The sequence below is a fragment of the Lissotriton vulgaris genome, chromosome 6 (genome assembly GCF_964263255.1).
Source record: "Lissotriton vulgaris chromosome 6, aLisVul1.2, whole genome shotgun sequence".
NCBI classification, from domain to species: domain Eukaryota; kingdom Metazoa; phylum Chordata; class Amphibia; order Caudata; family Salamandridae; genus Lissotriton; species Lissotriton vulgaris.
This window is the reverse complement of record NC_141694.1, coordinates 1,210,319,438-1,210,463,616: the sequence shown is the minus strand read 5'-3', so window position 1 is coordinate 1,210,463,616 and position 144,179 is coordinate 1,210,319,438.

Below are 144,179 nucleotides of genomic sequence, written 5' to 3'. Positions count from 1 at the left end.
CATGGTGTAAATCCGTTCAGTAGTTTTTGAGAAGTATCACATTTTACAGATATCGATATTTGAGAATTCTGATGTGATTGGCTGCGAGGTTACAAGCACCAGCTTGCAGCTTATTAGCTGTGAATGGTTGAACCTAGGAAGTGTTGGCAGCCAATTTGTGATTTACTCCGTCAGCTCTAATCTCTCCGTGTAGAAGCCATCGGATCTGCAGTTTTACCTGTGCGAGGCAACACTGGCATCTGTGTCTGTGTGAGATATACCTTTCACGCTGCCTCCCCGAATATCACCAGGTCGCGGGTATGCCTTTAGAAGCCCGTCCGTCGGGTCGGAGCTCTGTGAGTCAGTCTGTCAGTACAATCCCTTACACTACCCAAAGACTACTTGTTGTGAACTCTAAAACACTACCCTCAGCAGGACCTCCTACACTACCCAAACACCATTGCAGTAACCTAAATACTAAAACACTATTCTCAGCACGACCCCCTACAGTACACAAACACCACTGCACTGCCGTAAACCCTAAAACACTAGTGCCAACATGACCCCATACACTACCCAAATACCACTGTAGTGCTGTAAACCCTTAAACACTACTCCCAGCATGACCCCCTACACTACACAAACATTGGTGCATTGTTGAAAATTCTAAAACACTACCTCCAGCATGATTCTTACACTACCCAAACACCACTGCACTACCTTAAAACTCAAAATGCAACGTCGATCACAAATCCACTAAAGTACACAAACACTACTGCACTACCCTAAAGCATAAAACAGTACCAGTCCCCCAGCTTGCAGCTGTGCGTCTGTGAGACGTTGTGTCCCTACCTGTATATTTGCGAGTCAGTTGTAGATCAACCCCATTCTATGGTCTTTGAGGTATGCAGACACAGCTTTGTTGACATTCCTCCTAGATTTGTCAATCTGAGGACAAAATTGGTTTGACCATTTCCACTTCTGTCTTTGACATATATTGGAATATACAAATACAGCTTGAGGCAAAAACAACATCAATTGTCTAAAAGTGTCCTTCATTAAGATTTCCAAACCTATCCCCCAGTCAATGTGCCTAGGTCATTTCCACCACAGTGCACAAGCATGAGGTAAGGGTGTTGGAGATGCAAACAGGTTTTAACCAAAGGCAACAATTGGTAACACTTCAATCCTCTCTGTCCAAACCATTTATTGTCCACATTTTGTAAAGCTAGGTCTAAGTCAATACATCTCGGTTCTGCATACCTTTTGTACCAAAAAATATAGCTATGTCCTACGATCCACACTAGCATTTTGAAAGTATGGCTGGGAGGTTTGGATAGATGTCTGTAGCTTATGCAGTCCGTCTGTAGAATAAGAGATATGTTTAAAGATGGGGAACTTCTTTTTTTCACATGCAAAACGATAAATGGTTGGGAGATGAAAAGCAGTGTTTTTTAAAAGTAGGGTGCACCTTCGTTTTGTGGAAAAGCATCTTTGTGATTGGTTAAGAAAAAGCAGTTTAAACGTGGAGTACATATCATAGGATAAAATTTGCTCAACTCAACCATATTGCTACTTGTATTTGGAAGGCACTGTTCAATCTTAAAACAATCATAAACCTTTAACCTGCACATGCCGTTAAATGTTCGAGAAAATGTTGCAAAAAAATATCATTAGGTTTAAAAAATGGATGAACTTTTAACCTGCACGTGATGTAGAATGTTCTAGAAAGTGTGTTGATAGAATACGTTAAACTTCTCTCCTGTATGTGTCCTTGAATATTAAAAAAACCTTATATGGAAAATTAAAAAAAAAAACCATGGAGAGAAGTTTTGCAATGTAAAAGAATCAAGAAACTATTGTAATTTGATCTTTACATGTATTTATGTGTGGAGGAACACATTTACAGACACAACAGCACCAAGAATAGGAACAAGCAGGGAGTGGGGGGATGGGGAGAGATGGGCACAGTGGCACACATGCACAATTAAGTACAGCACAGCTACAGACAAACCACGGCCAAAATGAAACACACCAACAAGGAGCACAAGTCACACAACCCGCCAACATCGCACCACTGAACAAGCATGGAAGTGTAAACCACACTGCCTGAATGGGAGAAGGGTGAACAAAACCTCACATGAAGGACAACTCATACATAATGCAGCACAGACACATAGGAAGCAGAATACACAACCATCCAGCACAATGTTGTCCAAACACAAACGTTCGCACAATTGAACACAGGACACAAATGCTCGCAAGATAGCTCAGACAAAGACCCTTTCATCCCTACAGTAACTTCTCTAGCTGCATTCATACAGGATTTGTAGAAAGGCAGGTTGTGGGTGTTGTGGAATGTCTGTGACCCTGATCATCAAGGATGAGATGCCCAGCATGTGGCACATGGTCGTGTTCACTGTGTGTTACGTTGCAAACAGCTGTTTCTCCCTCCCACGAGCCACCACACTTTTGTGCGGGGTGTGTTGTATCCTGTGCACTCCTACGGCACACCATTGTAATGCCTATTTATTCACGCATGTCCTGCGGCATTCCAACCACACAGTGACACTGCCGTTTGGAGGTGGTGCATGTCACTTTACAACATCGACTGCTGCGACCCTTGTGGCGGCCACACCAGAAAACAGGGACACACTTACCCCACTTCCTGCACACCGCATGTCCCAGACACCCCGTTGCCCTTGCCGGATAGTCACACCCCTGCGCTGACCTGTGTACGCCGGACCAGCACACACCACTTGTGCATGTAGAAGGATGCATGTTTAGCTACATGTCCAGGCTCACTGCCAACGCGGAGGTGACATGGTAACTTCTGCTGAAGACAGCACACTGTGTTGTTGCAGAGCCAGTGCCCATCGTGTTAACACAATGACCACAAGGACATACTTGCTCAGATGCGGATTCGGGGGGCGTTGGCAGTCCTGGGGTTGTTGCGATGAGTGTTGTGCCCCTCATGGGTATCCGTGTATCATGCTCATTGACTCTATGGCCCCTGTGGGTGTTCCGGTGTGGCTCTTGGCTGTGTTCCCTTTCATGTTAGAGGTAGTCATCCTATTTAACACCAGCAGAAAGTAGGTGTAAAATCCCTTGTGCTAAAGCGGCTTATTGGCGGAATTTGTTTCGCATTGCAGTTTTTGCCTTTCGTTGTGAAAGTTGTGATTTGTTTTTTTCATGTACAGAAAAATAAACGAACTGCGCAGTGTATCCCGTCAAGATCCAGCACCTGAGTCATTATTCCAAATCAATATAAATACAATTAGATTTCTTCATTGATTTTGTGTGTACACTGTAAATGCACCCACTACCACAGTACAATTCAATACAGGATTTTAGTATTTAGAATAAATTGTAAAGGTGCACCTCGTGTCTTTTTGCACAGGAAGGCCTACTCTGCATCTCATTATCAGCACTTTAATGCAAATAAAGTTAGAATAAATCTAACACACCATGGTGGAAATCACGAAATAACAGTATTAAGAATGAGAAAGACTCACACAGTACTTAAGTAACAACCAAAAAGTTTATTGAATTTTTTTTCTTTTTTTTTAACTTTATTTTTATGTAAACATATATAAAGGATTAACTAAATTTAACAAACTGAACACAAAACAACAAGGTGGAAGACTCCTGTCGGCAGCATGAATGTCGAAGACACAGCCTTGAAAATAAAGTACAAAATAAGGACGTTTCTAATGAGCATATCAAAGGAGTGAGACACAGAGAAAAAGAGAAGGAAAAAAAGCCAGAGAGAAAAAGAGAGGGAAGGAAAGAAAGAGAGTGAGAAAGGGAGAAGGGAGAGAGTGTGAGAGAGATTGAAGGAAAGGATGGAAGAGAGTGAGAGGGAGAGTGAAGAGAGGGAAGTGAGTAAGTAGAAGTTGAACAAACAGAACCGGTTTCTGAAATTTACCCACTCGGTCTCAAATGAAAAACTGGTTTATTTGGACCTTAACATTTTTCACAGAAATGGCAAACTGGAGACCAACACTCACTTCAAACCGACCGCAAGGAACTGCCTCCTCAGGTACGACAGTTTCCATCCCCGCCACCTACGGACTAACTTACCGTATGGCCAATTCCTCCGCCTACGGCGCAACTGCACACAGGTGGATGACTTCAAATCTCAAGCAAATGATTTGAAAAACAGATTACAGGAGTGATGTTATCCAGACAGGATCATCAACACGGCACTAAAGAGGGCCAGGAACAACAATAGGGAGGCCTTACTGGAAGACAAGGTCCAACCCAACCAGAAACCCACAAGACCAGTATGTGTCACGACATACAGCTCTCAGTTCAACGAGGTTTCAAAAATCGTGAACAGACACTGGCGCGTGCTCACATGCAGCGCCCTGGAGATTGAAAAACCTATGTTTGCTCATAAACGAGGGAAGAACCTCAAAGACATTTTCGTCCACACACGCCCTAGACCGGCGCAACAGCAACAAATTTCCCTACATGGGGTACAGGGACACTTCCCGTGTGGGGACTGTGCCAGCTGCCACCTGACTCATAAAAGCAAACAGCTGACCTTCGCAAATGGCACTACGTGGGACCAATGAAAGCTAACGAACTGTAACAGCAGGAACGTAATATACATGATCAGGTGCCCATGCAACCTAGAATACATAGGCATGACGACCAGACCTGTAAAAGTGCGTCTAAATGAGCATAAGAGCAACATTCGTTGCAAGAAGAGCACTACAAAAACGGCCTCACATTTCCGGACGAAAATGATCTCTAGGTGACACATCAAGTTCACTGGCTTACCAAGTTCGGAAATGATCTGGTAGTGATAGTAACCCATTAACCCTGTAACTGTTCCATACTAGGTTTCACCAACTATCAGCATCCCTACATGACTTAAAGATGTCTGCAGCACACTGGGTGTTCATCTGACACCATTGCACCTTCAAATATAGGGCACCTCCCTGTGTAGGAGAAAAACAACTCCTGTGCAAATGAGCAGATTGCTGCATGATTCAATGTCGCCAGCAGGAGACCGGGTGTTCATCTGACACCTTTGCACCATTGAAACCACCGCACATAGTCTAACCCCAGCGCTATGTCAGTGGACAGTGAAAAACTTCAATACAACGAGTAATCGTGAATGAAGGCACGCATCACGTTACCTATAATCACATTGTAACAATGAGCAATTTCTAAAAACGGGCTACACAGCACCTACTGTGCAGCAGTGAGCAGTTCAGTGAACGGGCTACACCGCACATGCGTGAACTAACAGAGGCCGCAGAGACGACATGACAAGTTGCAGGAGCATGCGCGGGAGCTACTCATCTTGTGCGCATGCCCCGTAGCGGCCGTGAAGTCATTTTCCCCGGGACAGACCTGGCAGAGGCGGGCTGACACATGCAGTAAGTCTCCACTGGCGCATGGGCTCCAATTGGTCAGCTGCCCATCTAGCCGCAATGTAAGACCGACAAACCCTTATTAGAACCTTTCCGGCTACTTAATTGCCAACACAGCCACTAAACACGCATCCACCGACAAACCCATATTTGGGATTTCCCTGCCTCCTAATTTACCAATTCGAACCAATTCACACGAGCGAAGGAGAGTATATAAGCTAAGCGAGACTCCAACCGGCCATTATCATCGGAGCCGGCGGAAGTGGTAGTCAGTAGGCATTTTCCTCGCTAGAATCCTCGTGAGTATGAGAACCACCACTAGAGCAGCCATCACTACGACTATGTAAGTACAGGCAAGCCTCTAATTTCCACCTCTGTTTTAGGTAGCAGATTGGCATGAGAGACCCCGAAGTCAGGCTCATGGAGCAACAGTCTTACCTCAAACCAGTATGTTGGCACTACGCATGGTATCAAATGAAGCTGAAGTCACATGTTACTCAACAGCGGTAGCATCACCCTATTACCACTGAATTATTTCTAATACCCGCCCTAATTTAGAGTGTGTGTTTTATGTTTAAATGTTTGTGAGTCTAGTCTATGTCCCCCTTTTTTTCACCTTTAGGCACGATGTTCATGAATAGCATGTGGTACTGTCTAGATATTTGAGCGCACTATGATGACCGCACCCACAGGTTACCTTTGCCTTTGGTTGTTATTTCAAAAGAAGTGGACCACCACAAAAAATTGTTATCCCCTTCTTTTACAGGTCAGCACATCAACGGCTACTTACTAGGTACATTGCTATACCTGCACTTTTTATCTCACTTTTTACAAATTAGCTGAAAAGTAGAGAAACGTGAGCAAGGTATGGATTTGTGCACCCCAGTCCTGAAGAAGGTGCCCCGCACCAAAACAGGTTGACGCACACCAGAAGGAGCTAATGCACATTGTTTTGCATAAAAGATATCCTCACACTACTTTTTAATAGTACCCGCCCGGGGGTCCATTAAAGTTTTTTGTTACCCAACGAGCCAGGTATTTTTTAACATCACACTTTATAAACCCCACCTTTCACTCACATAGTGCATATAAAAAAAAACACATACACCACACTGAGGGCCTCATTAGGATGGAGGATTTTCCGCATCCTCCGGGCCGGCGGAAGCCACCGCCGGGCCGGAGGATGCGGAAAATCCTCTGCGGACCCACCAACGACCCACCACCACATTAGGACGGCTGGTGGGTCCTGGTTTCCGTCTGCAGCTTTTCCGCCGCGGTTGGCTTACAACCTGCAGCGGAAATCACTAATATGGTGACAGTGTCTCTCAGACACCGTCAGCCAGATTAGGATGGGCTCTGAAACATGCTTTTCCGCGGCGGCTTTTCCGCCGTGGAAAAGCATGTGTAACTTCACAGCGGGGGCCCGTTGCAGGCCCCCTAGGTGAAGGGGGGGTGGGGGTGCACATGGGGGGTACCTATGGTACTGCCCTGCATTTATATGCAGAAAGCGGCAGGCACCGCGCAGTGCCTGCCACTTTCTACATACAAATGCAATGCGTGCATTTTTACCATTGCTGCGGGTGCAGCTTGAAGCTGCACCCGCCGCAATATTAAAAATAGAGGAGGTGACCACCAGGGTGGCAGTCACATCCTAATTGCACAGGAGGGAACTCCGCAGCCCATGTGGAGGTTTCCTCCTACTCTATGGTGGCAGACGGACTCCGGTCCGTCCGCCATCATAATGTGCCCCATAGTCTGTATTAGTGCGCCCGCGTAGTCGCTGGTAGCAGCACGCCGTACCCCGTAGAGGGGTACGAGGACCCCAATGATGAAGCATGACACCAAGGGGCCTGCTGGTGTGTGAGGGGTACCAAAAAACACCAGGGTGTCCCCCACCATTGTAGGAAACACCTTTTCTGAAGGAGTGGATTCCTTTTGTTCAATTGTATATGCCCAGGGAGAATGGATCCACTTTCGACCCAATCTCTCTCTCCCTCCTTTGTTATTTATAGCGTCCGCCATCCAGTCACCACCAGCAATAAAGGATGTGACGTTGTCGATCCATTATATTTGCGGTCACATGGCTTGTGATGCATGTGCCGGATGGGTGTGGTGTGTGTGCAAACCTGCCCTCAGGGAGTGGCCGTGAGATGTTGACAACTAGACCACTGACCTGAACACTAACAGCGATTACACCTATGACAGGTAGCTACGTGGGGCCAATGTCGGAACATAATCGGAGTGGTGTTGCGCGGCGTACAACGGAACAGGGCAGGGATAGCCACAATGATGCGCACGGCTCGTAGTACTACGTCTGTGAGTCGAGCGGATGAGATGTAGTTGTCCGTCTGTGAGCCTTGGTGCGAACTGTTCATAAGTCACACTGTATAAGCATTGAAGAGCCATTTTGTGATTCAGTGCATCAGCTGGCATCTGTCCAAGGCATTTCTGAAAACATACCGGAATACTTTCTGTGAGAGATACCCCTTTCACACTGCGTCTCCCCACATCAGCTGGTAATGCACCCTCTTCCCACATTACCAACATACCCCCAACAACCTTTTTTATGCCTGGAAATGTCCCTGTGCGGTTGGACAAAAAAGAATCTTAGTCATGTATAGATTTACATATAAAACATTTTATTTAAAGAAAACAACAACAAATAAAACTGAAGGGAGTCTTGTGCTGTGGTCGTTGCCACGGACTTGGGGTCACTGCCATTCAGGACTCAGGACACAGTTCCACATGTGGGATCAGCTTGTGTTCTACCGGGTTAGTGGCACCACACGTTGCCGGCCTTTACATATGGAAATATGCCTCACTGATCGAAGGGAGTCTGGCGCTGTGGTCGCTGCCACAGACTTGAGGTCACTGCCATTCAGGACTCATGACACAGTTACACATGTGGGATCAGCTTGTATTGTACACGGTTAGTGGCATCACGTGTCGCTGGTCTTGCATATGGAAATACGTCTCACTGATCGAAGGGAGTCTAGTGCTGTGGTTGCTGCCACGGACTTGGGGTCACTGCCATTCAGGACTCAGGACACAGTTACGGGCAACGGTAGACGCGATGGCCGCACTCTCCTGCTGTGTTCCCTTCGTGATTGTTTCAACAGTCAATCTGGCTGAGTTTGCACAAGCTACTCCAGCACCTGTCGTTGTTAAGCCCCAGCTGCAATGCATATAATGGAGGAACCCAAACTTTTGGAATGGTGCACCGATCGATATTTAAAAGGTTGTTGATAAATAAGTTAATAAGTCACATGGTCTTGTTAAAGTAGCCTTAATCAATCCTTTATTTTCATAAATGTCCAAATACAAAATGCCAGCCAACGTGTTTCGTTCTTATAAAATGAACTTCTTCAGGGCATAAAATGACAGTCCTGGGAGAGACAAAGTATGTGTGCAATATGGCTTTGCAGGCCTCCTTGATAAGGGCCAGTATGCGGTGAGTCTGATAACAAAGTAGGTAGTAGCCGTCCGCTTTGGAAGTATGAAAGTACTTAGGGTCACTGCCATTCAGGACTCAGGACACAGCTACACATGTGGGATTGGTTTGTGTTCTACAGGGTTAGTGGTCCCATGTGTCGCCTGCCTTGCAAATGAACTTATGCCTCACTGATCGAAGGGAGTTTTGCCATGGACTTGGGGTCACTGCCATTCAGGACTCAGGACACAGTTGCACATGTGTGATCTACTATGCCAATGATGGGTGTTAGGGCAGGCCGTACTGGTAACAATATCTGTTGCCTACTGGACGGCGTAATCTGCAATTGTGATTGATCTGAATTGTGAGCCATACTCACCACAGTGTAGGCCGGAGGCAGCGGTGACGAAGGGCCCACAGCCAGGTATTGTTTTTTTTTCTTTTCGGTGAGTGGTCAGATATGCCAGGTGACATACCCCTTGCAGGTGAGGCAGTTGGGAGGCACTCAAGAGTAAGTAATCAATGCGGGGGAAGATATGGTGTACGGATCACTGACACAATATCGACGGACACAATATCGAGTTGCAAAAATATCGGCGAAAAATTATCGACAGCAATTATATCGAGTTCCTATATTTATTTAGGAAACTACTAAAATATCGAGTATATAAATTATCGACAACACTAATATAGATAGCCAAAATATAGACTACAAAAATATCGTTTTGTGACAAAATATATATAACACTACAAAAATATCGACAGCAAATATATAGATAGCCAAAATATCGACATTAGATGATTATCGCCAAAAGAATAAATACATTAAATATGTTAATTAATATAAAACTCTTGAATTAAATTTCATTATACACTCCACAATACATATAAAATACAAAATAAACATTTTGGGATACACATTAAAATATTTAACTATTTTTGCCACATATCATCAAAACATTGCAGCGCATACATTAATAAATACTCTTTTTTTGACATATATTATGACATTATTATTACATATATTTAAAAATAATAAAATACAAACTAGCTTTAATGCAGAAATCTTCTTAAAACATCCAATCAAATGAAATAACAAATGAAATCCACACTATAAAAGGAGTACATTCCTATAGCTATTTCCTGCTGCTAACTCTATAGAAAAAAGAAGGCTACACTTTGACAAGGTTATTCCTGAGAAATCTACTTCAGAAAAATAGATAGCTACAGAAATAATTCAAGTAAGTTATATCTAATTTTTATAAAAAACAAGTACTAAGCTAGAAATGTTACTATGTCTCTTAACAGTTTAAATAACATTTATTTTTCTACTTTTACATTTCTTCTACAGAAATCTCTAAAACTCATCAAATTACATGTTACTAATTCTTTGCCACTAAATACTAATTGTAAGTATATATAAATGTTCTCTAACACACCAAATGCATTTCTTTAAAACTGTTTTGTAATAGCCATATTTTCTTTATTGGATCTTCTTAACAGCTATTCAGAATACACCCTAAATCTACTCCACCAAAAGCGAAGACTACACAATTTAAAAATGTAAGTATATCTGTTGGCTTCCTAAAATGCCCTAAAATGCTAAAGCTTTTTTCTAAATGCCATATTTTCTTTCTTGTATCTTCTTTACAGATATTCATAATCCATCATAATTCTACTCCACCGAAGCCTAAAACTGCACATTTTTAAAAAGTAAGTATATCTGTTGGCTTCCTAAAAGGCCCTAAAATGCTAAAGCTTTTTTCTAATAGAGATTTTTTTTTTATTCTATCTTCTTCACAGATATTCAGAATACATCCTAAATGTACTCCACATAAGGCAAAGACTACACAATTCAAACAAGTAAGTATATCTGTTAACTCCCTTAAAGGCCCTAAAATGCTAACTACAAAACCGCTTCCCCCTAGAAAAAGCTCCAAGTATTATAAATGAATAATTTATAAAATTCTTGCTTTTCCTACCAACAGACCTAAAAGAAGAACATACAAAAAATAATTTGAAACCACCTTTTCAGCATTTCTCTAAACAAGAAAAAATAACTGTAAGTATAAACAATAAAATATAAATGTCTAAAACACATGTAGGGCTTTATTTTACATTAAAATATGTTTCTTTCTAATTTTTCCTAGCACAAGTAATAGAAAAATGACTGAAGGTGCTGAATTTGTAATGTCACATAAAAATTAACTTTTGCTATGCTATATGGGGTATGTTTATAATCTGGAAAGACAAACAGGAAACAAAGTATTTTGGAAATGTACTAAATATTATTCGAATAAATGCTATGGTAGGGCTACTACTGAAGAAGCAAATGTATTATTTACTAGAGAACACAATCACCCCACTAATGTCACAGAAATTGAGATCAGGGATGCTATGGAAAGTATCAAAGAAGCAAGTACAGGGACTAACAAACCAACAACACAGATCCTAAAGTAGGAACTTTTAAAAGTTCCTGCCCATGCTTCAGGTCAACTACCCTCAATTGACTCCTTAAAACACACAATTGCATGTCAAAAAAGACTCACTACTACAACTCAACATAACCCTACAACATTCAAAGAAATGGTAATGTCCCCAGAAATGAGCATAACACATAATAAGAATAAATTTGAACTATTTGACAACAAACGCCCTACAAACAGAATTATTATGTTTGCTACTGCAACTAATTTAAGGAAACTACAACAATGCGAACACTGGATGATGGATGGGACTTTTAAACCATATCCTAAACCATTCTACCAACTGTATACCATACATGGTGTACCATCATTACAATATACCATTTATTTACTGTTTGTTACCTAACAAACAACAAAACACACATACAGAAATGCTAAATGTAATAAAACATGAAACTAATAATTATTTCCCCCAGAAAATAATTATTGATTTCGAGCTAGAAATGAATAATAGCATTTTTAAAACATTCCCCCACACAGCAATACAAGGTTGCTATTATCATTTTAACCAAAGCATATGGATACATCTCCAAAAATCCACATTAAGCATCCAATATGCAACAAGAATGTCTGACATAATATCGACAGACAGAATATCGACATGCAAAAATATCGGAGCAAAAATATCGACAGCAAAAATATCGGAATCCTATCTTCATTAAGGTAAGTACAAAAATATCAAAAAAATAATATCGTAGTACAAAAATATCGGAATCAAAAATATCGTTTTTTTAAATGTATTAATAATAATGTAAAAATAATATTTAAATACATATAATTTTACAACTATTAAATAAAAATATTAAAACAAAATTAAAACTAATACATATACATTTAAAATAAATAAAACACTTAAAAATGTAAAGTAATTTAAATTTTTTTCATCTAATTTATTTGATTTAATGTAATATTTTTTTGTTTTTACCCTGTACGCCTGTACCACAAAAACCCAAAACTGACCCTGAACCCTAAAAATATCCCTGTACCCCAAAAACCCAAAACTGACCCAGAACCCTAAAAATACCCCTTTACCCAAATACTGAAAACTGACCCTGAACCCTAAAAATACCCCTTTACCCAAAAACTGAAAACTGACCCTGAACCCTAAAAATACCCCTTTACCCAAAAACTGAAAACTGACCCTAAACCCTAAAAATACCCCTTTACCCAAAAACTGAAAACTGACCCTGAACCCTAAAAATACCCCTTTGCCCATGAACTGAAAACTGACCCAGAACCCTAAAAATACCCCTTTACCCAAAAACTGAAAACTGACCCTGAACCCTAAAAATACCCCTTTACCCAAAAACTGAAAACTGACCCTGAACGCTAAAAATACCCCTTTACCCAAAAACTGAAAACTGACCCTGAACCCTAAAAATACCCCTTTACCCATGAACTGAAAACTGACCCTGAACCCTAAAAATACCCCTGTACCCAAAATTAATTATTATTATTTAATTACCAATTAATAATTAATTAACAATAACAATAAAGTAAATATATTAGCACATTTGCTGTAATTAATTTAATTTAATAATTAATATTATTTTGCCAAATTAATTAATTAAGAATAACAATAATTTATATATAGAAAAATCACTATAATTAATGTAATTAAATAATTAATATTAATTAATTACCAACTAATTAATAATTATAAATATGTAAAAAATTATAATAATTAATTAACTAATTAATAGAAATTAATTACCAATTAATTATTAATTAAAATATGTACAAACATATATCAATTAATTAATTATTATTAAATTACTTCCCACCCTATTCCCCTATAAACCCATAACCCGCTACAGAACATATTTATCAATTAATCAATTAATTAAAAATAATTAAAAATTAATTCTCAATTAATTAATTAATAATTCCTACTAATTAATAATTAATTTAACATAATTAAATTACTTCCCACCCTATTCCCCTATAAACCCACAACCCGCTACAGTAGTAAAACACAATATTTAATTAAATTACATTAAAAATAAATAATAAAACATAATAAATACAATATAATATACACTAAATTTATTTAAATATTGATATTAGTAACATCAAAGTTATTAATTTCGATATTATTGACATCAATATTTACAACTTCGATATTACTGATATCATACCAATATCGATATTTAGACTGTCGATATTACTTACCTTCGATATTTTTGTATATCGATATTTAAACTTCGAAATGTTTGTATATCGATATTTAAAAATCGATATTTTGTCTGTGTACCATGCAACAAATAGAAATTTTGCATATCAAGTTAAAAAATTAATTGCACTATCCTATGTCCCTGTTACTGACGTAGCAGAACATTATAATATACTAATTGACAGTCCATACTAAAGAAATATGAGGAGAAATTAGCCCCAATTCTAGATTACTTTGAAGATACTTGGGTGGGAAGGTTACATAGATCTGGACACAGGCGCCAACCTAAATTCCACATAGCTTGGTGGAATGTATATCTAAGTACATTGAATCAAGAGGCTAAAACAAACACCAGTGTAGAAGGATGGCACAATGCATTCCAAGCCACCACTAGCAGAGGAAAACCCACCGTCCACAATCTAATACAAGCTTTACTAAAAGAACAAAGCTACCAATAACTACGCATAGAACAATCTGTAACACAAATAGGACCTAAACTAACAAAACAAACAAAACAAATGTTCCGACTACTTCAATGCCCGGTCACACTAAATCCTTCAACAAGAGGTCTAGACTACCTATCCCTAATAGCAAAAACTCTACTGTAAATTATCTGTCCAAAAATAACTGTAGTTTCTGGTATTTACTTAAAATTTTACAAAATCTTGACATTTTGGTTTCAAAAAAATATTACATCTTTGTTGTACATATTTATAAACATTGAAAACACATTTTGTAGACAAATATGCAATATTTATTATGATATCAAACATTACAATACAATTAAAAATGACAATTCCCTCCCAATTAATATAAAATTAAAATACTTACAATTTATGTAACAGAAGAAGATGTAATACAGCCACTTATAATCCATCTAATTCCTTGGCAATCTATTACAAATCCAAGTTTCGAAACACTCAAAAACCCGAAAACAAGTAAAAATAGAAAAAAAACGCTCCAGGAAATCCCGATAACAGAAGTGTGGTAACTTTTTTATTTGAAGTGATAAACACACAGGTCGTTAAAAATAAAAACGCATATTCTTCTCCCAATCCAATGCAATACCCTCAAAATTCGAAAAATAGTTAAAGAACATAGAAATCGCTCCAGAAACAGGGAAATAAACAAAGTATGTTGACTTTATTCTAAAAAAAGAACATACACACACTTAATTTCTAAAAAAACGCATTATATTCTCCAAGTCCATTCCAAACGGATAGCCATAAAAACCCAAAAAATATTAAATAAATGTAAAAATCGATCCATGAAAGCACGAAAAGAGGAGAGAGAGTTTTAAATATTACATTAAAAAGTAAAACACTCTTTTCTCCAAAAAAAACTGCTTCCTTCTCCGGAAATAAACAGCGGAATAACTGAACCTGTAAAAAAGCATACAGAAAACAAACCCACCCACAAAAACGCCCATACATTTCCAAATATACGTAAACAGTAATGTAAAGCATTTAAATACACATATGATACACATATGATAATATCCAAAGCATTAAACTACACTATGCCTCAAACACTCACAACACCTCCCTCAAAATGATTTTTCACCTAAAACATAGCCAAACAACGACTACATACACACAATAGCACTACAAAACTTTAATATACACTCAAACACTACGATATATTACTTAAAATAGACCTTACCTTTCTCAACGCGACGTCCCCTTGAAACAATATTAGCAACTTAAACATACTAAATACAATGTTCTGAGTAGAAATAAAATATATAACTACACCTATAATTTTATACAATATTTTCTAACACATATAAAAATATTATTAGATTAAATATCCTTTGTTAATTAATATTAAATAATATTTTATTAATATTAATATTTTAAAAATATATAAACATTGCAATAAATACATAAAACATGTGTAATGTGAATTTATATATTTGTTTCCTTTATTTAAGTGACTCTACAACTATATTCCAATTTTTATTTAATAATATTAATAAATATTAATTATTATTTATTATTATTAATAATAATATTTATATATGTAAATTGTAAATGAATACAATGAGAAATATAAATGTTACTTAATATTTGTAGATTTGATATATGTGATTTTTATAAAAGATATAATAATTTTTAACAATTGTAAATTAATTTTAATAATTAATAATTATTATTAATAAGAAATCTAAACATGTATGTAAAGAAATAGAAATTACTAAAAAAACATTATATCTAACTAACTAAATGATTTACTATTTGATATAGCATTAGGAATAATGTTTTTTTCCTAAAAGATTTATATACATGTAATAATAATTTTTTCTATAACTTATTTTGATTAGGAACATTGTATGTAATATGTACCAAAGTATTAAAATTTGTATTTTGATTAAAATTATAAATATAAATATTTACTTGCTTATTAGTTTATATTCATGTCTATATACAACATGTATATTTAATAATATTAATATATAATATATTAACATTATTAAATAAATTAGTAATATGCTTTAAAAGAATATTTGTACAATATGTTTTAAATATTACAATTTCTTTGCCAAATGTAAAGAACAACACTTTATAATTTCTTGTGGAAATATTGCCAAAAAGATTATTTTGTAAAAATGTACAACATTTATGATTATAAATAAATATAATCCTATGTAACTAAGTACTTAAGTAAAATGAAACAAATTTTGTATACTGTACTGTGCATCTTATAAATACAAATTGACAATAAAAAATTTCTAAACGTCCATGTTTACTTATTTGTAAAAGATGAATACACTGTTATGTAAAATGTGAAAATTTATGATAAGAGTTATAAATGGAAAACTTCATGTACCATTACATATATTAAAAATACAAATAAATTACATCAGATTTTTTTAATATCAGTTTTGAGATAGATGTTTAACATATATATACCTTACTATTCCCACTTCATTGGAATTACATAGAAAAATAAAAAAGTGGTGGAGACTTACCAAATGAAATATACTACTCAAAATACAGTCAAATAAATATCAGTGAAGGTACTAGACACTGACCAAATATAATTTACTATTCCAACTCCAGTCATACAAATATCATGGAAGGTGCTGGACAGGGACCTATTATTATTTACTATTCCAACTCCAGTCAGACAAATATCATTGAAGGTGCTGGACACTGACCCATTATAATTTACTATTCCAACTCCAGTCAGACAAATATCAAGGAAGGTGCTGGACACTGACCCATTATAATTTACTATTCCAACTCCAGTAAGACAAATATCAGGGAAGGTGCTGGACAGTGACCCATTATAATTTACTATTCCAACTTCAGTCAGACAAATATCATGGAAGGTGCTGGACACTGACCCATTATAATTTACTATTCCAACTCCAGTCAGACAAATATCAGGGAAGGTGTTGGACACTGACCCATTATAATTTACTGGAGAAGTGTGGCTCACTGGTTAGAGGAGGCAGACCTGGAAGCAGAGGTCAGCCCGGGACCAGGGTTCAATTGCCGGCTGGGCGGGGTCTTGAGTCCTAAAATGTCCATGGACTCGACAATTCTCGCTCCGGTGCCTACTCAATTCACGGGTTCACACTCTGCGACTCTGGGCAATAGCTTGCTTAATCTCCACAATGGCCCCTCGCGGCGGGATGCCTGGATTTCACCTTGCGGATACCCTGCCGGGGTTATCTCACAGGGGAATACCAGGACGGGTTCCCTAAGCAAGCGCTTAGAGACCGGTTGGTGATTTGCGCTATATAAATTCCTGTACATTTACATTTACATTTACTATTCCAACTCCAGTCAGTTAAATATCAGGGAAGGTGCTGGACACTGACCTATTATAATTTACTATTTCGACTCCAGTCAGACAAATATCAGGGAAGGTGTTGGACACTGACCCATTATAATTTACTATTCCAACTCCAGCCAGACAAATATCAGAGAAGGTGCTGGACACAGACCCATTATAATTTACTATTCCAACTCCAGTCAGACAAAGATCATGGAAGGTGCTGGACACTGACCCATTATAATTTACTATTCCAACTCCAGTCAGACAAATATCAGGGAAGGTGCTGGACACTGACCCATTATAATTTACTATTCCACCTCCAGTCAGTTAAATATCATGGAAGGTGCTGGACACTGACCCATTATAATTTACTATTCCAACTCCTGTCAGTTAAATATCAGGGAAGGTGCTGGACACTGACCCATTATAATTTACTATTTATGATTATGAAATATTTATTTATTTTATTTAAATGTATTTAAGAATTTATTATATTTTGAAATGTTATTGTTTTATAATGTATTTTTTTCAAGTTAATTCATTATAATTATTTGTATTTTTCAAATTTCAAATTTAATTTTCAAATTATTTTTTAGCAAAAGTTTGATAATTTTTTAAAAAATTAAAAAAAAAAAAAATTTAATTCATAATTTTTTTAAATCAAATTTCAAATTTTAAATTAAATATTTATTTTTTCCAAAAATGTTATAATTTTTTGTTTTAATTTACATTTTTTTCTTGCTCTAAATATTATTTTACACTTTTTTGATAATTTTTCCCAATTATTTTTAAATACTCCCCACCCTTATCCCCTAATAACCCAACATCCCGCTCCTAAACATTAACATTCTTTTTTTTTTAATATTTAATAATTTTATTATTTTTATAACAATTATTCTGAAATATTTTTTTCAATTATTTTTTAAATTTTTTGATTTTCTATGTATATTTTTTACATATTATTTATTATTTACCCTACAGATTTTCAAATTACTCCCCACCCTTATCCCCTATTAACCCAACATCCCGTCCCTAATTGAAAACTTTTTCTAACAAATTACACTTTTATTACATTACAAATATTACCTAAATATTAATATTTTTTCATGTTATACAGTTTTTTTTTAGGGTTTTTTATTATAATATTAACATTCAATATTTATATTTTCGATATTTTTACCAACACTACATATTAGATATTATGACTACTCGATATCTTTGACTCGATATTTTTGTTTTCGATATTTTATTTATGTTATATTAAACGATATTTTGCACCTCAATATTCTTTTTTTCGATATTTCACTATACTCGATATTTTTTACTCGATAATTTGTCCAATCGTTATTCTGTAATCGATATTATGACCGGTTACCATGGTGTACACCAGAAAAGAATGTGTATTGCATATCCCTAGGGTGGAGGGCCCTCCAAGCATCAGAAAGACTGAATACCTCTATGAAATCAGGAAACCAACTATTGAAGGGTCCCATGGCGCGGTGGGGCCAATGATCCGTCTCGCCAGACAACACTGCGTTAAAATCACCGCCACCATAAGAAGGCCATCCGGCAGAGAAAGTTCAGTGAAAGATTAAACCTGTAGGCATGGGGGAACAGGGTCATTGTACTCCCCTCCCATTGTCCAGACAGCGCAACATACCTCCCCCGATCATCAATCTGTGTAGACTGGGGTAAGAATGGAAAGGAAGTTTTGATCATGATACCCACTCCCCGGGACCCACTAGTGAATCCCGAGTGGGCGATGAGCTTGTACCTCCACCTGTTAAGGGCCCTACAAATGTTACCCACCAAGTTTGTCTCCTGGAGGAGGACTACAGCCGGCGAGTGTCGTTTGATGTACTGCAGGACTACCGTGCGTTTTACTTTGTCTCCCTGACCATTGACATTCCAACTAAGTAAAGTGAAACTTTTATCCCGGTGTGGCCCCTAGTGAAGTGTTAGTGTGTGCTCAAATCTTAGGATCCCAAGTAAGGATGACACCAAAACCATGTGCATCATTGAAGCCGATAAAAGAACAAAGGACAAACCCCCCCACCCCAGTCCCAACTTCCCCCTCCCTGCCTCCCTGCATCTCAGGCCTGAAACTAGCCCAACAACAAACTACGCAGAGTGCCTTTTGCACCAAAAACAGTAATACAGATTAAATGTGGGGATGAAGGACCCCCCTCCCAACCCCCCCTTAGAACGAAAAAACACACAATACAGTAATCCTGATCGTGGAGACCACCCCCAGGCATCAGGGAAGGGTATATGACCAATAGTACCAGCAATCCCAAGTTTGCGGTGAGACGCTCCCAATATCATCCACCCTTAGTCCACACGAGTATTCAGGAGATTTTCCACATAGTCAGTCAACTATCAAATCCACATACAACGAACACAAATGATCACCGGACTCAACATGGGGAGTGTTCATTAGGGCCTCTCCAGCCCTCCAGCCAGTCCGCTGCGGCATCTGGCTGATCAAAGAACCAGGCCTTCCCATTGGCCTCTACTCGAAGCTTAGCGGGAAAGAGCATGGAGTACTTCAATCCTTTTTCTCTCATAGATTTTTTAACAGCCAGAAATGATCATCGTTGCCTTTGGACAGCCTGAGTGTAATCCAGGAAAATATGGACCTTTGACTTTTCGTATTTGAAAGGCGGTGTGTTCCTGGCATGCTGTAGTATCACGTCCCGGTCTCTGAAATTCAGGAGTCTCGCCAAGATGGGTCGGGGAGGAGCCCCCGGTTTTGGGCGACCACCCGGGACTCGATGAGCCCGCTCTACCACAAAAAAACTTCAAGAGGCCTTGCTGCTGGAGATGTTTGAGCACCAGCTCCTCAACAAACAGGTCCGGCATCTGCCCCTCCGATTTTTTAGGAAGACCCACGATACGGACATTGTTGTGACGAGAGCGCCCTTCGTAGTCGTCCAGCTTGTCCATTGCAAACTTTTTAAAGGTATGTTGATCCTGAAGCTCTGTTTGCAGCTGCGAGATGTCATCTACCAAACTTTGAGTGGTTATTTCCAACTGCTTGACCTTTTCATGGATCTTCGCTAGATCAGCCCTGATCAAAGTCACCTCCACCGATATGGCGTCAGTTGAAGTGCGCACCCCTGTGATGGCGTCCATGACATCCTTAGGGGACAGTTCAGGGGGCGCGCTCTCCAACCCTCCAGCAGACACCTGTCGGGTCATGCTCTTCGGGCAAGTGTATCTGTCCAGTTTATTCTGCTGTGTCACCTTTGGGCCCCTTCCATTTGCCATATCTCTCTCAACCGGGGGCCGCACACTCGGTCTCAACAAGCAGAGACAGGGGATGTGGCCAAAGGGCGAGATAGTGCAGGTGTCTCACCGGTTACTCAACAGAGGCGTCTCCTGTGTGTTCAGGGGAGTCACCAGCCACCAGTCAATAGGCCCCTGCCAGGCTTCCGGGCTCAGGCTCACCAATTATTGCTGCCCGATCAAACTGTCTACCACCCACTCAGACTCCGGCTGCCTCCGGTTACAGTGGGCCTCCTCCAGCCAAGCATACAGGGCAAGCAGCAATCAGCAGATCGCAGGGGCAGGCTATCCCCAGCCACCCCCTGCGTAGCCCTCCGCTGTGTGGTCCGGAGGCGGGGTGCCCCCTGAGGTGCCAGCTGAGCAGCAGTGCGGATCCAGGTCGCGGACCAGGCCGCGAGCCACCACCTCAATTAGGCACGTGCCCGCCTAGCAATGCGGGCCCAGCGGCCACAAGAAGTACTGTTGCGGCCTAACCGTAACTCAAGGCCACAACCCGCTACCTGCCGCGATTCACTCCCGCTCCACCACCTGAGAAAGGAGACAGGCCAGGGAGCGTCACAGCACCTGGGGCAGTCTAGTCCCACAACTAGATGCAGATGAGCTGCACAGATGGAGAGGTTCAGGGGTGAGGCGGTGCGGAGCTCCTGTATTACACGGCCATCACCGAGTCGTGCATAGCCACGCCCCCCCCAGCCACGTATTGTTGACGTGAGTAATGTCTGTTGCTTACTGGACTGCGCCATTTCAATCGAGACTCGATCTGTATTGTGAGCCCTACTCACTATAGTGGAGGCAGAAGGCAGCGATGAGGAAGGGCCCACAGCCACGTGTTGTTGACTTGAGCAATGTCTGTTGCTTACTGGACTGCGTCATCTGCAATTGAAACTCGATCTGAACTGTATATATGAAATTTCAATGGTTTTGTGTGAGTAAAATAATGTTTTGTAAATGCTAATCCCTAACTATATATGGTCTATAACCTATGGTTTTTTCAGTGAATTTTCAAGGTTTTGTAAATGCTAATTCCTAACTATATATGGTCTATAACCTATGGTTTTTTCAGTGAATTTCATTGGTTTTTTAAAAGCTAATATCTGTAGCTGTAAAATGTATTCTTCTTTAAATCTTAAAATATATTTTACATGTTTTTTATACAATTTGTTTTACATTTTTTTTTTGTTTCGCTCCCAGTCCGCGAACCGGTTACCGTCCCGTTAGCTCAATTTGGAGCCGCGACTCGGTCCATGAACCGGTAAACGTTCCGTTTGCGTAACTGTTACGTTAGCATGACGTTTTGCGTTGTCGCGTAATACGTCATTTGACGTGCCAAGTTAGCGGACCCGGAAGCGGACGGGAAAGCGGCGCAAAGCGCGAAACGTAAACACAGCAGGTCATGTGACTCGGTAATAACACTTTTCATTGGTTCATTTCACTTTTGGTTTCCTAATGATGTAATACTAGGTCATGTGATCTAAAATTAACACTTTTCATTGGTTTAGAACTTTTGCTTTTCCCAAATGATGAAAACCCCTCCTTCTTTCCTCACTCTGACTTTCATCTTGGTGAGAGAAAGACCCTTTATTAACATTGAGATATGGCTTCATTAGTAGCTTCAGCTGGTTCTAACCCACCACCTACACCAGATCCAAGGAAGAGAGGACCACCTGCTGAAGTAATTATACAACAAGAAGAGGAAGAACAGGAAGAGGAGGAAGAGCAGGAAGAGACACTGTTTTTGCCAGAGGAGCCCAGGAGGTATAATCGGAAGGAGAACTACATTTGGCAATTTTTTTAATTTCCTGAGGGCCAAAAAAAAGTAAATGCACGCTACGTGTTTTGCCGTATATGTAATGATAGACTGTCCAGGGGGACTGATAAAAAATACAGTTACGGCAACTACACTATGCATCGGCATATGAGTAGGTGGCATCCAAACAACTATAGTGCTGCCCAGCTACGTGATGAGCAACAAAATCCCCCTGCGTTGGCCAGAAGATCGGTTGTACAAGAAGTGACGGGACCAGAGGCGAGGGAGATGGTCCCAAACATACAAATGAAGTTTGGGGAAGTGAAGCAAGTGTGCGTGCACTGTAATCAACTCATTTGCTACAGAGAAAGTAGCATTACTCTAATTATCAAAGCTATTGATAATCATGTTTGCCCGAAACGCCCCAAACAATAAATTCTTCTTTTTTTTGTTGCTCCTGTTGAGCCCTTTTCAATGAATCGTTTTTGTTTCCCCCCTCCCCCAAAAAAACCAAAAAAATATCAAAATGTTCAGAAAATACAAAAAAATTAAAAAAAATGTTCAGAAAAATAATAAAAAAAATTTAAAACAACAAAAACAAAAACAAAAGTTCTTTTCAGAACTACCTCCCCATTATAAAAAAATTGGTAGAATTTTTGGAACTCTGCCAACCTCTATTTCTTTTAGTTCGCTTCCCGGTTCGCACTCCGGTACGCGAACCGGGAGCGAATCAAAACATTTTTTTTTAAAAAAGAACAGTAAGTATAAGGGAAGGAAACAGACAGTTATGTTAAAAGAAAGACAGCTATAGGGAGTAAACAAAAGATACTGTTACCCGCAATCCACTGCTGATCATGTCACATATTACATCATTCCTGACATGGTCAATGACATCATCAGCAGTGGATTGCGAGTAACAGTATCTTTTGTTTACTCCCTATAGCTGTCTTTCTTGTAACATAACTGTCTGTTTCCTTCCCTTATACTTACTGTTCTTGTTTTAAAAAAAAATTCGTGATCAATCAGAAACAGTAACATTAATAGAGACAGAGTGAGTGAACAAGAGTGAAGAAGTATGAGAAGAGAGGGACTGAGAAAAATAGTGGAAGGAGTAGAATAATTAAGTAATAGAGAAAGGAATGAGGGAAGTAGCAAACGCAGGAAAGTAAGGATTAAACAAATGAAGCAGTAGAACTAATAGAAGTTAAATGTGATAGATTAAATGATTGATTCAGGATGACGATAAGGTGTGGCCTCTCCAAAAGTTTGTTTAAGGTGAGGCCTACTCAGGGTTGCATATCAAATTTATGCTTGTTGAAGAATACAGAGGAGATAATACATGTGAAGGCCTACCATTGAAGTAAAACATGTCCACTTCACTCTTAAACAACGGACAGACCTCTTCTGTGTCCATAGACAGACCTAAACTTCATCTGCACAATGTCATTCATAAACTTAGAAAACACAAGTAATGTAATTGAAAAACGTGGAGTTTCTTTTGCTCATTTCACAATCACATCACCTGTGTTGCCTTTGCTTAGGTATCTCATAGTGCAGATGTAGTCCAGCATAAAAAAACAGTACCCAGAAGTGCAGCAGTGTATGCATTAACTTTGATATTTACAGAAGCCTCAGTTTCTCCATGTCTACCTCACATTTCTAAATGTATATCATAAGTACAAAAAGTAGAACATTAATTATACATGTTAAATGGTTTATTTTTGCTGTTCTCAGATTGTATCAACTTTCACTTAAATCAGTGACTTGAAGGTATTCATCATGTAACAGCGGGGAAAAAAAAACACAATCAAAATGATTGTGTTTAAAAAACCCATACAACATAAGAAATCTGAATTCAAAACTCCTTAAAATTAACATACTTTCCATAACGTCGAAGGATGTCCTATGAACAGCGTACACTCTGTTGTGCTATTAATATTTTCAGCCCGCCACTTTCTGAAAGAAAACCTCCATCGTTTTGAAAAATATGTTACATACAATAAAAGACTTCTCACATTCTACCACATGTTTTCACATGGCCAAATCATGTTGGAGCGATTTACAACTCTTGTAATTCTTGTAATCAAATCCCGTCATTTTCTATTTTCGCAACTTTCAGAAAGAAAACATTTAAGATTACTTTCACAATCCTGGACTACTAATATCTTACCTTTCTTGCTCACTCATGTTCTACTTTTCCTATGACACTGATACTGCTTACTATGAAGCAGACTTACTTACATCAGGTTTATATAGTTGGATTTTTAAAATGACATTATAATTAAAAGTTTTGGACCAATAATCTAGACAGCATTGCAGACTTACATTCCCTCTACTTCATGAACCTTTTGCAATTCCTCAGAGCAAATCCCGAGATTCTTTCCTTAAAATTTTGGTTTTAAAAACACCAGGTAAGAATTTTTAAGGTCATACGGCAATTTTTTTTTGAAAGTTACAACAGAATCGTTGCAGAATGACCAGACGTTTCTAGACTTTAAATAAGCTGTGTAATGTCCTGATGTTGTTGAAGGACCATCGTGATAGATAATTGCTGCAGTTACAAAAGTCCTTCCTGATATTGACAACTGCGAAGCAACACATTTTTTTATTAAAGTTGACAATTTTGATCCATCAGGCCTACATCGTTGGATCATTAAAATGACATACTGGCCATATCTTCGTATAAATAATGTTGACATCATTTCAGATTTACATTGGCTACACTCCATGTTGTGATCAGCTGCTTTTACTAGCTTATTAAAGGAGACTGATTTACTGTCTGGCAAAGTTAAATATATAAATCTTTCTGAGTCTACACTAGTAGTACTTGACAATGTACAGTTCTCGCAGTCATGCTGCCATTGATAAGAAAGCCCAAGCAGGTGATCTACATCTACACCCTCATCTTGCAATACATCAAGCATATACATTAAAAACTCCTGACAATCCTGCTGAATATTTTCTGAGAAGTCTGTTTGACCTGAACATTCGTCTAATAGATAACGAACTTCAGACACACTTTCTACTTTTGTTCTATCAGTGCTACATTTCTCTAACATAGAATTCAACAAACAGCATAAACTTTGTTCAGAATTGATCACAATCTGTTCCTTTAAAGTCTCTAGTGAAAAGACAACATTAACAACTACATTAGCATAGCAGTTGACACCAGAACTGTTTTCAAATTGAAAACCGACAACATCTTCAACAGAATCCATTTTCTTTCTGCTTACAATTTTCGGTTCATCGACTTTTGGGCTTTTTGCTACAACCTCCCTACTATTACTGATATTTCTTCGTTTCCGGCCTACCACACATTTCTCAAACAAAGGATATTGAGGCAAATCTGGCGCATACTCTTTTCTTAACCTATTGTATTCCTTAACACAATCTAGATCTGCACAAATGTTTGTGACATCACAGTCAATCAAGTACAATCCCGATAAAGTTCTAACTCGTAACAATGCCACATATGCCATACCCTCCTTGAACACAGAACTGCCAATATTCACCAATGCACTGTCTACACTTAAACCTTGCGATTTATGGATTGTCACCGCATATGCCAAGCAAACAGGAAACTGTTTACAGCGAACATATAAGTCTTTAACAAGCAAAAACCTAGCAGAACAACGACCAATTAGCTGTACTTCCTCAATGCCATCAAATTTAATTTTTAGAAATTCAATTCCATCTCTACTTCTGTATTTCTCAAAATCAACAACATTACCCATTGATCCATTTACCAGACCTCTTTCAACATGTAAATTCCTTCTCAAAATGATTCGGCAATTTAAACACACATTCAAAGTCTTTTCAAAACCCGCTGTTTTAGATATAGTCTTCTCTAATGAATCCAATTTAGATTTCAAATTCTCAGACAAAATAATTGTTGATCCCATATGCTCTATTCTGTCAATAGCTTCAAGTTTCACAATCTCTTGCTTTTCTAAATTCAACATTTTGTTGTTGAAGATGGCACATTCTGCAAGAGTTGGCATCAAACATATTCCGGATTTCTTCTCAGTAATTTTCTGAAAAATATTCTCAGGCACAACGTCTTGTTCTGGATATAAATTTGACAGTAATCGTGCATGTAATGCTTTTTTTCCATGCTCGGTCACTTTTCAAATTCTAATATCTTGTAGAATATTCTTGTAATCTTCATCCTTTGCCTGACGCATATTTTCATGCAGTTCAGCATAATTGAAGTTTAACCATATATTGACATTGCCAATGCTCCCTAGGCACTTCCTGGTATCTTCATGCGAGAGTATTTTGAACACAGGTTGTCCTTTTACTGGTGTCAGCTGTAGAAGATCTCCGAAAACAATGATGTGTTTGCCACCAAATAACACATCATACTCAGTTTTAAGAACTTCTTGCATTCTCAAATGCACAAAGGCAAGCATGACATTGGAAACCATGCTTACTTCGTCAATGATAAGAAGTTTCATTTTCCTCAAGACTCTTGCAACTTCACAACAAGCATCCCCAGATAACTTATGGTATTGTAATTTGTTGTCATGCTCCACTGGCAGCATCAGTAGACGATGCAAAGTAATACCTTTAATGTTATGTGCTGCCAGTCCAGTAGGAGCGGTAACAACACAAGACAGCGATGACTCAGTCCTTTCCTGCAAATAACAAGAAATTGCTTTAATGAGCAAACTTTTCCCAGTTCCCGCTTCACCACTCACGTACAGTCGGACAGGCTTCAACGACGTACATGAGCACTCTTTCTTCTCATGACTTAATCCATGATCAATTTGCTTGGTAACTTCGTCATATATTTTCCTCTGCTCAACGTTGAGTTGTTTTTCCAAGTCTTCTAAGTTAACCGCATCCTCCTGAGCATGTGCCATGGCTCTTTCCACTTCATTCATAGCAGTGGCAGCTTCATTTTCGATAATAGGTCCTCCTAGTGGATCCTGACTCAATGAAACAGAACTCTGACTGTCCTGAGAACTGTCTCTGGCAATCTCGGCTGCAATCGTTGCTTCCTGCTCAATTTCCAAAGTCAACATTTCTTGATATTTGGGAAAAGCAGGACATTCTATGGTCTCCTTGGCGGCAGTGAAAGAGTCTTCGTAACAGAGGAAATCTCCAAGCAGTTCCTCTTCTGCACGCCAAAGGCTTGAAAAGTTGCAAAAGTGCTAAATAGAAAAACTCCTTTTTTTCTGGAGATTCGCCACTCAATTTTCGATGGTTTACTAATTGGCATTTTCTTTGCTTGACCAAACATCCCTCACTTCCAATTACAGAATACACTCCTTTCTCAATATCTTCTTTGATGTTCCTCTTGAATATGTAATTTTGTAGAACCTCATACAGACAAACATTCTCAAGGTGACTGCTTCGATTTGGATAATATGTATCCAACATGTTGGTCTTCAAAATGTCGGTACTGTTTGGCTCCTTTTCCGCCAAATACTCAATTTCCCGCACAGGTTTCAGAACTCGATTACGCGTTGCAGCAAGACCAAGACTCGCCCAAACGATACTCCTGGATTTGGCATAAAGACTTGCTGAAGACAACCGGTCAGAACATTCGTAAGCTCCAATTTCTCGATGCGACAACATCTTCAGACTGAAACTGTACAACTTCTTACTGAGGCTCTTTTCATGGGAAATGTCCTCCCACATATCCTTCAATTCTGTCTTTTCTTTTTTGGTGATGTAAGATGTCACATACCGAGCCACAGCCATACAGTTGTCAGCCACGAAATGTATATCCATGTTAGCATTCCACATGGACAAAATCACTGGGTTGTAGTCGTTGATGTACTTGGACTCTCCATTCCTTTTCAAATTGTATGTATTTTTGGGTGATTTCCTCGTCACATTATGTCGCAGAGAAGACATCAAACTGTTCACTCTTCCTTTAGAAATCACTGGTCGTGGAAAGTTGAAACGACATTTGGTGTAGAACTTGTCCTTGTTTCTGAATTTACGACGACAGTACTTTCCACAACGATGGCTTTGGAAACGTAGAACTTGTTCTCTTAGGCTTTTCTTCTCCGTTGCGTTTGGAACAGCACACGTAGAATACTGTTCTATGAAACTCATCACTAAGTCATCCGGATCTGTTCCAAATTTATGTGCATCCTTGATCCACAGCAACATATGTATATGAGGAGCACCTCTTGCTTGGTACTCCTTTCTCCAGAAGAAATCAAACACCTCTCCAAGAGGTGGATTCTTCTTATTTGTGATGAAAGACATCATAGCTTCAAATCTATGATTGAAGTACCTGCATACATTCACTGGATCCAAAGAACACAGTTCTCCAGGTGTCTTGAATTCAATGTTTTCAATATTTCCATTTGCCTCTCGTAGAAATTCAAGTAAGTCTTCCCAGCCATACTCGGCACAGCTCAGAGTGAGGAACCAACCATGTTGGAGTTCCTAAATTCCTCAGCATACATTTTAAATCACCATGACGATGGTACCAGTATTCATTAGTACCACGCTGACACGCCATGAGATTAATTAGGTGAGAATCCAAAATACTGTCTTGGACATTGACTTTATGCATAAAGTCACTTGCCGAGATGTTTCGCATCTGTATACCACTTTTTAAGATGTGGTTCACTGCATATGACAGTCCAGACAGATCGCTTTCAAACAGGAGATGAAACAAATAGGGAATGCATTGACGAAACCTAGGATCTTCTGCATACAATCGTAAAGTCCGGTATTCAGACGCAGGAATTTGATTAGGTCGCTCATCATATCTTCCTCCTTGACCTGTTGGAAATAGCTGTGGGAAACACCGAGCTTCCAAACTTTCCTCCCAAACACTAATGGGACTCCCTTTGGCTTGTTTCATTTGAAACAACTCAATAGCATTCCCCATGACTTCCTTGGAATGCAAAGGATGAACACTATAATGTTCATATATTTCTTCACTTTTAGAGGCCTCTACTTTCTCAATTTGGCCAGCACACAAATCGCTATCCTCTTCATCACTTACTTCCTCTTCTGCAACATATACATTCTTATAGTACTTATTATTTTTCTTCAAATACAATGTTGCCTTTTTGCCTTTCCTAACATCCACTAAATCTTGCCATATTTTCTTATTTTTTGTCGGAACCCCATTAACTAAGATAACCAGAGGTTCCTCTTCCACTTTTTCTACTGCAATTGTGTTAATGTTTTTGTTCAAATCTAGAGGCAAATAAACAACTCTTCCCTTTAATCCTCTCTGTAAATCTGATGGAGGCAACTTCCCTGTCTTTGGCGCCATTCTTACAATAGCCTGAAAGGGATGGATACTTTGAATCAAAATAGATTCATAAGTATTTAAATCCTTCAATTCAGAAGGAATCTCAACCAATTCCAGATTATTATGAACCGCCCTAGCAGGCATCTGGTTTTGGTTTATTTTGTTACAACAATAAGTACACACACGTTAATCCGATCCCAAATCAAAACTATTTTCTACCATCAAGTATGTGGCAAAATCCTTCCATTCACTATTATTTTCCCTTTCACTTTTTGCATATAAATCCACTAACTTAATCTGATTCTTGTAATAAGTGCGTCGACAACACACACAAGTGAAATTAGGCCTCTCACTTGATTTCATCTGAAACGTGGCAATTTCCTTCTGAAAATTATCTGTACTGGAAACCTGTACATTATCTTCAACATTACCCTCTACTTCTGGGTCAATTTGAACATTCTCATCTTTACTTCCAAAGTAACAAAACTCAATTTCTTCACAAATATTCTTGACATCTATTTCAGAACCATGCAAAAGAGCAGCTCATAATTGTTTAAGCATAATTGCTGGACTCTTAGCATGATACAACATTCTCACTAATTTCCTCACTTTATTATGATGCACTGCTAGCATCCTGAAATGATGAAAAACACTTCGGCATACTCTCCTGGAAAGACAAGCCAGTGAATGACCACGCAAACCTGTCATTTGTCTCACTCTGCAAGGATCTAATTCTTGCAACAACTTCATTTTCTGCTTCAAACTTTTCTTATTAAATGTCCGTACAAAATCACAAAGCAAATTGATGGAATCCTGTCGCACACTGCAAATAGAACTACACTTCCAAATGTACACAGGACCTTTAGGACGTCTTTCTAAAACCTCATTACCTAACACCTCTTCTATCTCTGTTGTCACAAGTTTTTCTTTTTCAACTGGACAACCATCCTTCACTTCATAAGCTCGACCACTGGTGTCAACTGCAAACACCAAATCATTATCCTGAAAATAACTCTCCTCATTAAAAAATGCCTCACAACTTGAACTATGCATCCATTCTCCGGAAAAAACTTCACAAAAGTTACTACGATTAACTACTCTCTTCCATCTACTATTTGATTTGAAATCAGAAATTACCTTGTTTAGTGTCCTAATTCTATTGATTACCAAAATAAACAACTTTCGCTTAATTTCGAAAGCATGATCAATAATTTTCTCTACATTTTTCTTTTTCTTATAAAATGCCACTTTCTGTAGGCCTTTCTTAATATTTTTTAATAAATTAACTATTATCCTGTTGCGGAACATTCGTTTTCGAATGTCCCTAAACTGTTGTTTCCTTCTACTATCATGTACAGAGTTATCTCTTGCTCTAGCAGTAACATTTTTGATTGGTCTTTCCTTTCCATTTAAATTGCTTCTCTTTTTCTGGACTGAAACATTTCCTGAAGAAATACTTTTTTTACTACAAATATTTCTTATGAATGATTTCGTGGTCTTACCCGGAGCTTTCTTGGTGATTTCACAAGTTTTTTTGGGAGAGGACTGCTGCAATAATAGATGATCCTGCTGTCTTTGACGTTTTCTAGCCTTTCTAATTCGATTCTTAGTTGGCATTTTCAAATTTTGAAATGATCTGCAGTTGAATCTGTGGAAAAATATAATAAAAATTGTTATTAACCACTATTACCAAACAGTGAATGAATAACAGTCATCAAAACTTAACACCCTACTTATTATTTAACATAGCAAATCTTTTGCACCACCACTGCGTCACAAAAGTGACGCACAGTGGTACAAAACAGGCATACACCTATCATAAATCTCCTCGTAACATTTTAAATGATTGATTCAGGATGACGATAAGGTGTGGCCTTTCCAGAGGTTTGTTTAAGGTGAGGCCTACTCACGGTTGCAGAAGAGTTTTTCGCTTGTTGAACAATACAAAGGAGATAATACATGTGAAGGCCTACCAATGAAGTAAATCATGTCCACTTCACTCTTGAACAAAGGCCACACCTGTTTTGAATCTGTGGTCAGACCTAAACTTCATCTGCACAATGTCATTCATAAACTTAGGAAACACTACTAATGTAATTGAAAAAAGTGGAGTTTTTTTCCTTTTTTCAGAATTACATCACATATGTTTCCTCATTGACTTAAAATGTCCTTAAGACACATAAAAGCGTTTTTTTGGATTGCCCTTGCACCATCTTTGGGTCTTTTTTAACATGGCTATGTAACTCCCATAATCAAAATCAAAATTTGCCAAACACAGGTGGGAGCGTATTTACAAGAAAGTTGCCCCATGGAGAAAGCTCTTCATTTAAAATGGGAAAAATAACATCATAGACACTCAAATGCCTTATAGATATGGCCCAAACAACCTATGAAGCTCTAGCAGTACATATCCAGAAATGTAATTGATTTCAAAAAACGTTTTTGAACACAACATATAAATCAATTGTATACCTACATTCAAGAGGAAATGACTGAAAATATCCTTAAGACACATAAAAGCGTTTTTTTGATTGCCCTTGCACCATCTTTGGGTCATTTTTAACGTAGCTATGTAACTCCCATAATCAAAAACAAAATTTGCCAAGCACAGGTGGGAGCGTATTTACAAGAAAGTTGCCCCATGGAGAAAGCTCTTCAATTAAAATGGGAAAAATAACATCATAGACACTCAAATGCCTTTTAAATATGCTCCAAACAACCTATGAAGCTCTAGCAGTACATATCCAGAAATGTAATTGATTTCAAAAAACGTTTTTGAACACAACATATAAATCAATTGTATACCTACATTCAGTTGGAAATGACTGAAAATGTCCTTAAGACACATGAAAGCGTTTTTTTGAATGCCCTTGCACCATTTTTGGGACATTTTTAACATGGCTATGTAACTCTCATAATCAAAATCTAAATTTGCCAAGCACAGGTGGGAGCGTATTTACAAGAAACTTGCCCCATGAAGAACGCTTTCCATTTAAAAAGGGAAAAATAACATCATAGACACTCAAGTGCCTTATAAATATGGCCCAAACAACCTATGAAGCTCTAGCAGAACATATCCAGAAATGTTTTTGATTTCAAAAAATCGTTTTTAAACACAACATATAAATCAATTGTATACCTACATTCAGTTGGAAATGACTGAAAATGTCCTTATGACACATGAAAGCGTTCTTTTGAATGCCCTTGCACCATTTTTGGGACATTTTTAACATGGCAATGTAACTCCCATAATCAAAATCTAAATTTGCCAAGCACAGGTGGGAGCGTATTTACAAGAAACTTGCCCCATGAAGAACGCTTTCCATTTAAAAAGGGAAAAATAACATCATAGACACTCAAATGCCTTATAAATATGGCCCAAACAACCTATGAAGCTCTAGCAGTACATATCCAGAAATGTAATTGATTTCAAAAAATCGTTTTTAAACACAACATATAAATCAATTGTATACCTACATTCAAGAGGAAATGACTAAAAATGTCCTTAAGACACATGAAAGCGTTTTTTTGAATGCCCTTGCACCATTTTTGGGACATTTTTAACATGGCTATGTAACTCCCATAATCAAAATCTAAATTTTCCAAGCACAGATGGGAGCGTATTTACAAGAAACTAGCCCCATGAAGAAAGCTCTTCAATTAAAATGGGAACAATAACATCAGAGACACTCAAATGCCTTATAAATATGGCCCAAACAACCTATGAAGCTCTAGCAGTACATATCCAGAAATGTAATTGTTTTCAAAAATCGTTTTTAAACACAACATATCTGTTTCAGCTTTCATGAGAGACCATGGAATGGGCTCCATGTACAACAATAATTTGCGTTACTGCATGCCAGATTTCTACACAGAATATGCATTTACAATTTCTCAAAGAAACAAAATCTATTTGTATATCACTTGAGACAAAGCCACATTTTAAAAACACAGCTTTCTTCATCATTTTCTCCTTAAATTATACTATTCTCTATCTAAATTAAATAAATATTTTCTCACCTTAGCAAATACTTTTTGAGTTTCAAAACAGTCTCAGAAATACACCAAATTGTCTTCAGCAGAACAAAGAGGCTGCAGCTATAGAAAGCCCAGAAATGCTGATATTCATTACACATATCTCTCATATTAGCCAATCATAACTCTTCCCTCACTTTTTTCAAATCAAAACCCTTCCCCCCTCTGCCCTCTCTGCCTTTTTTGCTTAGCAACCACCTCCTGAAAGACCTCTCATGTTTGCAAGTTCACACAACAATGTTTCAATTGAACTCTGAACTCTCAGTGCACCTGCGTATCCAGTGCAATCTTTCATTAAATGTTTTTTCCTTGACCATTCAAATTACATCTTTCAAAGAACACATCCATGCACCCTAACTTTCTGTTTTCAGAAATGGAAATGCACCAATCACTGCTAATGAATCATTAGCACTGGAAATCCACCGTTTTTTTTCTTTACAAACTCCTACTGTTTCAACTGCCCTTTCATTACCACACTTCATCTGACTGCAGCCCAACCTTCTCTCACCATGTTTAATGTCTGGATTGTTGGACATAGTTACATCTACTGGGCTCAAAGGTATGCTGAGAACAGAAATTTACCTAACCTCAATTTACAAGATGTGGAAATTAAGTGGTTGGGCCAAAGAGGATTAAAATGTCACCAATTGATACCATTGGTGAAAACCTTTATGCATTTGCCAAAACCTGACCTGTTAATTGTGCACTGTGGAGGTAATGATTTGGGCACTTTGACTGGGGTAGGTCTGGAAATGCTTTTAAAGGACACCTTTGAGCAATTAATGGCACTTTTTCCTCAAACTGCCTTGGTATATTCCAATATATGCCAAAGACAGAAATGGAGGTGGTCCAACCAATTTTGTCCACAAATTGAGAAGTCGAGGAAGCATGTAAACAAATCTGTTTCAGCTTACATGAGAGACCATGGAATGGGCTCCATGTACAACAATAACTTGCGTTACTACATGCAAGATATCTACAGAGGAGATGGAGTTCACTTCTCAGATGAGGGCAACAGAATTTTCATTTTGAATTGAAGACTGTGCATTGGTACCTACTTATAAGTACCTAAATGTACCATAAACCTAAAAGCTCTTCTCAGAGCTACCCTACATCTGATCACTCACATGTATTATTTTTCTCTAACTTTTTTCTCTAATTTTCAACAAACTACGCTCCCAGAGCGCTACCCGGTACGCGAACTGGAAGCTAACCGCGCAATATTTTAAAAATAAATGTTTTTTTCCCGCACATATGGTCCTCCTCAGCCACCCTCAGAAAACCTAGGGGGTCAAGATACATCTACCGTGCCCCCTTCTACCCATTCTGAACATTATTTGCCCTCCATCTTGTATCTTGATTCGACCAAAACACAAAATGGTGGACTCCCGTAACGCTGCTGGTTCGCGGACCGGGACGCATACCGGGAAGCGGTCCAATAAAAAAGGTGGGAAAGTAATTCACAAAAAAACGACTGGAGACACTCTCACCAAATATACATTAGCTCATACTACATAACAATCCCTTTCATTTTCACAAATTTGATTGAAATTCCATTTAGCCATTAAGCCTGTAGACCTCTCTAAATACCGTGAGGTAAATTACTTCACAAAACACATCTGAAGTGTTGGAATTGACAACCAATGAAAATGTTACTTTCATTTTCTACTTTTATTACCTGACATTTGATTGGTTATATACCTGAATATATATAAAGGTAGAGACGGAAACACAGCCATTTTGACTGCTACTTCTTGTTGTACATTACAATTGAATTATCACTAAACTCTTCAACTTGTTTGTAAAGGTAAGTTGATATTTTTAAAACTGAAGTATATTGTGCACTATAAGTTAATATGGTAAACTTTTTCAGATAGTTATATACTATCCCTCTGTAGTAGTTATAGATTTAGATAGACTTCTCTGTTATAGTTATGGATAGAGATAGGCTTCTCTTGGTTAAATCACAGACACTTTTTTATATTCCTACTTCCACTCTGATACTATACACTGCCAAAAGATAAATTCACTGATAAAAACTGCCTATCTAAAATTAATCCCAACAGTGCCCTATCTCTACTAATATATATTTTTTTTATCCAAATTTCAGGCAAAATGGAAGGCGAACAGAAAGTTGAATTTAAAATTGTCCTGCAAGAGAGCAGCCAAGAAAACATTTATCAAAATGAAAATGAAAATGAACTACTGCAATGTGTGCAAGCAGTAGATGACCTCCTTAAAAATGAGGACATTTTACACCCTCAGAGACTACAAAGTATATTCAATGAGAATTATGTAATTTCTGACAGTGAAATGTTAGAAAGTTTAATAAATTATGAAACACAATCACAATAAAAAAAAGCTTAAAAAAAAAGAAATTAAAAAATAATCAATAAAAACAACAAACAATTAACATACAGTATTTGAAAAGTCTATCATTCTTTTTTCCTTATAGTACACTGCCCAGAACGCTTTCCGGTTCGCGGACTGGACGCTCCCCACGCAAAAAAAAAAAAAAAAAAAATGTTTTCCCTGCTGGGCCCTTTTAAAACCTCCACATAAAACCTAGGGGGTCAACGAGGATCTACTATGCCCCCTTATGGTAATTTCCCCCTTTGTTTTGGCCTCCTCTTGTCTCTCGATCCTACCGAGAGACAAGATGGCGGCCGCTCCGGACTGTTTAGAATGTTGACAGACACCGGAGAGCCAATCAGCTTCGCATCGCAAAGTTCTGTTACGCGAAAAGTACGCGAACCGGAACGCTACCCAGAGCGCTGTTACAGATATATATCTTTTTTTGAACGTTAATTTCTCAAAATCCACTGAAGCACATATATTGAGACCTAGCAAAGGCACATCGGGCTAACAGTCCCTACAATTTTGCCAAGTTTTGTGCAAATCCATTCAGCCGTTCGGGCTAAATGTGAGGCCAACCGCCCTATGGAAATTAACATTGGAAAAATGCGTTTTGGGACCCCCTTTTTTGTCGCCCCCCTTGACGAACCCCCCCCAAATTTTTAGGGGCTGCTCGGAAACAAAATGTGCCATTTTCCTGAAAATTTCAGCCGATTCCGTCCACAAACGCCAAAGTTATTAGACATAGAATTTTCAAAAATCCCATAGGGAAAAAATCCTAACTATATATACCTACTGGCGACCGCCAGTAGGTAATATATATATATATATATATATATATATATATATATATATATATATATATATATATATATATATATATATATAAACGAGTCAACCACTTGGATGAGGCTGCCCCTTTGAACTTTCATTGTTGGATCAGCACAGGGTTAAATGCAGAAATCCCATGGGAACAAGCATTATTATAAGGTGCGCATACATACATACTGTTGAGTCTGTTTCAAAAATAGCACAACATGATTTATTTGTGAGTTTGTGTATATTTTTATGTATTTAAAGAAAAGCCCATTACGAAATGTCTGTAGAATTGTTTGAACCACATATTCAGTTCAGTCATGATAATCCTTAGAACTGTCGAGTTATGGAGTAATCTTATAAGTTCCCTATTAAATGTCTGCAGATTGTAGTTTAAGTCATACATTTAGTTCAGCAGCGATATATTTCCACAGGTTACATGCTATTTAACCTAGTACCATAGGTTAATTACCACTCTAAGATGGCGGCACGCTTGTGTTATGTATTGGAGCTGTTTCATCCACATGGAATTACATCACATGCTTTGTGCGCTTTCTGGTAGCGTCCCATTATTCAGTATCATATACTTTATAAAGTGGCAATCATATGTATTTAGGGACACTTAGATCGCGTAGTATACATTAGGAAGCTCCATATCGATAATATAATTATTTCACCCCACAGCATGCTATATACACACAGACCGGAAAGCAATTATCTAAACGTTGAAACATTTATCTTGTTTTGACACAAGTTACATAGATCTTTTTTACTGCCTTAGATGTGTGTTTAAATTAAGTAAATTTATAGCCATAACATCATTCTAAGATGGCGATAACTTCGTATTAAGGATCACCATTTCTGATCCCACGTCTCGCTGCACCAAATATCGCGAGACGCGTTAATCAGTAATGAGCTGCAGCGCGCCAAAGTAAGTTTAAATACCCGTCATACACACCCGTTTAGTTACAGCGGTACGGGCAAGACGGGACCTCGCAGCGACTCAGTTTCAAGTAAGTAAGGAAAGGGCCAGCTAGATCCATTAGACACGGGTCTCTGCAATACTGCTTTTAGTACCGATGTCGGAGACTCTATTATTCTTTTAGCCGGAAGTAAGCAGGGGCTAGTTTAAAGGTGTTCCTCTGAACTTCTTCCTAATCATCAAGCACGCTATTAGAACTCGAGCACATGTAGACATGGATTTTATTTCATGAGGAGGCAAGCTCTATATCATGATACATCGCCTTTTGTTCTTTTCTCATATAAATAGGATTTCATCATTACCATCGATTATTGTTACACCAGCAAGAAAAACTACAGAAATCCCCCAAAAGCTTTTAAGAAGGGACAATCACAGGCTGCCGATTTTTTCAGGTATAAATAGTCACATGTTACATGTATATTAGGAAGCTGGCCCTTCAGATAAGCTGCCGAGTTTTGCAACGATTGTAATTTTCTTTTGTTGCAGCATTTCCTGCTGCGCCTATGATCCACATATAGCCGTCCATCTTAGCCCTTGAAAACAAATACAGAACCTACAAGTATGTGTTATCTAAATTAACCTACTGAAGGAATTAACAAGGTTTATAACAACCTATAGTAATAAGGACCTTTGCATTTCGTTCTGTTTTTTGGCAGTATTCAACACCACCTGACAGAACCCAGTGTCACGGGAGTACCCCCCACCACACTAAATCGAACGTGACGTGAACTTGAGTCACACAACTTATGTCAGACTATATCAAACAAACAGGTACTATTGATTAATTCAGGGATCACAACCTAAGCAAGCGCATAGAGAGACATATATGGGTACTGATGTTAGCCTCATATTTTTCTGCCACAGATTTTAACCTTATCCAGGACCTTTTTACTGCCAGCATTTAGATACGGCTTTAAATACTTACAAGACGCTTAAGGTATGACTTACAAAAATCCACTTTATTTAGATCAGCGGCCACAATTATTGGCCATAATTCTGGTGTCAATCTGCAGACATTTAAACTCACATCAAATATGGACTACGATAAAATAATTGCAATAAAAATGAAAAAATGTATATAAAGGGAATGTTGAATAAAATGAAAATAAAAGTGTAAATATATGTAAATGTAGATTGTAAATATGTAGATAATGATATATACAAATATGTACAGATGGAGTTTGATAGTTTCTAGGGTAGAGAACTATCGGCACTAGGAGAGGGTGTTCATGAATAATTTATATAGACGAAAATGTCAGCCAAATATAGACATAATAATTGTCACATGTTGTTCAGTATAGATTGTTTTGTTTTCAAGAAATATTAATTGAGTATTTTCTACTATTATAGTATCTAATCATCAATTGAAAATACAGAACTCCTGATGAAGGCCACTCGCCGAAACGCGTTGGATTCGGTTTTGTATTTGGCGATGAAAATCAATTGTTGACATGTGTACTAGAACATGTATCATAAACTATTGTGATTAGGTGTATATTTATGTTTAGAATTTTTATGAATTATTGTTAAAAAAGTGTACAAACTGTAAAAAAAAGGAAAAAAACAATATCATATTTGTGAGAAAAAAAGACAATTAAAAAGAAGTTTTATAAATTCACATATCAATGTGTTACTCAATGTATTAAGTAACAATGTGTGATAGTATTTAGGAAACATACACATAACCCGGTGTACAGGCCAGCTTTCATAGAAGTGGATCAGCACAGTGTCCATATGCTAATTAGCCTGCCGGTCTTTTCCGCTACCTACGAAGGAATAATACTAATAATCTACAAAGGGCAACCTGCACTTACTTTAAGTTCGCAACTGACTCTCGCCTTCAGGACTCGATGTCCCAGCATACAACTAATGTTCTGCAATTAGCATACGCCCACTGGGGGCCGGCTACATTTAACAAATAAAAATGGCAGTTTCCACCATGAATGCGAGTTGCAGTTTCCTCTTTGCTGCCCCAGATGAAGAAGTCCTTACCTTGAAACGCGTTGGGCGACTTAAATCACAGTGGAGTAAGGAATCATGCGCATGGCACACGGAACGCTGTTGAGTGCCTTCCTGCTGCGCAAGGGCAAATTTGATAAAAATTCCTGCACGGTGGCCCTGCCGTGGGGAAGTGCACCATCATCAGGTGGGAGAAAACGTGTCAACCACTTGGATGAGGCTGCCTCTCTGAACTTTCATTGCTGGATCAGCACAGTGTCCATATGCTAATTAGCCGGCCAGTCTTTTCCGCTACCTACGAAGGAATAATACTAATGAACTGCAAACAGGCAACCTGCACTTACTTTAAGTCTGTAACTGACTCTCACTTTCAGGACTCAATGTCCAAGCATACAACTATTGTTCTGCAATTAGCATATGCCCACTGGGGGCCGGCTACATTTAACAAATAAAAATGGCAGTTTCCACCATGAAAGCGAGTTGCAGTTTCCTCTTTGCTGCCCCAGATGAAGAAGTCCTTAACTTTGAAATGCATTGGGCGACTTAAATCACAGTGGAGTAAGGAAGCATGCGCATGGCACACGGAACGCTGTTGAGTGCCTTCCTGCTACGCAAGGGCAAATTGGATAAAAATTCCTGCACGGTGGCCCTGCCGTGGGGAAGTGCACCATCATCAGGTGGGAGAAAACGTGTCAACCACTTGGATGAGGCTGCCGCTCTGAACTATCATTGCTGGATCAGCACAGTGTCCATATGCTAATTAGCCGGCCAGTCTTTTCCGCTACCTACGAAGGAATAATACTAATGATCTGTAAACAGGCAACCTGCACTTACTTTAAGTCCGTAACTGACTCTCACCTTCAGGACTCAATGTCCAAGCATATAACTATCGTTCTGCAATTAGCATACGCCCACTGGGGGTTGTGTCATTATCAGGGGTGAGGAACCTGTGATAATGCCTGATAGCGCTAGTTTAAATATCGCTAGGCCGGCTAATAATTTTCTTGCTGATAGGGAAAACCTCTGTCAGCAAATATTTTCACTGTATTTCATGTGTCTTTCACACGGGAAAACCTACCTCGCATCTCATTAGCGATGCGAGGCTAGGTGAAAGGATAATGGGCCCTACAGCATGGATTCATGCGTTAGGGTGCCCATGCCGGGCAGGGCGTTAAAATTATCGCCGATTTTCGCCCAAAAACGGACGCAAAAGTGACGATAATTTTAACCCCGGCCATTTATGATATGCCCCCTAATGCTTTACAGACTACAATTTGTAGAGACATCAGGCATATCAGACACTGTAATAAAAGGGTTGCGCATGAAGAGGAAATATTGCAACTCGTGGGTATATTAAGATGAATAGTGAAAAATACATAATTTCTACTACTATTGGCAAATTACACCTTAGCCACACTGTGATCATCTTAATTTATACTTACACAATCTACGGGCATATTAGCAAGAACCACATTAAAATATTGCAGTTTTAGCGGCAGGAAACTGCCCCAAAAACGACGATAATGGGCTTGCCAATATGTGTTTTAGAATTCCAATAGAAGTCCAGGTTAGATGTGCAGGACATCTAACCTGGGCTTCTATTGGAATTCTGTAACGCATATTAGCAACCCCATTATCGCCGTTTTAGCTGTAGTTTCCTGCCGCTAAAACTGCGATAATTTTAATGAGGTTCTTGCTAATATGCCCCCTAATTTGGTTTAAACTGTGTTAATCACACATGATTCATCACTGCTTCCATATACTGCACTATCCGGAAACATCTTAAGGGAATTATTAATCAAACAAATCTTTGTTTTATATTCATTTGACTTCTTCTGATGTGCAAATTGTAAAAGCATAAACGTAAAAGCAGAATCCTCCTTTTCTTCCTAATTACTTAAGGTGTATGCTTTTTCAGATGTTACGTTCCGTTTTGATTTGCTTGTGTTTTCTTCAAAGGGTTCTGACACATTTTTTTTTTCTTCTGTGTTTGTTCATTCTTATGTTTTTTCTTGCTTGTACATGACTATGGTGTTATCACTGATATCATCAGTCATGTTATGAGTGATATCAGTGATGTCCTCAATGATGTAATTTAGAAAGTCATGAGAGCGGTAATAGGTAATGTCATAACTACGCAAACTCTTCTGGTAACCAGGTGTAGACGGGCGCACTACCATAATTCAAGGTCTAGTAACAAAGTAAATATGTTCATACAGTGCTTGAAAAGGGTGGAAAAGAGGCTGGCTACCAGGCAACCCCACAATACCCACTATCTGGGTGAACAATATACAAAAGGAATTTCCTCCCTGAGCAACAAAAAGGTAAGTTAATATTAGTAATCATTCATTAAAGAAAAATATTATTAAAACTCAGGTACAGCTGGTAGATTAACTGGATCAATACAAATCATAAGTTTTCAATAAATCGCACCTAATCAGTCCATGCTTAGTGTTGTCCAAAAGTAAGAATCTTCCAATAAGTTTTTCTTGTCCAAGATGGTCAAAAACGGGAAAAAGAACTGACAAATAGTTCTAGGAACTTGCTCAATATAATAATTGAACATGTTGAGAGAAAGATAAAAAAATTACTCATTGAAATTCAGACTTGTGAAAATGAGATCAAACAGTTGAACTTACCGGAAGCGACAGAGTCATTGGCACAGACTTGTGCATGACGAAAAACGTGTTGGCTGCTTTGCTACGGATTGGATGTAGTGTACCTTTGACTTTGCTGATACTTGATTTGAAATAAATGACCATCTTGGACAAGAAAAACGTATTGGAAGATTCTTACTTTTGGACAACACTAAGCATGGAATGATTAAGCGAGATTTATTGAAAACTTATGATTTGTATTGATCCAGTTTATCTACCAGCTGTACCTGAGTTTTAATAATATTTTTCTTCAATGAATGATTACTCATATTAACTTACCTTTGTGTTGCTCAGGGAGGAAATTCCTTTTGTATAGGTAATGTCATAAGCAGTGCATTGCTGGGATACAAGTTATAGTTAGCTACTCCTCTGGAGATTCAGGATGTGCCCACTCTGTCCCTTTCTATGTGTTTAAACAAATGAATTTAGGACTAGGGGCTGTGTACCTTCTTCCTTTACCAAAATAGCCCAAGGAAGAAAATGCTTCCTTGTCCCATGACGGGTAGGGTGAGGGGTGGTATTTAAAAAAAAGATGATCCTGTATGTATAAAAACAAACAAATATGTATTTGGGCGGTGGGTACTGCTGGTACAGACTCCTATGTGCAAATCACTTCTTCTTACTACCTTTCTCAGTATACCTTAACTTTAATCTTTGTTTTTTTCAGTGAAATTTTATGTTATTTAACATAAATTAATATCTTATTATAATACATCTTTGGCCAACTCCTTACTGCACACAGCCTTCAGTTTGGTTCAATGAGGGTTTGGCCGCAGGGCATGGCATATGTCCTAGCCCTGCATCCATTCTCCCTTGACACCCAATGCCTCGCCGCTCATGGCCTTTGGCCATGCTTGACTGGGAGATGGCTGGAGGATCTGACTGCTGCAAAGGCTACTGAAATGTTAATTCAGATTCACAAAATGAAGTGAACAGTTACTTTACTCCTCACTCGCCCACTCAACCCAACCCAAGTCCAGTATACAACTGTCTGAAGAACTTGAAACAGTGTTTTCTCGGTGGGATAAATGCAAAAGAGTAGATGAACACCCTTAATCGTGCACCTTTGTGGGTATTCAAAATATTTTGCAGGCAGATTACCATGTTAAATAAACACCTAATTTCTTTTCAGATAGGAGAAGGAAGACTAGTCATAATATATTAAAATAAATGGAGGGCACATGTCTCATCCTGATGAAGGTTTAGATGCAAATATTTCAACGTAGTAAAATATTCTCCATATGGAGGAAAGAATGCACTATAGCATATCATTTACACGTGCATAAATATACACCTTGCACATTGACACATGCACTACTGATATCCCTTGGCACGAACAGGAAATTCACAAAAGAATTCCACAGCTACCTATATATTCTCAGTGGCTGATGTAAAATCGCATGTCATTACCAGGTGTTGGAGCACAGGGTTCCCTTGTCACTTACTCATCACCTTGAACCCTGCATACAGGTCGATCATTAATATCGAAAGAGATGTAAGAAGATTAAGTCAAGCCCAAACTTTATCAATTATCATTACTTTGGTTCAGTCAATAAAGAGAGTTAATTGTGAATTAAAGTGTTTTATTTTCAAATCTTTCAGTTATTTTTATTTGAATATTATTTTCCATGTGTCCTCATTAAAAGTTAACACATATATCAATCAATACTTAGCAATGAGATAAGTCAATTTAGCAAATTGAATAAAGAATCAATGCAATGAAATGTAACAAGCATGTTCCAAAAAAAATCTTCCCTATTCTAAGTAAATCAAGTTCAATGTGAGAAAGGATAAAAGGTGTCAGTTCTGATACCCATGAAGGTTTCTGATGAGACAATCAAGCATAAGCTTGAAGCTATAGTGAAATAGACTGGAAAGTATTCTCAGCTCAAATATTAGAAGATCATGAAATAAAGTAAGACTTCTCATAAAGAGATGTCTGAGAACATTTAATAAAGAGGCTTCTCTCAGAGAGTCTATGAAAAGATGAACAGAATAAGATGTTACTCTCAGTTTACGAAAAGGATGAGTGAAAAGTTTAATCAATCTGTCCTTCCTAGTCGAACACACACTAATATAAACAAACATTTTCTATGTTGCAACATTAATATTCTTTCTTTTCCTTTTGACAAATATGATTTCAGCATGCTCCTGGAAATAGGTGTACACCCCATTTTTGCAACAGAGGACAGCCATCTTTAACTATGTGTCCCTGAATGTTGCAGCACATCCAATCTTGTTTTCCAGCACATCTTCCCATGAATCATTCTCTCGGTCAGCTACACTTTTTGCAGTAAGAACTTCACTAGCAGTCCTCTCATACAACAAATGTCTTTTCATTAGCTAATAGGTAATAAAGAGAGGAGTTGACCTAATGGCTATGGCAGCCGACCTCGAATCTGGAAAACTAGGTTTGAGTCTCAGCAATGACACTGAACATCCTGTGATTCCGGGCAAATCACTTACTCTCCCAGTGCCTAACAAAAATGAATGTGTCCTTATGTAACGCTACTGGTGCTATGTAAAGCGCTCTGATACCCGATACCTTCGGGTCAAGTTCGCGTTATATGAATCTCCATTAAAAAAAATGGTAGCTTCCAAAATTGCAAGGTCTGCAGCAAAGAGAAGAAAAACATCTTACACAATAGTTGTTTAAAGAAAAAACAAGTATTTATTGTATTGATGTTCCTTCATGTTAAATCATGGAGTCTTCAGTTGTGGCAAGTTTAAAAATCCAAGCTTTTGAATTTACACTGTATGCTTATAGTTTTTAAATATCGTTGCCTACGATCATTTTTGCATTTAACATGCTTCGGGCATATTCTTAAGGAGCTATCGCTGAGTTAACGGCACTTAATCACAGCCAAAGTCATGATAAATGTATCGCCCCAGTCACAAGCTGATGCTAACAGCCCATAGCACCAGTTTACCTGAGATAGCAGCCGCAAAAATAATTGCCACAGATGACACCTGCAACTATTGCTCATGAGATGCAGAGTAGGTGTCCCCGCGCGAAAAGCCACAACAACACCACTCCGCAACATTCTCAACTACCAGCCAGATCAGCGATAAGATCACAAAACATGCAATAAGGTGTTTTAGCAGCAGGAAACTAACAGCTGCTCTGACCTGGTGTAAAGTCGGATCACAGTCAGCTCCACAAACGGGAGCCAAGGCCAGAGCCACACCTGAAGAACAACAGATGCCATGGAGCCACTGATTATGCAGCCCGGACACCCAATAGGGCCACAATACCCACCGCCACCACCCCCAGGACCCACCCCGAGCCCCCCGGATAAAGACATGTCACATCAACTACACAGAATCATGTACCAAATATTCCGCCTGATGTCACACAATCACATCTGGTTACATGCTTGTGTCAACACAAAAATGAGCCTCATACATTCACCTTCGAAGTAACATAGGAAAATGTATTCAAACATAAACAGAACAGAAATGAAGACACATGGCGGCTCCCCTCGGGACACTCCGTAGGTCACAGCCTGCAAGACAAAAATCATGATGAGAAGGTGTTTCCTGCACACATCAAGGGACAGAGAGAGAGCGAAGGAGAGAGAGAGAGAGAGAGAGGGAAAGAGAGATAGACGGACAGAGAGGGGCAGAAGGAGATAGACAGACAGAGAGGGGAGGGTGTGATAGGCAGACAGAGAGGGGGAGAGAGAGATAGACAGACAGAGAGGGGGGAGAGAGACAGAAGGACAAAGAGGGGGAGAGAGACACAGAGAAAAGAAGAGAGGGACAGGGAGAGTGAAGAGACTGCGCACCCAGGGCACACTGCTCACCTGCTGCCACTGGGGTGTCTCCAACCACGTGCCGGTATGTAGTGCAGTTCACCAGGTCCTTCATCTGAAGCAGATCCCTCATCTGAAACAGAGTCCAGATACATGAATGGCACAGTACATACAATGGCATGCAACATCATTGCATGTCCGCCCCTGCACACCCAGGCATCCGCACGCCAGCCTCTCCTGCCGCCCAGTGGTGCATGCCTGCCCCTGCTTACCCAGGCAGCTGCACCACAGACTCTTCCACTGCCCAGCGGTGCATGTCTGCCCCTGCGCATCCAGGCAACTGTACCCCAGCCCCTCCTGCCGCCCAGTGGTGCATGCCCACACCTACGCACCCAGGCCTTACTGCTCACCTTCTGTAACCGGTGTGTACACAGGAGGGCCCACCACATGCTGCTGAAAGCCACAAGCCCAGGGCCCATGGATATGGCAGCCTCCACATCATTCAGCCCGCTCCGCAGGCCACCAGGTCTCAAATTTGGTGATGGGTCTTGATTTCTCCATGGTTGAGGACATACCAGTGCACCTGGCATCATGGCAGGCCGCACACCCGCTCAGCCTCATAGGTGCCACTAACTCTGTGATCCAGTAGGCGAAGCCACGTGGTGGTAGGCTTGCGCTGCCCGCTGACTCAGGTCCACACTGCGGTCCAGCAGGGCACACAAAACCTGAGCTGTCCGGACTGCCAGGACGGGGAGTCATTGCAGGCTGCACACCCGCTCAGCACTTAAGGTGCCCCTACCTCAGTGCACCAAAAGTCCCCTTCTCATGGTGGTGTGGCTGTGCCGCCACGGTGTATCCAGTGCCACCAAGTCCGTGCCCCACTAGTCATGAACCCTCTATGATTGGGTATCGTGGTACATACACCATCATGTCACCTCTGGGCGTGCGGAATGTGATGTTGCAGGCCCCTGGGCCCCCACACCACACGGATACACCCCGAGAGAGGATGGAAATGGCATTGTGCACGTGCGCCAGGCCCTTTTTTAGTGGCAGGGTCCCATGTCCTGTGACACGTGTGCTTGATGGGTGTGGTGTGGGTGTATACCAGCCATGAGGGAGTGGCTGTGGCATGCTGATAACTAGACCTGTGAGCAGCAGATCACTACAGGGAAGTCCTGGCACATGTTGCGTTGTTGTCCTCCCATGGAGCGTAAGCGTAGTGGGCTGACCTGGCATATGCCCGTCCAGCATGAGGGTTTGAACAATGACCCCGTGGCTCTGGGCGTGGTTCCGTATGGGGTTGGACAAGGAAGTAACTACTGCATGTGCCGCTGTTGTTGCGACTGCGCCACTCGGATAATATTCAGCAATGCGTCACCCTGTGACCCAAGTCCAACCACATGAGTCACATGGACGTAGGGGGAATTTACTGACCCTACATTCATCAATACTACCACACATGAAAGACCATAGACACAACACATCTGTGTGATTTGGAATGTTTAATGCACTTTCAGTGGAGTGTTGCATCTGGTGCAGATCAGGGCCTTGCAAACCCCTCTTTACAATGTTGGCCCGTGAAGGGCCAGCCAGAGTCCCTCAGGGAATGACAAGTCGAAAGGAAGAGTAAGAGTTCATTCCGCAGTCTGATTGCTGTGTCATTGGCGATCAAATAGAATATGGCAGTCCATTACGAGGTCTAAGGTGAGTGTTGCAGAGTATATCAGGGGACAGTGGAAGGTGAAACTGGCCATATGGTAAAGATAAATGCTACTGCGTCCTTCTTATCACGATGGCGCTTTCATCTGCCTCTTTATCCTCTGCTGTTCCATGTGCCTCACATGTGGGTGGTGCTGGCCTTATACCAGCACTGTCTGACAGTGACACCTCAGGGGCCGGAGGTGGAATGTCTGCTGCACTGTGTGGCACTGACACTTCAAAGGGGCGGAGATGTGGATGTGGTGGTAGCAGCAGCATGCATCAGCACCAGGCCTTGTGGCAGCAATGCCATGAGGATGGTTTTGAGGTCATTGAGGAACCCAGCTACCACTCACTGGTGTGCAACCATGGCAGCCGCTCTTTCCGCTTTGGCCAGCTCCATGCTCTTCGTGGCCATCCGCATGTTTCCCACCTCCCGGGCGAGCCTGATGGAGCCAATCTGACTAGTCAGTAGTTCTTGTCTCTTAGTCAGTACTCTGGCAATGTCAGCCATCGTTTGTTCGAGAGCATGGAGCAGACTGTGGGTGTCCGGTAGGGACTGTGAGTCCTGATGGGACTTAGACAACCACTTATGGCATCTAATTTGTCTGCCATGCGGTCGAAGTCCACCCGCACCTGTTCAGCAACTTATTTCTTGCATCCCAACACACGGCGCTGGGAGGCCATGTGTTCTTCATGGGATCCTGGGATTCAGCCATGGTAGTGGGTGCTGCCTGCTGTGTGGTCTGTGCAGTGGGTGGGGTGTCCTTGTTGCAGTTGGGCTGCCCTGCTTCTGGAGGTGGGCTGCTGAAGCTGTCAATGAACTCTTGGAGGGCGTCGGAGTCGAAGCTGTGGTGGTCCTCTTTGTCATCAGAGAAGAGAGGTTCAGGCTGCTCTGCAGGAGGTGTTGATTGTCCCTCCACAATGTGAAGGGGAGATGCTGTTTAACAATGTGTTCACATATGTGTTGTTGCATTGTACATGTTTACATACAGACTGCATGACTGTGTACATCGTGGCTGTTTGTGATGAGCTGCATATTTGATGGGTGAGAGAGGAGATTTTGACAATAGATGTGTGTGTGTTTGTACCATAGTCATCCCACATTTACCTGCAATGCCAGTGTCTACACCCAGTCGGCACCAGTGTGTACAGTGTTCTGTTGTGTAAGTGTTGCGGTTTGTGCCACATTGTTGTCAGTGTTGATGTACTCTGCATGTGATGGTTGTGTGCTGCATTTTTGGGGGGTGGCCCTTGCTGCTCTGTTTTGCTGCCCCTTATCTCTTTTCTGCAATGTGCCCTTGCCTTCTGTGCTTATGCAGTGCTGAGATGTTGCATACTTGGGTACATTGGTCTCTTGGTGGGAGTTGGGGTCTGAGGCATGGTTTGTCCGCAGATGTGCTCAGCTCAATTGTGCATATGTGCCATTGTGCCCATCTCCCCCGTCCCCCAGTCCCTGATTGTTACTCATCTTGTTGCTGTTGTGTCTGGTCATGTTGAGCGATGTCAGGAGCCCAGACTCCAGTCACCGTCTCCCCACTGATGACTATGGACACCATTTCCTCCATGTCGTCCAGCTCCTCCTGTGGCGCAGGACTCCCATCTCGAGTCTGCATTGCTGCCTTTCGTTGTTGGCAAGTTTCAGCTTGGTTTTGAGCTTGAAGTCATTCCAGCGCCTCTTGACCTCTTCCATTGTCCTCTTCAGCACTCTCACTGCATTCACCTTGTCCACGATGGCCTGCCATAGTCCATTTTTGGTTGCCAATGACACAGTGAAGGTGACAAACAGTTGTTGATGGTTTTCTACCACCTCCGTTATCAGGATCCTGTTTACCTGCGGACTGAAGCGCTTCTTCCTACTCTTCTTCTCCTTGGCCTTCCCTGACCCGAGTTCTCAGGCGGGTCCTCCGGGGGGCTTGTGGGGTTCTGGTTCTCCTCCGTGGTTGCTCCGGCAACATCCATTGTGCTTTGCTGTTGTTTGGCATTTGTTTGTCAGTTTTTTTTCAACTTTTATGGTGATTTTTCCCACCTGCCGAATGTGGATTGCAGACCTGTTGCTGGTTTTCGGTGATTTTAGTAACGCGATTGGCCTCATCGCACCTTTTTTCCCGTCGCGTTTCGCAATTTTGCGGCGTGGCATGGATTTTAACTTGGTCAGTTGATGCGTTATATGGAGACTATCGCATGTTACCACCGTGTTGAGAATGCTTGTTAACGCAGAGTAACTTTTCCGCGTTGCACTGCAATGTTGGAAGTTGCGATAAGTAACTTTTGCGATGGTTATCACACATTTTTGAGAACACACCCCTTCATTTTAAGATGCAAATCTTGCACATTGTATTATTTTTATCAAGCATTTTGTAAAAAAAATACATTTGGGGTAGCTAATATCAGTCAGAAATTGACTCCAAAAGTAGCAGCACTTAGCCTACTGAAGCATATATCTCAAAAACCTTGTTTAATTGAATCAATGGTCTCAGTTCTTTCCATTTTGATACATATATACAGGATAATTAACCCCAAGTTTACATTATAAAGGTAAGGCAAGTTATCCAGGACTTCCATGACCTTATAGAGTCATGAGGCTGAGAGTGCCTTTATAAGGTCATTGAACTCCAAAATGCTTTGAAATATTCTTTTAATGCATGATTAGAAGAAATATATTACATATATGATTGTGCTTTCCCTCATTAATTTCATAGCTGCCAAGTGGACAGATTTAACCCTTTCAATCCATCCACGCTTTTGGTCAAAATCATTATGCACGCTTCACTATTATTACCCCACATTGTTTGCTGGTAAAAATAAAAGTTATAAGCTTTTTAATGCAACAGTTCCCTGATCCAACTCTTTTCTTTTTGACTGACACTCTCCCCAGAGACAGGGCTGCTATTCTACCGGTTGCTTTTGTTATGGTGCCACCGTTCTTGAAGGTGTCTCAAGACTGATCCACTCGTCTTGTCACTGTTTTATCTTTGTGTGTTTGCAATGAAGGGCAACAACATCCACTGGGTGACCTGCTTCCACGATGTAGGTGTTTTAAAAACATTTCCCGGGCTGGTTGCATCAAAAGAACAGGAAATGAATGCTTTGGGGAAATGAGGCTCCTTATAAGGCAATCTGAATCCTTTAAAGCATGCATACCCAGAAGGGTAGGGTCACTACCAAAAGAAGTATAGCATTCTCCAAGGACTTCCAGAAGCAGTGGTCCCCACCACTGCATTCCATGGTGATGATGATGATGTCATCAGTGATGTCATTTGAGATGTCATCGGTGATGTCATCAGTGATGTCACTGACCATGTCATGAGTGATGTAATATGGGACGTCATCAGCAGTGTATTGTGGGGGCGCGAGTGATAGTAAGCTCTACTAACTATAATGGCCACATTTCTCTGGTTTTGTGGAATGTCCAACTAACTCTAACGTCCCTGAAACCTATGATTTTTTCAGTGAAATTCTAATTTTTTTCGGTGATATTTTGTAACTTTAATATCCTAAAAATAGTTTTTGTAATGCTTTGTGTTATTAAAAGTATATAATGCTTCCTTTTTTATTAAATACTAAAACATATATTTGTTTTTGAGAAAAAACATCATGCATCTATCTTGGTGGTGTGCGGATTCAAACTGCCATATTGGTGAAGTTGTGAAGGATGGGCATTTCAGCCAGCCCACTCTGCTTACGCTTACAGGGAAGGAACAACAACACTACATGTTCCAGGTCTTCCCTGTAGTGATCTGCTGATCACAGGTCTAGTTGTCAGCATGCCACAGCCAGTCCCTCATGGCTTGGTTTACACCCACACCGCACCTATGCAGCACAGACATCTTAGGACATGTGACCCTGCCAATAAAAAGGTCCGGGCACACGTGCTGAATGGCTATTTCCATTCTTTCCCATGACTTGAAGTACTCAGAGTTAGTGGCTGCCGAGGCACTTTGTCCAACACGAGCCTCCCGCCACTTGGCGATGATTTGAGTTCCACTGAGTTAGTACCCCAAATCTGAGCTGAGCGGGTGTGCAGACTGCGATAATGCGTAGACCTCGAAACACCATCCTGGAAAAACAAGATCCAATTTGAATTGTGACCTCGGCTGGACAGCATGTACGCCACACAGAGATGACTCCTCAGCGTGGTGCATTGATATGTTTTCTGCCATTGTGATATCAAGACTCAGAATCAAATGTGCGACCTTCTGGCTGCCAAGTACAAGGGCCCCGGCCTTGGAGCTCGCTTCAGCATGTAGTGGGCCCTCTTTGACACCCGTCGGTGGCAGAAGGTGAGCAGAGAGACTCGTTTGAGCAGCGGCGGGCAGTCACCTCTGGGCGGTGGGAGTGGATGGTGTGCAGCATCCTCGGTGTGCAGGGTCGAGCTGACACCTCTGGATGACGGGAGTGGATGGGGTACAGCAGCATGGGTGCGCAGGGGCGATGAAGGTGTGTGCAGTTGTATGTACTCTGCCTTTACTGATTCTATACTATATTTCAGATGAGCGAGCTTGAGGGCTCCAGTAAGTCCCACTCCCAGCACGTGGTTGGAGACACACCAGTGGTGGAAAGGTGAGCGGTGAGCGTTTTGTCTGCAGTTTTGCCACTCACTCTCCCTCTCCCTCTCCACTCTATATCTCTTTGTCTCTCTCTTCCTCTGTCTCTCACTATTTCTCTCTATCTCTCTCTCTTCCTCTCTCTCCCACTCTTTCTCTCTTTCTCTCTCTCTCTCTCTCTCTCTCTCTCTCTCTCTCCTTTGATGGGCGCACAACGCACACTCTTATCTTGCTTTTTGTCTTGCAGGCTGTGATTCACAGATTGTCGAGGGATGACACGCCATGGCAGTACCTACTTTTATTTTGTTGTTTTGTTTAAATACAATGTTTTATATGTAAATCCATAGACAACTGTGATCTCATTTGTCCAACCTCACATGCATCTTGATTGTTATAATTGTGCGACATCAGCCGATTTGTTACATTCCAGATTTCGGAAGGTTGCTGTCACATTTGTTTGTCGGGGGTCAGGAGGGGATGGCGGGCAAGGGGGTGGTGGTGGGGGGTGTCGGGGTACTCTTGGGTTTCCAAGCTGCATGATTGTTAACTCCATGGCATCTATTGTTGTTCAGGTGTGGCTGTGGTCCGGGCTCCCTTTCATGTTGCAGGTTGTAGTCTGACTTTACACCAGGTCAGAGCAGGTGTAAATTTCCTGGTGCTAACACACCTTATCGCCTGTTTTGTTATCTCTTCACTGATCTTGTTGGTCGTTGAAAATGTTACAAAGTGATGTGCCTGCTGCTTTTTGCACGGGAACGCCTACTCTGCATCTCATTAGTGATATTTACTGGGGTAATCCTTGATGTGTTTTTTGAGGCTGCTATCACTGGTAAACTGGTGATATGGGCTGTTTACACCAGCTTGTGAATGGTGTGTTAAATTTATCACATTTTGGCTGCGATAAAGTGCCGTTAACTTGGCGATGTGTCCTTTGGAATATGCCCCTTTGTGTTTTAATTTCCTGAGAAGTACTCAAGTGTCGCGCTGAGAGTCGTGCACCCAGTGCGTTCACACTTGGGGGCCGCTGAGAGCCCGCACCCTTTGTATTCACACTAAGGGGGCTGCGCTGAGAGCTGTGCACCCTTTGTGTTCACACTAGGGGCTGTGCTGAAAGCCACGCTAGGGTCGCAACTCAAAACATTTTTGAAAAAACGTTCACTCTCATTAATTTACATTCGCCTCTGAGTGCAAAATCAAAAGGTCACATTATTCATCCACTCAAAACACTGCACTTGTGCAATGGAAGAGTGTTCTTTACAACACATGTTTCCTTGTGTCTGCAGATTTAAAATCCGTTCATTACACAAGGCACTTTGCAACTTGTTTGTACTGGAACTAAACTTTGCTTCTGTGCTGCGAGTCATGACAACTGCTGTGGGTTATGCATATTTGTGGCTGCCAAAGGTTACTCCTTAGAAATTCCTTGTCACAACCTCAATCCACCTTGTTAGATTAATTCATAATTTAAATGTCTATAAATTACACAGTGGTAGAGTAAACCACACACACTAGAACACACACCTAATCAGCAGGATCAAGAAGGTGTTATTTCATCTCCTCACACGGCAATTGCACAAATGTAAATTGGGCCAGTGGTATTTTGCTGTGAAGGCTAGTTATAGACATACCTACCTCTCTAATGCCTATTGAACATCAACACACTGTAAGGTATGTGTATATTTACTAAAAGTGTGCAAGCATTTTTACACTCTGAAAATGCTTCTAAATGCATTCTTTCAAGGGTAGGAGTAAATGGGATTTCTCAGTGGGAATATTTAGGCAACACCCATAATTCATATGGGTGTAGATAAAATGATTTCTCAAAGAAGAAAAATATTTTGCCCTATGAAAGCAGAACAAATATAGATTTTTAACTTGCAAATGCACTTTTGAATAACACTCTTTATGAGGACATGCACAATTGTCAAATTGCCATATGAGAAAACAGTAACTTGTTTGAATACGAATGGATAGCTATGACTTGCCTATATATGCCAGAGTACTCTTGACATTCTCTAGTAATTCCAAAATAATTGAAAATATTTCAATTGTAACAATCCTACAATAAATTTGCAACTGATTCTCTGTGGTATTGTGATTTAGGCCATGAGGGCCTACTTAATGGTGGATCCAAAAAACACTGCCATGGTGAATTTATCATTTCCTTCTAAAACGGTACAGGCCGTTCACCATATTTGGGTTTTCCAATAGTTCCATCAGAGAAACATACTGTTTGTCACAAAAGGGCTGTTTCTACAAGTCAAAGGTCCATCGAAACAGGCCATAGTGCTGGCAGACAAACCTTCAGTGGCACCAGAGCTGCTTTCTCAGAAGTTGTTGTGGTGTAATATCATCTACTGCTGAAGGTGCACAACTAATGATGCCAATTGGATTTTGCTGTGGAAACAGGATGCCATCTGCAGTATGCCTGCAGAATTGTATGGTTACAGACCTTGATGGAGCATGTCAAACTTAGTTAAGAAGAGCAATAGCAGTAGGCATGCCAGCACAATGATGTGTGCCACATCACATGATAATTGAGGATAAATCCATTGTCAAATCTCAGAACTAATTGCAGGTCACAATAGCAATCAGGACCTCTGTGCATACAGTGTGAATCCATTCGATTGAGCACACCATTGATAGACCAGGATCACCAAGGGGCATATTACCAACAACTAGCGAAAATTATCGCTAAATAGGTTTAGCGACAATTTTTCTATCGCCAAGCATCGCCGGATTTTATCGCTGAGATAACGTGCTATTATCAACGTTTATCTCAAAAGTGATAAAATACCTGGCAATAGCGGCAAAATGCGTGAATATCGCTGAGAATACAGCAATATTCATGCATTAGCTCTTAGCCATGTTATCCACCTCCCATTGGATAACATGTCTAAGAACTGGTCTGGGCAGGTGTTAGTATTTGGAGATTTACGCCCTTAGAGCGAATATTTCCATCGCTACGCCTGCCTTGCTAATAGGCGATAGCGATGTTAGGATGGGTATGCCCACTTTGCATGTCATTAGTGATAAATATCGCTGACATGCACAGTGGGCCCCAAACCACTCGCTATCGCCTACAAGCTGTCGCTAACTGCTGTTACCGACAGCTTGCTAATAGGGCTATAGAATTTTTGCTGCTTAGCGGCAAAAATTGCCTATCGCCCCCCTTGATAATATGCCCCCATGTTTGTTGGAGAGTTGGTAGACACCATGATGGATGGCTTGCAAGGTCCTCCATGCAATGTATGCTTGCATTTGGTGGCCATGGAGACATGCAAAGTTTCACTTTTTCGCTAATAAATTTGTGAATTATTTAAATAAAACCAAGGCTATATTTGAGAAAGTTAAGGAACTCTCAAATCCTGACAAAGTAATCACACCCTTGGTTCCCTCTCAAGAATTATTCAATGACTTCTCAGGTAGAGGAAGTTTCCTCATTCCTTTAGGGAGGCTGTAGTACTCCCCCTCAAAGTAAATAAGGGAAGATCCAACCAATCTGAAAAACTATAGGCCTATCTCTTTACTTTCTTTCTTCGCAACATTTCTGGAGGCATATATTGCCCAACACCTGAGTATCTTCTTGCAGAAGGCCACTTTTATTGATTCTCATTTTGGCAGCTTTGGATGATTTAAGGGATGGAGCAGATAAGATGTCACACAGGCACTGGTCCTTTTGGATCTCTCTGCTGCTTTTGACACAGTTGATCGTTCGATATAGATCGACCCTGCCAGAAATGCTGACTTGCAATGCTGGATGAAGTGCTTTCTACAAAATCATACCCAGGCGGTCCTCCTCTTTCCAATCTGCTCTCTGAAGGTTCAACTTGACTGTGGAATGCCGCAGGGATCATCCCTTTCTCCTATGCTGTATAATATCTATTTCCAGCCTCTGATACAGGCTCTCCAGCAATGGAAGGTGAAGATATTTAATTATTCTGATGATATGCAGCTGATGTTCACAATCGATAACATGCCCATACCTAAAACCTTTTTTCAAAATTCAATGATTTACATAGGGACTGGATGGACACTCATCAATTAAAATTGAACTCCTTGAAAACTGAGTAAGTGGTGACAAAGAACACATTTCACTTATGGATTCCCCTCCTTCTGGTCTTCAGAGATGGGAGCTCCTCTCATCCCCAAATAAGTGCTGAAAATCCTAGGCATCCTCATAGATAATGATTTATCTATGAAATCATAGGCAGGATCTGTGACCTCAAACAAATAAAAATGTTCATTCAATTTCAAAGGTGTGCATCAATAGTTGAGCTGACAAAAGTATAATTTGGGCCATTTGTTGACTGATCACCCCATATAATTGAAGTAAAAAATGACAAATAAGTCACACACACATCCAAATGATGACAAACAAAACATCAAAACTACAGCCCCAAAAATGACATCACACATTCGTAGCAAAGGTATGCACTCGTTATCATGACAGTACAGGCGGGAAGGTCCAAAATGACCTGCTATATGGTCTAAAATGCAATGTGCCTTCCATAACATTGCATAGGCTAGAAACAGAAAGACTGAAGACAGAGTTAAGGCCAAATAACAAATATGTTCAAAGGACTTATATTAAAATTATTTTGTGAATTTTCAGTTCTCTACAAGATTGGATTCAAAATTAATGAAACAGAACAAAGCCAACACACGTTTTGCAACTCTTATAATTACTTCCCCAGGGCTCAAGTCATAATTTATCATATTCGAGACCTTGTTTTCACTCATTGAGTAGCTGTAAACATGTATTATGCTTCAGTTGTGCACGCTGTAGATCTAAAATGATTCTTTGTGGTGGAGAATTGCGCTCATGTAGGACTTGATCATAATGAGCTCAGTAGTTTCTGTTCAAGGCATATACTGTGCTCCTGAAGATCATGCAGAGAAATTAGTGAAGCAGAAGCAGGTATCACACACAGCTGTGACAGTGTTTTCTGGTATGGCAAACCTGTGCAAATTCTGAAAGTGGTTTGAGAGCCACATGGATGTTACCTGAACAGCGGGTGATAAAAATCTCCCGTCATCTCAATTGTGCTGTATCCATCCTTTGCAAAGGAGATTGAACATTTCTTTGTGGCATCATGTCGGAATGAGAATCGGATGAAAAGGGAAAGTGTGAAATTAGACTTTAGAGACTCACAGTCACCTGGAAAGATTGTCAGACACAGAAGTGCAAATCTTGCAGTAATTTCACCAAAGCTGTCATTTCAGTCTTTTCAAACATTTGAGAGCTATAGTGTGCCTTGCTCAGGTCTGAAAATCTGCAGGATATCTTCATTCAAAATTTGGATGAAATAGCTACATCAGAGGTACAGGAGGGGAATGTGTTTGTCCATGTGCTCCTTTCAAGGATCTCTCTTGATCTGCAGATGTCTGTGGGGCTAGTAGACACTGAAATGGCAGCCATGTTTTTGCTTATGACCTCGATGAGTCCTACATGTACCTATTTAAAAAAAAGGCTTTGTCACATCATCACACGATAGAGCAACTCACTGATAGTAAATGATGTGAACTTATTTCATAATAATATGCATGGCTAAGTATCATGTTAATATGTCAATAAGAGACAAACATGTACTACTAAATGGACAAGTGAATACAACGCTCAAGGTACTTATCTTACCAATAGGGGGAAGTGTGATTAAGCTAGAAAGGGACTTTTCTCTTGTTATGCTACAATTGTCAGGAACAGCAAACTTGGTAGCAGAGCACAGAAAGATGGTTACACAGAGATACAGGTAAGATATGTTATTTCACTGTTGTGGTTATGCTGAACTTCCAAGCAGGTTACTAAAATGTCTCCTATTGCCTCTAAATATCCATTTCAACCTACAGACGTCCATGGCCAGCAGATGTGACAAGTCAGAGTGCTGATCTCATTCCTCTTTCTCCATTTCTACCAATGGCCCTCATAGTTTCGTTGTGCATGGTCATGGTGGAGGCGGGTAGAGAAAGAAGAGTGCATTGGGCACATTGACTCTAGAGTTCAATGTTAGTTCTTCCTGGCAGCTATTTAAGGGACAAAATAGGTACATATAGTTAGCTGAGGAGTGATTTAGCAAGGTTCCTCTGAACACAAAGATATATGGATTGCAATTAGCAGTGGTATCAGTTACATCTAATCTATTTGCAGTTTTGTGGAGGACCCCACAATAAAGAAATCGATCGTTTTGGAAAAGGGTGACAGTACAGGTTCATCCAAATATGAATAAAGTAAGTGAGTTGAACCAATCTTGCCTGTATCTCTGTATTACTATCTCCCTGTGTTTCTGATATGAAAGCTTGCTGTTCATGAACTCGATAAAAAAGGATGAACCTTGTATAGGCAAAGTTTGATGATGAATAACTGGGAGTCATAACTGTAATTATTGTCAAAGGAAGAGGGACTTTATTATTGCAGGGCATCATGGACTATACAAGTTAGTTATTTGCAGAATTGACCTTAGGCTGTCATTGCACTGACTGCAAATATTGAGAATGTAAATGGTATTCAACATCAGATTGATCATCTCAGTATGAAAATACTTTTTTGAACAGAGATTATCAGAGAGGTTGATTTATTCAAACTAAGAAACAAGTTAGGCTCAGAGTAAATTAAGCCTTTTGCTTAGGAAGTAGATCATCATGTAATAACTAGTCATGCTAACCCAATTACTGAAGTGACTGAATAGATTCACCAGTACTTAATTTGAGCCAGTGGTTTCTGGTACTCAGCACCGCCACTTAATAATCAACTTCTGCACCAGTTAATGACATTAATTTCCGGTAAACACTTGGAGATGAACAGATTTTCCCAGAATCACAGGATCTTGAGCCAATGCTGAGACTCAGACCTGGTTCCCCAGGTCCAATGTAGACAGCTCCAGCCATTATGCCACATCCCCCCCCATGGTTAGTAGCTGCCTTATGACGATAGCCCCTACACTTATTTTGTTACAAAAAAATTACTGAGATTCACCAACTGCTAGTGATTTTACTAATGCCTGATTTACGGAGCTCAGACTCAGGGGACATGAAGATAGGGGATTAGGAAAAAATATAGACAAATGCTTTAGGGTATAGGCAGAAAGGTAGGGCTCGGAAAGGAGGAGAAAGAATAAGGAGGGATTTTGTTATAACAGGGAATCAAGGTGAGATTTGTCCTATGCCACCACTGCCAAAATTAACAGAGGAACTTGATTGGGAGAAGAAGAAATAATAGTGCCCTTGTCAAGCATAGTGAAAGACTGCTTGAGCCAATTTGTGACCTTGTTTACCTCTACTACCAAGCCCCCAAAAAGTTCGACCTCTGGGCAGTTACTGCAAAGGAAAGATCAGAAGTGAGGGAGGGTCATCAAAGTAGTTCAGAGCTTTGATTGTTCAGTGAGCTGTACAAGAAAATAACTACCAGCATATCAGTGTGTTTAAATCCACACTGCCTTTTCCTACTACCAGCATTAATGGCCCCTCTAATTTTCTAGTCCTGGATAACTCCAGCTTTCGAGTGGCATTGTGATGGTGTTGAGCAGAATTGCATAAGGTGGGTCAAAAGAGGTATGGGAGTTGCGGAACGCCATGTTGTAAATCATATTGGTGTGTAGTCCTATCTTCAGTCTACTTATTTATGTGAGTTCCCCAATTCCTAGAGTGGCAAAATATCCGCCATGCATCCAACAACAGATGTCATGCTCTTAAATGGGTTGTGGGGACTGCCACTATTTTAGATAAGGAACCTGTAACAGACGAAATTGTGGCATCAGCCAACATGGCAGGTAAAATGAAATAACATGATTATCTGATTTAAATATGATGGAAAGGCCACCAAAGGGAAAGATGGTATAGGAGTCAAATTTAGGAAGAATGCTTGTTATCCACCTCTTCTATATCAATCTCCGAATGTTAAGTTGAGTTCGTGGAGAGCCTTGTAGTGCAGAATTTCTTCCCCTTGATGAACAATTGCTACTTACTCATGCATAATCTACAGCTGCATGACTTTTGTGAACTCCTTTTCAGGTCTCGTCTAGGCAGCGCTTGCGCTGTCTCTTCGAGACATGCTGTATTCAAGATAAGTGCATAAAGCCCATCTATTTAATTGGCTACTGTCCCTGTCCTTTATAAATGAAGGCTTTTCATTGGTTATTGGGCTTTGTAGTCCCACCTTAGTACCTCCCTGTCTCTTTGTGTAACCTCCCATGAGGACACCCCCTATTACATGTGTTGTTACACTCTATTTTTTAATTACAACCTCAAGGCACTATTTTCTAAAATGCATTTAGACAGGACACTTACTAGGTCCTAAACAAGGTTAGCAGTGGTTACTTTACTTGCTAGCACACCTAACATTTATATTAGACCTTCTAAAAATTTCCCTTTATCAGTTCCACATAGAGTACAACTAAATCAGAATTTATATAATAATTGTTTTGTCACATTTCATAGCTATTAATTGTATATATGGGCATAGCTCTTATAATATTCATGTGGTACTGTCTTGTATGCATTGCATTAGGGGAGTACGATATGTGAGCCATAGTTTGATGCTCACTAGGGACCTCTAGGGTACTGCGCCTACACATCTATGTTAGACCTTCTATAAATTTCCCTTTATCAGGTCCACATAGAGTACAACCAAATCCAGAATTAATGTAATCATTCTTTTGTCACATTTAAAAGCTACTAATTGTATATATTGAATGTACTGTGTTACTGTATTCCATGCAATGCATTATGGATAGGGTGTATTTACCATATCTTCAAAGTATATGATGCTCAGTAGGGACATCTAGGCACAGCTTGGGGTACTGCACCAGCACATCTGACATTTATATTAGACCTTCCATAAATTTCCATTCATCAGCTCCACATAGAGTAGAACTTAATCAGAATTAATATAATAATTGTTTTGTCACATTTCAGGGCTTTTATTGGTATATATGGACATAGCTATTTGAATGCACTTGTGGTACTGTCTTGCATGCCATGCATTAGAAGAGTACCATATGTGACCCAAAGTTTGGTGCTCACTAGGGACCTCCTGGGTACTGCACCTACACATCAATTTACATAGAGTACAACCTAATCCGGAATTAATATAATAATTATTTTGTAACATCTCAAAGCTGCTAATTGTTTATATTGAATGTACTGTGGTACTGTCTTTCATGCAATGCACTATCGGTAGGGTGGATTTACAACATCTTCAAAGTTTATGATGCTCTGAACTGAAGGGGCATCCAGGCGCATCTTGCGATCCTGCACCTACACAGCTCACATTTATATCAGACCACCTATAAATGTCCCTTCATCAGTTCCACATAGAGTACAACTTAATCAGAATTAATATAATAATTGTTTTGTCACATTTCATAGCTATTAATTGTATATAGGTGCTGCACCTAGACAAGCAGTGCTGGTGCCTCGCTCACCAGGGAGCTCTAGGAGCAGCTTGCGGTACTACACAGAGACATACAATGCTGGTTCCTGGCTCACTATGCAATCATTTGCATTGCACTACGTCTCGCATTACTGAAAGTGTGAACTATTGGCATTGCATTATTATCTGAAACATCAATACCTCAAACTATCAGTAATGCGAGGCTATCTGTAATGCGAGATCTATTGTATTACAAATGCTTGTTTTGCTTCCTGCCAGACCTACCTTGTTTGAGTACTTTCTCACCATGTTTAGAAACCTTTGTCCTTTAACTTCAAAAGTAAATGCCTTTTGACCTGCTGAAGAACAAACACAGCTTATAAAAAACATCTTGAAAGAATGGTTCCTAATGCGATATGTAACCTTTGTAGTGCAAGTCACTCAGCATTTAAAATTGGCTGCTGATGGCTCTTTTTACTTATTCTTCTGAAATAAGTGGGGCATTACAGTTTATAGCTTTTAGGAGACATGCTTTTAATTTGAATCACTTGATATCACAGTAATATCTGATGTCTGTGCCAACTAAATGGATGCTGGCCATCTTCCATTATTCAAATCAACTGCTCAGCATTTGCCTACAGAATAATTCAACAGCAGGAGCCACTATCTCCCTGCAGAGTTTTTATCCTGACTGAAGAATATTACCATTTGACTTCAGCAGAATGCTGAGCCAATCTGCTATATATTTAATGCTTTTTGCAAAGTTTCAAAACAAGGTTTAGGAGCAAATCTTGACAAACATTGCATTTTGTTTGCATTACTAAAATCATCCATGTCCTGTGTCTTCAATTGTGGTTTTATTGTGCTGTATTTTTATCTTTTCTGTATACGAGATAAGCTGCTGTGTAGATTTAGGATACAACATGCCCGGTTTAGGCAGAACTGTTAATGAATTTCTCACATTTTCCTAGAAACAGAGATCCTATTTTATTTTTATGACAAATGATGGCTGCTGAAGATGTTTCAGAGAAAAATTCAAGGAACACGGAAACAGAAGTATGCAACCATTTTGAAGTCGAAAACCTTGCAATTCACAAAATCAGAGTTTGTGGCAGCAACATTTTTGTTTGATTTATTTTTTTTAAACAAACTTTATTCAATTTTTCTTAATCAAGCGCATGAGTTTCCATGTTTCTTTAGCATAGTACATTCAAGCATATAGCATTGCATCTATGAGGAGTAAGGTATGCCACTTTCGCAACCCGGCCTACAGTGTCCAGGTCTGCATCTCCAGCTTCTTCAGTATTATTGTCCGCAAAGTGCATTTAACTAACCCTTTACAACCTTTAATTTTATCCCGGAGAGCAAGTCCACTCTGTTCTAAGGTTGTCCATACTTTAACTCCTCCCCCAATAAGGCCACTAAAAACAACACTCCCCCCTTCCCTGTTCCCCCCTCCAACCCTTCCTCCCCCCTCCCCTCAGACATGCTGCTCTCCCCGGTACATTCCTTGTCGCCCAGTGTGTATTCCGACTACCCTAGTAAAATCCTCATTTCAGTGATCAGGGTTCCAAGTAGGGGGATGCTCCCACGTCTGTCATCTCATCCAACACCAGGCCCATCTACACACCAGAGGCAATGTTCCAGAGCTGGAAGGTGAGCCTCCCGCCTGCAGAAGTTCATTCGTACTTATCAGTTGGGCTCTTAAGCAGGTCCACCATCGCTACCCATGCCCTGGCCGCTTCCAGTAATTTATCATTGTTGGTTCTCTGGGCCATTTGTAGTTGGAAAATGAACTCACAATCCGCCCATTTTATAAATTCCCGCAGCCATTGCGCTGTATTAGGGGTAGCGACCGCTTTCCAATGGCTAGTGAACTCCCTTTTGGCTAGGACTAGCCCTAAGTCTAAGAATTTGCTGGTGATCTTGTTACGGGAAGTGTGGGGAAACCAGTGTAGCAGGCAAACACATGGAGCCAGCTGCAGATTCCTATCTGTCACCTCCTTTAGTCTGGCCAGGACCTCCCCCAAAACCCGTGTAAAAATGGACATTCCCAGAGCATGTTTACAAATGCAGCATTTTACAGTGTACACCGCGGGCAGGCTGTGTGAGACCCAAAAAATTCATTGATTTTGAGGGGAGTTAGGTACGCTTGATGAAACACATAAAATTGTATGATCTGGAATCTCACGTTCTGGGAACATTTCCACGCCCGTTCCATCAACATCTCCTATGGCTATTCCTCTATAGATGTCCTCAGATCCGCCTCCCATTTAATGCGCAGCCCCTTTAATGGAGTTCTAGCTCCCTGTGTAACTCTCCTATACAGACATGTAACCGCCTTAACCTTTCCCACTGAAGTGACCGCGTACTGACAGGGGAGAAAGGTCTGTGGCTCCTCCATCCTTTTCTTCCAGTGGTTGAGCATAGCTGCCATCAGTGCCGCATGCAAGAGAAAATCTTGGGCAGGTAGTTCGTACCTTTCCCTGAAGTATTGAAATGGTATGAGGACCCACCCTCATAGAGATCCCCAAAATTGGAGATCCCCAGATCTTCCCAGTCCCACAACATCTGTCAGTCTTCTCCATGTGGTAGCGCCTCACAAAGCCACACTGGAATCTCAGGTGCGTACAGGAGACCCACCTCAATTCGCCTATTGGCTCTGTTCCAGCATTGTCCCACTACCCACTGATCCCTTGGCAACTCTCCTTCGTGTAACGGCAACTGGAGAAGAATCCGGATGAGGTGGTGAAAGCCCAGGTCCATACCCCTCAGGTCTGGTGTCACTCTCAGCTTCCATGCCATCCACTGCGTGAACCATTGAATTGAAATTGGGCCGTGGGGTAAAATGCCTCAAAATCAGGGGCAGCGAACCCTCCCTCCTGCCTAGGGTGCATCATGGTATTCAATGCCACTCTGCGCCTCCCTGAACCCCAAAGGAAACTCGTGAACATCGTGTTTAGGTGGGCAAAATATTTCTCAGGTATCCATAGTGGTAGCGTTCCAAAATAGTAAAGTAGACGGGGCAGGGTTATCATCTTTAGCAATGGCACTGTCCACGCTGCTGAGAAAGGCAGAGTCCCCCAGAAGTCAAAACTACTCCTGGTGGCTCTCAATGCCCGCCCTATGTTGCCCTCAAATAAGTCTGCAGGCTCATGATAAATCCTGACTCCTAAATACGGCAAGCAGCTGCTTTCCCATCGCACATCTAGCCCCTCAGGCAGTTCAGCTCTGCCCCCCGCACCGGAAAGAGACCTGTTTTGGTCCAATTGACTTTGAGCCCCGCCACTTGCCCCAATCTAGCCGGCAAGTCTCAGCACCCTGCAGTTCCTCAGCAGGATTGGCAAGGAACATTAAAAGATCGTCTGCATATAGAGCAATATATTGTGTCTGACCCATCCCATCCAAGCCCCTGTAATACCTCCCCGACCATGCATGGATAGCTAGTGGTTCCATTGCAAGGGCGAACAGGAGGGGAGACAGTGGGCAGCACTGTCTCATCCCCCTACCCACACTGCAGGCTGCAGAAATCACTCCCCCGTTCTAACCCTGGCTGTCAAACGGTTATACAGAATCTTCGTCCAGGCCACAAATCACTCGCCCAGACCAAATGCCCTCAAGACCCTGAATAGATATGGTCATTCCAAACTATTGAAGGACTTTTCAATGTCGATCGATAAAACGCATGCCTCTCCTCCCTCATCCGCCGTCCCGTGAACCAATTGGCACAGCCTTCGTATATTCATGGTAGTATTACAGAAGGGAATAAACCCGACCTAGTCCCCATGCACAAGTGTTGTCATATGCGTGATGAGTCGGCAGGCCAAAACACTACTCAAAATCTTATAGTCAAGATTAGGCAAGATTAGGCATCGCTAGAGGGCGATAGGCTGTGCGGTCCCACGCCGGTTTGTCTGGCTTGAGGACGGGTAGAATTACTGCTTCCTTTGTTGAGCTTGGTAGGTAGCCATCATGCTTTGATCGATTATATAGGGTTAACAGCTGGGGGGCTAGTAGGTCCACATACGCGACAAAAAACTCAGACGGTAGCCCATCAGTGCCCGGGTTTTTTTTTCCTGGCCATACGTTTTATGGCTCCCCTGATCTCACCCAGCTCCACTGGCCGACCCAAGCTCTCAGCATCTTCCGCCCCAACCTGCGGCAGTTCAATGTCTAGGAAACCCCCCTCCTCCAGAACCCTGGGATCTAGCCGCCTGTTGTATAGAGTAATGTAGTATTTCAGGAACTGAGTGTTGATAGCCTGCTGTCCATATTGTATTGCACCCCCTTCACCATGTAACTCTAAAATCGGGGTCCCTCTGCGTGCTGGATTTGCTAGCCAAGCTAAGAGTGCCCCAGACTTATCCCTCTCAGCGTGTGCCCTTGCTGTGTACGCCCTGTAATCAAAACACCTCAACCTCTCTACTTGTGCCGCCAACCCTTCCTTCGCCACCAGCAGGTCCTCTTGTTTATCCTTCTGCCCAGGCCGTTCCTTTTCTATCTCCCTGAGCCGCTGTTCCTGCCTGTTGCACCTCATTCAATAATGTTTTATGAGCTCCCACTGCTTCCCCAATGCAACGGCCTTGTACACTACCTTGAATGCATCCCACTCGTTATGTAGGCTAGTGGATGTGTTGGTGTTGTGTTGAAAGTACTCCTCAATGGCATTACCTATGATGGTTCAGAAGACCTGGTCTTCCAGGGTTTCCGGGCCGAGGTGCCAGCTAGGGATTGCGGGTCTGATTTGAACCCAATTCAAGGACACCAGTAACGGGTTGTGATCAGAAATCGTCCTGGCTAGATACTCACTCAACATGACCGATATATGCACCTCAGGGGAGCAAAGTATAGCATCCAACCAGACTTGTAGCTCATATATGGCTGAAAAATAAGAGTAGTCCCGTTCCCCGGGGTGATAGGCGAGCCAGGTGTCTGTCAGTCCCGATTGTCGTTGCCAGTCCAGTCGGGCTTCTGCAGTCCTATGAGTGGGGGCGTCAGGAAGCGGTGGGTATGAGCGGTCCAGGTCTATGTCAGTAATGCAATTGAAATCCCCCCTCAAAAGTATAGGGCCCGTCAATACCATCGCCAATTTCTGCGATAACTGTGAGAAAGGGGCAGGTTGCTAAATATTAGGTGCATAGATGCTTCCTAGCGTAATGTCCCGGCCAGCAAGCCGCCCTGTTACTACAGTGAATCTGCCTTCTGTATCAACCAGCTATCTAACACATTGGAATGGCAACCATACCAAGGACCTTCTTGCATATGCTGAATATGTGGTTTGAAACACCTGCCCCCTCCAACGACGCTTTAGCGCCGCTCCTGCTGCCTTTGTCAGGTGAGTTTCTTGCAACAGTGCAATGTGCACTCCCCTCTGAACCAGGTAGGCATGTATTTTGTTTTGTTGTCTCATAGTGTGCATCTCCCTTATATTCCAAGACATCACTATAATTCCTACAGAGGTACCCATGGTTCCTGGTCTAGGCCCTGACCCCAGATGAACCCCTTAGCGACATGTCTGACCCTTCTCAATCAGCCCCGAACTTCAAACTTTACCCAACTCCCAATCCCCAGGACAGGTACACAAAAACAGGCCCCCATCCAAACAAAGATATTTATACAGAGAATCATGAAAAGTGGTGCATGACCCACGTCCGATGTCCCCAAGACCCTTCTCGCCACCCCCGTTAGAACTAAGTCAGCCATTTGGGCCCCGTAGTTCTTGCAGCGTTTCCTCTCAGCCTCCCACAGTGTAACAGCTGATTCCCTAGGCCCAGGAGTCGCAGCGGGTCTCCTACCATCCTTTCCGCATACCCTCTGCAATCCAATCATCCAAACATCCCATCTGCTATCTACTCGATCTCGAGTTCTCCGCTCCACCCCTCTTGGTGTCTGTGTCATTACTAGTCAGACTGACTGTGCCCTGGCTGATGGCCGCCACTGCTAGGACTGCTCTGTTTCGTTCTTGGAACCGATCACTTGGAGTAGTGGGCCTCTGCATTGGCAATGTGGTGGACAGCCGTCCTCGGGGTGAGGTTACCTGTGGCGAGCGTGCGCCGGCGCTGCCTCCGGTCTCCAACCAGTCCCATGCAGCCTGCGGTGTGAGAAAGAATGTGTTTCCGCATCCGCAGTTACCCTCAAGCAGGCCGGGAACAGCATAGCATAGGATAGATGGAGCTGGCGCAGCTTCCATTTAACAGCCAGGAAAGAGGCTCTTTGACACTGTTCCTCTCTAGTATAATCTGGGAATATCATCACCTTGCTGTTCCCAATCTGTGGACTCTGTTGCTCACGGGCTCTCCACAGGATGAAATCGCGGTCTTGGTAATGCTGCAGTCTGACCACCATTGGTCAGGGAGGGGCCCCAGGTTTAGGTGGGCGAGCCGGGACCCTGTGTGCACGCTCCAGTGCATAGAAGGGGGACAGTCCCTCTGGTGCCACCTCCGTTTTCAACCAGGTTTCCAAGAACTGGACCGCATCGGCCACCTCCATGTGCTCCGGAACTCCTACGATGCAGGGATTGTTGCGCCTCGAGCTCCCCTCACTGTCTTCAGCCCTCATCTCCAGCACTTTGACCCTATGCACCACTTCATTCAGGGAGTTCTGCAGAGTAGCTACCATGTCTGGTATGTCTTTCATGGTGGTTTTGTTGGCCGCCACTCTCTCTTTGAGTTTGCGATGGTCATCCTTCAATAGGGTGAGGTCCGAGCCAATGGCATCCATCTTCGTCTCCAGTGCCTCCCACGAAGCAATGATGGCCTGCATGATGTCTCCCAAGGAAGGGTCCCCCGGTTGTCCAGGTCCTCGCACTCCAATGGCAGCATCATCGTCATCTGCGTGTTGCTCTGACTCTTCCATCCGCAGGACCTCGAACCCCTTTTTCCTGGACACTCTACCCATCCTAGTACCCGTCGGCAGCAGTGATTATCTGCACCAGGGGAGTCTATGAGTCCTCTCCTCCTCAGCTCTACTGCACAGTGTCTTTTCTGTCGCTCAAATAGAACTGCTCAGTTCACTTCAGGAACTCGCTGGGCAGCCGGCCCCTCCTCGTAGGTTCTTTGAGCGGGCTCTCCCAGTGCCCCGAGTATTCTTTCAGTGGTCCCCCTGAGAACAACATCCTGAGGCACTATACAGGAACAATACTGTGGGGAGCCAATTGTGACCTATCCACATTAGCCAGGGCCCCCTGCTCGCCACAGTGGTGCAATGCGTACCCGGTCTCAGCAGCAGGGTGTTCCTATGCCTCCGGTGAGGTTGTTCCCCCCGTGCTCAACAGTTGTCTGCCCCAGCTCCCCCTGCTTCAAGGCACGTTTCTGTCCACCTGCGGAGTCCCTCTCTATTCGTCCGAGGATCCAATCTCTAGTCTCTGGTGCGTGTCCACTCAGCTGGTCCGGTCCTTTCCTTGTGGCCCCCAAACTCATTACCCACCCTACGCAGGATCGTCACAGTTCTTTTATCAGGCCGAAGGTGGTGCGGCCATCCCTCCCGCTGCACATGCATCCCACCTTCCGCCCCCTCACAGGCCTGCAGTTCTCTCTGTCTCCGCCAATGTCTTTCAGCTGGGGTTCCCCGCTTGTCTCAGCACCCCTTCAGTAGCGCTATCCAGCTCAAGTTGATGAGATGAATTCATCAGGGCAACAGGGTGTGGCAAAGTTCCCCTTTGGTGAAGGCAGCTCGGTGCTGTGTGGCCTTATCGCAGCGCTTCCAGGGCCTCCCCCGCCGCCATCTTAGGGTCAGGCAATCACCGCGGATCAGTTGGGAGCCCGCAAACTCTCTCTCCGCGGGCCCGATGTGCCGCTGAGCCGTACCGCTACTTAGCTCTCTGGCAATAGATGCTGCTCTGTTGAGCAGGGAGGCTCCGGTCACCACAGCACGCCTCTGTCAAGCTCCCTCTCCACCAATCGCGGCCGCCATTTTGTGCAGTGCGCAGGCAAGACGCGATCCGGTAAACATACTGCCACTTTCTTACTTAGCGCAGTCCTCAGATGCCCCGAGAACGCGTCCTGCAGTGCACACGATATTCCGCTGTAATTTGCGGTGCAGCCGACCCCTTCTGACTGTCAGGATGGCTTTCATCAGAGGGAGGCCACGGAGGAGCCCCTAGGTCTGCATCGGCACCGAGCCCCGCCCCAGCAACATTTTTGTTTGTTATGTATTAATTCCACTTTGCAATTTGGAAAAGCCTTTGTGAATTGCAAAACGGGTTCAATGGGTCATTCCGAATTGCATATAGGAGAAGTGTGAAAGGGGCATCTCCTTCTAATTATGATCTAAATGAAATATATCAATGGATTGTGGCTGATCACTAACCATTGAAATGTACAGGCTCTTCCAAGAGGCTGGTAACCCATTCACAAAAAGAAAGCTGTTCCACTGGACACACTGGCCTTTGGGAATTGTGTCAGAGAGCCTTAGGGTAGCGACGGTGGTCCAAGGGAGACGTTTTTTAAAAAGCTGGGCTTCTTACATTTAGGACACATAGGCAGTTATGGTGGCCTGCTATTTCTTGCAGGCCACCAACACGGTATGTATAGCTCCCCAAGCAGGTCACAATTAGTACTCTGTCTGAAAAATATTCATTAGGGAGCGTGTTCTTCAACCCCCCACGAAAGGAGGTTTTGCAACACAATCTATTTGCTCTCACTGTTTTAAACCTGTCAATTTCTACATCTTGCTTAAAGTGCTTTAACTTAAAAAGACATGCCAGAATCTGTGAACCTGAGAATCTCTAACCATTGTGACCAAAATGCTGCTAAAATGGAGAACTATATAATGGAGATTTCCTCATTAAACAATACTCTAAAATTGAGAACTATTTACTATTTAATAGAGGCTCCCTCAATAAGCATAACTAATATGTTTCCTATTATATTGTCCTACGTATTTGTCACCCCATTTAAATGCTTTTCCTCAAAACTGGAACAAAATTTTTTGACTACTTCAAAGAGTGCAGATGCACATTTAATTTGTAGTCAAAGAGCCTCATTTAAATTAGGGCATAGACAGACCATGGGTCTGCCATGGGGACGGAGTAAACTACTCCAACCACATGGTGGAGAGGCCGCCCACCTAATTTATAAATGGTCTCCAAGCACAGGGTAATTTCTAAAGGGACTGGCATGAACCACTGCCACAGTAATTTCTGTCAATGCCTTTTACTGTTTGCTACGGGTCTGCATCGGAAAACCCCAGCCCTGTAGCAAACAGTATTCTTCTTTTCTTCAAAAAATAAATCTTGAAATGGGAGTCTTCACTCGTGGCGGGGGGGGGGGGGGGCATTATAATTGTTCTACTGTTCCTTATCGCTAGGTTTTACCCGGTGGTAAGAAACAGTAAATAAATTGGCAGGGAGAACGTGCAGTCAGTTCCCCAACAGCCCTTTCTCCACCGGGCCACGTGAGAAGTTTGCCCACAGCAGAGACAGAATGGAAATTTGGTGGGTGGACACTACATTGGCAGGAAGGAACCTCCGTCACAATTGGGAGGAGTATCCTCCCCACCAATATATCAATCCACGAATATATAAATCAAGGTCTTCTCAATTTTCCTAGTCGCTAAATTTGGATCACAAATTCATTTAAAGCTTTTTTGTGTAATGGTAACTATAAACTAAAATGTTAATGATCACACTTTAAATACGAATAGGGATTATTAAAGTGTCGGCTTGCTTCATTTCAAACTGCGATAAGCATTGCTTCTGTAGTTAAGTTATAGTCAGTGTCACTGGAACTATGCAGCAGGGGAGGACCAAATTATGCAACAGTGCTGACTAAAATATTCGTCAGGAAAAGTCAAAGTATGAGGCATGATGTGGTGGATTTTATGTTGCTTTACCTAATTATTTTTCCATTTTATGAATGTTAACCCTATCTGGGAAAAGGCTTAACCTCATTAGTACCACTTTGATACCCAAATACAGAATTAAGAAACAGAATGGTGACCGGTCACTCTTTATGAATTGCCTTCCACTGCATGTCACTATGTTTTTCCACATTTTCAATAACTATTCATGTGTTTGTGCAAGAAACAAAATTTTGATGCAGAGGATGTATTGTGAGGAAAAGGCAGGAAATCCATTATTATGTAAACACGCGGCAGCTGCAAAATTCCATAATTCCAGTGCCCTTATCATAGTCTTTTCTCAAATGATTTAGGACTTTATAGTGAATTTAGTTAAATCCTTCTGAAAGTCAGGATTTGACTACAGCCAAGAGTCAGTTATTATGTTGCTTTTGACACAGATATTATATGTTGACGTAAATATGCCCCAAATGCATAGATTTTAACTTGCCCACCTCTGGTGGGTGACACAATGTCTGGAAGGGTTCCTTCACCTATCTACTCGAAAGTCTGCCTTCTACACAGAGCTGAGTCACCTTGTTTCTTTATACTATATCTTCAGTTGCACTTCTGATGCTCCGAATTGCTTGGCAAAATTGTCAGCTACCAAACACTTTTATGGTCAAGAGATGAGTGCAATAGCCATAATATAAAAACAGTCGTTCTTTAAAGCCTAAAATGAGTGTTGATGTGAATGAGAGCACATCCAGAAATCTTACCCAACACCAACAAAACAGAAGTACTCATCATGGGCCCAAACCCCGACGCGTGGAGCGACACCTGGTGGCCCACCGCCCTCGGAAACCCGCCAACCCCCACAGACCACGCACGCAACCTGGGAATCATCCTGGACTCCGAGCTCAAAATGGACCGCCAGATCAACTCTGTCTCATATTCCTGCTTCCACACCCTCCGCCTCCTTCGTAAGACCTTCAAATGGATCCCCCTCGAACACCGAAAGACAGTCACTCACGCCCTGGTCACCAGCAGACTCGACTACGGCAACGCACTCTACGCCGGAATAAACAAAAACCTCATCCGCAAGCTACAGAACATCCAGAACGCCGCCGCAAGACTGGTCATCAACCTGCCAAAACACTGCCACATCTCCCAGCACCTACGCACACTCCACTGGCTCCCCAGCGAGGCGATAATAACCTTTAAGATGCTCACCCACGCACACAAGGCCCTCCACGGCACCGGACCAGCATACCTGAATAGCCGACTCAAATTCCACGCACCCCAAAGGACCCTACGAACAGCCCAGCTTTCCTACGCCGTGGTCCCTCGCACCAGAAAGACCAGATCGGGAGGCCATTCCTTCTCCTTCCTCGCGGCCAAAGCATGGAACGCCCTTCCGCTCCACCTCAGACAGACAACATCACTCCCCATCTTTGCAAGAAACCTCAAAACCTGGCTCTTCGACAGACCCCCTCTTTGATGGAATGGAACCTGCACCCCCCCTAGCCCCCCCCCACCCCTAGCGCCTTGAGACCCTCACGGGTGAGTAGTCGCGCTTTAACAAACTCCTGATTGATTGATACCCACCTGGAAGCTGCACAGAGTTGAGAACCATGTGTTTCATGGAAAATGGCTTGCTGTAAAAGAAACATAAGAGGAATCCTTCTCTACTGACCGCCATTTGCTTTCGCTCATTCAAAGTGCATTGTGGAAGACGAAAATTATGTATGAGCAGGTTTATTTTTATGTGGACACTTCAGAAAAGGGGGATTCACATCTCTTGAGAAACTCTATGTGTGACCGTAGGGATCTGAAAATATCTGAGCTTTTGGCATCATCTCCATCAGTTTCCCCAGTGTAGTTACAAACGAAACATTTATCAGTTCAGTTTCCTCCATATGGCCCATCCTTCACCCCATGTGCTTTGCAAAACCATTGTGACCAGTAGTAGCTTTTCTACTGTGGTGTCAGATTGATAATTTATCAAGACCGCATTCTGATTATGTCGAAGTGTCAACAAGTTATGATCCAACAATTCCAATTTGAGAATGACTCAAAAAAGAATTTGACGCTCATCTCTGAAACTCTGATTCCTAGGTTTCAAGACAGAATAAGTAGAAGCTTCCATTCATCTTCTATGAAACATAATCAGTATCCTCAAGAAGATCCAAGCATTGAAGAAAGTACTTTTTTCCCTCAGAAGATTAGCCAATGCGGTATGGATTTTAATGGTATAGATTTTGATGGGAATTGTTCAATACATATTTCTTATCCCTTTACATATGAGGCCTATGCGTGGCTGTAAGTATTGCATTTATGCTATGTCCTTCCATGCTCCGGGTCCATCATCTTTTCTAGATAACATTGAGTGGATCAATTGAAATGGTGGTTATGCCACATGGAATTTAGAAACAGCAGGCAATGTTTGAAACCCTTTCAGACAGTATATTAGAGCCAGATACCAGCAATGTCTTTGGAGGAGCATGGCTTGGTGAAGATTCCACAGGAAGATAGTGGTCAATTGAAGAAGACATAGATGTATAAGTGACTTTTAGCTGTTCGCAGGCTCAATGCAATGAATGGTTTTTGAAAGACATCATGCAATTGTGTGTTCTTCTCAGAATTGACAATATATATGTAGTATAATAAATCAACAAAAATGGGAAGAACCAGGACCTGAAGGTTAGCAGATGTGGCTCAGGTTTTCTAAAAATGTTGCCTCGGCAACAAGAATATGATTGAGGCAGAATACATACAAAATCTTTAAAAATATAGGCCATTGAACTTCCGTTGTCTGCTGGGCAAAGATGACTGTGGTCTAGCATGAAAGGTGTTCCCTTTTCTTGCTTGACTGTTATGCTCCTTAACATGTTGCTTATGAAGCAGAGCTAAAACAGTTTTCTGCTAGAGACTAAGGGCCAGATGTACAAAATATCTGAATTGCGTTTACCAAATAACGATTTGTAGTGAATTGCAATTTGGTAATCGCAAATCGCCATGTAAGGATGATGGGCGTGAAAAAATGTGAGTCGCAAATGAGTGGCTGCCTTATTTTGGGAATCACATTTAGCGATTTCCAAAATTGCAAATGCGATTGAAAGTATGGAATGCATTTGCAAATGTGCGATTCTGCTTTCTGGTTCAGGGAGATGATACAGAAAACAAAAAGTGCAGGATCCCAGAAACCAATAAAGGAGACAGAGAGAGGCTGAGGAGCTGTTGTGCACAGATAGTGAGTTGAGTACCGTAAATGTTTGCAACACCAGCAATGGTCAACCTTTAGCCAGAGAAGGAGGCAGGGTGTGAAAGCAAAAAATTAAGTTTTCAGAAAAGGAACTTGAGATGCTGACTAAGGAGTTCTACAACAACCATGACCTCCTATTTGGCTAGTCATCGATGACTGTTCTGAGACACAGAAGGGCAAAATATGGAAAGAGATGCAGCAGAAAATAAATGCTGTAGGTGTGGCACAGTGCTCCATGAAAGAGATATGTAAGAGGTGGTGCAATGTCCTTTCTCACACTAAAGCAAAGGTTGCAACACACCTGAGTGAGTCCCAGGTTACACGAGGTGGGCCCTCAACTGCACCCCACCCAACACACTGTGGGCATTGGTAGAGACCACACTGGAGCCAGAGGCAGTCGTTGGTTTTTCCAATCTGGACACATCTGCACCTGTAGCATCACAAAGAAAGTGTAAAACTTTAGTAATTGTGAACTTAAAACTGGCCTCCACATGCATGTAAAAATAAACTAAATCAGATGCATCAGTATGGGATTACACCATAGCAGAAATCGCCCTTATGGTACATATGGGACTCGTAGTCAAAGACAAATCCAGTGTAGTCAGCGTCGGACGTTTATTAAATGTATTTGTACGACTAAAGAGAATTGTGTTCCTCAAGTGTTAAAATGAATAGTATTTCCATTTTCAAAATAGATGCACCTGAGGAAAACATTGAATGCCCAACTGATGAGGGAGTAGAACAGGCACAAATGGTGAATGTATGATGTTACAATGCATGCCGTTACAATGCATACCTTTACCCCGACTTGCTGTTGGGGGTGCGCTGGAAGCGGGAGTAGTATAATTTACTATTCCAACTCCAGTGTGTGCAACAGCAGGGAAGGAAATGGAGTTAACTCCAACACCTTCTACCCCCTGCAACAAGCCTTTCACCTTGTAACGACATGCGTCATGATGGCATGCGTTGTAACGCTTACGTTGTAAAGGCTGTTTCCCACAAATGGTGGATGAAGAAGCAGAAGTGTTGGAGAGTCAGCCCACAACTACTCATGGCCACTCCAGCAGAGTGTTCTTCTCCCCATAGCCAGTTGAAGATGAGGATGCCATACAGCCTCCTACTCCAATCCTGCAGCCAGTCATCAGGTCCTGACAGCAGTGTACCACAGTGCATGCTTGTAGGTGCTGTAACTCTTCACAGGTTTCTGTGTGTCAGGCAACTACAGAATATCAAAACGTGGATGGTGGGCTTGAGGCGTCAATGTTGCAAGTTCAGTACCTGCAGCACAAACAAATCAAAATGATCAATCGGAAATTGCAGACCACGCAGCATTCCATTACTGTGGGTTTGAACAAAGTGGCCAATCAGTTGACGGACAATCAGTCCAGGATGGACACTAAAAACCACAACCTAGCAAGTTCCCTTCAGAAACTACGCACACAGATGTCAGAGGACACTAGCACTTAAAGGCACAGAGAGAGGATCAGTGCTGTATGGGGTCCATTGGAAGGCTCACACAACCTGTAGCATCAAAGCGTACTGTGACGCTATAGGTTGAGATATGCCACTTCACTGGGGATGTGTCAAGGAGCGTTGGCTAGATAGCCACTACAGTGGAAGCAATCCAAACTGTGCAAATTGCAAGTGTTGCGAGTGCAGAGCATCCTGATTGAGAAGTTGTCCAAAATCAGCAGCATCTCTGCCACAGATGCACATGTGCTGTGACTCAGTAGTAGCTGTACACCTGCACCTCAACATGGTTGCAAATCCCATTATACACACTGTCACAGAGATAATTGAGAGGCAGCAATCAGGGAGTGCCTATATTTATTTGTTCATTTGTGGTCAGTGCTATAACTGTTGTACATGATGACTTCATGTTGTGCACATGTATGACAATGACAGCTTGCTTGTCAAATGTTTTATAACACTTGACATTCAAGGTATCTTTACTTTGAGGACTCAATCAAGCGTGGTGTAAGTATGTTAAATTTTTATTTATTTGAATATGTCTTACCTTCTCCCCTTCACTGCGCCACTGGGATCTTCCTTCTCTGAATCCGATTTGTACACAGCACTGTGTAGGCCTCTACGCAGGCAATATTGTGTAGAATGGCACATGTTGGTTCAATCTTACATGTGATTTCTGGTAGATACTGTAAGGCACCCTCACTCTTTAGTAGGCAGCGAAAACATAATTTGAGTAGTCCAAATGTCTGCTCTGTCAAACTTCTGGTGCAGCAATGTGCAGTGTTTCATCGCCTTTCATTTTGGGTGGTGGGAGAAAGGCAGGGTGTGATAATCTAGGTATGAGGGATATGCACTGTCACCTGAAAATCATATATTAGTTTGAGACAACATACATATTGTGATGATTGGGTACTTACATTTCAGCATTTACATGGTATCCATCATCAAACTCCCCACTGTCCAGTCATCTGTATATTCTGCTGTGCCTAGACATAAAGGAGTCATGAATGCTCCCTGGATACTGTGACATAATGTCAGTTATTTTATAGTTATTTTATAGTGAGCATTGCAAGCCACTTGTATATTACGGGAATGAGTATTTGTCTTGTCCTAAAAAGGTATTCAAGGCAAGATGGAGGACATAGGGGCATACGTGTTCCATTCATACACCCTATGACCTGGTGAAACTTGGCAATCCTGTAGAATTACAATTTAGTACTGTCCATTTTCTCAGCATTCCTGGGCATGTATAATGTGGTGGTGGATGTAGAGAAGCATGACATTGAGGAATCAACAGAAGAAACACGAAAGCAGACTTTGTGACACCCCACCTGCAACAGATACCGCATCCTGGTAACTGCAAGTGGATAAAAGGTGTAGCAAGCCCAACACCTGGACACGGAGGTGGATGGAATTGTTTTGAAGAGTACTGCCTTCTAGGCGTGGCTTTAACCGGGCTATTAACTGAAAAATTACACTGCTACTTAGCCTGTATTTTATCATATATTTCAGAAATGGTCAGCCTGACTATTAAAATCCTCTCTTGTCTCTGCCTCCTCCCCTGCTGAGCAGCCAGTATGCGCATCCTCATGCTATCACAGACAGGGCAGCCATTGTGGGCAGTCTTGATACATTTGGCCCAGCTTTTAAAGGTAGCACCCAGTTACTAACTGGGTTTGAATTGGTGGTAAATTGCAGGTGCAAATGGGCCATTTAGGGCCATATGTATCAAGCCTTTTTTGATTCGCAAATGCCGGAATTCGCCGAATTTCAGCCTTTGCGAATTGCAAAAGGCTGTTTTGCATTTTATTCATATGTATCAATATGGAAAAAATTAAGTGCTATTGCAGGTCAACAATCTCCTACTTGACAGAAATGTTACAGAACATTTTCTCAGATGGTCCAAAAACTACTGCGTGTCATGATGAGTTCTCTAAAAGGGAGTTAAAGGAAATTAAGACACAGCTATAAGGGCTAGGTCAGTAGTTTGAACAATTTCCAAACATGATCTTTCAAGTGCGAAGACATAGTCAAAACCGTGGAGAAGGATCCAACTGATCCATTGAAAGATACTTTACTTTTGGGCTCTAGTGGAAAAAATATAGATTTGTCCAATACCAAAGGCCACATGCCTTTTCAAAAACATATTAAGGGAAAGCGCACATGTACTATTGGTGTGCTTTTCAGGACTTTAAAATGAAAGAACTCCTTCTGGATAAAGCAAGGTGGGTGAGTAACGTTAAACTCCTCTGGATATACTCATTTAGAGTTTTGCTAGATTTCCCAGTTGAAATATTTCAAAGAGTACAAATATTTGCACAAATTATTTTGGTTTTGTCTAAGGCAGTGGGTGTGCAATGTCAAGTGATTGCACAATCCAGGTTGAAGATCCTGAACAAGGTTTTTGAGAAAGATACTGAAGTTCAGGTATTCTTGGAGTTGGTCACAGCAGATTCATAGATTTGTGGAGGGTGAAAAATAAAGAGCTGCGGGGGCGGTGCTTGCCGGCGTCCATGAAAGACGTGTGAGCGCTGAGCTCCTCGCCTTAGCCCCGTTAAAATCCGCCAAAATCATCCTTAAGGTGTCGTACTAGTCCTAAAAGCAGGTGTGAGCTCCCCTTCTACTCACCGGTGTGAGTGGCAGTGTCTTTTCGCCCCGTACGGAGGACTGACGAAGCGTCCCTGGGGAACGGAGTCGGCTGTGGCCGACCAGGCCAACATCCACGGACTGGCTTGCGACGCTGCCGGGTCGGCGTCACTCTGCGTGCGGCAGGGGAGATCGGAGACGGACCGGAGGTGCGGACCTGGTGGCAAATCGAGACGCCCCATCGTCGCTGCTACCCCACTAACTTGCAGTGAGAGTGGCACCAAGGAAGCCCAGGACTGTGGCAAAACAAGGACGTGTACGCCGCTACTACACACAGCGGCACTGGAATCTCGGGGTCGCTTTTGGCGGCTGGCTCAGCTTGGGGGCCCCTGCTTGGTGCAACCCTGCTTGCCGGACAAACCGCGAGAGGCCTCAGTACTGTCAGTGATGAACTGTTGAACGAGTGCGGTATTGGGCACAGTGGCGCACTCACAAACTGCGGGAGATCGGTGGTGGGCTGACCTTGACTCGGAGGAGCAACAGTGAGTAAACCTGGGGCCCTGGTCACCGTAGCGCAAGGGAGATCCAGGCTGCCCCTGATATCGGTGCCACAACTGCGCTCTCCCCACAGCGAGGTGAAGGGGGGAGCGCTCGAGGAAGTGCCACAGCAAATCATCTGTAGGCCGCCATTTTGACATATTATCTGCCGCGGCGGAGGCCGACTGCTGCAGCGACTACTGCTTTGGATTGAAACGCGTCGCTATGATTGGGGCAAAAGGGGACAGTGGAGAAGTGCCCTCGAACACACTAGAGGCTGCAGGAGGTACGATTGTGTACACCAGCACACGCATTCTGCTGGTGGGGTCGCGAGGCGCTGTAAGAGTCCTGGGAACTGATTATCCCTGGAGCAGACTTGGATCTCTGTAATAAGGTGGTGAAATCTGGAGGGATACTAATAAGAGGGATCGCTACTGTGCAGTGCGCAGGGGAGCGCCACAGCGGGGAGGCCCCCGGTATCTATGAGGAGAGCACGCCACCGTGATCCCTGCACACAATCTTGGGGAAACACACACAAGTGAATTGCGCTCCGTCACTTGGTGCTTGAGACCCACAGCGGACAACGTAAAGTCACTGGTACACCCCTGTCACGCATAGAAGCTTGCGGCATAGTAAGCATTGATGTCCAGTAGGAACGCTATGGGGAAGAATGATAGGACACAATCTAAGCTCACGTTTGAGCAACACAGAGCCAAGGGATCTTACGTGCTGGCCCCGGAGGCATCCCCGCGGGGTGCCGCCCCAGACAGCTCCATGGGAGCGTACATCCGCGAAATGCTGGTATCAATGGAAAAGGGTCTCCAAGACAGCATTGCATCGATTGGCACTAAACTCGACGCCCTGACATATCGAATGGACCGCATGTCGGAACGGGTGGATAAGCACGCTGAACGTCTTGACATGGTGGAAAGACGCCTGACAGAAGCGGAGGAGGCACAGTCAGACTGGGACAAAGATCGTAAACAGTTTGGTAGACTTCTGCAGGTGATTCAAGACAAGTCGGAGGATTTGGAGACGAGGTCGAGGTGATCAAACATCCGCATTACAGGAGTGGCAGAAACTACACAGACTGGCAAGATGGAGCTATTTGTGGAGATACTCCTGAAAGCACTACTAGGGGACGAGGCTTTTTCCCCTATGTTTATAGTAGAAAGAGCCCATCGCACGCTGGGACCGAGACCACAGCCAGGCGCGCCTGCGCGACCTATAATAGCGAAATTATTAAACTACCGGGATAGAGACACAGCGCTACGTATGGCCAGAGATAAAGGCAAGTTACAATATGAGGGAATGGATATTTCACTCTACCCGGACTTCACTGCAAAGGTACGAGAGGAAAGGAAACATTTTGCTCCATACAAAAAACAATTATGCGACCTTGGGTTGGACTATGCGATGCTGTACCCAGCAAAACTTCGGATAAACAGACAAGGGCATTCGCATTTCTTTACTGACCCAAAGGAGCTGCAAAAATCACTGAAGGAATGGTCTAGAGAGCGCAGGAATAGCCCAGGGAGCAATCGGGAGGAACTCAATACCTCCTCGCAGCTGGAGGATCAGGAATGAGTAACCAGTATTTACTTGGCCCAGACATTGTGTTTCTATGGACGGTCCATTCCCCTTGGGGGGAAAGTGCTTCGAGCTGGGTCGTTGGCTGGAAAGACACTGCACAGCGGTTGCTCGCGACCAGAGAGGTCACGTAAGAACTCTGAGAAACCACTGCTAGGTGAGATCTTTCGTGTTTATATCAATACAATGGGGAGCCTGGGCGCTTTACTATCGGTGTGGAGTCATAAAGTCAGGGTTTGGATTTCTGGATTGTGGAGCCTGTTGCTAGCGGGTACGCACAGGAGCGTTGGACAACATGAGGGGGAGTTTAAATTTGTGTAAATTGGATCAGGACTACAGTGGGCGCCAAATGTTAGAATGGGGCATGGTACTGGAGTATATCAGCATTGCAGTTTCGGACCTGTGGTTAACTGCTTTTGGCTGGCAACTTCTGCCCCTACGCTTTCGGCCTCAAGGCTCTGGATAGAGCCATCCAGGGGACTGTTGATTAAGTTTGTTTCTCAAGTAGGATGGGGGGTGGAATGGGGCAATGTCTGACCAGGTTGGGGGTGGTCGGCTGTGGGCGGGGGGGGGGTGGCGGTTCCTATCTGGCCGGGTTGGGGTTGGTCAACTGGGGAAGTTGGAAGGTTTGGTTTCAGAGATGTGCAATGCCAAGTACTGGAAGTATCAGTGATGCGCCTGAGGTTCTGCTTATTAGTTTTATGTATTCGAGATCTCATGTACTTAACATAACCAAACGTATTGAGTTAAGATGGATGATAATGAGGTCCTAAGGATGGACTGTGGTCCCGGTATTGTGAGGGTGTTGACCTGGAACGTCAGAGGGTTGAATGATTACCGCAAGCTCAGGAAGGTGATGAGCTACCTGCACAGACACCGCATTGATGTGGCCCTCCTGCAAGAAACATACCTCCCACTCACAAGTAAAATGTTGACTGCAAAAGGTCTAGGGGTTAATTGTGTAGCTGCTGGTTTCACTACTCACTCCAGGGGGGTGGTTACATGGGTCAATCCCCAATCGCAACTGGTGTTGACGATGTTGTCTGCTGACCCAGAGGGTCGATATCTCCTTGCACGTTGTACAGATAAAGGTCACAACTTAATTGTGGTAAATGTTTATGATCCCAATTACGACAATCCTGATTTTTACTCCGACCTAGCAGACATGTGCAGATCGTTTGTTGGTTCCAGAATGGTATGGGGGGGTGATTTCAACTTTGTACTGAGCCCGGACCTGGATAGGTCAGCTGGGGCCGCCCGCAGCCCTGCGGCGTCTGCCGTTCTTATGCAAACGGAATTGATTAAGTTAGATATGGTGGATGTATGGAGACACAAACACCCAGGGAAGGGAGGGTACACACATTACTCAGCCTACCATGACTTGCACACGAGGATTGATTATTGGTTCACGTCTACCTCGCTCCTAAACTCTGTGAAGGGCTGTATAATTCTACCCCGCCCTCTGTCGGACCACTCACCACTGCTTCTGTTCCTTGATGCTCCTGCTAGGAGAATCCCTCCATACTCCTTATTAGACGAGGTTTTCAAGGGGGAAATAGCGGAGGACATAGACACATTCTTTGAAAACAATGTGGGGTTGGTAGACAGTTTTCAGATAGTGTGGGATACCTTTAAGGTCTAAATCCGTGGAATGACGATGGCAAAACATTCTGGGGTGCTTAAAGCCATTAGACACAGACTTAAAAGCCTCGAATCACAATTAGCGGAATTAGAAAAGCAACATAGGCGCTCATCGGATAGTGACACAGAAGAACAGATTAAAAAACTGATTATAGAATTCAACGAGGAAGCGGATAGGTAGGTCCAACATATGGGGAAATATGCCACGGCACGAACATACAGGGAGAGGGACCGCCCTGGTTCATTGTTGGCCAGACTAATGCGCAATAGTAGACCCCAACTGGTTGTTGAGGAATTGGTTACGTCCAAGGGTGAGGTGGTTACGGAGGAGGCGGACATCATTGCAGAATTTAAGGATTACTATTCTAAGCTCTATAAGTCTAGGGCTGGGCAAATGGAGGAGGGAATTGATGAATACCTTAGTTATATCAAAATGCCCTTCCTGGAGAATTTCCAGAGAGAATTCCTGATGATGCCCATACAGCAAGATGAGATCTTGGAGGCGCTGGAGGGAATGAGATCAGGCAGCGCTTGCAGGTGCAGATGGACTTACGGTAGCCTTCTATAAGCCTTTCAAAGATAAACTCGTACCGCATCTGATGTCCCTCTTCGATGATATATGTCAACAGGGTAGTATGCTTAAATCTATGAGGGTGGCCCATCTTATCACGATACCTAAACCGGGGAAGCCCCCCAGGGAATGCGGTTCATATAGACCGCTCTCTCTGATTAATGTGGACGCCAAGTTGTACGCGAAGGTCCTGGCTGCGCGGCTGGCTATACTCGTCCCAGAGCTGGTCGCTCCGGAACAGGCTGGGTTTGTTCCTGCTAGGAACTTGACGTATAACCTCCGCACTGTGCTAGGTACCATACAACATGTGAAGCAAGACAACAAGGCGGTTGCTATATTTCTAGACATGGAGAAGGCCTTCGACTCTGTGGAATGGCCCTTCATGTTAAAGATACTAAGGAAATACGGGCTGGGAGAGCCCTTTTTACAAATGCTGGGGGCTCTCTATTATAAACCCTCAGCTAGGCTGAAACTAGGAGACACAGTCACCGACCCGATAGCAATAAGCAGAGGCACCAGACAGGGATGCCCCCTTTCCCCTCTCTTATACGCGCTTGTGGCAGAACCCCTGGCGTGTGCGATTAGAGAATACCACGAATTTGAGGGGATTCATTTCCCTACTTATAAGATCGGTATATCTACGTACGCGGATGATACCCTGCTATATGTCAGGGAACCAGAAGACAATCTTACGTCAGTGTTGCGGGAGGTAGTGAGATTTGGGGCGGTGTCTGGACTGCGGGTTAACTGGGACAAGTCGGTAGCCCTTCCGCTGACGTCGGTGACTGTCTCGTTTGAATTGGAGTATCCGCTGCAATGGACCTCGAATTCCATAAGATATCTGGGGATACGTTTGCACACTGACCCCAAGTTACTGGTTCGTGAGAACTAAGGGGTAGCGTATAGTAAGCTAGTAGACGATGTGGAGGTTTGGTGTAGGCTACCGCTGTCCTTGATGGGGAGGATAGCGATATTGAAAATGGTGGTGCTACCCCGGTTTCTATTCCTATTTAACAACATACCGGTGGTCCTGCCTAAATCCTTTTTTCGACAACTCACGCAAACACTTATCAGACTGGCGTGGGGAGGTAAACAACCCAGAGTCCAATGGAAGATATTAATGCTTCCTTACGAAATGGGAGGTCTGGGAGCACCGGATCTAGAACATTATTACAGAATAGCGCAAGCGGCGCATCTGCATACGTGGATTCATGGGAATCCCGATACACCACATGTAAAACTAGAACGTCTGTTTGCGGACCCTATACCTCTCCCGGCCACGATATGTCACCGGTGGACCGCAGAACTGGGATATTGGACTCCATAAAGGCCACGAACCACGCATGGAATGAGTTCTTACGTACACAGGATGGTGAAAAAATTTACTCACCACTCATGCAAGTAGAGTGGGCGGTATGGATACCCCCACTTGCAGAGAAAGGGGTGACAAAGGCACTACAAGAACTAGGTATCACCAAGATGGCGGATCTATTCCTCAATGGGAGTATGAAAACTCTCCAACAGGTACTTCAGTCGCAGACAGGGAAGACGCTTCTACACAGCTTCCAATACCACAGAGTACGCAGTGCATTACAGGAGCTTCTTGGTCCAGAACTGGCTGAACCGCCGGAGGTGCCGGAACTCACCTATGTTATCCGAAACCCAGCGACCGGCAAACTGGTGACAAATCTCAAGAAAATAGGGGAACGACACAAGAAACATCTGCTATCTAAGGCTAGAGCTGCCTGGCAGAATGATCTACAGATGCAGATATCTGATGAGATGTTGAGTTATTGCTGTTCCAATACTTGGAAGATATCTCTGAATAGTCGACATAGGCTGATTCACTTCAAGTACCTGCAGCTTGTCTACTACACACCGGAGAGACTGCACAGGTATGGGCTGAGGGGTTCTGCAGAATGTGAACGCTGCCACATCCCACGTGCGGACTTCATCAACATGGCGTGGTCTTGCCCCGGAATCTACAGATTCTGGAAGGAGGTTTTCTCAGAGCTGGGGCTGATACTAGGTGTAGACATCCCGCCCTGCCCGGCCCTGGTGTTGCTGGGTCATTCTAAGACCCTCCCGGTGGCCCTGAGGCGACTGGCGGATATAGCTTTGCTGACTGCCAAACGAACACTAGCCATGTGTTGGATGAGGGGGCCGCTACCGACAAAAAAAAGGTGGGCGACTGATCTGATATACTGCTGTACACAGTCGTAGACGTACAGCGAATTACTTCCTCCGAAAAGTCGTCCCAAGAATTTCTGGGGGCTGTACAGGACCTATCTGAATGCTAGAGACAGCGCAGACACAGGGCCTGACCTGGAAGGGGAAGAGAGAGGAGACGTACAGGATGATGTTGACGGAAACCCGGGGAGTGATGGCTCATACACTTAAGTGTATTTCAGGGGGAGGTATAGGTCTAGTCCTCATGGGACTTATTAGTGCATAGAGGGAGAATTGAATAGGTGTGAACATAAGACACATATTTTGGGAGGGATGCGGAGTGGCACTCGAGGGTTCTGTTTCAACACTCTGAGTATACAACAGGTGGGTGGAGTTGTAGGGCACGACACAATACACACATAGGCAGTACATAGAGGTGTACCGTAAATGGGTAGGCAGGCACACTTTGGTTTGGGAGACAGTTGCTGGGGTGGGAAGGGTAGTTCAAGGGGTGGGTATTAAGAATAGTTACAGAGAGGACACTATTTTTGGCCTATAGCCCTGAGGGTTCGGATGTACTATAATACCTTCAGCAGAGTGGTTAAGGGCAGTCTGCAACTGCCGAGAGCAACGACGTGCGAAGGTGATCGAGTGCTGGCGAAATGCCAAATACGTTTCAATACCCTTTGTTTTTCTCTTAATTGTTTTTGCCGCCAGGCCCCAGGGATGCTGGCTTGAAGGCTGTGTAAGATATATTAAGACTATCAGGATGTGATGATTTGAACTGCTGCCGGCCTCTGGGTTGTAGGCTATAAGAGCTGTGTTACAATTGGATGTGCAATAAAGTACAAAGTTAATAAAAAATAAATAAAGAGCTGCATCAGGTCAAGTGATGGAGGAGGGTGTGAGTGTGCATGGGTGCAAAGATGAAAAAGGTAATGCAAATTTGATGGTTGGGAACTTTATTAAATAAGGATTTGTATAGGCTGGTGATCACAGATAGCATGTAGGGCTTATTCTTAATGCTTTTCCTATCTTTCAACAACACTGACAAAAGTTTTCAAGGGAGCGAAGAGTAGGACACTCATCCCGGGCTTTCTGCAAGCCGGAACTTGTGTAGAAGGATGTAGGGTGTGGGAAAAAGGGTGAGAATGGGATGTAGAAAAATGAATATGAGGAAAATGAGCTGGTGTTAAATTTTAGGGTACACATATGCAATATTATATTACGACTCTAGCAAAACAAATATTTATAAAATGCAAATGGTATGGTTGCTACAGGTAAATGGAGTATGTTCTTGCACATGTTAGATATAACAAAGGCTGAAGTAATGCTACTGCAAGAAACTCACTTCTCAGGGGCTTACACAATAAGCTGTCTAAATTTACCTGGGTACAGAAAGCAAGATATTCAACTGCAATTGTGGTAGTTCTTGTGGTATTACTTATAATTTAGAAGAGCAGAAGTGGGCTGACAGAGAAGTAAAAAAGGACATATATAACATATGGTTGGGCTTACAGCTAATGAGGGGCATATTCATATTACAGATGTGTGCTAGTATGGCTCTTTTACACAACACATTTTCAGCTTAGGAACCATGACTAATTGAGCCAGCTAATTCCCCTCCTCCTGTTATCATATGTGGAGCTTTTAATAAGGAACTAGAGGAGCTCGATAAGAAGAGTTTGGGGATGATAGGGGTTCATAATAGAAGTGTGGAAATGAGGGAAGCTATAGTCTTGCATCAGAGTGACTATGGATTGAAAGATATATATAGGAAAATGCACCCAGAATTTGGCTGTTCATATTTTAAGAAATATAAAAGCCAGGCCTGTGAGAATTTTAATGTCACCAATGATTACATCAAATGGAACAGGTACTATACCCCCAGTTATGTCAGACCACACTCAATTCCCATAGATTGTTTAGTTGGGGACACCCTCAAGCTACAGGAGAAAGAAATGCTGGTAGACTGCCTCCAGTCATTTATCTGAGAATAGTTTTTTTCCAGATAATAATTGGTCCGTCAGTGAAGTTATGGTTTTGAAGCTTTCAAAACCTTGGTGCATCAAATTCTGCATGGTAAGGCTGCTGGGGTGAACTGTCAGGAGAAAAAGGTAAGAAAGAAAACGGAAAGTGAATTAGTTAAAGTACAAAGTAGCATGGTTCTTGGTCCTACTCCATAGAATGCAGATAGGATAAGGAGGCAAATTGATTTGAAAAAAAGGTATGTTGGAAGCTAACTCGTGTTTTATCAAAAGACCTTTGATGAAAATAATAATATTGAAATTAAAATTCTAGGGCTATTGCAGATCATGTGAAATTTATTAAGAACAATGAGAAAGGAGCCATAGAGCAGAACTTATTGCTGGAGATTTCGTCAGATATTATAAATGATTATATGAAGAATTTCTGAGCCCCTTGAAAGCAGACATTGAAGCATTGTTGGAAGAAGCAAGGTTAGGTAGACTTTGCCCTGAGCAACACACTGAAGTTAACAAGGGCCCGATTCACAGAACTAACTTAAGACAAAATCCTAAAATTACTAACATTTTGGTATTCACAGAAGGCACTTACTCATTTTGGTATTCACAGAAGGCACTTACTCATTTTGGTATTCAAAGCAGTTAGGAGTCCTAACTTTAAGACTCCTAAAGGCCTTATGTGAATACCGAAAGTCTTATAGTTAGGATTTTTCTCAGTTTAGGAGTAATAAAGTTAGGACTCCTAGCTTTAGGACTCCTAAATACCTTCTGTGAATACCGAAAGTCTTAAAGTTAGGATTTTTCTCAGTTTAGGAGTAGTAAAGGTGGGACTCCTATCTTTAGGACTTTGGTATTCACAGAAAGTATTTAGGAGTCCTAAAGTTAGGAGTCCTAACTGTACTACTCCTAAACTGAGACAAATCCTAACTTTAAGACTTTCGGTATTCACAGAAGGCATTTAGGAGTCCTAAAGTTGGGAGTCCTAGCTGCTTGGCAATGTTGGGCTTTGGCTTTCATGGGATGATGCCCACTGCCTCACAATGTTGCTAGTTCATGATATCTTTTGGGGAACCATGAGATTAAGGTCATTGCTTAAAATGCTGACCCTCAGTAATGAGGATAGTACTTGGCAGTTTGTGGGCATCCATGGGATGAAGTTTATTACTTACATGTAAAATAATGGTCCTTGCCCAATGGTGGTCATTCTTGGCAATTGATGAGTGATACGGACTTGATGGATATCACATTGAAAATAGTGGACCTTGCACAATTGAGGTAATTTTTGACACCTTGTGGGCATCCATGGCATCTTGCACACTCCTTATAAAATGCTGTACCTGGTACAATCCTGGTAGTTCTTGCAACGGTTGTGGTTTTCAGACCACATGCTCCTACTATAATTATGGCCCCTGAACTATGGTGGCAATTCATGAAATATTGTGGGTACATATTGCATGATGGTGACCACACTAGCTTAAAACTGGCCTTGGCTTATGGGTAAATCCTGGCATATCATAGGCAGCCATGATTTGATGTTACTAAGCAGCAAATGTAAATAATTTAGAACACATTAAAGTTCACGCAGGCTCATAGAAGAGAAGAAGCACAAGAAAAGAACATATGAAATGAATATTTTAGTGTACAAGCTTCGCAACATCTTCCCTTACCAAAACCTTGGACAGACATATGTTTGCTAATACCATAGGATTTTGGAGAGCATTATGCAAGGTGAAACGTATTGCATTTGAAAATGCTTGTTTTCCTAATAAATGACAGCGGCATAAGTATGTATGTATGAATGTATGTATGTTTGTGTGTATGAGGTATATATAGAGCACATACTTAGCCAAAGGCAGAGGAGCACTGTCAATACTCAAAAGCAAGAATAGTGTCACTAAATTATTGGAGCTGGTTTGAATTGAATTGAAGCAGAGTTGAGGCATTAATGATAGACACATGATGTTGTTCCTGACCCTGGGAACATACATGGAAAAGGCCAGTCCCCTAACTTTTATTTTTTACTCTTCTTTCCCTCAATTTTAATAGTGTCCTGGCTGTGGATGTGCCAAGAGACACCAAAGATGTCAAGCTTCTCTTGAAGATAGTTCAAGCCAGAAAGTAGAGTGAGTGAGGTTACATTGGGTTGAGTTGACATGATCGAATTTCTTCAAGCCCTAGATGAGATGTGCTGCAGAATAAAGGATGCCCCTAATGGGTGCCATTATAAAGCCTGAGCAGCTGTTTATACGAGAATTTTCACCATTTACAGTTGTAATAGTCATTACAGCGTGATTTCAGCGTGATTCCACTTTTCAAAATGAAGACCATTTGAAGCAAACCTGTTCTGGTTTTGCTCTAAAAGTTTGTAACAACCTTCATATAGACGTGATCATAGGAGCGCACCAGCAATTAGGGCAATGGAGCCTATGGCCTCCACTCCCCTGATGGAGAACCATCAAATAAACACAAGGAGATGCTGGACGGAGTGCAGAACCTTTTGAAACACTCACCCACAGTTGCAGATCTGGGTGGAATCCATCATTGTTCTTTAGCTCACTTCGCCACCCCAGTTCAGACACTGCTATATGCAAATCAGTCTTGACCCTTTGCCTCATGGGAACAGACCAGCCCGAACTGCCAAACCATGTCTTCCCTGGACTGGAAACATGCATCCTGGGTCCAGTTTCGGGCTAGCTTGAATCCAGTGGCAAAGTGAGCAAGGAACCCATGTCTGGACATACCCTACCAACTTAGGGGGGACAAAGCAAACACAAGGAGATGAAGGACGGAGTCCTAAAACGTTTCAGACTCTCACCCTCATTGCAGATCTAGATTGAATCCATCATTGAATCCATTATTGTTCTATAGCTCACTTCGCCACCCCAGTTTAGACACCGCTATATGCAAATCAGCCTTTACCCTGTGCCTCATGGGAACAGTCCTGCCCGACACTGCCAAGCCATGTCTTCCCTGGACTGGACACAAGCATCCTGGTGCCGGTTTCGGGCTAACAGCCCTCATCAGCCAGACTAGCTTGATTCCAGTGGCAAACTGAGCATCAAACATACCAAGACATTTTTGCCTGCCTGGCAGAGAACTCTATATTTTCAGAGCAGGTGTGGCGGGTTTCCTGAAAATAGCAATCGTTGTTAACTTTGCTCCAGGTTGCTGGTGTCCACTCTGCATTCAGTGTTTTAAAAAAAGTTTCAAAGCTAAAGTTTGATTTTGCAAAACAAAACTAGGAGTTTGACATGGAGGGAAATTGTTCTTGCCTGTTGTGACCATTAGTTGATTTATCTGCCCTGACTTGTATGATTTCCATGCTTTGTATAAAGTTTCTGTACAGGCAAATCTAGTGACGATGGCCCCACCCTCCACAAGACAAGTTGAGTGTCATAACCCGGCAGCTCCAGTGGCAGATTGGCATCCAGCTTAAAGGTTTATGATGGCAAAGCAAACTAGGATCCACCACTGGAAAACTTGTTCTCTGCTTACCTGTAAATGGGGGAGCCAATCTGTAACTTTGACCTGATGGATGACCCATCAATCTCTAGCGATACACACACCCTTTAAAATTCGAAATTGGACCATGATCTTCATTGAAATCCAATGTATAATATGCTAAATTAAAAGCACATAGTCATATGATTGAAAATAAGGGCCTGCATTAGATGTCGACAGACGGCCCTGTGGTGATTGGGGTGGGGGCGCTAGGCCCTCATTCTGCATACATCTGCATACATGCAAACAGACACGGACACAGTGGCTGGGGATGGGTAATGGGCCCTGAGCACGTGCGCTCAGCCCCTTTTATTAACCAGGGTCATCTGACCTATGACGCCTGATGGTGGGTGGGTGTTAGGTGTATGGTTACACTGGAACTAAGACCCTAGACCGTGTCTTACGTTAATACATCCCTCCCAACCTTAGTTAAGAAAATTACCCTAACTAAAGTCTAACCTGTGGGAAATGGAATAGATTTCACACAAAACCCATAATTCAATCACGACGACTCCCACGTTGTCTTCTTTACTGCCAGTCACTTCAACTGCTGACAATGGTGTCTTTTCTTGCCTTGGCAGACTTGCAGCTTGTAAGTGGGCTGTACAATCTCTCTCACTCCGTTTCACATCCTGTGAGCGTTTAGAGGTAGGAGTTGCAGGACCCGAGTGTGTTGATTTCCGCTGGACCGTTCTGGTCAAGGTGTTCGGTTCAAACTGGTGTCTGTCCTTGACGGGATCTTCAGTTGCAGGTTATCCCTCTCACGGATACCCCTCTCTCGTGGGTGTCCCCTCTAACTGGATGACCCAGAGGCCCTTTTCTGCAAGGCTCCCACTGGACAGGAGGACATGCCGCCTTGCCGCTCCAACGTGTTGAAGGACGTCGCTATGGGTCCTCTCTCCGTGTCCAAAGCTCCACCTGAATGGGTGTTGTTGGCACTGGTTCCGTCGTGTGCGACCTTCGGTCTTCCAGGATCCTCAGCGCGAGCTTCAACAGTCCGTCTCTCGTTGGGGATCCGCTGCCACCGGTGTCCCCGAGGCCTCTGCCCCTGGATTTCCACGGCCCTTGTCTCCGTTCCATCCCAGAGGTGGGTATTGCCAACAGACGGGCCTTCTCGCTTCTGTCCTTCCTGGATGACTGTCGGGTTTGCACGTGGATGCTCGCTTCTAGTGATGTTACTTATCCAGGTCGTGCGTGTGGACTGTCGTGCACCTCTCACGTTCTCCTTGGTGTTTCCCCTTTTTGTGTGTCGTAGTGTCTTGGTCCACACTCCTCTTGGTTCTACTCCATTCTCTTATCTTCTTGTCGTTGTGCTGTTCAGACCTCTTCTCCTTTCATTCTTATTGGTGGTGACAGACGTGCCACTCAGACCTCTTCTCCTTTCCTTCTCTTTTCTTCGGTGGTGGCAAACGTGCCACTCGGACATCCTCTTCATCCTTTTCGCAACGCGGTCTGGTCCCCTTGCTAGCTGTCCTCCTCTTCCTAACCAGACTTCTCCAGGCAGCGTGCAGTCCGCCTGCTTCCCTCTGGTCTTGTCCTGGTTCACGGACACTGTCTTCTTCGAGTCTATGACTGGACCAGTCGTTGCGATTTTCTCCCTTAGACTTGGAATGTTGCATTGTGGTTGTTGAAGTTCGCTAGTCGCTGATAGTGGACTGTGTCTTGGTGTTCGAACTTCTTGGACCTCCTGCCGGTCCACTCTGTCGATGCTGGTAGGCTATCTTCAGTTCTCTTGTGGAATACTTGCTGTGTTACGGTTTTTTGACCCTTGCTTCGGTCACCTCCTCTCGCGACCCCCGATGGGTCGGTTTTGGTGCGGCCATCTGGCTGGCCGGTTTCTTGTGTGCGTCACGTCGTGTGACTATCCGGGTTCTTTGTGCGACCATCTGAGGGGTCGGCTTTGTGGGGTGACCATTGGGGTGGTCTTCTGCGTGAGTCCTCATGCTTTGCTGTCTTCTGTGTGCTCGCTCTTTGCTCCGTTCCTGTGCTTTAGCGGTGGCGCGCTTTTCTCAGCGCTCTTCTTGTGCTTCATTAGGTGCAGAGGGTTACGTCACCACTCCTTGCTTCTTCGTGTTCAGGCCGCTCCCGTTACCTCACAGGTGTGGTTCCTTTCCCTCTGGGGCCCCTGAAGCAGTGTCGGCGGTTGTCGCACTTCCTCGCGGTGTCGCACTTGCCTGGTGGGGAGTACTTGAACCACTGTACCTTCGCGTGGTGGTGCTCCTGTCACTGTCTTCCGGCAGCGATGACAGCCTGTGGCCACTAGGCGTCACCTTGCTTTCCATCTGTGTGGCTTCAGTGCTTCTGGTGGACTAGGCTTTTGCTCCATCGTCCTTCTCCTGGTGCATGGAGTTACTTCACTCCTTGCGCCTTCCTGCGCAGTGCTAGTCCGGGTACCTGTGTAGAGTCTTTGCGCTCCTGGTGCACTCACTTACGCTCTCCTCAGACCAGTGCCTTCTTGTGGCAGTCTTTGGTGTGCGGTGCCACCTGGTCGCAGGCCTTTGTGCAATCATTCTTGCATGCTTGTCTCATTTCGTCTTGGTAACTGGTGCGGGCTGCAGTCTTCAGTCTGTGTTTCTGCCGGCTTGCTTTCTACTGAGCTTCTTTTGTTGGTTTGTCCAATGCTCGATTGCTGCCTACTCTACGGCAGTATCTGCAAACGGCCAGTAGATGGCAGCGTGGGATAGCTTGGTTCACCCGTCTCTGTCCTTTTGTGCTGTTCTGGAGCTTTCCTCCTGCTCCAGATGGAGCTGCCAGGGCTGGGCCGCGTGCTGCGTGGGTGCAGGTGGTGCTGTAATCACTCTGGCCTCACTGGTGCAAACCTCGAGGATGCCTGTAAAGTCATTTTATGTATTTATTTTTTTGTTCAGCAGGCCCCTCGCTCTATGTCTATTTTCCCACCTGCAGTCGGGGAGGGGCCCTCGAAAGCTGGCAGTCCTGCTTCCTTCTAGGCTTTCTCGCCCCTCCCCTGCCGGCAGCCTCAGTTCCCAGGCTGCGCTGGGAGGGGCAGGAGCTGCCGCCAGGGATTCCGCTTGTAGTAGTGGCTGCGGGGCACTGTGCACCGTTGCTGTGGGTGAGCACCACTTGGTGCATGTGATGCTGATGGCCTATGTAACTGGGGACCGTCCGGCTGATTCCCCACTCGGCATTGTTTCCTGCAGGCCTCCGCAGCTCATTTAGTGCCCAGCAGCTCTTTACACGCTGCGGGCACTCTCTTTGAAGTTTATTTATCCCGCCTCCGCAGCCTCACATGACACACATTGTGCTGCGGGGGATAGGGGAATGCTGCAGGCAGGCTGCGGGTGGGCTTCACTGGCCCTGCTTTACATAATGTTCATACTTGGCCGCATCGCGTCTGGCAAAAGCGTCATGACCTTGCGGGAGGGCTCTGCTTATTACACAGTCTTCCTGTTGCCTCAGTGGGGGTCGCTCCAGTCTCGTGCTGCCCCTAAGGCCTCTCCAGTGCCCGGGCTTACCTCCGGCCGATGGGCCTTCCTGCCTCGCAGGTGGGCACCACGTCAGTCTCCACGCGGTGTGGTTCAATCGCGGCCGATGCGGATGGGCTCCTGTCGGTCTGCAATCCCTCTGGGGCACACCTCATGCCCGGCAGGCCTCTTCATCCACGCGGGTGGGCTCCACGTGGATTTCCTCATAAGCCAGAGCTCGCTCCCTCGCGGCTGACGCGGGTGGGCTCCGGTCGGTGCGCTCTTCATCGGGCAGGCTTGAGAAGTACGGGGTGGGCCCCCGGTCACCGTCTCTTTACTGTCCAGGCCCGGGGCTCGTCTCACGCCCTGTGGGCCTCTTCCGGCGGCCGTCGCCGATCCTGCGGGGAAGGGGGGGCGCGACGTCGCCCTACAGCTCTCTTCCCTTTTTCCCCATGATGTTTTTTTTCAGGTAGCTGTGGCACGCTGGGCACAGCTCCGCCTCGTCGCTATTGTGGTGATTGGGGTGGGGGCGCTAGGCCCTCATTCTGCATACATCTGCATACATGCAATCAGACACGGACACAGTGGCTGGGGATGGGTAATGGGCCCTGTGCACGTGCGCTCAGCCCCTTTTATTAACCGGGGTCATCTGACCTATGACGCCTGGTGGTGGGTCGGTGTTAGGTGTATGGTTACACTGGAACTAAGACACTAGACCGTCGCTTACGTTACTACAGGCCTGTAGTTTTTCTAGTCAAAAAGTAAATCCCACAACTGGATTTTCATTTTTTAAAGAAAAAAAGTAATCTTCCCTTTCTGTGGGAGTCTTCTCCCATGGGGAGGGGAACATTAGAATGGTTTAACTGTTCCTTACCACCAGGTTTTACCAGGAGGTAAGGTAAAGTAATTTAGGACTACATATCTGCCGATCTAAATTGGAGGGCGGATATGTAGCCATTTCTCTGACAAACCTTACCCTCCAATGCAGTTGGAGAAGTTTGGCCATTTCAGAGTCAGAGTAGTCTATGCTGAGGTCAAACATAATTAAACTTGGAGGGCGGGCCACTATATTTGTGCTGAGGAAATTCCGTCACTAGGGAGTACCTTCTCTGCCAATATATAAATCAGGCGCTAAGTTTTTTAAAAATCTTTTACTAATTTAATTCTGTGATAACACATTTTATAACTTCTTTAAGTGTGAGCTCTGATAAAATAAAACATACTGATATGTTTGAGTGGCGAGTAAATGGTCCCTCTGCATTTTTGACATATTTAGAAAATCAAAAAGACAGGCTCGATGGGCCTGATTCACTAAGGTAAACTTACACGTTTGTGTAAGTTTACAATTCTTTGCTATTCACAAATGTATGGGTTTATTTCCCTTCATGAATCAGGCCCTCTGAGAGATGAAGAACACAACTCCATGTCAAAAGTGTATTTCATTGCGTGAGTCAATTCACATCCCCTTGTTATTGAAGCACATAAACAGTGCAATGTTTCAAGGGGAACATCCTTTCACTCACAAATTTCCTGATCTGAACATAACTCGAACATTTCTTAAAATGATGTCAAAATTCTCTAAAAGCTACGAAAAGACATTGCCCATCCATCTTTGTCGGCTTTGGCACGTGCCTGTCAGACAGACAAAGGACATAATAGATAGCATATAACTCACGCTGAAAAAGAAAAAAAATTCAAGTAGGATGAGAAAGTGAATAAGGGCAGTATGGGGAGGAGATCTTATTTTGTCATCTTGAAAATAGCCATAACATTTATGCAAACCTGAAGGTCATCCCGTTTAAGGTCATTTTGGCTCCATTCATTCTGCCTTGATGAACAGATTTCCCAAGAGTGCCTGGATAAGTGTGACTGTATGCATAAAACACACTCTATAAAAGTGATTCTTATAAAGGTTACTACACAGGAACTTTAAAAGATTATCATTCATGTTAAAGAGATGAAAAGAAGCGAGATGTTGAACACTGTGAATGATGCATTATCTGAATTAATAGACCATTAAAAACTGCTGGCAAAATGTTAAGACACATAAATCCCATATAAAAAAGATTTTATTGCATCTGATTGAATTTTTACCAATTCGCATCAGTGAGCAGGGTAGAATAGAGAACTTTCATTTCAGCCTTGTACATTAAGGCTTCCTGAGAGTGCAGTTGCCAAATACATTTACTTCAAAGCAATTCTCAAAAATAGAGCAGGAAATTATTTGATTATAGTGTCTTCTTTGTGCAAGAAGGCACTACAGGTAATGCATTCCCATTGTGTTTATCATGACTTAAAAACATTGTAGTAAATTGGGATTTTAAGGCAATCCAGGAGGCTTCAGTGATGCTTTCTCTATTTACTATAGCTGCCAGCCAGAATGAGAACAAACACTATCATACTTTAAAGCCATGGGAAAGAGAACAGCTAATTGCCAGTCCCAAAGCTTCACCAATGAAAACCTTTGACTGGAGCTAGCCAGTTCTCTTTGCGTGATGCTCTTTTAATTGCCACTTGGTGGCCCTTTCATGCAGTGCTTAATTTGTGAAAGAATGAGTGCTGGTGTCCAAAGCTCTGCTAAAAAGCCTGTGTGAGTAAGTCAGTTCACCGAATACCATGGCTGTGTAATTCTAAACCCACACCATGCAGCTTTAAACCGCTTCCAGACACTCCCTGCCCCTTAAGAGGGGCGGCCTTAGGCATGTGCAAGCTGTGCACCTGCAGAGGGCCACCAAACCCCAGGGGCCACCACGCCAATATATATCCTTAATATAATAATCCTCTGAGGATGGATACATATTTGCGTGGCGGCCACTGGCAGGGATTTGGCGGCCTCCGGCTCTGTTCCACTTACAAACACCCTGACCCCCCTTTCTTCACTGGCCTCCACACTCCGCCCCGCCCAGACCCCCTCTTCCGGGCCCCCTACCTACGCTCCCTGCCCAGGGCCGCCATGAGCCTAGAGCCGCCCCTGCCCTTAATATCACTCTTGCAGGAACCTGCTTTCTCTTGTGACCTCTTAATCTCCTCCCTCATCCTCTGCCTTTCAGCTTTGTGTATTTTCCTTCACCTCTTTGCCTGTCTGCATGCCTGCTTTGTTTGTGCTTCTGGGGGGACGGAGACTACAGCCCCTGCATTTACTGCCCGGAGGCTACAACGTTGATTTCTGGAGCTGAAGTGCCATTCCTTCCAGGGAGGTGTTCTGCAGTGTGGACCCTCCCTTCCGTGCCTGCCGGCTTTGTTTGTGCTGCTGGGGAGAGGTAGACTACACCTCCCAGCATTCCTGGCCAGGCATGGAGGCCGCAACGCTGAATATGGGCGCCAGAGCACCATAAATTCCAGAGAAGCATTCCACAGCACAGGAAGCGCACTGGCCGTGCCCAGCATGGAATACAAACAAAGGCTATTCTCTGTCAGAGATCTGTATAGCATATGCAGTCTAACAAGTCCTTGGGCACTCCACCTCAAGTTTCTAGTGTTCAAAGTTCTGCTGTCCCTATACGAGTACCGACTAGCACATCTATGGTCTCTTAGTCAGTGGCAAAGTATCCTCAATTACCGGTGATTAATTTGCCACCTGCACGTTGTTCATATGTTGTTGTTTTAGAAGGTATACCCTGTGTCTCAAATTCTTCCAAAGAGTCCCCTACTGAGCTCCACAATATGGTGTGTCATTGGTTGGTTAAAAATTCAAATTTTAGTGTGTAAGACCATAAAAATATTTTAATGACACACCGAGGTGCATGAGTATTCAAGGGGATTGCATCATCATGAACTTTAGACACCAAATGATTGTGGGGAGAATCCTGTCTTGGCACTTTCAGCTCCTGGGTGCGAATGGTGATATTCGGACTCTTCCACTGGGGTGTTTTTCAGAGGCCGCTCTATCTTGAGTCCCTCTTAGAGCCTTCCCAGGGTCCATTGTTGCACTCAATTACTAACACATTTTAATATTGGGTGCACTAATCGATTTGCACCCTTTGTGAATTTGGGTGATCAGGATGGATGTCTTATGGGTGCTGAGTTTAGGACACCCTGTCCCAATGTTAGTAAACCTTCCCTGGGATTTGATGGAACAGTTACTCTGCAAAACAGCAATGATGAAACCATTTTTGTCTTGGACATTATAGCCACGACTCTCAGATTAGGACCTCTTGTGTCAATACCTATAAACTGCCTAATGGATTTAATGCAATTGTTGCTCTGCAAAAGAGCAATAATGAAATTGTCTTTGTCCCAGATATTATAGCCAACGACACTAGTTTTCGGTGAAAGAACCCTTCTTTCAATACCGATGAATTGTCTTATGGATTTAATAGAATGGTTGCTCTGCAAAAGAGTAATAATGAAATGGTCTCTGCCAAAGATTATATGGTTAATGTAATCAACACAAGTTCAATTAATAATTCTTTATCTCCAGTAGAAGAGTCGCAGGGTGAAGAACTGGGCGTGTTCAACAGTTTTGCTGTGATTAGCTGTAATGTTGCTTGGCACAAAAGTAAGATGTTTAACAAATATTGGCTGGCTTTTATAAATCGTTATGATTGTATTACTTTTCAGGAGACTTGGGCTTTAAAACCTATAATATGGAATTGTTTTTCATGCTATTCTTGCCCAGCCATTGCCTCCCCCCAAGGGAGAGCTAAAGGAGGTATCACCATCTGTCTTTAGCTTAATCTCCTTTTTAAAGTGCCTATAATAAATATGGGTTGCCCTGCATTCTAGGTTTTGTTAATTAAATATAGTAGCAGATTTTCTTTGTTTCTATTTGGTAAATTTTTATAATAATGATTTAACAAAGTCTTACCTTCCAAAGTTACTTGACTTTATTGCAGCTTCAAAACCTCAGGGAATAGGGGGGGCATGGCCTAGCGGGCGAAGATGGCAGACGTGGCTTGTTAGAGCTCCCGCCGGCCCCACATTAATCCGCAATAATTATCCTGACCCCCGGACCTGTTAGGCGCTACACCTGCCTCAACTGGTGGCGGAAGGTGGGGAGAGCACGTCGCTGTCCCGGTTTGGGCTCCTGCGCCGTCCGAGGCTGCCCCCACAGCTGCAGCCCTTTGAGGCCTGGTCCCGGCGTGAGCCTTGAGTTAGGAGGCGACCGGGACGGGCGTCCCTAGCACAGACCCTCGGCGGCGGGCTTTGGTGCCGCCAGACTCGGAGGCCTTGAAGTCGGAGCGGGAGTCGGGGACCCTGGTACGTTCCAGCTGCCTTTTGCGTGGTCTGCTGCGGGTGAAGACACGGAGTGGCGACGGAGGCCTGTATGCAGGCCTTGAGACCGGGGCCTGGATTTTCGTGATTCCCGGCCGCGCCGGCTGGGACCTGAGGCCGGTCTTCACGGCGACCTGAGCGGCCCGGCTCGCCATATCGAGGCGACGCTGACGTGCTGGTGGTGCCCCCTGCCCGGTGATCAACTGTGGGCCCCGCCGAAGTGCCGCGTAGACCCCTGGAAGAGCTGGGGGACGGGAGCTGCTGCTATTTGACCCGAGCAGTGAGTACTGTGGGCCCCAGTTGGGGTGGATGTTGGACCAGGTGGCCGGCATGGAATTGGATTTGTGGCGTGTTGGGCCCCCCCCTGCTGTGGAGCCCCAGACGCGGTGGGTCGCCTCTGGGTGGGAAATTTCCCCAGGGGCCGAAGGAGCCTGGTGTTTGGGTCACAGACTTGAGCTGCCCCCTACTGGTGTGTGGTACAGCCTGGGTTGCCCTGAGCATTCTGGGGTGCTGCCTGGCGAGGTGGTGGGCCCCTGGTACCCAGATTGGACGCGTAGGAGGGACCTGCTTGGCGCCAAACTGATGTCAGCCTTGTAGGGGCGCCGAGGAGCTTGCTACCGCCCTCTGGATGTGCCTTTGGGTCTGAGCAGGGGTCCGGTGCACACCCCCCCTTTTCTCTTGGATTGCCCAGTTCTGGTACTGACCGCTCTCCGACCTGTCTTGCCCTGCCTGTGAGGAGTCCTGCTGTTTGCCTGACTGGGACTGCCCTCCCTGTGTGACCCAACCATGACCAGGGGCGGTGGAGGGAGTGGGTCCACCAAGCAGGGACCCATTGACAAATTTACCGGACCAAGCAGGGGGGCTGGTGCTTCTGGCGGGGGCCAGAGCAATGGGCCCAACAACGCGGCATTGATGGCGGCGATCACCCAGTCTCGAGACATGCTGGACACTAAAATAGGAGCAGTGGGGGCAGATGTCACTCTGTTGCGACAAGATCTTCGCAATGCTGTTGCACAGAAGCAGAATCTAGGATCACCGGAGTGGAGGGGGATGTGGGGACCCTGAAACAGAGGGGCTTGGCGCTCCAGGTGGAGGACGCGGAAGGGCGGGCACGCAGAAACAACCTGCGCTTTGTGGGCTTTCCGGAAGATTGCGAGAAGGGACACATGGAGGGCTTCTTGACACGATGGCTAGAGAGCTGGATCCCTCCGGATGCCCTGTCACGATGTTTCGTGATTGAACGCGCCCACAGAGCCCTGACGCAGAAACCGCCGGCTGGAGAAAGACCACGTCCGGTCATAGCCCACTTACTGAATTATCATGACCGGGATGTCATTCTACGGGAGGCAAGAGCCAAGGAGACATTCATGTTTGAAAACCACAAAATAATGATCTTCCCTGACTATACCAAACTTGTGCAGCATCAACGCCACTCTTTCATGGCAGCGAAAGCTAAACTGCGTGGTTTGAAGATTCAGTACTCCTTGCTCTATCCGGCCCGGCTCAGAGTCGTCTTTCAGTCGAAGACTCACTTCTTTGATTCCCCGGAGGAGGTCTTCAGGTGGACCGATGAGACTGTCAGGGTTCGGCCGCATGCCCAGCCGGGCCTGGGCTCTGGCCCGTCACGTGGATCCTCGCAGGAGAGGAGCGACCCTGTTACCAAGAGTAAGCGGCATAGGAAGTCCAGATCATGGAGGCGATCCCTCTCTCGCACTGGCCGACCCGATGGGACACAACCTGATACTGACCAGTCTGGTAAAGAAAATTGAACTCTTGGACGTGAGTGTTAATACAGATTTTGAGGACACATCGAAGGGATGGCTCGAGGATGGTTTGTACCTGCCTGGTTAACTGTTCCTTGGGCGCATGGTTTGCGGTGCGCCGTGGGTGGCACCCGGAGCCTACCCTGGCTTGTGACATTGTCGCCAAGACTGTTATGGTGTCATAGACTAATACTGAGGAGGGTGGAGGAGTGGGTCCGGGGGGTTGGACCTATGGGGCTGCCCCATTCCCTACAGGTGGAGGGTTGCCCTGAGGGACAGGTTCCTCGTTTGGGGGTATAGTTGGGATCCATTGGTATGGTTGGCCTAGGGCACTCTGTTTTGGGCCTGAGGTTCCCCATGCCTCGACAGATGCTTCAGAGTTCTCTGGAGCGTAGGGGTGGGGGGTGGGCTCCAGGGGTTGGTCTGCTGGGGACGGGGTGTTGGGAGGGGTTTGGGGGGGTCAGGGGGGTCTGCACGTGATTGCTCATGCCGTATTATTCCTTGAATGGAGTGTCCGTACTGGGGGCGGGGGTCCTCCGGGTCATTTCCAACTTGTTTATGACTGATTTACCGCCTTCGGGACTCCCTAGGGAGTCAATGAGAATATTAAGCTGGAATGTCAGGGGGATGCTGGACAAAATTAAGAGGGGGCGGTTTTGCGATGGGGCAAGAGGGAGGCGGCTGATATTCTGTTGTTGCAGGAGACACATATGATGGGGACAAAGGTGCTCAGCCTGCAGAGATTTGGTTACCAACAGGTGTTTCACGCCGGGTTCTCCAGGGGTTCGAGGGGGGTGGCTGTCCTGGTCCATCGTAGACTGGCCTACATTCACGAGCAACAATGGCTGGACCCGCAGGGCCGCTATGTCTTTATCAAGGCTATGATTGGCACTGAATCTGTGGTGTTTGGAAGTGTATATGCTCCTCCCCCGCTGCAGTGGTCCCTGGCTGAACGGCTGTTTGAAGTATGGGCGGACATCCCGGAATCCTTGGTTGTGCTGGGCGGTGATTGGAATGATGTTATGGATGTCTGCATGGACCGTATGCGGTTGCAAGGCACGGTATGGGCGGCGGTCCCCACTAGACTGAGTGCGGCGGTTGAGGGACTGGGCTGGGTGGATGTATGGAGACATATGCATGCCACAGTGAGAGAATATACTTATGTATCTGCTGTACACGGTTCTTTCTCCAGCCTGGACTACATTTTCATGCCAGGAATATTCCTTGACAGGGTGAGAGTAGCTAAAATCCTGCCTAGGGGTCTGTCCGACCATTCTCCCGTTGTAGTCCAAATAGAGCTCCATAGGAAGCGCCAGCCGTTTCGGTGGAGGATGTCCTCGTGGCATCTTCAACAGGCAGATTATGTTCAACACGTGCGTGGTGCAATTGCCCACTACTGACAGGAGAACCTGATTGAGGGCGTCGATGCGACATTGGTCTGGGAGGCTATGAAGCCCACACTGAGAGGAGTAGATATCGCGTGGTGCGCGGCCGCTCATCGCCGTCGTCGGGAGGCCGTCGTCGCGGCTGCGGCGGATGTTGAACGCCTAGAGCGGCAATGCCAAAGAGAGGGGGATGGGGTGGTGGTTCGGCTGCTCCTGCAAGCACAACAAACCTACGCGTCTATCTTGATGGACGAGGCCCGGCAGGCGTGGCTGGCCACGCGGAGCAGAGTATACCAGTGGGGAGATAAGTCCTGTACTATGCTACATAGATTGTGTCAAAACGTCATGCAACCTGTTACCTTACCGGGCCTCACGGACGGGGAGGGAGTCGCTATCACGGACCCGCCTGAGTTAGCGGCGAGTTTTGCCCACTATTACGCTGACCAATACGCGCAACGGGATTGTCTCCCGGTTGACGCAATCGATAAATTTATTGCGGATCTGCCCCCCCCGGGCTGTATCCAATGACACGAGGAAATCCCTGGACCTCCCCCTCACGGCGGAGGAACTAGGTGAGGGCTTGGGGCAACTTAACATGGGGAAGGCTCCCGGTCTGAGTGGCTTTCCCTGTGAATTCTATAAAAAGTTTCATCTTCAGCTGGGGACCTGTTACAGGGAGGCACTGGAATTGGCGAGGGAGCAGGGTTGCATGCCGACAGACTGGCGCCACGCTGAAGTGGTGGTCTTTCAGAAGCCGGGTAGGCCCCCAGACCGTCACGAGTCGTATCGACCCATATCCCTACTCAACTTTGAGGCTAAATTACTGGCGAAGGCTCTGGCCAACCGTCTCCTCCCATACGTAGCTGATCTCGTACATCCGGATCAAGTGGGCTTTATGCCGCGCAGGGCGACTCGGCACAACATCAAGCGGGCACAGACGGCCATTGACGCCATAAGGGCGTCTGGGGAACAGGCGGCTTTATTGCTGGCGGACATTGATAGGGCGTTTGACTCGGTCAGCTGGACTTACTTATTCGCCCTCCTGCCACGCCTTAACTTAGGCCCGGTGTTTATTTCCTACATCAAACTACTGTACACTGACCTCACTGCCTCCGTGCGGGTGTCCGGAGCGATCTCGGAGAGATTCTCAGTGGCCCGGGGGACCCGGAAGGGGTGCCCACTGTCTCGCTATCTCTTTGCGTTGGCCATGGAGCCCATGGCCTTTTGGGTACGCATTGACGCACAACTTCGCGGTTTTGTGTGGGGTGGGGGACTCTCCGATAGAATTGCGCTCTATGCAGATGATGTCCTCTTCTTTCTTACTGATCTCAACCCGTCTGGCCCCCGCATTTTGGAAATTATGCGCATATTCGGTGAGGTATCGGGGCTCTACCTTAATCCACATAAATCCACCCTTTGGGTATTGGGCCAGGGTCCCGGTCTCTATCCCTGGGCGTCGGCGTTGCAGGTGGCAGCTGGCAGCTGGGGGATTGAAATTTCTGGGAGTCTTCCTGTCCGAATCCTCTGACATAGCGCAGGAGCGCAATGTGCTGCCGGTATGGGAAAAGGTTCAGGCAGACATCAAGACGTGGTCTCGGATGCCCCTCACGATCTACGGAAGATCTGCGATTTTCAAAATGGTCGCACTCCCGCGTATGTTATATCAACTGCAGAACCACCCACACAGGATAGACCCTCAGTGGTTTCGCCGGGTCAACTCGGTGCTGGGCCACTTCCTATGGGCGGGGTGCGCCACCAGGGTGGCACTGCGGGCATGTTTCTTATCCACTTATTGTGGAGGCCTGGCCACGTCGGATCTCCTATCCTATTATCAGGCCTCCCATCTCTTTGTCCTTAACGAGTGGTGGTACGGGGATAGAGGAGATCCTGCCTATGCCCTTGAGCGCTCGCTGATGGGCGGCGCCACGCCCCACACATTATTGTACTCGGCCAGGCTTCGGAGGGCGTTGCCTCGGGCCACACAGGTGGTCTTCCTGGTCTGGCGACAAGCGTTGCGCCGCATGGGATGGTGGGGTAAATTGACAGCGGAGACCCCTTTGTGGAGAAACGGACTGCTTCCTGCGCTGTCCTCTTTACCAGGCTTTAGCAGCTGGGATTCCATTGGAATCTCCTCCCTTGGACACGTCCTGACTGGGACTACACTTAAATCCTTCCAGGATCTCAGCTCAGAATTTCAAATGCCCAAATCTCAATTCTTTAAATACTTACAATTCTGTCACGCGCTCGCCCCGAGTTTGGTTGGCCTGGAGCAACTACCAGAATTTATTCCCTTTGAAGCCAAGATTTTTATGGGAGACCTGGGAGACAAGAAGGTATCCCGAATCTACCAAACCCTAGTCACTCATTGCCCCGCCTCTTTGCTCCCACTTAAAGAGTCCTGGGAGAGGGATGTGGGCCCCCTTGATGAGGACGATTGGAGGGAGGTCTTGGAGTCCCCACGTGGCACAGCGATCGCAGTTCGTCTCCGCCTGATCCAGTTTAAATACCTACACAGGGCATACTATACTCGGGAAAGATTGTAGGAGGCGGGCCTGATTGCATCCCCGGAGTGTCTGCGCTGTGGGACTGAGAGAGGTACGCTGTTGCATACGGTTTGGTCTTGCGTTGGTCTGACCCGGTTCTGGAACGGGGTCTGGAGCTGTCTGTCGGAGGTGCTGGGGTGGGATCTCCCCCGCTTCCCCCGGTTGGGCCTGCTACATGTTCTGGAGAATGTGGGCGGGAATATTTACAAACGCCACCTTCTGCTGCTGGGTCTAGTGGTGGCTAAGCGGGACCAGGCAAGGGCTTGGAAGAGTGACCGGGCTCCGCCACTATGGGCCTGGAAGTCAGGCCTGGATTATTTTATGGGACTGGAGCGGCCTGTGTTTGAGGCTAGAGGATGCCCACGGAAACACTTTAAAATATGGAAGCGGTGGGCAGACTACAGGGGGTTGACTCTGGAACCTCCAGCTGCCCTGGACGAAGGATTGCCTACTGTAGAGGACCTTCAGGCCTAGAATGACACTCGAAGACTGCTATATCATGATCTAATCACGGAGCTGTTGTGATCACGTGCATGGGGTTAGGGTGTGATAAGGGGTGGGTAGATGGGACACTGGGTAGTTGGGGGGGACTGGGGTGGCGGGGGGTTTGTTTCCCCTTCCCTTTTTTCATTTTCCTTTCCTCCAATTGATTGGGTTGTATGTGTATTGAAATGTGCCTTGCTATTTGACAGTGTCTTCCTGACTATGTAAAACTGTGATTATCCCTTGCCTAATCAACCAATAAAACCTGTTGTGAAAAAAAACCTCAGGGAATTGAAAATGTGTCTTTGCCAAGAATTTTTAGGTGTGGGAGTTTTAATGCAAAAATGGGGAGTGAAACTGACTATGTGGACATGTGATGCATTGTTACAGATACTGCTTTGTGGGATGCCAGGGGGTTGGAACTGAGGGTTTTAGTTGCTCCAATGGACTGGGAAGATGTGATTAGATATTTACGTGGGGCTAACCTAGTCAAACTGACCCATATTCGACTGCATTTTTTAACAATTATAAAAGCTCAAAAATTGATAACAATTCAATGGATTACACACATTCAGAGTAGCAAAACTTTTAAAATACATATAAAATATGTGGCTGACAATAAAACCACTAAAAAACGGCAAGCAGTTAGAATTCATCATATATAATACTTTTCCTATGATGGAGTACTTTCTTCAAGAACATTGCTAAGCGCCAAAGCTACATGCTCATTCTGCAATAGGTGAAGTTTAATCAGTGCTGCACGGCATTGCCTCAACCCTTGATATCTTAAAAGAGGAAGAATTCAAACTTTCCTTAACTCTATATAATATTTACATGATAAAACTAAATGAATGGTGGAATGGTCAGAATGATTATCACACAGACATAATTGCAAATTCCGTGACCACTCATTCATTTTTGGAAAGGTCACAAGTCTCTGAAGAGTGCCTACCATAAATCAAGTTAATAGCCTCCTGTTAAACCCACCAGGTACAAATATTAAATATGGTTCCATATCAAAAGTTGTTAAAATTAGCTTGTGTTGTTTAACACTAGCCTTTAGAATCTCTTCAGATATTCTTATCGTGACCAGTAACTGGAGTCCCTCATTTTTAAGATTCTTTCTAGTAATTGCCTGCATGGATCTTGGATCAGAGAAATATTCTGCATGCCCTAACTCATTCATGAAATCACGCACATACCGAACCCAGGGAATCTTTAAACCCCCTCCAGTTTAACCCAATCTAATAAGATTTCCCTGTTTCTCAGCTAAAGATGTACGGGACACACCCGAGTTGATCCGTGAAAGGGCAAGAAAAAGCAATTTGTGGAATATGTTTTTAAGCAGTTAATGGACACTTGTCACGATAACCCCTGACAAAGGGAGGTCCCGAAATGCATTGGGTGTTTGTGAATAAATCGTGCCTAATGGGAACATTTTTCTCTAGTGGTTATGTTAAAAATGAAAACTGAGAAGCGAATGAGTAAAATAAATTGAAGAAAACAAAGGATAAAATAGAAGAATAGAATGGAGAAAACATGGATAAAAAGTTGAATATGAATTTAATTTATTGGATTCATTTGTAAAATGGCTGTGCAGCTTGAATGGAGTCACGATTGGCTCCTCCCTGTTTGGTCTAAAATTGCAGCGCAATTGGGCGGAGCGCGGAGCAAGCGTGCACGCTGATAAAAGAATAAATTGGCGAAAAGTATACATGGAGTAAATGGACAATGAATGGAAAGGGGCGACCACTCGGTCCCCCCGAACGTATGGTAGGGTGCCCTGACCCCCCCGGGAAACCATTTAGGGCGGGGGGCGTGTCCCGGCTGGTATGCCCGAAGCGGCGTAGCCGGGGCGCGCCTTTTCCCGCCCAAGAGGGGTTGTCCTAGACACCTACACCGTTGGCCACGCCCCGTAGGCGGACCGGAGGAGGGTACACGCCCTCCCGAGGAAGAATAAAAGAGCAACAATCTAAGGAAACATCCTCTTGTTCCTGTGCTTGGAAGCTGCACCTCATCGTTGCACGTGAGCCCGAGACGGAACAAGGAGCCAATTTTGAGAACTTGTAATTTTTGTGTTTCTCCTTTCAGTGATTCCGAAGCTTTGGATCCAGGACCTCGAGTCAAATAACCGTGAACAATGCCTGGCAAGAAGGTCGGAAAGAAGGTTGGGACCGAACAAATGCTTCGCATGCTGATGAAAGACATGGCGGACATGAAGAAGCAGATGGCAGCAATGAATGGTGCGGGTAGACCGAAGAAAGTCATCGGGCCAGCATTGCCGGGAGTAGTACCTGCCGGGAGAGGTAAAAGGGCCAAGAATAGGGCGGCAGGGGGGAGGCTCCGGTTCTCGAGTCACCTCCGGCGAGCCCGGTCAGTCCAGAGGAGGCCCCAGTTCCGAGCCCGAACGCGGGACAGCAGATCCCTGTGGTAGTTACACCCGTTAACGAGGGGGATATGCCTCCCGAGCTGGCCGCCCAGTTGGCAGCATGGTTAGGCAAGAGCAGCGAGGGTGCTGTGGCACCGGGAGACACGGCCGAGGAAGCCAGGTTAATAATTAAGCAGTTGCGGCAATCGAGAGATGCTGCGAAGGCGCCTTGTCCTCTTGTTTCCCCGCAGAATCCCTCGGAGCAGCCGGCGTCGAGCGTTGGAAAAGCAGCAACAACAGATCCAGCTACTGGTTCGGGTAAGCAGCCGTTGCGAATGGCGGGGGAGGGATCGTTACCCTCAAGGAGGGAAAAAGTGGTCCAACATATCCCGATGGATGTGAAAGAAAGGATTTGGGCGGATAAATATGTGAACATGTTTTCGCTGTTGACCGATCACTATGAGATAGAACACGTTAGAAATCAGAAGGAGTTGTTGCATCCGAGTGTATGGCGTGCCAAAATGGCGGGTTTCAGGGTAGACGAAACGATTGCTAATTGGGCCAGAGCGTTTGGGATGTTTACTGCAATCATGGGGGAACGTAGGCCTGAAGTATTGTCGGGATTAGCGTGTTACCAGACACGTATAATGGAATTTTATGAAACGTATGAAGGCAGTCAATGGATGGGTTATGATAACAAATTTCGTAAGGCCAAGGAGCACGACTCATCTCTGACGTGGGATTGTTTCGACTCCATTTCTTGGCAGAAGCAGGTTATGCCGAACGCAACGAAGTCATCTTCTTTCGGCGGGAATGGGGCGGAGCCTTCCCGCCATTATGTGGCGGCGCCCTTCCGGGCGGGCGCCAACAGTGATCAGCACACAAAGAGTAATGGGAACTCGGGTAGGAAAGGGGTCTGTTGGAGCTTTAACAGGGGCAAGTGCACTAGGCCACAAGGGACATGCAAGTTCAGGCATGAGTGTGCAGGGTGCGGACAGTCTTCACACCCCGAGAGTTCGTGCAGAGCCAAGAATGGTGATACAGGAGGTAGAGGGGGGGCTAAACAGTTCTAACATCGACCGAGGGGCACCGTTACCTACTCCTGTTGATATCATGGCTATGATCCCTTGGCTGAACGAATACCCTGATCATGTCTCTGCCGGGGTGTTGCGAGACGGTTTCTCATATGGTTTCCGCATCCCGGCGGGGGATTTCAGGGGGGAAGCACAGTGTAAGAACCAACTATCCGTTCAACAAAATACGGCGGTGGTACAGGTAAAGATTGCAAAGGAGGTGGCCCGAGGTCGGGTTACGGGTCCATATGAAAACCCGCCGGTTGGCAACTTTGTTTGTTCACCGTTGGGAGTAGTCCTCAAAAAATGACCCGGGTGAGTTCAGGTTAATCCATAATTTGTCCGCTCCTAGGGGTCGTTCGGTGAACGATGCGATTGATCCGGGAGTTTGTTCGGTGCGGTATGCATCCTTTGATGAGGCCGTCGCCATGTTGAATCGCCTGGGGCCCGGAGCGCTGATGGCTAAATCAGATATCGAGTCAGCGTTCCGGTTGCTCCCGGTACACCCACACGATCAGCGTCTCTTAGGTTTTGTGTTTCAAGGACGCTACTACATGGATAAATGTATGCCGATGGGTTGCTCCATCTCTTGTGCGTATTTTGAGAAGTTCAGCACTTTTTTGCAATGGGCGTTCACCAGAGCCACGGGCGTTACGCAGGTTATACATTACCTTGATGATTTCCTGTTCCTGGGGGCAGCTGGGGGCACGGAATGTGCACAGGCTTTGAGGGAATTCTGTAATCTCATGAAACGTTTTGGCGTGCCACTGGCACCAGGCAAAACGGTTGGGCCGTCTACTTCACTCGAGTTTCTGGGAATTGAGCTCGATTCTGTAGAGGGGTGCTTCCGTTTGCCCAAGGAGAAGGTAATGAAATTTGTAGCCTCACTTGAAATGTGCCTCGGCGAGAAAAAAGTAACTCTCCATCAGTTGCAGCAAGCTGTGGGTCAGCTTAACTTTGCCCTTAGAGTGATACCGATGGCTCGCCCCTTTTCCCGCTCTATCGCACAAGCCATGGTGGGCCTCAAGGAAGGGCACCACCGCACACGACTGTCAGCAGAGGTTCGCCAGGATATGCGCATATGGCTGGCATTTCTGGCGGATTTCAACGGTCGCGTCGTGTGGAACAAACCGGCAGCTACCTCCGAGGAGCTGGGGTTGTGGACCGACTCGGCAGGGAGTGTGGGCTTTGGCGCCATCTTTGGTAATCAATGGTCGGCACGAACATGGCCGGCGTGGTGGCACGATAGTGGGCTCACAGGTAGCATTGGGTTTCTTGAACTGTTCCCCATTCTGGTGGCCTTGAAAACATGGCCAGATGGGTTTCGTGATCGCACTGTGGTGTTCTGGTCTGATAATATGACCGTTGTTGAATGTATCAATAATCAGGCAGCACGCTGCAAATGGATTTTGAGATTGCTGAAAGAAATTGTCCTGCTATGTATGAGACTAAACGTCCACTTTAGGGCAAGACACGTGCCTGGGGTACTGAACCAGGCGGCTGATGCACTCTCTCGTTCCCACATGCAGGCCTTCCGGGGTTTTCTGCCCTCAGCGGACCTGGTGGCGGCACCATTTCCCGAAGCTCTCTGGTCTCTCGGTGCCCCGGATTACAAAACCTCGTGGGAGAGAGCCTAGCACCCAGGACAAGGAAGGCATATGAAGGGGCGTTCCGTTCCTATTGGGAATTTTTGGGTTCAGCCAGGAGGGAGCATTGGGGGCAGGAGGAGTATGTCCTGAAATTTCTGGTATCATTACATCAGGCAGGCCGATCACTGGCAACAGCCAATAGGCACAGGGCCGCCATTGCCTTCATGGCGCAGGCTCATGGCATCCAGGACCCCACTTCGTCCTTTCTCGTAAGGAAGGCTCTGCGTGGGTGGCAACGCCTTGAGGGTCGTAGAGTGGATGAGAGGCCCTCTAGAGAGGTTGTCTCTGTTAATGTCCGTACTCCCTGCGACATGTTCATCTCAATCAGAGACAGTGCTGTTCCGGGCCGCTTTTGCATTAGCATTCCATGGGGCTATGCGGGTGAGCGAACTGGTAGCAAGGAATAAGCAGGATACGGGGGGAGGTCTGTGTCGAGAACACATTCAAATTAAGGGTGAGACGATGGTAGTCTCAATAGCCAGGTCCAAGACCGATCAGGGAGCGATCGGGGACTGTGTGGTAGTCCAGCGGATTCCAGGGTCTCCCATGTGCCCGGTAAAATGCGTGGAGGAGTATTTAGCGCAGAGGGCGGCATCATGGGGAGGAAGCTTGCTGAGGCACACCGACGCCACCCCACTGACGAGGTTTCAGTTCCAGCGGGTGTTAACAATGGCAATCGCGGCAGCGGGCTTGAACGCGAGCGATTTCGGGACCCATTCCTTCCGAATAGGGGCTGCTACAGAGGCTACAGCCAGGGGTCTGAGTGTTGAAAAGGTGAAACAGTTGGGGCGTTGGTCCTCGAATTCTTATAAGAGGTATGTGCGGTTGCACATGTTGTGAAGCTCATGTCATGCACTCACGCTTCTTGTTTTCTGTTTGGTTTACAGTTTCGCGAGCAGGCTTTGCGGGGCGGACTGTGCAGTTGACCCGACACCTGGGGACCAGCGGTCAAAGAACACCGGCTGAGGGAAGAGTGGTGTGGGTCGTTGGCCACTCATACGTGAGGCGAGCCGCGGACGTATTCAAAGCAGGTGACATGATTCACGTGGCTGGGGAATACGGGTGCAGGGTGACCTTCCACGGAAGGGGCGGACTCTGTATTGACCAGCTTCAAAAATTTATGGAGGGACTGCTAGGGCGGATGAGGTCACCGCCGTCTGTAAACATAGTACATCTTGGGGGCAATGACTTGGTAACCATTGGTCGACGAGTACTTCTCGAGTTAATTTTATCCACAGTGAGTTGGTTGGCGAGAAGGGTTCCGGGGTGCACGATTGCATGGTCACACATGATTCCTAGAAGGGTGTGGCGGGGGGCCCTCGCTGTGTCAGCTTTGAATCAGTCGGTAAAGAAAGTTAATAACAAACTTAGTAGGTTGTTTCGTTCAGGCCAGTTGCACTGTATTCCACATGGATGTATTCGGGGGGACCATATGTATCTTGAAGATGGGGTCCATTTGTCCCGGGAGGGGAATGTATTACTCATAGGAGACTTCTTAGCTTGGTTAAAGAGTTTGTGTAGCCATGACCTTTAGTAGGAGTTTGTGGGGGGTCCGGATAGCCGGTCAACTATCCGGCCTGTGGCGGTAAGGTCATGATCGGTGAGCAGTAATTGGAAGATCCCTAGAGGTGGGGGGCCACCCATTATGGATGGGAGCGACCGGGGGGAGGCGGCCATTGGCCCCTCACACGGGGAGGCGGTACCCCTCTAAGGATGGGGCCGCTGAAAGGGAAGGCGGTCATAGGCCCCTCCCTGGGGAGGAGGGGCTACGGGCCCCTCCTGGGAATTTCCTGGGGCCAGGACATCCGCGACGGCGGATGTGGTAAGCAGTGTGGGGTGGGAGGGGGGTCTACGCTACCTTCTAGACACCTCACACGAGTCTTCCAAAAGTCAAGAACTGTGTCCGTCTTCCCATCATTGGGGATTGTGTTGGGAGGGGGTGACAGGTATCCCGGCCATATGGAAAGGGGCGACCACTCGGTCCCCCCGAACATATGGTAGGGTGCCCTGACCCCCCCGGGAAACCATTTTGGGCGGGGGCGTGTCCCGGCTGGTATGCCCGAAGCGGCGTAGCCGGGGCGCGCCTTTTCCCGCCCAAGAGTCTTTGATATGAATAAACTTTATTTGTAATACCCATCACTGACAAAGAAACCGGAGTGGAGACAGCAGTTACCCCATTAGCTCAGTCAACCAAAATATGAAAAAACAAAAGTTTCCAAATTTTGAACTGAGGACACTCAGAGTATGACAGCCTGGACATGGTAGATACGGTGAGGACTCTATGTTTGATTCATTTTTAATTCAAAATCCTAAACCTAGAAAGTTGACAAATGTAGGTGAAGTAACGGAATATGTTGCAATCCATTCACAAATGTCTGTAAACAATTCAGGAACATATTAAAAGTAGAAGGAAAGCAAACCTCTCATCATTATGAGGTGGTTGCAATCCAGTGCTAATACAAAATGTTTAACTATCTTTGTGAAATATCATTAATGGCAATTACTATCAGCCAAACAAGACAAATTATTGTAGATTGTGTAAACTAGCTAAAAAAAAGTCTGCCCTTTGCAGAGTAAGGAAAAGGGGATGGATCCCCCAAAGACCCGTGGTTCTCCACCATGGGCGTCCGAAGGGGGGGCAAGGAGGGGCCCTTGCCCCCCACTGGATCGCCATTTCGTCCGGTGTGGGCCCAGTCAGTGACGCCCCTAGTCCATCATCCTTTTGAAATGGTGCCATTGTTCCAGGTCGCAGCCCCCTCCATTGGGTGGGAAGGGTGCAAGGGGGTGACCAAGAAGGGTGCAAGGCAGAGGGCAAGAAGGGTGCAAGGCATTGGGCCAGAAGCGTGCAAGGTAGAGAAGAGTGCAAGGTAGAGAAGAGTGCAAGGTAGAGAAGGGTGCAAGTCGGAGGGAGTGAAGGGTGCAGCGGGGAGGGGGAGAAGGGTGCAAGATGAAGGGGAAGAAGGGTGCAAGGCAGAGAGGAGAATGGTGAAATGGTGAAAGGTAGAAAAGGGTGCAAGGAAGAGGTGGCGACGGGTACAAGGGGGAGAAGGGTACAAGGGGGAGGGGGAGAAGGGTGCAAGGTGGAGGGGGAGAAGGGTGCAAGACAGAGGGGGAGAAGGGTGCAAGGCAGAGGGAAAGAAGGGTGCAAGGCGGAGGCGGAGAAGGGTGCAAGGCAGAAGGGGAGAAGGGTGCAAGGCAGAGAAGGGTGCAAGGAGGAGTGTGAGAAGGGTGCAAGGTGGAGAAGGGTGCAAGGCGGAGGGGGAGAAGGGTGCAAGGCAGAGGGGAAGAAGGGTGCAAGGCAGAGGGGAAAAGGTTGCAATGCATAGGGGATAAGGATGCAAGGCAGAGGGGAGAAGGGTACAAAGCAGAGGGGAGAAGGGTGCAAGGCAGAGGGAAAGGGTGCAAGGCAGAGGGGAGAATGGTGCAAGGCAGAGGGGAGAATGGTGCAAGACAGAGGGGAGAATGGTGCAAGACAGAGGGGAGAATGGTGCAAGTTAGAAAAGGGTGCAAGGCAGAGGTGGAGTAGGGTACAGGGGTGAGGGGGAGAAGGGTGCAAGGGGGAGGGGAGAAGGGTGAAGGGAGAAGGGTGCAAGGGGAAGGGCGAGAAGGTGCAAGGCAGAGGGGAGAAGGGTGCAAGGTGGATGGGGATGAAGTTAAAAATGTGCACCCCCCAGGAAACATTTCTGCAGACGCCCATGTTCTCCACTGATGAGGACAACATACTTCCTTTTCCCATGAACATGCAAACCCAACAATCTCTTTGGAATGCAAAGTATGGCTCCTTCTCAAAATCGATTCCACAATAGAAGTCTTTGGCTCAGATGTACTATTATACAGGATGCAAAAAGTGTCACAAATGGCAACTCTAATTTGTGTGACCAGAATATTATTTTGCGAACCAACCTATGTACTAAGAGGCTGGTTCTCAAAATACTGAATCAGAGGGGTTGCAGAATGACCTGCCCAATAAACATTAATTAGGCAAGTCGGCCACTCCTCTCATAATGCTACAATCACAAGGGTGGTGTCATCCAAGGAGCACCAGATCATCATCTCAAAATTTGCATTTCAAAATTGAAAACTATTTTTTAAGCAGCCACATTTTTGTAAAGGAAACAGGGATTTTATTTTCAATTTGGAAAAACGTGAGTGAGAATTGACAGTGGTCCAAGAACGTCAACAAGTACTGTCCCATATCACAGTGGCCTTTTCCCGCCAAACTCATAGAGAGGGCCATGAATTAACAGCTTAAGGAATATATCGACTCACTTAACTGGCTAGACGAAACACAGCATGGTTTTAGAGCCGGACACAGTACAGAGTCTGCCCTGATCAAATCGGTTGAGGAAATCAGGAAAGCACTGGACAAGGGTGGCACGGCTGCCCCCATTTTATTAGATATGTTGACGGCCTTCGATACTGTCCGCCATACCATCATGGTGGAGAGGCTAACTGCAATAGGAGTGCACAGATCAGCTCTCCACTTGCTTAAAACTTTTCTGGAAGACAGGACACAATTTGTAGCCATGGATCTGTATAAACCTAACCCTTTTCACAGCTACCACGTGGAGTACCACAGGCCTACGCTATAAGCCCTACCCTCTTTAATGTATACATCGCAGCTCTGGGTCCAGTTGTAAGCTGTTTTCTCTTTGCCCTAACCTCTTATGCCGATGAGACACATATTGTCGCAGCAAACACGAAATAACCCTACATCATTAGCAAGCAATTTAGTGATTGCATGTCAGCAGAAAGTTCTTGGATGAGTTTAAATTGTCGAAGGCTAAACAGTAGCAAAACGTTGGCAACAACTCCACTTTCTGGTCCCTTAGCTGGTGGCCAGCAAATCTATACACATTGCCTGAACCAGTCGGAAAAGCCAAAAAGCTTGGGATAATTATGGATAAGACGCTCTCCTTTGCCAACCAGATCAATGCATTGACATCATCCCTCTATTTGTTCTTAAGAAAAGTCTGAAATATTCTGACAAATATCCCAGAACATTCTCAAAAGTTATTCACATCGGCCTTGGTACTGGCAAGACTAGATTATTGCAATGACCTATACCTCAACCTCTGGGCTGAACATCTTAGAAAACTTCAGGTATTGCAAAACAAAGCGGCTAGAGTTCTAACTCGCACTGCCAAACATGTCTCAGTCAGGAAAAGCATCTGCACTGGCTACCAGTGAAGGAGAGGATCCAATTCAGGCATTGTGCTTTGGGTAACAAGTCTTGCATAAGTATGGACCACAATATCTTGGCCAGAAACTCAGATAGTACTCGCCTAATAGAGCACTTTAATCTCCTACTCTAGTTCTATGGTGGTACCAAAATTCAACTGAAAGACCCGAGGTGGCAGAAGTTTCTAAATAGGAACCACAAGAATCTGGAACAAGCTTCCATTACCCATTCGATCTGCCACTTCCCTTCTTGATTTTAGACGTGAGCTGACTTTCGGTAAGAAACCTGCCCCCTGTCTGATCACTGGTTAGCGCCAGGACACCGTTTGGTAACAGTGTGCTTTATAAATCTCCTACATTGACATTGACATCCCAAGACCACTGCCCACTCCTCTGAAGTCACCGGCTAGATTCTAAAAGGGGAAGGTGTGCAAATGCTACCCCTTTGCAAATTATTATTCACCCCAACGTGAAAGTCAGGAACTTAGCAATGCTTCTCAGACTGATCAGAATAGGTTTCAAAGCATTAGTCCATATGGTACTGAGTTGAAATTCGGAAGGGATAATCATGATTCTTCCAAATTCTGATTCATCTCCATCAATTTATAAATCCATTTTTAAGGTCAGGAAAACTTTACCAACTGTGTAAATGGGTTTAGTACTTACTAAAATATTCTTACAGTCACAAACCTGCTGATTTTGTGAATCAGGGGTTTGTGACTGCTAGAAATGTTAGTGCGTCTGCCCCCTTGTTTCTTCAGAAGATGGTTACCCTGCCATTGTCTCACATTTGGTGAACATTTCTTTTAAGGATATTGTAAATTATTTCACATCATTCATCTCTTTCAAAAAACTCAACCATCATTTAGGCACAACTTTGGCACACAGACGGTAGAAATAGGAGCCTCTCTACTTGTATTTATTTTCCTCTAAGTTAGTTCCAGTTATTCAAAAATACAGAACAATACAGTATTTATCACCCATGAAGTCCCATTTTAACAAAGACACAGAGATGTCTAAAACACAAAGCCATGTTCATCAACTGTAAGTGTACATAATCCACCTAGTATAAAAGAAGCAGAACTTTAACTCTGATTCTTCTATTTGGGTCATGTTTCAGTAGTCCAATAGATCCTCCTAACAGTATAAATGTTCCAATTAGAATTGTAAAATACTATAATATGAGCCTTTCACCTTGCACTACTGTGTTTATTTCAGTATGATAATATTTTAGTTTGGCAGAATATAAATCAACTTTTGCATAAAGGTGTTATTGAGGTTTCCTGTTCAAATTCCACTGAATTCCTAGGCAACATATTACTGATCAAAGAGCAAAGCAAATACTTGCAGTCTGTAGTAAATTGTTGCCTTTTCAATTTTGACATCCTCTCCTTCCACATTAAGGTAAAAGAAAATATTATACTCAGGGATTCACTATTGCACGGGGATCAGATGGTAAGATTTGGCCCAATGGATGTCTTTATATCCATCTCAATCTCATTGGATCATAGGAAATTGGCTGAATTTCATTTCAGTTCTGTTAGTTCACATAACCACTCATACAATTGGCATTTACTCAACCCCAGAGTGTTTTTCCTAAAATAATAGATTTTTTTTATAACTGACCTCAGAGACTATGGATATTGCATGTCATTGTGTCTCAAAACATTGCTTTACTGCGTTCTCCAAATTAATGACTACGTCCTATGCAAAGTAATGTTAGAACTATTCAGAAATAAGGAGTTTCTGTTTCTAGTAATTTCGATGACGGCTACCAAAATCCCAAATCCCATTGAATAAAAAAGATATTACTATTCTACTAAAGTTATTGTTTCACATGTCTTTAAGAAGTTTGGACAGAATACTGTGACTCTATGCAGCACCTATGTTAACCATATTTCTAAGTCATCTTAGTTTTTGCCAGCAAATCAAGGTATCAAATACAGAATTGATTCTGTTGTATGAGGAAGACAGAGCAACATTGGGCTGGCAGCCCCTACTTTCATGTAATGGCAAAACTATTGCCTGGCCATACACATAGTTCATCTTTGAATTTTATGCAAGCATATCAGGAGTTGGTGTCTGAAGTGGCCATTTCTTGACTAGTGAGACATAGTCTCAGAGGAAGTCCAAAATCAAACTAATTGGTTATCATTACTTGCAGGTTTCCTTTGAAATTGTCACCTTTTTAAAAACAAGAGCCATTGTTAGGTCCTAAGCATGACACATTTACTAGAAGATTGGCGCAACAGCTGTCCGGGGTAACAAGATCAAAGTCCCTAGAAGACCTAGCCAGGAGTTCCTAGGAATTCAGCAAACATATAGAAAGTGTTATTCTGCCAGAAAATATTCTCGCAACGCACATAATATTACCAGATAGGCACTCAAGATATTTTATGGAATTCAGCGACTGGAAGCTTCACATTTCTGTCTTCTTATAGCTGAATGCTTGTTAGGATCAATTGACATTGATCTGCTTATCTCATGATTAAACAAACCACTAACAAAGTTTGTTAGTTGGAGACCAAATTCAATGGGTTTGGCCTTTAATCCAATTAAAGTGGAATGATCTATAGATATGCTTTTACTGCTTTTATCATGATTTCATATGATCCTCCACTCCAGGGAATTGCCACATTGGCCGGAACCTTTTTTCATTTTGTATGCTCTCCTTCCTCTTGTGGTCTCCTTGTCACTTTTCTTCCTTGCCTCTCCACCCACTAACGAATTTCCCCCCTTCCATCCTGCCCTCCTTTTCCTACCTCTCCCCTTTCTCGCTCGTCTTTTGGGGGTGGGGGGCAGACTGTCATTGATGCATCATGTCCTGGACTGTTGATCAGTTTTCTCTGTCTCAATAAGGATGATATTGGTATGGGATTTCCATTGCCACCAAATGTTTAAAATGTTTTTGTTCCATGCTGCTCTGCCCAGTAACTATGGTTGGCACCCTGGCCCTCTTACTTTGCCCTTTAAAGCCCTTCCAGCTCCACCACTTCTATAAACATCCTGAGATAACTTAGGATACCCTTCTATGACTATTCACTTCCACCCTTGCCCCTACCACTTTCTCCTGTGCCCTAATCAGTGGGCATCTAACCTCATAGCCACCACCTATACCAAAGATGCTTCTCCCCTCTACCCCTTCTTTGTTCCATTTCATAGACCCCCTGCCTTGTGCCCTCCATCATGGCTAATGTGATCAGCTGGAGGGAGCCTCCTGCCTATCCCTGTCTATCCCTGCCTACGTACACCGGTGGGACTTCAGACACCAGCCTAAATCCCCCCCTTAGTTACACACTCCCTCTCCCCACTTTGGTACTCCTCACCGTCCCGGTACGACAACTTAGCCGGCAAAGGTGGACTACATGGAAGTATTACCATGCAACCACTTCTGCTTGCGTTTCTCTACACAGGGCCACTTCCTGGCATCCCCCCTTTCCTCTTCCACACACACTCTCCACACACACTCTTTCCTCATTCTTCTCCCTCCTGGTCAGACTAAGCGGTTATGGATATTGTCTCCATGGATATTGTTGATACCCCACGGCAGCCACAGACTCAAAGGGAAGTTTAGATGCAGTGTTGACAAATGAGAACAAAGCACCCACCTTTTCTGCTCTTTCACTAGTTGATTGTTCTAATCTGATGCCACAACACCTGCTCTTCTTCTTTCTTTCTGCCTCCTCTAAATGTCCCTAATCAGGGTGACAGGGATCTCTTGTGCAACCTTTGCAGCAACCATGGACTCTTTGAATTTCTGGCATCACCTTCACCCGATAGATAAGAAGTGCCCTTTTGTTTCAGCTGTCCATGCTATACAATTTTGCTTGAGTTATATTCTAGCCTCGCACAGGGCTCCCTGACCAACTGAGACTGTACCATTTTTGAGGGCTTCCAATTGGACATTGCCCAGGTCTGCCAAGGTAGTGAATGGAATCTACAGGCCCTATACAAAAAACCTGGTGCTTCAACATAGCATGATATGGGTCCTCCAAGAGCAAAAGCAACTGCAATGCCACATGACCACTTACCTATCACACAATTGAGGTTCTCTGATGTCATCCCATACCCTATGGGCCACAGCCAAAGCCACCCTGCATGGTCTAATGACGAGTGATAAGGAAGTGGCTAATAAACAGCGAGCGCTGTGAGAGCCTCCTTTAGAAAAAGATTTCAAAATGCACAATCAAGCTTATACTGCAAGGCCATCAACGGCAACCAGATGCAACTTGGAGAAAGCCTAATTGAACCTCAATTCGCTTAACAAGCCTAAGATGGAATTCACCCTTTGTGAACTCAAGGCCTGCCTAAATATGTACACGGGAAAAAACAGGAAGAATGATGGCTGTGCAACTCCGACAGAGGGAACTCGCAACAGCCATCCCAGCCATCAAAGACGGCCATGAAATTCAGGAATTACGAGCTATCCCTGATGCTTTTGTATCAATTTATCCCAAACTGTATAGCTTGGTGAGGATAAAACAGAAGATTTCTTAGTAATCTCACTCTACCTAGTCTCATCAATGATGGCAGGGCTTTCCTGTAGGGGGAGATCACCAAAGAGGAAGTGGCTCTGGCTATCTCCAACCTCCTGTATAATAAAGCTCCATGAGAGAAAGGGTTACCAGGCGAATTTTATCAATGGAACAAGGTTGATGGGATGGACTAACTTCCTTCTGCTTTCCAGGAAGCAGAGCAAACTGAGTCTGTTTCCCTCATGACTAATAAGGCAGTAATCACAATTCTGCTAAAACTTGGCAAAGAACCCCTGCTTTGTTGAAGTTAACATCCTATCTCCCTCCAAAATACGGACACCAACATTTTAACTAGCATTCTGGCTACTCTTCTCAAATATGTTATTCTGATCCTAATACACGACACCGAATGTCCATTGGCGCTACACTATTATAACCATTGTTCTAATAGTGCCGGCTCTGGCTACCAGGCGTTTTAGCATGCTGCTGAGCTGGGGGCTGATCTCACTGCATTGGGGGCTAATTTCGTTGATGGAGAACTGCGTGTGCTTCAAAATAAACAAAGCAAAACGAATTTTGTTCAGCACATGCAGGTCCCTATCAAGGAAATCAGCCTCCAGCTCGGTAGCATGCCAAAACATCCGGTAGCCAGTCCAGCCCTGATTATAGCTCTTCATCACAAGCCTCTGTAATTTCCAGCAAACCTAACCATGTGAAATGAATGAAGGTAGCAAGCAGTTTGTAATACTAAAACATTTACCTTGTGCAAGTCACAAAAAATCCACCATGTGAGTGCTGAGCTTTGCACCCCTCAACAAGATCTGAATCAAAGAGTGATCCGATTGTGAGACTGAAAAGAAGAATTTCCCAAAACGGGAATAAAAAACATAAGGGCACCAGACTATACTGTTCACAAGTGTCTCCTAATCTAGAGAATGTAAAATGTGAATTTCAAGCAATAACTTTTGTCTGCCTGGGAGGGAGAGTGGGTTTGCCAATGTATGCAGATAAGACCTGAAAATGCTGTGAAGTTTAATGACCAAAAACAGGGACGGACCAATGACCGTATTGTTATTGTTATCGTTACATGCATTTATCTGCGCTCAGCTACTCCAGAGAGTGTCCCGGTGCGAAACCTGAGAGGATCGTGTGCCAGAGTTTAAAACAAGAAGGTCTTCCGCTTTTTCTTAAAGATCCAGGAATCCTGGATGGTCTGGAGAACCAGTGGCAATGCGTTCCACTCCAGAGCGGCTTTCCAGACCAGAGAGCATCCACCAAGCCTTTGACGCAAGAACCGGGTGATCTGAACCAGTAATTGGAAGTAGGAGTGCTGCTTTCTGGCAGGGACTTCAAAGGAGAACCTCTTTTGCAGATAACTGGGCCCCCGGCCATACAGGGCGCTGTGGGCAATCAACAGGACTTTAACTTTAATCCGCACCTCCACAGGAAGCCAATGCAAGTCGCACAGATGGAGGCGCACGCTACTCCTTCTGGAGAGATCCAACAGGAGGCGGGCCGCTGAGTTCTGCACTACCTGGAGCTTGTTCAACAAATAGCCAGGGGTCCCGACATACAGCGCATTAGCGGGGTCCAGGTGAGACAGAATCAAAACCCAAACCATGGTTTCCTTTGCAGCGTTTGGAAGAAGAAGGAGAAACTTCCTCACTATTTTTAAAATGCCAAAGCAGGAACCCGCCAATTTCTTAATCTGGGATGCAAAGGTTAAGTTCTCGACGAACCATAAACCCAGATTCTTTACAGCGATGCCCAACAAGCATGGCAGGGAAAACTCTGCAGATCACAGTAGCTCCCTGAAATTGGTCGGGAATTCGCCATACAGAAGTATCTCAAGTCAATTCAAGTCAAGTCAAGGATTTATATAGCACGCTACATTCCCGGAGGGTCTCAAGGCACTTGAGGAAGGGTGGGAAATTACTTGTCGAATATCCAAGTTTTAAGTTGCTTTCTGAATGCTAGGTGGTTCTGAGTGAGACGAAGGTGAGTGGGGAGTGAATTCCAGGTTTTAGCTGCGAGGTAGGAGAAGGATCTACCTCCCATGTTGGTTTTATTGATGTGAGGTAAGGTGGCAAGCGCTTGGTTGGAGGAACGTAGTTGGCGAGAGGGGGTGTAAAAGGAAAGTCGTGTGTTGAGGCATTCGGGTCCAAGTTCGTAAAGTGCTTTGTGTGCGTGGGTTAGGAGGCGGAAAGTAATCCTCTTATTGACGGGGAGCCAGTGGAGGTTTTTTAGGTGATTAGAGATGTGGTCTTTACATGGGATGTCTAGTATGAGTCTGGCTGATGCGTTCTGGATGCGTTGGAGTTTTTTCTGGAGTTTTGCAGTGATACCTGCGTATAGGGTGTTTCCGTAGTCCAGGCGGCTTGTAACCAGTGCGCGGGTGACTGTTTTTCTAGTGTCAATGGGGATCCAGTGAAATGTTTTTTTGAGCATGCGAAGAATGTTGAAGCAAGATGATGAAACGGCGTTGACTTGTCTGTTCATAGAGAGTGAGGAGTCCAGGATGACGCCCAGGTTCCGTGCGTGGTCCGTCGGGATGGGTGCTTTTCCAAGTGCCTCTGGCCACCAAGAGTCATCCCAGGCGGAGGGGGAGGTACCTAAGATAAGGACTTCTGTTTTGTCTGAGTTAAGTTTCCGACGGCTGTGCTTCATCCACTCGGCTACATCTTTCATTCCTTCATGAAGGTTGGTTTTGGCGGTGTTAGGGTCTTTGGTGAGTGATAGGATCAGTTGAGTGTCATCAGCGTAGGAGATGATGTTGAGGTTGTGTTGGCGTGCGATGGCCGCGAGGGGGCTCATGTATACGTTGAAGAGGATGGGGCTGAGTGAGGACCCTTGTGGTACGCCGCAGATAACTTCAGTGGCCTCTGAGTGGAATGGTGGGAGGCGGACTCTCTGGGTTCTTCCGGTGAGGAACGAGGTGATCGATTCCAGTGCTATTCCTTGGATTCCGATGTTTCTGAGGCGCTGTAGAAGGGTGCTATGGCAGACTGTGTCGAAGGCTGCGGAGAGGTCGAGGAGGATGAGGGCGACTGTGTCTCCATTGTCCAGTAGAGTTCGAATGTCGTCTGTTGCTGCGATGAGTGCGGTCTCAGTGCTGTGTTTGGCTCGGAAGCCGAACTGTGAGGAGTCGAGGGATTTGTTGCTTTCAAGGAAGGCGGCGAGCTGGTTGTTGACAGCTTTCTCGATGACTTTGGCCGGGAATGGGAGGAGCGAGATGGGGCGGTAGTTTTTGAGTTCGGTGGGGTCAGCTGTGGGTTTTTTCAGAAGGGCGCTGAGTTCGGCGTGTTTCCAGCTTTCTGGGAAGGAGCCGGATTTGAGGGAGCAGTTGATGACGTCTCGAAGGTGTGGTGCTATGATGGAGTCTGCTTTGTTGAAGATGTGGTGAGGGCAAGGGTCTGAGGGGGATCCTGAATGGATGGAGTTCATCAGGCGAATGGTGTCCTCAGTGGAGATTGGGTTCCAGTCATTAAGGAAGTTCAAGGGGGGTGAAGGTCCTGCAGAAGGTTGGGTGGGTTGGTCTCCGGGTCGGTTGTCGAAGCTGTTGTGAATGTCTGCGATTTTGTTGTGGAAGAACGAAGCTAGGGAGTCGCAGAGGGCTTGAGAGGGGGTGATGTCGTTGGAGTTGGCTGAGGGGTTTGTAAATTCTTTGACGATGTTGAATAATTCCTTGCTGTTGTGGGCGTTGTTGTCTAGTCGGTCTTTGAATGCGGCTTTCTTGGAAGATCGGATAAGTTGGTGGTGTATGCGGGTGGCGTTTTTGAAGGCGTCTCTGGTGCTGGTGTTTGGGTCTTTTTTCCAGGCCTTCTCGAGGGAGCGACAGAGTTTCTTTGATTTCTTAAGATCGTCATTGAACCAAGAGGCGATTTTGCTGCCTAGTTTGATTTGACGTTTTTTCATTGGTGCTAGGATTTCGGCGCTGTTGGATAGCCATTGGGTGAGGTTAATTGCTGCTTGGTCGGGGTTTGAGGAGTGGGCAGGGGCGTTTTGAAGAAGCGATAAGGAGATCTGGTCGATGGTGATTTTGTTCCAGTTTCTTCGCAGAGTGGGTTGAGGATGGTTGTGAGATGTGGTCTTATTGTAGGTGAAGTGTACGCAGCTATGGTCCGTCCAATGGAGAATAGTGGTGTGACTGAAGGAGACATGTTTGCTGGAGGTGAAGATAGGGTCGAGTGTGTGGCCTGCGATGTGGGTGGGCGTGGTGACAAGTTGATTGAGTCCTAGGTTGGTGAGATTGTCCAGAAGGGAGGTGGCGTTGGTGTCATTGCTCTTTTCCAGGTAGCTGGGCCTTAGCCTGCCAGATAAGACCAAGAGTAGGCAATGTTGGGCAGAGGAGACTGCAACATCGTCACCATCCCAAGTAAACAGAAGCTGAGTGGCGTCCGCATGGGCAATCACCCTAGCCCCAAGCTCCTCAACTAAGTATTTTAGCAGGGTGACATAGATGTTAAAGAGAAGGGGGCTAAGGGATGAACCTTGTGGGACACCAGTGGCCACTGGCTGAGGTACAGAGGCACAAGGTGGAAGCCAGACCTGCTTCGAATGGTCAGCCAGGAAGGAGGTAAGCCAACCTAAGGCGAGACCTGCAATGCCGATCCAAAATTGATTTTATGCACACTAAGTGTGGGAGGGTATACTCAGACGTGAGTCCCTAGCTCATTGCACCATCAGGATTCAAGCAAGCCGGGCCGACGATGGCTGAAATGCCAGAAACCGGTCCCCGGTAGCTTGTCTCCTTCCCAGTATAAGAATTGGCTTGGTAGTTTGGTTTGCCCTGTTCCCATCATGCACTGGGACAGGAACAGACTAATTTGCATATAGCCAGGTTCTGAGCTGGGATGGTGCAGTGAGCTAAAAAACGGTGATGGATCAAGCCCTGATCTCTTGACTGGGTAGGAGTAGTCTGCATCATTCAGAAACTCTGTCCATCACCTTTTCCAAAATTGATTTTATCCACACTAAGTGTGGGAGGGTATACTCAGACGTGAGTCCCTAGGTCATTGCACCATCAGGATTCAAGCAAGCCGGGCCGACGACGGCTGAAATGCCAGAAACCGGTCCCCGGTAGCTTGTCTCCTTCCCAGTATAAGAATTGGCTTGGTAGTTTGGTTTGCCCTGTTCCCATCATGCACTGGGACAGGAACAGACTAATTTGCATATAACCAGGTTCTGAGCTGGGATGGTGCAGTGAGCTCAAAAACGGTGATGGGTCAAGCCCTGACCTCTTGACTGGGTAGGAGTAGTCTGCATCATTCAGAAACTCTGTCCATCACCTTTTCCAAAATTGATTTTATCCACACTAAGTGTGGGAGGGTATACTCAGACGTGAGTCCCTAGCTCATTGCACCATCAGGATTCAAGCAAGCCGGGCCGACGACGGCTGAATGCCAGAAACCGGTCCCCGGTAGCTTGTCTCCTTCCCAGTATAAGAATTGGCTTGGTAGTTTGGTTTGCCCTGTTCCCATCATGCACTGGGACAGGAACAGACTAATTTGCATATAGCCAGGTTCTGAGCTGGGATGGTGCAGTGAGCTAAAAAACGGTGATGGATCACGCCCTGATCTCTTGACTGGGTAGGAGTAGTCTGCATCATTCAGAAACTCTGTCCATCACCTTTTCCAAAATTGACTGCAACATCGTCACCATCCCAAGTAAACAGAAGCTGAGTGGCGTCCGCATGGGCAATCACCCTAGCCCCAAGCTCCTCAACTAAGTATTTTAGCAGGGTGACATAGATGTTAAAGAGAAGGGGGCTAAGGGATGAACCTTGTGGGACACCAGTGGCCACTGGCTGAGGTACAGAGGCACAAGGTGGAAGCCAGACCTGCTTCGAATGGTCAGCCAGGAAGGAGGTAAGCCAACCTAAGGCGAGACCGGCAATGCCGATCTCCGAGAGGTGAGCAAGAAGTAGGGAGTGAGGCAACGTATCGAATGCCGCCAAGAAGTCCAGCATAATCAAAACTACCCTCCAGCCGGCATCCAAACACTGCCGAATTGCCTCCGAAACCTCCACCAGTGCAGACTCTGTACTGTGAGAGACTCGAAAGCCAGACTGCTCAGGGTGCAGCAAGACAGTACCTTCCATATAGTCAGTGAGTTATCTTGTGACCACCTTCTCACAAACTTTAGCCAAACTTGGCAGAAGTGAGATTGGCGATAGTTACCAGGGGACAAGGGATCTAGTGAAGGCGTTTTTAAAAGAGGAAGAATTTTTGCCTGTTTTCAGGTGGCTGGCACCTCGGCCTCCAACAAAGAAGTATTACCAATATTGTTTACTTCTCGATTAATAATGTCCGCAGCTGAGGCTAAAAGCCTCGATGCACATGGATCAGCAGGCAGGCTCGATTTCAAACCCTTGAGAATTTTGAGGGTACAAGACAGCTCTGCAAGGAGAAAAAAAACTATAATTTATGAATAGGGCCGACCAAGGACAGGGCGAAGGGAAGAAGAGCCAAGGGTTAAGTGGTACAACCAGAAAAGGCCACCTGGATAGACTGAATCTTTTCCAAAAAGAACTTAGCAAGAACACTGCTCCAGGTCTCAGAGGCAGGCAGTGAGCGAGCCTGGGCACAGGTAGCCACAAAACTTTAAACTATTGAAAACATTTATTTCATGTTGTTGTTCGTCTGGTCAATGCGTGAAGAGAAAAATCGGCTTTTGGCCCTAGCAATCGCCCTATAGTAGCTCTTTTGTTTGATTTTGAGATCATGTTTTGCATGCAGGAAGTAGTTGTTAGACCCCACGCCCTCTCCAATACCTTACAATCATGTTTCAGTGATTGGAGCTCTGGCGAGAACCATGGATTGAAGGGGGAATCCCTTGCAAGCCTAGGTACATTCGAAAAAGAGAGCGTGGTCACAGAATTGGAAATCCACTCCGTAAATCCCTATCACTAAAGCTATGTGAAAATGAACCTTCCTAAAATGGTCTGTTTCCTCTGCCAAGACAATGCCCTCTGCTGATGATACACCCAACCTATAGCTTCCCAAGAAAAATACACCAAATTTCAGCAAGAAACAGTGACAAGTCCTCCACTGAGCAATCTCGTCACCTAAATCTAACTCAAAAATTCTATTATTCTGGAAAATAGCTTGCTTAATCTTCCTGACGGCCCCCAGTGCCTTAACACCCTCGGGTAATTGTTCGTGCTTTACAAATACCTGACATTTGATTTCATGCTGTAAGTAAATGTTCCTTTCTTTCTATTCTCAGTCTATTATTTACATCCTTTTTCTTGGTTGGCATTTCATATTCTGTATTTATTTTACTGTGTTCCCTTTTATGGTAGCTCTGGAAAACGTACTTTAATTAAATGTTTTATTTATATCTACCTAATCTTGAAATATAGTCTTAGCCTGCAAACCAAAGGGCAACGCAGCAGAATCATGCTGAAGTAAATTAAATGTATCTAATTAACGTTGCTCTGTGGTATAGCTGTTTCCACAACTTTGGCACTTTTAGCCACTGATCTTATTTACCACCTGAGCGCCTAGGCCATCATCAGCCATAAAAACTTTGGGGCATATTATCAAGGGCATTATCGCCACTTTAGCAGAACTTTTTCCCGTTAAAGCGGCGATAATTTTATCGCCCTATTAGCAAGCTGTCGCTAACAGCAGTTAGCGACAGCTTGTAGGCGATAGCGACCGGTTTGGGGCCTGCTTTGCATGCCAGTGATATTTATTGCGAATGACATGCAAAGTGGGCATACCCAACCTGTTAGCGACTGAAACCAGTAGCTAACATCGCTATCGCCTATTATCAACGCAGGCGAAGCGATACAAAATTTCACCAAAACCTTACGCCTGCTCAGACCACTTCTTAACCTGTATATCCAATGGGAGGTGGATATTCAGGTTAAGACCCTATTGGCGATGATGCCTGAATATCGCTGGATTTCCTTCGATATACACGCATTGAGCTTCTATCGCCGGATATGTTATTGCATTTGAGATGAACGTTGCTAATAGCACGTTATCTCTGCGATAAAATCCGGCGATGCGTGGTGATAAAAATCATAATCGCTAAGCTCATTTAGCGAAAATCATCGCTATTTGTTGCTAACATGCCCCTTTATTCCCATTACTTTAAATGCATAAAAGTACAAATAAGCATTTATTGCTTTGTCTCAACCACCAACGAAGGTTAGTGGTGGCCCTGGTCAGGGGCGTAACACAGGACCCCGCAGCCCCTGCGGGGCGGGGGGGCTCTAGCTCAAAGAGGCCACCTCGGCACTGCACTCTGGCCGAAGAGCTCCTAATTGAGCCCGGAGGTGGCCCCTCTAAGTACCGTGCAGGGAGGCCCCCACACTTTTTGTTACGCCAGTGGCCCTGGTACCGATAATGGACCGTAATAGACACATTCGAGAAATGCTCAGTGGGTGGCTGGACACTGTGGGTGGCGTCCTTCCCTGTGGAATGATTTAATTCACAGCGGAGGGCAGTGTCCACTATATCAACCAGTTAATGTTTCTGTGGGAACATTTTCTGTATCTTATGCTTTGATAAGGAGTAAGTGCAAATCGAGTTTTCCTGTTTCAACATCATTCTATTATAATAAATGAATAACAAACACACACAGATAAAAAGGTTCCACAAATATTGTGTGTATATTGTCTCACAGTAGCTAAATGTTACTCCGTAATGAACTAACATAGTAGGATGGTACATGTGCAGAGCAAACGTGCTGGTGCTGGTACAGAGTGTGCATACAATAATATGAACAGCGGGCATATTAGCAAGAACCTCGTTAAAATTATCGCTGTTTTAGCAGCAGGAAAGTGCCGCTAAAACGGCGATAAAGGGCTTGCTAATATGCATTATAGAATTCCAATAGAAGCCCAGGTTAGATGTCCTGCACATATAACCTGGGCTTCTATTGGAATTCTATAACGCATATTAGCAAGCCCATTATCGCCGTTTTAGTGACAGTTTCCTGCCACTAAAACGTCGATAATTTTAACAAGGTTCTTGTTAATTTGCCCCTACGTTAGTTATAAAATCAACAGTTTCTTAAGTCTATCCAACTCCAAGGTAATGGATTTTGGCCTAGGCAGGCTTGTGATGGCCGTAAAGGTGGTTGCTAGTTGAACCGAATAGTACAGACAGATATGCCTTAATGTTTCGACCACGGAACTGAAGTGTGAGATTTACTCATCAAAATGGGGTCTTCGTCAGGAATAAATTTAGAGACATCTGGCATGGCACTACGGTAGCGATGTAAACTTCACTCTGTGTGTGTGTTTGTGTGTGTGAGATTCTCATTCAAAAAATGTTTTTGACACATTATTAAAAAGACCTGGGGGCATATTAGCAAGAACCTCGTTAAAATTATTGCCGTAAAACGGCGATAATGGTCTTGCTAATATGCGTTATAGAATTCCAATAGATGCCCAGGTTAAATGTCCTGCGCATCTAACCTGGGCTTCTATTGGAATTCCATAACGCATATTAGCAAGCCCATTATCGCGGTTTTAGCGGCAGTTTCCTGCCGCTAAAACGGCAACAATTTTAACGAGGTTCTTGCTAATATGCCCCTTTGTTCTTACCAAGCCTCTATATTGGAATGTGTGACTGTTGATTTGTGACAAGCAATCAGGCACAGCTCCCATGGGTCGCCTGTATATCAAAGTATGGGTACAAAGCAATCGGATCTCTTCCATGTTAAGAGACAAAACTTAGAAGTCACAACGGGGGCTTGCACTCACTCATATGGATTAGTCAGTCACTGTAGTCGTGACATTAATTTGCTGGTGGTCACCAACATCATCAACCAAATTACAAAGATGATGTCAGCAGCAACAAGGTACCTGTACGAGCCACTGTACTTCCCTTGCAACATTATTGTACCACAGAAGTAACAGGTTTTGGGATTAAGAAATTGAGGCACAACTGAAGGCCGGTGATTACAGTGAAGTGGCTGCTTGGGGAGTATAGGTACAGAATGCACCCTACATATGAAAAGTATTACCAGAGGTCAGAAATCGTGATCGAAGACATACAGTTGTTTCTTACTTTCAAAAAGGAGCAAACAGTAAAATGCATACTGAATGTGACATGGAGATTTTTTCCCTGTCAAGCCCTCGCATGCATCTAACACAGAGGAATCCCAAAAGGCTCTTTCTCCACATATCCTGAATCCCTTTTTTAGCTCATAGCTGTACCACAAATGAGGTTCAACTGGGCATACGTAAATCAATAGGCATCAATAGGGAAAACCTGGGGTGACTGAGTCATATTTTGGGGACACACTCATGTGGTCCCCATAGTGGTACATAATATTATCTTATTTTTCTGGGTAATGGTGGGTATTGCTGTTCATCAGGCCACGGGTATCAAGCTAACCCTGAGCTCTGTCCACGCCCAGGTCCTCAAACCATGGTAAGGTGTCTGGGAAGGATATGTATATGAAAAAAGCAATCCCTGTCTAGATCCCAAAGATTTTATTTCTGATCCATTTGGATAATGTGCAGCGATATGAAATGTGCTATGTGGCAAATGTGCATGATAGATACATGCAATGTGTGAAAAGAGCATATATGACAAGCTAAATACCTGAACTCACAATGAGAGATGTGATCAGTGATTGGCAGGCTGAATGTCATAATCTGCTCAACTGTGCTGTGCATAGGCAGGATTAGGGGGCTAGAATCACTCCATCCTCTGATGACTCCAGGAGGAAGGGCTAGCCTGCAGAGGACTTATTGGGGCAGAAAGTTCAGAATGTTAACTGCCCCTGCAGTTGCTATCAGTACATTTCCATAATTCTCAATCGCCTAATGATCCAGGGGTTGTTTTCCACCCTCGACCCCTCCTGGTGATGTTTGTGGCCAACTGTATGGCGAGTCCAGGCTGCAATAACGCTCCCCCACACTGGTAGAGGGGACCAAAATGAGCAGGTGTTCCATCAGTGAAGCTGTACTATATGAAGATATGGGTGCATGTACTAATGACTGGGCAGAGTAGGCAAATACATGTTATGTATGGTGGCACACAACACATGGAGATCAGGGGGACGGGTCCAGATAAAGTTATTTATATGAAAGGAAGGTTCGTGTAGAGATCAGGAGGAGTAACACTTAAAAGCATTGTAGGTGAAGTTGCAACACTACATCCGTTAGACCCCCTTACAATGGTGGCTGAATGACCAGTGCAGGTTGCATCCTGGGCCTATGCCACTGATAATATGGAAGACAGGGTAGCCGGACTGTAGGGACAGTGGAGAAGTGTGGCTCAATGGTTAGAGCGGCAGACCCTGATGCAGAGGTCTGGCCGGGACCAGGGTTCAATTCCCGACGCGGCAGGGTCTTCGGCTCAATGTCCACGGACTTGATAATATTCACCTTGGTGCCTACTCTAATCATGGGTCCCCACTCTGCAACTCTGGGCAATAGCTTACTTAATCTCCACAACGGCCCTAAAGAGCGGGGATGCCCAGTAGGGAGCATCTCACAGGGAAAGCCAGGACGGGTTCCACAGCGGTATACAGCGCCAAGATGCCTGTCAGGTGATAGTGTGCTTTACAAGTATACATACATTTACATTTCGCACAAAGGTTTCATTACATGAGTTTGAAAAATGACCTCTCAGCATGAGCATGATGTAGATCAGTCAATGATGAGCCGGTGATCCGTCAGAGGAACAAGACTGTGCTCTGGGACTACCTCGAGGCAATGGAGCTGCCACTCATGTCCTGGTGCACTAAACACACCTGGTTTCTCCCTGACATTTCTTTCTTTTTACAGGTCTTTTAATTCAACTTTATTGACATTTTGGAATGTACATATTTAACACTAACGCTGTGATCATTGAACCATGCCCCAGATTGTGGCTGTCTCCAGACTAATTGGGATACATTTCAAGCAAGGGAGAAGTAGTTGATTCCCACTACATTTTGATTCGCCTTTTAGCTAATAACAAGCCCACTTCGACAAATTTAGTAACCACTTTCATTTGTTTTGCACATGGGCAAAAACAAAGGCAGCCACTGGAAGGGCTATTTATTTCCTCTTTCCTGTAGATGCAATCAGCATATCCATGAGCAGCGACACGTAACTCTCACTTTTAGACACTCCAATTACATATGGTAAAAGCCCACCTCCTTTAAAGAACATCTGGGGAAATATTTACGAGAAAATGTCAGGGAGGAGAGCTACACCAAATTTGGCAGTGCCCTACCCTCACATTTTCATAATGCAGGAAGGTGACGCAATCACAAGAATAGGGCCCACCCCTGGGGCATTCTGCAGCACACATAGAACTAGCAATTCGTCATTCTTTGGTGATTGTTTATTTGCAGGAAGGGACACCTTCCTGCACATTAATAATCATTAATGGCACTTTGGTCTTTCTAAGTGAGCTGCAGAATGCAGCACACATAGAAAAAGCAAAACACAGGAGAAATAATAGTATTTCTCATTGTCTAGCTATTCTATTGCCTGCTCTTGCATGGTGTTAGTAGTTTTTGGTGCTGCCTCAGATTTACACCTCCTTATAAATCTGTCAAAAACAATGGTTGCTACAATGGAACACCCACAACAAACCCCATTGCACACGCCTTTCACGCTAAGTGATGCATGTATAGGAGGCCTTACTTACGGGGGTGGCGTTAGGCCACAAAAAGTGGGTTAACTCTGCTTTGTAAATATGGAGAAGGGTATATCGCCACCAGAACGTCACTAAAAGTGATGTTCTAGTGGCGATGACACCTTGTAAATATGCTCCCTGGTGCGCCCGTTCTGGTTGACTTCTCCTATGGTGCATTTCTTTATCACCCCCTTTGGCGCTCTCTGAATTTGTGGGATGCTACCACATAGCGTCTTTGTCATCTGCTGTGAAGTTATGTGTATTACATTTCAAAATATTTGTTAAAATAGAAATTTACATTGAGGGATTTTTTTATTTTCAGGGTGATGCCGTGATTTGTATGTTAGAAGTTATATTGATGTTGCTTCTGTAGCACCAAGACACATTGCAGTCGTGCGGGCAGGCAAAGGATACATTTGCTGTGTCATGACATTGATAACAGGAGTTTGAGTTACCACCTCCCTTCCGGTCATTACAGGCGTTGTTGTGAATCCTGTTCCTTTGTGTGATAGCCCTCTACATTTTGGGTGGTCTTGTTTTGTTTTGCTTCAATAGATCTAATTTGAACAGCACTTCTGGTTTGAGGTTAGACGTTAAGGACTAGAGGCTGCTAATAATGACGTGGAGTGAGGTGATCACCCTAGTAGAAATGTATACAGAAGGAGTCTAGAGATGCCTGAAAATGAGGAATAAATACGTTGAGATTCTTACGAACTATAGATCACCAAACACCTCAAAGAAAGTTCCTAGAAAGAGCTTAACTAGAGAGCAAGGAAAGCTAAAATACCGAATGTAGGATCCACAGACTGACGTTTAATTGCTAGAGGGACCTGTAATGTGAAGTATGGGCTGCAGGAGTGACTAGTGTTGCTTGGACATAGTGGCAGGAATGGGTTGGTTTGAGGAGGATCAAGCTGACCTGGAGAGATTGTGCGGTTAAGCCTGGAGCTTGAGGGTACTGGATGTGTCAAAATTGGGCACTCATAGAAGCACTTGGGATAGATGGTTCCTGTTGTGGGGGCTAAAGGGGCAGAAGGGGCCAAAGGGCCAAAAGCATTGGAGAAGTGTGTCTCACTGGTTAGAGCGGCAGACTCTGAAGCAGAGATCAGGCACGGGACCAGGGTTCAAGTCCCGACGCGGCAGGGTCTTGGGCTCAATGTCCGCGGACTCGATAATTCTCGCATCGGCGCCTACTCTAATCATGGGTCCCACGCTGCAACTCTGGGCAATAGCTTGCTTAATCTCCACAACAGCCCCTACAACACTGGGATGCCTGGCTTCACCTTGGAGGTGCCCAGGAGAGGCATCTCACAGGGAGAGCCAGGAAGGGTTCCACAGCGTTATACAGCGCCGGGACGCCCCGTTGGGGCAGCTGTGCGCTTTACAAATACACTACATTCCTATACCTCGGAGTGTTCTGGCCAATGCCATCTACTTCCTACCTTGAATTGTTGGCCTGAGACCCTGGACGGCACCCATGACCACACAATACACATGATTGAGAGAGTGTAGCTGAGCCACGAGCAGTGTAGTTTGCCAAGACGAATTGGTGCCTGTCTAAGAAGATGTCTCATCACAAACATGGGTTACTGGGATTTCTCTCTTCCTCATTGTTTCCTTCTCACACTCATCATCCATTCAACCTCATGCTATCAATGTTCATTCATTCTTGCTGTTTTGTATCCATCCATCTATTTATTCAACCATCTAAACTCATTGATTCCTGGTTGCATCTCTCATCCATCTACCCTCACAATCTCATCCGAATGACATGCTCCGTCATGCACGGGCTATGCTCAATTTATCCACCATCACAGTTCTCCATTCAGACTCACTCTCAAACATCCACACTCTGGTGTATTTATTAATCCACACACACTATGCATAAGCCAAAATGATTGGTGTTGTAAACGTTTGTTAGAATTACATTGGTTTGAACTGTGCTCATCATGTTAAGCCTTTAGTCCATGCTCATCAGATGTCATGTGTTAAATGATCTGTTTGAGGAACTTCTAGTTTAAAAAAAATTACAATTTGCAACACTGCTGATCGTTTACATTTTTACTTCAAACTTTTCTGATAATTTAGTGTATGATTAGCTAGAAAATGCTTGCTACATTGTCATTTTAATAACCTCTATATTTTTACCCAACTCACACCATAATGACTGTGAGAAAAATCCCCTTTCTGCTTGGTCACCCCCATTTTCTGCTGAATTTTATTTCTGGTTTTTCGACTCTTCACACTGGGGCACTTCTATCCATCACCCGGTGTTTGTGCTCTGACCCTTAAAATACATAGACATTGGCTATTTAACTTTCTTGTAAGACTATTGTATATGGTGCAGAAAATACACTTATGGCATAGAAAGCACAATGTCACCTGTCGACTGCCCTGCTTATTGTACTGTCCACTAGTGTGACAGGGAAAAATGGCTTCGGTCAACCAGTGTAGCCTGACTGTGGCAGTGTGTAAACCAGTAGCATGGCCTTTCAAAACACCCTTTTGACAGAGTAAAACTCTTCCTTTTAAATAGTAATGTCACTGCTAGGTAGGGCTTTTTTCCCACAAGGTAGGGTGCAAAGTATTTGAAACTGGGACATGTAGAAATTTAAGTATACCAAATCCCTGCAGTGAAAGCCCCTAAAAGCTATTTTCATTGTTGAAGGTCCTATGAGAAAACTAGAATCCAAATTAAAATATTAAAACTGCAATCTCGAATTTGGCACTAAATAGAAAAATAATTCAACAAGTATTTTTATTATTTACAAAAAGTCCAATTTAATTGTAAATTTGGATTTTCCATAAAAATTTAAGATAAGTAACTTTTCAAAAGTTACCTTTCCCTAACTGAAACTCCTGGAGGCTAATCTGCATCAGTTCTCCAGAAGCTCCCAATCGGGTTCTTGTTCTTAATGAGGTGTGAAATTCCTCTCAGTTAGCTACACCATGATTGACAAGTCAACCTGACTTTTTCTAGTCACTAGTCACTCCTGCAGCCCCTATAGTGACTGGTAAAAACGTACTCTAATTAACAATCTTATGAATTAGAAACTGATGAGTTGCAATTTTCTAGAAATATTTTTGAAAAACAAAGTATCTTGACTGTGTATGATATATGCTGAGTCCTTTTCATGATGTACATGATATATAGGTTATGTGTCCTTTTGATATTTGAAATTATATTAATGTATTGTTTTTAATTGCAGAGCTGGGTGTTGTTTATTATCTGTTTTTAAAATATATGTCTGTCTTTGATTTAGTAGCAACAGCCCTGAGAAAGTCCTGTTGAATTTGGGATGGAGAACTTTGGCTGTATGTCAACTTGATCTTATGAGGATGCAGTGAAGGGTTTCTTTCACCAACTAAATTGTCTTCATGCCTTTCGATGAGACACGAGCATTAGCTTATACATTTAGACCTGCTTTTGAATCCTGAACTGTGAATCCTTTTTGTTGCATGAATTAAAAGAGGAGATATTGTTACATGCTCTGATTTGCCTCTCCTGCTTTGTGAGTTAATGTTAAAATTGATTTGGGTAGTGAAATATTTAACCTAGAGTGTTAGGCACCCAGGATTGAAAACAACATTTGAGTGTGGCAATGCATGTCACAACCATTCAAGCTTGTGTTCACATTATTCGGGCCTGTAGAGGAACAGAAGAAGGACAACACCTGATATTTCAAACACGTGAGGAGACCTGAAGGGCTGGACCTGCTCTCACGTGTACCCAGGACAAAGAAGTGGACTTCAAGGGGTCAGTTGGCTAACCTCTTGCATGGATATAGGGACAGAACAAGCTTCAAGAGACCTTTCTTCCTGGAGTGCCCAGCTGACCAGTAGAAACAGGACCTGGACTGGACACTGCTGTTTGTCTCTCCCTGACACACTGAGAGTCTCTAAGTCCTGCCAATGAGGTCCCTGACAAAAAAGTAACCAGCCAGCAGTTGCACAGTTTTTGATTGAACTTCAGCTTTTCCTTGCAACCAGATCTCCACTCCTTCAAACAAGCTATAAAGTCCCATTTTGCATCTCCAAAACACAAGAGTGACAGCGGAAACAACCTGCTACAGATATCCTGCCTTTGAGCCTTAATGGTGGCTACAGTTTCAGAGGAAACCCTCAATGGGAGGATTTTTCTTCTCAAAAAGTTACAAATTGCGTTTCTGCATTGAGATGTAGAAGAAATGTCAAGGTTTATCTACCAGACAGTGACAAAGTCTCTTTCTGACGTGGGATTTGAAAACGCTTTTCGACTTTTTCACTTCCAGTCTTACATAGTGATCAACCGACTCAGGCTCCCTCATGGTCAGCCTGAAATTGCACCATGGTCTCAGTCTGCAACGACCATTGACATAGATTGGACATGTTGAACTTGGGCCACTCTTCAAGGTCATCGTCAAACATTCCTTCACCCTGCTGTTTTCTGAACCCATTTTAGTCGCCGTTTAGGACTCTACGTACATTAACACCGATAACAAGTATTAAAATGCCTGTGCTCTCTCCCTAAAAACTGGTACAATTAGCTTATATCCATTAGGCATATTTAATTTCCTTGTAAGTACCTAATAAAGTGACACTAACTGTGCCCAGGGCCTGTAAATTAAAAGCTACTAGTGGGCCTGCAGCACTGATTGTGCCACCCACTTAAAGAGCCTTTAAACATGTGTCAGTTCTGCCATTGCAGCATGTGTGTGCAGATTTCAGCTGCCATTTTGACCTACCAAAATAAACCGAAACCTTCCTTTTTAATACATATAAGTCACACCTAGAGTAAGTCTTGGACAGCCCAGAGGGAAGGGTGCAGTTTCTTTAAAAATTTGGACATGTACTTTTAAGTTTTACGAATCCTGGCAGGGAAAAATGTGTTTTTTTACTACTGCAAGGCCTGCCTCTCCCACAGGATAACATCAGAGCTACTTTATTACATTTAATGAGTGATGATTTCCAAATGGGAGCAGATAATGAGGTAATGTATTGTGTCTTTGGAATTGTATTGAAAAATCCTATCTGATAGTAAAGTCAGATTTCAAGTTACAGTTGGGTTCCCGGTTAGCATGATAATCACCAAAAAAGTACTTCAACACCTCATCAGGGGTAGCAAGCGCTATACAAATGCAAACCTTTTTTCCTCTTCTATCCCTCCACTATCCTTATCAATCCAAATAACTGATTAAGGTATCCACCACTCAAGCTACTTTCATATTTTACTAAATTAATTAACCACTAATCCTTCTTGGATTCCGGAGTAGTGAGCCTCGACTGGCTAGTAAGCACTATGTAAATGCAATTACAAAACAATAGAATACTTTTACAAAGTTAAAAGCAAAAAGAATAGATGAACAGAATGCTGAACAATGTCAAAACTTCACCCCAGGGCAGAGATCTGAGCCCAAAACCATTATTTTCTTGCTCACATGCTATTCCAAGTTGGACCTAGGCATATCCAAATCAGTCTTGACCCTGCTCCCCATGGGAACAGTCCAACCTGAACTGCCGGCCTGGTCCTCCCTGAAAGGGAAACAAGCACCCTAGGACCGGCCTTGAGGTATCACCTCTCATCAGCTAATCTAGCTTGACTCCAGTGGCATTCAGAGTATGGAACTCATGTCTGGGCATGTCCGTCCCACTAGGGGTGGCAATTGCAAAAAGAACAGTTAATTGACAGCATGCTGAACAATATCAAACATTCTCCCCCTTGCAGAGATCTGGGCCAAAGGAAAACCATAGTTTTCTTGCTCGCCATGCTATTCCAGTTTGGACTCAGCAATATGCAAATCAGTCTTGACCATGTGCCCCATGGGATTAGTCCAGCCTGAACTGCCGTCAGGTCCTTCCTGGACTGAAAACAAGTATCCTGGGACAAACCTTGCAATACCAACCCACCAACCTATCTTGACTTCAGTAGCATGGAGAGCATGGGACCTATGTCTGGGCATACCAGTCTCACTCTGAGAAGTGGCACACTAGATTGATCTGTGTCTGGGGTGAATGTCTGCATTGTAGAGCATTCAATCCATCATCTGTTTTTTTTTTTGCCCTAAGTGGGAGGGGTTTGCCCAGATCTGGGTCCCATGCTCACTGTGCCACTAGATTCAAGCCAACCTTGCTGATGAGGAGTGATACCCAGAAACCAGGCCCAAAATGCTTTTTTCTGGTCCAGTGAGGACCTGGCCTAGCAATTTGGACTGGGCTGGACTGCTCCCATGAGGAGCACGGTCTAGACTGGTTTGCATATGGCTGTGTTCAAACAGGGATGGCTTGGTTACCAGAAAAAAACCAATGGATTAAACCCAGATCTGCGACTGGGTGAATGTTTTCTTTACTGACTATTCTGTCCATTATCTGTTCTTTTTGATTTTGTCGCCCTAAGTGGGAGGGGTATGTTCAGACATGGATCCCATGCTTACTGTGCACCTGGATTCAAGCTAGTCTGGCTGATAAGGGATGATAACCCAACACTGCTCCCTGGATGCTCATTTCTGGTCCGGCGCGGATCTGGTCTGGCAGTTTGGGCCAGACTGTTGCCATGAGGAGCAGGGTCAAGACTGATTTGCATATGGCTGGCTCCAAACTGGGGTGGTGTGGTGAGCAAAGAAATGATTGATTAAACCCAGATATGTGACTAAGGGTGAATGTATACCTTGTTCAGCATTCAGGGCAGTGAAGGCAGGAAGTTTGTGGACTTCAAAAGGAAATTTGTAGATGCTTCTCCTACTTCAAAGACAGAGCTAGGTATAAAAATGTCACCTCAGACACCTTCAAATCAGCTGGACAGCTACTTTGAAGGACTGCTGCCCTGTTGTGCTGTTCTGCTGCCTTGCCTGGGTGAGAAGAGCTGAATCTGCATCTGTTGAACCGAGGGCTCCAAAGTGACTCCATGGGCTAGTTTGCGGCCTCCTGCCTTGAGCCTTAGTGGCAGACGGCTCCCACAACCTTAAGATCAGCACCTGGACTCTGCCATCTGTGAATCTCACCCAACCATGTGGTGTCACTCCAGTCCTGGACCCTTGGAGTTGGGCCTAAAGTTGCCTTGCCAGTCCATTTTTGGATTCAGCAAAACTCACATATCTCCTCTGCTGCATGGTGCAACCCCGTTCACAACTGATGCATCACCTCTGCCGCAAGGTTTCCCTCAGTATAAAGACTCTGCATCAACTTTGCTGACCGCATCAGAACCACTGCTGTTCTAAGCTTGACCAACGCAGGCCCTTGTATCTCAAATCTCTTGTTGTGTGCAGCCTCTTCAATGACACAGGTTCTCGCATCGCAGTCTCATAGCTCTTCAATACTAAAGCATCATCTCAATACATCCTCAACCCTGGACATCGCATTCCAAACCCTCGTCAATGGGCTCCTCAATGACACTGGACCTCACATTGCCACTACGTAGCCACCTTAGAACCAGTGCATCACCTCAGCTGCACAGCGCATCCTTGACGCGGGACCTTGCAATGCTCCTCATCTCGGAGTTAAGGTGTTCTTGTTCAGAGGGCCTAGCTGGGCCCCTATGGCTGGCCCACACTCCATTGCAGTCAGCCTGAACTTGTAACTTTGTCCTGGTCCGGCGCGACCAGACACCCACATTTGGCGCTTTGTGCTTTAAGAAGCTATTTTCACTGAAATCTTTGAAATTGCATATGTAATTGGATTTTTGCCACTTTGGTCTTGTTTTATTTTGTAATGATTACTTTATTTGACTTGATAAAACAAGTTAGAACTATAATACTTGTTGTGGACTACCATCCATCTGAGTTAATAATTTCCTTTCTGAAGTCACAGATAAACATTTGTATGTAATATACATGAGGTTGAAATTTCATATGCAAACTAAAAGCACTGTTTGAGGACTAAACAGAATATATGTTAGTTGTGCATGCATTTGATATCAGCTGCTTTACTCATATTTTCTACTAAATATAAGACACTAATGGATTTATTGAAAGTCCTGAGCTAAATCTAGGGGTAATATGTTGAAACTCAGATAATGCTCCGCATTCAGCATGTGTGTTACTATCTCTGGAATTATACTTCTACACCCATTAAGCAGCAACAATCTGAACATTAATTTTTGAAGACATTTTGAATATGGGAAAAAGTGTGTACTGGAGGTGCAAAGGGCTTGTAAATAAGCACCTCACAATTCTGATATGTGTGACAACAGACGTTGCCACATATATCGGAATTCAGCCCCATACTAAGAATAGTGCCTGACACTGTTACTCCTAATGAACTAGTCTCACTCCAAAGTGGAGTAAACAGATTGACACAAATCTTAGTGTTGTAGTTTAACAGCCTTACTCCAAAGGAGAAAAATCAGATGAACAATACACCTGGGAGAAACGCTGTTACAACATGTTATTATTTAGGTGTATATGTATTTGGTATTTTATATCCTGAATCAAGGCAAAAGTCAGCAGAACACTGTCACAGGGTCGAAGGCAAGCATACAGCCAACGAATGATAGACAAGGTAGCTGTGCTGCCTTAGAAGTGTACTATTACTAAAACATCATGTAATGTTCTTTTTAAAGAGGTGCACGCTCAACTATTTCCAAAATTGGAGCAGCGCAGGGGGGGGGGGTTGTGATGGATTTGGGGATGTTGTTCCAGATCCTTGGTGCATAGATAGAAAGGAACTGCTGCCTTGTTTTTCTTTTTTAAACTTCTTAGTATCCAATCTGTCTGTGGGTGTGCTGAGAGCCACCTAAGATGGTTTGTTTGTCTGCAAGGTAATCAGGGATGTTGGTTATAACGTCTTTGTAAACGTTGAATCTGGTTTTGAAGATGGTGCTGATGAGCAAGGTTTCGCACTTAAAGAAACTTGCTTGGGTTTAATCCCTCTCAAAATAACATGTAACTTATTAATCAACATGTTTGTATTATTAATAACTGCACCACATGACATTTTTAGTATCTAGGGGAAGCTTGCGTATGTGCTTTTACTAACAATAACTCGAGTGACCTAATATGGCCGCCGAAAATGCGAGAACTCTTCTGCGCATGCATCTGTGTTAGAACTGGGGGTCTCTAGTTGGCAATGGTATTCACCTTTGTCCACATACGGACCCTTACATCTAAGTCAGGATAAGGGGATTACACTCTTAAATAACCCCTGCTCAACTCCTTGGTGGCTTGTCACGAGCAGACAGGCGTATCTCAGAGGCAGTTTGTTAAGCATTTGTGAATATACACAGTAATACAGTGAAAACACTACAGATAGACACAACACAGGTTTTATAAAACTAGGTATTCTTTATATAGAATTAACACAAGATCACAATCGACAAAAATCTACAATACCGTACTTAAGATTCACTTAAAGATGGTAAAAGTTACTTAGTTCAAGTTGATGATAAATGCGTCAAAGTTCGCAACAAAGTACCTGGATGTGTTACGCAAAATGAACAAAAGGCTTGCAAAAGGGGAGATGCATTGGTTCCGTGATCCGGGGGAAATGATGCGTCGCAACTCAATGCATGCGCAGAGGAGGAGATGTGTTGTGATCCTTACCGGTGCGGGGTTGATGCGTAGATTCTCGGCTTGCGGTCCAGTTGCGATACGCAAGATGGAGACTTGATGCGATGCGATGATCCTGGTGCGATGCGAGAAGATGATGCCCATGATGCGACAATGCGATGATGATGCATAGACCCCCTGGCAGGCTTGCAACGACTTTGTACTTTGGAGCCGCGACAGGCCCTGCGACACGCTCCTCCAGTGATGCGATGGCGACTCTCTCAATGGCGTCACACTTCTCCGGTGATGCGACAGCAGGTACCTTCAACAAAGACACGCTTCCAGGGAGATACGGCGGCAGCACGCTTCTCCGGTGATGCGACGCTTCCAGCTCCCAGCGACACACAAATGTCTGTAGATAGAATTCCCAGTCGGAAATTCACAGGGGGAGCTGGTAGTGAAGTCTTTTATCCCTGAGACTTCAGCAGGTGGCAAGCACAAGTTCAAACCCTTGGAGAATATTCTGTAAGATGATGAAAGTCCTTAAAAGTTTCCTTCTCCTTTTCTTGGCAATTAAGAAACCACTGCAGGCCAACCCAGCAAACAGCACACTGGCAGAGGGGCAGTCCTAAGTCCTGCAGCTTCCTTGGTTCTTCTTCTTGGCAAAAGGTTTCTTGTTCCAGAAGTGAACTAACATTCTAGGGACTGGGTCCCAATATTTATACCCCAAAATACTGTTCGCTGAAGGCAGAGAGGCCTTGCCTCGTCCAAACCAGTGCCTGAGCACTTTGTTTACATGACTCCTTCCTTCCTTTAACAGTGCAGGGCAGAGACATCAGACACACCACAGGAGGTGGAGCCAGCACAGGGGAGGGAAAGCACAGCCCTGGAGTACTTTGTTGACATGATTCCTCCTCTCCTTTCACAGTACAGGGCAGAGACATCAGACACAGCGCGGGAGGTGGAGCCAGCATTGTAGAGGGAAGGCCCAGCCCTATTCAGGTCCCAGGTGCAACTCCTCCCTCCCATCTAAATGCACATCTCTCTATTCACCATTGGGCTGCCCCAGCCTGTCTCCTGGAATCCCCCAGCCCTGTCACTCACAAACTCCAGACAAGGAATACACAACCTAGCACAGGCAGGCCTGGACAGTTAGGCAAGAAAATACCAACTTACTAAACGTGGTATTTTAAACCACAAAATGTTAAAACCAACATTACTAACAGATGTATCTTGTCATTCTGAGTTCAGGCATACTAAATTTGAATTTCTACCATGTTCCCTGAGTCACTTAGGATTATAAAATGTAATAATCTAACTGCCCATGCTAGCCTACGGAGAACCGGTAGCCTTGCAATAGTGAGAAACGAAAATGGCTGTATTTCACTATTAGGACATGCTACACATACCAGGGCATGTCCTACCTTATAAGTCGACATGGCAGTCACAGACTGAACACAGGCCTTGCAATGGCGGGCCTGAGACATACTTTACAAGCTGCTTCTGTGGGTGGCACAACCAGTGCTGCAATCCCACCAGCAGCATTTGATTTACAGGCCCTGGGCACACATGGTGCACTGTAATAGGGTCTGACAAGTAAATCAAACAACCCAATCATGTAATCACTAATCAGTATATCAATTCAACATAGGGAGCACATGCACTATGGCACTGAATAGCAGTGCCACAGTGCCCAAAGCATATAACCAGCAAAAACAGAGGAGGCAATCAATAAAAATGGAAGGGAGACTCACGCCAATGATGCCAAGTCTAACAGTCTGCCACATCCACGTGGT